Raw genomic sequence first — 144,179 nt, forward strand, 5'->3', positions numbered from 1 at the left:
ATGTATAAAATCGTGTTAATTGTATCACACCTATGATTAAAGCCGGACACAACGCTTGTGATCAAACACCAGTTGATAGACCACCTGTGATCAAAGACCCTCTGCTGAGAAAACACATGTGGTCAAACCCCCTATGGTCAAACCCCCTATGATCAAACCCCCTATGGTCAAAGCACCGCTATGGTCAAAGGCCCGCTGTGGTCAAACCCCCTATGGTCAAAGCCCCTATGGTCAAAGCTCCGCTGTGGTCAAACCCCCTATGGTCAAACTCCCTATGGTCAAAGCACCTGTGGTCAAAGGTCCGCGCACCCCTAAAAAGGTTCAGAACCACTGCCTTTGCGCGATTAGTAAAAATTATGTGTATATTGCGCCAGAAAAATGTAACGTCACATTTTGTATGAGATTTCAACTACATATTAATCCCTCTCATTCATGTAAAAACTCTTTCCTTCAAATGACCACATCTTCCTTTTATCTTTCATATACCAACACTATATCATCATAACCATATTGCATTCTAATTAAAATGTATTGTAATCATATTCTACTCTAACTATCTTGTATTCTAATTACTTTAATCAAACCAAACTCACTTAACAACCATTCGCGTTAAATACATTGCCTGAAGAAATTAATTTCGTGAAATAAATAGACCAATGTTGTTTTTTGTAATTATTCCTTAATTAGCTCCATTGCATGTATCTGCTGTCACAAACTAATGTCAGACAAAACAAAGGTTGTTTTACACAATTCTCTCTGCGTCTGACTTAATTAATGTGAGACAACACTAAGTTTTTTTACACGATTCTCTCAGCGTCTGGGGGGGGGGGGGGGGGGGGGGGACCAGTTTAGCGGGCCCACAGCCGACTATTATTAATGTTTTTAAGAATTTTGAATTTTATTTTCGTGCATTTTTACTTGATATTTGGTTTGTAATAAAAACTGTTACTGCTGTACGGTTATCTTTCTTTTACAGTCACTATACCACTCTCTTCCGCAAAAATTAAAATCCATTACACAAACTGCAATGTAAAATATTGGCAAAACTTCAAATTGTAATGCCTTCAGTGAATGGTTGCTCCCCATTGATAGCCAAATAGAGGCCAGGTAACTGTTTGACCGATCCTCCAAAGTGTACTGTGGCGGATGGAGCAGGGGATGGGGACCAAATACGAGGCTCGAAAATTGTCGTCAAATTTATTTACATTTTTTAATAAACCGGGAGTGATCTCCGCTAAACTTTCTCGAATATTCTTATATAACTCGGAATATAGACATGATTTTTAATTACTTAAACTTTTAAAAATAGAATATAATCTCGTAGAAAAAAGAATTGCGCACCAAGCGAACGCCAAAACAAAATGTGCATAATAGTGCGGAATATTATTAGTGCTTTTTAAATTTACATGCGTTTTTTGAGAAATCGGAAATAGCGTAAATTAGTACTTCCGTTCAACGGAAATTACTCAAAATTTGACAGCAGATAGAGAATTAGATCTGAAATAGTACTCAAGTTATAGGCTTTTTAAAATTTCAAAGTAGCAAAAGTACCACTTCCGGTTATCGGAAATCGCTCAAACGTTTATACGGATCTACGATTTTGATAAAATACTTATATTTGAAATTTCATCAACATAGCTGTAACGGTACTCAAGTTATCGTGTTTACACACAGACACACACACACACACAGACACACAGACATACGGACAAGATTGCAAAATTATGTTTTTCCGTATCAGTGAGGTGTAAAACGTCGAGGTTTGTGAAAATCTCGATTTTTTTTTTGCACAATTACAATACTTTCTCTATACTTCGTATATTCGAGAAAGTAAAAAGTTATTTATAATTGTATTTTTAACCATCGTTAAGGTCGAGTTCTATTTCCCTACAATCAAACACACGCTGTCGACGGCAAAATTCTTTTAAAGAAAACAAGATCGTTAAGCCGCTACATTTGAAGTGGGTTTCATGATGCAGTTCTTCTTTGCGGCATTGGTAAGGGACCCGAAATCCATTGTATCTTTTTCAAGGTTAATATATGTTTGTCATAATGGTAAAATTTCTATCCTGTACTATCCTGTATCCTACAATTAATAAAAAATAGCATACTACTAGAAACTTCGGTTTTATATACGTTTTCTTGTTTTTGCTTTTACAAGACATGTCAAAGTAAACTTTATGTGAATTACCTCCCCTGTGTACATAGGCGCTTGGTTGTCTCTTTCAAGTTTTTTCCCAAGCCGACTCCCATCCCACCCTTCTTTCTTAGCCTCGCAAGTATCGAATAGATCAATGTGTCGTTTATGAACTACTTCCTTATCGTACATTCACCACTTCAGCACATTTTGTCAGACACTAGACAGCACTAGTCAGCAGATATTAGTTTACTTGCATAGTATTAGGTGCATCTAGTTTACAAAACAGGAAAGGTAAGATTATTTGTTATATAATTATTTATAAATTAATTAGAACTTTTAGAATTAATTGAAAATTAATAATAGTCAATTACTATTCATAAATGACGTCATGGGGGGGGGGTAGGGTCTGGCATTTTGTAAGAATCACTGTGTTGCACTCATCACCCGTAAAGTAATGTAACCGGTAGCCCCGTGACTCCCCTGACAACTGGGACGTCGCCGAGGTGCTAACAGCATGCCTTGGCTTGTCTAGTTGGTAGTGTAGACAAACTAGCACCCTAACAACTAAGATCAAAGAAATGAACTGCCGACATGTTCACATTTAATTAAACTTCTGGAAAACAGGGCACACGTCTAAATATACACGATTGGTAACGTTTTGATGAAACGAATAATTAAAAGGTTGTAGCGTTAAATTTACAATATATCAATTGACTAAATATATACATAACTGTGGGTTTCGGGGGTCATTCATAAATGGCATCACGTCTGTTCCTTATCATCACAAAATAACTTGACCCCACATTCATAAAGTAGACACACCTTCGACGTTGTCTTTTAAAAACACCGATTTCGGCTGAGCATGGGCCTGACTACACTATTCCTTGATATGCTGACATCACAGGTGAACTCTACACCAACCCAACTCTACTTCACCTGCCCAGTGTCTCCCCCATCTCATACATGATTTTGTCTTTTAAAACACCGATTTCGGTTGAGCATGGATCTGTCCACACTATCCCTTTAAATGCTGACGTCACAGATGAACTCTACACCTAGTCTCAGAAAACATCTTTTTATCGTTTAAAAAAAAATTCGGGCCTAGGTGAATTCTACCTCACCTGCCCTGTATCATCCCGCCCAGAGTTTCTTCCAGACATCTCTTCGGGGGGGGGGGGGTAATTCCCCCGAAATAATTCAACTCCCCCCCCCCCAAACAAAAAGAAATTTATATAATTTATATAGAAAATATATTCTTTTAACAGTGTCCTCCCCCCCCCCCCCCGAAGAAAGTCTACCGCCCCCCCCCCCCCTCCCCGAAAATTTCAAGTGCCCCCCCCCCCCCCCTCCCGGAGAAAGAAGTCTGGAAGAAACACAGATCCCGCCAAGTTCCTATAGGCAACTTTTTCATTCACATTAAAAAAAAAATTAAAAATTTACACACACATGATGCCACCCGCATGGTAACCTAAGACACTAACATCTTAGCTAACTAGGCTCGTAGGATCAGGTATGATTATACTAATAAATATTTTACTTGTATTCTGCGTATGAAACTCCATTTCCGCGAATAGGCACTAGATCTTGTATTATTTCAAATTACATTGTATCTTAAATTATCCGATTCCATAGCTAAGCAAACATAGGTTCATATAAAATATTAAAGGACTAAAATAATTTAATAAAGCAACTCAATAATTTAACGTCTTTTTAAAATTGTTTTTATTTTTAACTAATTAATTTTGGTTTGACCTAGATTCTAGATAGTAAACATGATCTGTAGATTCTAGATCTAGATTTAGAGAAATTAATTGTAAAGTAACCCTGCTTACGCCACTGAATTTGATTAAGTACTTAGTAGGTAATATTTGCCTGATTAAAATATTTACACATACAAAAATATGTACTCATACAAAAATATGTACAGAAAATGTATTAAAAAGCGCTTTAACTGTTTGTCTTCACCGGTGCAGTAAAATATAGATAACAAACAATTGTTAATTATAATGAGACGTTACATGAACATGATGGAAATAATTTCAACATTGTTTTAATTCCTGGGCATAATTGTAGTCAGATGATATAACCATTTGAACCTGACGGTTCATGTAAGAGGCGAAATAGAGTTCACCTGTTTCTGTGACCTCGGCGTGTGAAAGGATGGTCTCGTCAGCCCTTTGCCTAGCCACTTCGAATGTTCTGGACTAACAACACACTTATAAAATTAAAGACGTGTTATACATATTTTAAGCTTTGAGTCTGATGACTGAACTTAGCCGAGAAGCAGTCGCTGAAAACCTAGTTAAATGTGAAGTGTGAGGAGTGTCTACCATTCAGGAACCAATCGCAGTATATTTTAGTGATGCTTACATAAAGCTACCACCTCTTTAAGACTTTGCCGTGTAGTCAGTTAATATATAAACTGGAATGGGATATTTTAAAATTTCAAGTTCCTGTAATAAACGTATATACAGTTATTTTTCAAGAAAGGAATTTAAGTTAAAACATAGTCGTTTGAGTTACACAACTATTTTTTAAATAAAAAGACAAAAAACTACAAAACGACAAAACTACTTTTATTTAAACATAATGTCGCAATGGTGTTTGAAATAAAACAGCGAATACAAGTCATTTTCACAAACTTGTGATACATATTGGTTAAATGACTCCTCTTCAGAGCGTAGATAGTTAAGGATTGACCAGTTTTTGGTACAGGAATTCACCGTATTTGTGCATCTCCTTCACAATCTTTTTTAGGGCGTTGATCTCTTTCCATGGCGGGCTGAACTCCCCGTGGATTGGCACGATAGGGAACCGTGTACGTATGACGCCAACATCCGGGATGTTGGGCAAGAAGACTCTGGTGCCGGACGCGGTCAAATTCCTTAACATTCCCCGCGAGTCTAGAACGCCGACTCTTTTAGCAAACGCGTAATCGGGATCGTCCCCAGCGAAGAATTCAATAGGCGTGATGTGAAATAACTCATCATGATACCCGTCGTACGCCGTTGTGGGTGTGTTACCGCCGTGCCTGCCGTCCCTGGTGACGTAATCTTTGTCTGGAATGTGTGTGATGTTGTAAGGGTTCCACGACAGCAGCGGGGTCAGGTAAACAATCTCCAGAGGTATGGCCCAAGTATTCCGTTTCACGGTAAGTTGGCCTTTGTTTTCTAAAGACACTGGTACGACATCTTCTTGTGTAGTTTCCGCAAAGTACGCATTGGGGTCACTGTAGCCCAGCATATCAGAACGATAACTTATAAACCCCTTGTATCTGTGGTGGTATTTCCCCACATTGAGGACCTTTGCTGTTCTATATCCGCCATTGAACCACACACCGCCGAAAGATGTTTCGTTAATGTCGACCATTTGGTTGTCCCGGCCTGGTATTTCCTGCATGAGATAATCCCGATAATAAAAATACTTGTCTTTATTGTCCCAACGGTGTTGAATGCTAAACCTCGCAGACGGCGACATCTGTTGGGGGGGAAAAGATTTACTAAACATGTTTATTGAAGAGAAGAGAAAGGGTAATACCAAATAAAACTACGTCACGGCGATCGCGAAGCAAGCACTGCCCAATATTGTATTTCTTCAGGCACCACCGATCAGGAAATCCCGAGTGAACTTTGTTGTAGCTTAGCACCCACACACTCTGTCTACTTGCAAATACTTAACGGGAGGGGGGAGAATGGGATTCAGGCAAACTTTATCTGGGAAGGATTACAATGCTTGTATATAGTCAGCATTTCTTTGATATACTTGTGTATTGTCAGCATTTCTTTGATATATGTGTGTATTGTCAGTATTTCTTTGATATACGTGTTTATTGTGAGTATTTCTTTTGATAACTTGTATAATGTAAGTCTTTCTTTGATACAGCACTTACTTAGTCCTATGATTTAGTAACCCTACGACAGTGTTACACCGCCGTTATGCCATTAACGATGATATATCGATATCAAAGTAGGGCATGTTGCAGACCGGACTACAATTTTGCAGTCCGTATGCCTAGTCTCCCGCCGAATACGTTGCTGACACTGGCTCGGGCACTAGCCAACAAGGCCGTCGTTTTCTAGGGGTATTTAATAATTCTACCCGAGTCTGCTACAGTAAAATATAGAACAGGACAGGAGACTTCTTAGTTTGTGCTGTTTAATAATTCAATAAATTCTCGTTCCGCTGAGCGAGGCTTCCCCTAACCGGAGCGCTTGTGCGAGAGAGAGAGAGAGAGAGAGAGAGAGAGCGAGCGAGAGAGAGAGAGAGAGAAAGAGAGACTATGTAACCTGCCTGTATTTATACCCCTGTCCTAACCCCCTAGGTATTCCCATGGGACAATGCGCTCAAAACTTGTGACCCAACAAATTATCCTCCCTGGCGCTAACCACGTTGGCTACTGGTCAGTATAAAGACTAGTCTTTTCAAAGCGGTCAGTCTCTTTGAACGCGGTCACCTACTGTCCATCCCTACGGTGTAACCTGTAATGACATAGTGAATGGATGCTGTGGAATAATTCTGAATACAGTAAAATATAGTGACTTGTGACCCAACGAACCATTCCCCCTGGCGCTAACAACTCTGGCTACTGGTCAGCATAAAGACTACTACTGTCCTGTCTGAACGGTCAGTCTCTTTGCACGCGTCACCTATTGTCCATCCCTACGGTGCATCCTGTTATTATTAGTGAATGGATGCTTGTGGAATTCTGACCCAACAGGGCATAGTAGGTGGCATTGTGATGGCATTGAAGAGACATCGTGGGCACATTGACATAGAGATGTATTTTTTTCAATTTCAGAGTTCAATGGCCTTAGGCATATTTTTTTACCTGTTTTTACCGGGTATAGATACAATGCAGACATGGGCATATGATTTTACCTGGTATGTGTACGAGACCAGAAATGCGGGCATATTTTTACTTACCTGGTACAGGTACCACGGCAGATTTCTTGAAAGTCGGACACTCAGATCGTCCAGAGGCTGTAGAATCGACAGTTTGAGGTACCCCTCGTAATGTGGGCTGTCATCGATGGGATAACAGAGTATCCTGTAGTCCCACTGGCCGTATGTCGGGGAACCAAAGTCCGAGATCTTGGAAATGATCGTCGGCAACAGCGGGTGATTCTCCCTGAGACTGACCTTGCCGGTGTGGCCGTTAAACCGATTCCTCTCCTACACAGACAAAAAAATATATTTAAAAAAAAAACACGCACATATACATTCATGCACATACACATTAACATACGCACGCACATACACGTACACTTGCACGTACACATACAAATGCACATAAACGTGCACGTACAAAAGCACACACAGATGCACACACACATGTGTGAAAATTAGCTGAACAGACCTGTAGGTCAAAATACGTCTCGATATCAACACCGTGGTCACCTTCCATTAGATGAGGTTTTAAGTTCTCCGTCTTGTTGACCCATGCACCTTCTAGGTAACATAGGACAGGCCTGAAGTACGGGGTGTAGTTCCGTATCCTTGTGTCGCTTTTGGAGAAGGCTAGGAAATATTGACGTAGTTCATTGATCTGTAGAGATAAGCAAGAGGGTTGTAACTGGCTGTACTGCGAGAACAGGGATGGTTTTGATAGCCCTTCTGGTGAGTTTGATAGCACTTTTGGTGAGTTTTGATAGCACTTCTGATGAGTTTTGATAACACATCTGGTGAGTTTTGATAGCACTTCTGGTGACTGTTGATAGCATTTCTGATGAGTTTTGATAGCACTTCTGATGAGTTTTGATAGCTATTCTAAACCCGTTCCCAATATCCATCATGTTCTTGTTAATGTCAACCTTAACCCCTGCCCTTAATGTACGAAACAATGTCAACACAAAACATCTGCCCAATGCCCCTGATCTAGGTAACAATGTCAACAAGTAGCGGATTAAAAAAGGAGGGTGAGGTGACTGCAGTCAGGGGCCCCCGATTTTTTAGGGGCCCGCAAATTTTCTGCTTGATTTTTGGTTTTTACTATAAAAACTAAAATTCTAATATTTGCATCTCAAGCTTCATTTTTTAAACATAATATTCCATTTTACATGTAGTAACTTATATTCTCTAGAACATTCCTTCGCCACGGGGATCTGTAACAGATATTCCTTCCTGAGCTCTCTAGGTAGTGTATAAAAAATCCTTCCCACAAACAGATAATAATTCAATCTAATTAGGGATCGCAATAACCTGCGTTGTTAAGTAACTTCTTTACATGAAAATAAACCATATGTTAATTTTTATCTTACCTGTTGTTCAACGGTCGGCATCGCTAGTATATTTTGGGGTACTGGAGGGAAAGGTATGTCTTCAACTTCCCCGTTCAGTTTTGTTTTACCGGGCATCTGCAGCTTGAAATTTTCATGGCGGGTCCGAAACTCAACACCGTTTAGAACGTACTGCAAGGAAACAAATCAATGCAACACCGTTTAGAAAATAGTATGCGGAAATAAACAATGCAACATAGTTTAGAAAATAGTATACGGAAATTATGGTATATTTTTTTTTTATTTCTAGAAGCGATTGATGGTAATTTTTTTAAAAATACTAGACTACCCGTTATCTAGTTAGCTAACTGTGGGTTTCGGGGGTCATCCATACATGACATCACGTCTGGCACTAATCATCACAAAATAACCAGACCCCACATTCAAAAAGACTTTTTTTGTGTTTAAAAACACACTATCCCTTCATATACTGACGTCACAGGTGACCTTTAAAAAGTTCTATTTAATTTTAATGACACGAATTCAAAATTTAGCCTTCATTATCGAAAACAAATTTTAAAATGCTTTACTGGCATATCTAGCCCTGGCCACCTATAGCATGTTTATATAACGTGAAAACCCGCCATTTTGCTCGTGGTAAACATAGCCTAAAATTAGTCGGAAGTCATGCGTCCCATCCGGACGCCATTGTTGGTAGCAACCGACCACGCCTCCAAAAAAACAAATAATCCTACTATATCTAGCTCTAGAACCTAGATAGATAAATCCGATGTATTCTCGAATTAGATGTTCATTGAAGCTAAACAAAGATTTATATAAAATAAGGCCTGAAATAGATTCTAGATGTAGAATTTGCATTAAGTCTAGATCTAGAATTTACGTAAAGTCTAGTGACCTAGATCTAGATCTAGAATCTAGATTTCATAACATGTTTGTATGTTCTTCCTTCGGCAGCTGATCTGTAGATCTAGAGAAATTTATCGTAAAACTACATGAAAAAGACAGTTAAAAATTGATTTTAAGTGTTGGAACGTAATAAGTATTGTTAAAGTTATAGCCGACAGAAAATTAGCTTTAGAACGCGTAAAACTTTGGAATGGGAACACAATCTTTTTCGATAGAAGCCGCCATTTTATTTTACTAAAAAGTAAACAAAAAATGTGACGTCACTATTCCGTCAAGTCAAGTCGTTTTTCTAATCTTTTAAAATTAATGTGGTTAATCTACCAATGAATAAATCAATAAATGAATTAATGTCTTTAAATAAATTTGTGATTAGCAGTCTGCATGAAAACAAAAAATTTTCAATTTTACAGCTCTCCACATAGAGTAGAACCATTTACAATAGTCAATCAGACAAACAAAAAAACAAAACAAAAATATTCAAACATGTACACAAACTTGAGTTTTAGTAGTATATAGATAGATTATAGTGAAAATTATCGGTAAATTAAACAAAAATAGTTTGCTAGAGACGATTTATACTAATTGAATTTTTTTTTTATCTAGAGAAGATTGATGGTAAATTAAAAAAAAGCAACAACAACATATCAACTGACCTGTCCTGCCCCTACGCCCAACGTCCGAATTGTGCTGCTGTGGTCGTGGATGTGGTTCATAGTGAGACCACTGTGGCTGGTGACGTAGTAGAGTTTGGGCCCGTCCAGGTCCAGCCGGATTTGTTTCAGACCGGACCCGCCATCTTGCCTGAGTTTTTCCTCCACTCCCATCTGTTGCAACATAATCTGCACGAAAAACGTCAGCAACGTTTGAATTCTTAACGATAGTGTTGTCAGACATATGCTGCAACATAATCTGCATAGAAAACGTCAGCAACGTTTGAATTCTTAACGAAAGTGTTGTCTCACATATGCTGCAACATAACCTGCATGAAAACGTCATCAAAATTTGAATTCTTAACGATACTGTTGTCTGACATATGCTGCAATATAATCCTCATGAAAAACATCAGCAACATTTGAATTCTTAACGATAGTGTTGTCCGTCATACTCATGACCAGCTCAACAACAGACTAGCAGATTTGGAGCCAAAAGATTAGGACACAAATGTCATGGGAGTATGTGAGTAATGATTACATACATGTCACTAGTGATGTAATTTTGCCAGTAATGACTTCAAATTTAAAGGATATTCTACGATTAAAAAAAATTAAACTTCCTCTCCATAGCACTATCCGTTCATATGCCGTAGTCATAGGAACATGTGAACTCTACTTCATTTGCCCTATAGACCGCCAGCTTCCAAATGGGAACTTTACTTTCTTACTTTAGCTCATCATTAAAGTTTGATATCAAACACATTGACTAAGTTAGTTAATTGTGTTAGAGGGAATCCATTCCAATACTAAAAATTAAGAACGAAGAAGATGAAGAGAAAACACGGTAATAATGATACAAACTAGTTTCTCTAACTATGAAAACCCATCTTTCTCAATGTATTTTTTTAGCTTGATGCTATCTTATTTTATCAACCAGTAGAGAACCTACTGTTGCATGTGTGAATGAAGTTAAGAGGCGATGGTGAGGGGGGGGGTTAAACCAAACTGAGCAAGAGCATATTTTGTTCCATTCTCGTCTTCTGTTTTATCCATTGAAATTCACAAGCAGTCATCTGACAACATCACCACACTGATATCTAAGACACAGAAGCTCATCAATCTCACAGGTACCATTATGCACCCCGGCATAAATTAACGCTGACTTAATTAACATAATAGGTCACCTACCTGTCTAGCCAGACTCTTCACTACAGTTTGTACCTTTTGTAATCTGTTTCTACTACTTATCACGTGACCTACAACTAAGGTCAATAGCACCTACATATAAGTGAAGAATTAAACAAATTGGTTTACGAAACAGTTTTATATATTTAGAACTGCAAATTTTTTAATTAAAATTAAATCACTATAAATAAGCTTAACTATAAGAATGACTTTTGATTTATTTGTTGTTAGCAAAAGACAAAATGCAACAAGCACAATAAAGAATATAAATTTAATAAATTTATTTACAAAGAAAAACAGCGGTTTCGTTATGCTTTGTTATGTGACCTAGCTAAGGGGGCTCTATTGGTTTTCTGCAGGTGTTCCAAATGTTTTCTAAAGGTGCTCAACACTCTTTCTACTGGTGTTTCATAGGACTTCTAAACCTGTCCATAGGACTTCTACAGTCGTTCCATAGGACTTTTACAAGTATTTCAACACTTTTACAGGTATTCCATGTAACTTCTACAGGTGTTCTATAGGACTTTTACAGGTGTTCCATAGGAATTTTTTTTAGGTATTTCATAGAACATATTTGCAATAATGAAATGATCAGCACTATTATTACAATAGTTAAACTACTGAAATTATGTAAGTCGCGAGTTCCCCGAAATGACATCAACTTTTGACCAAAATAACTGTCTATAACTTACCAATCTCAAAACACTTCCAAGTGTCATTCTCTGCACTGGATTTCTTCCCTTGGTTGAACGGTTTTTAAAGCCCGCGGTTTAGCCCCACCCAGTATGCCAGATCAAATTGAACCTGCATCAAGGACCTGCATCACGCGTCAGACCAAACAGTGACAAAATCATTAATTAAAAACCAGGCTAATTAGTTGACTATTTTTAACAAGAGATCCACATGCTGTGACACTGCAATTAACAGTAACTTTAATCAGACGCTATGTTTAATTAAACAAGTCACCCCACCCTGCTATATTTACTTTTCACTACATGCTTTTTACTTTCTTTTTTATCTTTATAAGCCCGAAATTCAAATCCAATCAAGACGGGTTTCCTGTATATTATATTCATTCCATTTTCTTGTATATACGAAGTATAAAGAAAGTCTGGTAATCGTGTAAAAAAAATCGAGATTTTTGCAAATTTCGACGTTTTACACCTCCCTGAGACGAAAAAAACATTGTTTTAATATCTTGTCCATGTGTCTGTGTGTGTGTCCGTTAACACGATAACTTGGGTACCGTTACAGCTTAGTTGATAAAATTTCATATATAACTATTATATCAAATTTGTAGATATGTATCAACTTTTCCAACAACCGGAAGTGGAACTTATTCTACTTTCAATTTTTCTAAAGCCTATAACTTGAGTACTATTTCAGATAGATAAATGAAATTTCACATGTAAAAAAATATCTACTTTTCTGTCTTTGTTCAAATTTTGCGTACTTTCTGCTTAACAGAAAAAGTAGTTTACGCTATTTCCGATTTCTTAAAAATGCATGTGAATTTGTGAAGTACTAATAATGTTCCGCACTATCATACACATTTTGTTTGTCATCAGTGGCGTAGCGAACCATCCCGGGGACAAACTTTTAATTTGGCGCCCCCACCCCCCAGATATTTTTTAATATTTATAATTCAAAATAGCAGCTGAAATGAGATTATTTTGGCGTTGTATACGGTCGGCGCCCGGGGGACATATGCACCCCTGGGCCCCCATCGCTACGCCTCTTTTTAGTATTCACTTCGTGCGCAATACTTTTTTCTACGAGATTCTATTCTATTTTTAAAAGTTTAAGTAATTAAAAATGGATTAACAATAGTGTCTATATCCTGAGTTGCCATATCGCGTAATGTAAATAAGAATATTCCAGAAAGTTTAGGGGAGATCACTTCCGGTTTATTTAGAACAACTACTAGCAATTTGAGTGTAAATCAAAACTTCAATATCCACTCCGCCTTCTGACTTTTCAGAAACACGACTCTATTATGAAATTGGTGGGGTTCGGTTCCCCCAAAAAGGTTCAGAACTACTGCCTTTGCGCGATTAGTAAAAATTATGTGTATATTGCGCCAGAAAAATGTAGCGTCACATTTTGTATGAGATTTCAACTACATATTAATCCCTCTCATTCATGTAAAAACTCTTTCCTTCAAATGACCACATCTTCCTTTTATCTTTCATATACCAACACTATATCATCATAACCATATTGCATTCTAATTAAAATGTAATATAATCATATTCTACTCTAACTATCTTGTATTCTTATTACTTTAATCAAACCAAACTCACTTAACAACCATTCGCGTTAAATACATTGCCTGAAGAAATTAATTTCGTGAAATAAATAGACCAATGCTATTTTTTGTAATTATTCCTTAATTAGCTCCACTGTATGTATCTGCTGTGACAAACTAATGTTAGACAAAACAAAGGTTGTTTTACATGATTCTCTCTGCGTCTGACTTAATTAATGTGAGACAACACTAAGTTTTTTTTTACACGATTCTCTCAGCGTGTGGGGGGGGGGGGGGCACCCGTTTAGGGGGCCCACAGCCGACTATTATTAATGTTTTTAAGAGTTTTGAATTTTATTTTCGTGCATTTTTACTTGATATTTGGTTTGTAATAAAAACTGTTGCTGCTGTACGATTATCTTTATTTTACAGTCACTATACCACGCTCTTTCGCAAAAATTAAAATCCATTACACAAACTGCAGTGTAAAATATTGGCAAAACTTCAAATTGTAATGCCTTCAGTGAATGGTTGCTCCCCATTGATAGCCAAACAGAGGCCATGTAACTGTTCGACCGATCCACCAAAGTGTACTGTGGCGGATGGAGCAGGGGATGGGGACCAAATACGAGGATTGAAAATTGTCGTCAAATTTATTTACATATTTTAATAAACCGGGAGTGATCTCCCCTAAACTTTCTCGAATATTCTTATATAACTCGCACCAAGCGAACGCCAAAACAAAATGTGCATAATAGTGCGGAATATTATTAGTGCTTTTTAAATTTACATGCGTTTTTTGAGAAATCGGAAATAGCGTAAATTAGTACTTCCGTTCAACGGAAATTACTCAAAATTTGACAGAAGGTAGAGAATTAGATCTGAAATAGTACTCCAGTTATAGGCTTTTTAAAATTTCAAAGTAGAAAAAGTACCACTTCCGGTTAAAGACATGTCAAAGTAAACTTTATTTGAATTACCTCCCCTGTGTATCGTTTATGAACTACTTTCTAATAGTACATTCACCACTTCAGCACATTTTGTCAGACACTAGACAGCACTAGTCAGCAGATATTAGTTTACTTGCATAGTATTAGGTGCATCTAGTTTACAAAACAGGAAAGTTAAGATTATTTTTTATATAATTATGTATAAATTATTTAGAACGTTTAGAATTAATTGGAAATTAATAATAGTCAATTACTATTCATAAATGACGTCATGGGGGTAGGGTCTGGCTTTTGTAAGAATCACTGTGTTGCACTCATCACCCGTACTGTAATGTAACCGGTAGCTCCCAAGAGCCCCGTGACTCCCCTGACAGCTGGGACGTCGTCGAGGTACTAACAGCATGCCTTGGCTTGTCTAGTTGGTAGTGTGGACAAACTAGCACCACAACAACTAAGAACCAAGAAATGAACTGCCGACATTGTTCACATCTAATTAAACTTCTGAAAAACAGGGCACGCGTCCAAATACACACGAATAGTAACGTTTTGATGAAAACCTCATAAAAATAGGCGTCAGTTTGGCGTGTTGAAGTAGTTTGTAGAAAGGGATAATTAAAAGTTTGTAGCATTAAATTTTCAATATATCAATTGACTAAATATATACAGAAATTTGATCAGTGGCGTAGCCAGGATCGTCTCATGGGGGGTTCAAATTTTTTCCAGCATTATATATATATATATATATATATATATATATATATATATATATATATATATATATATATATATATATATATATATATATATATATCTACATATATATAAGTGCCCTGTCAAAGCGACCCGGGACAAATCGGCCCCGTCAAAACGGCCCCGTTAATTTGACCCCGTCAAATCGACCCCCGACAAAACGACCCAGTCAAAATAGCCCCGCCAAAAGGGCCCCTACTTATTGGCTCCCGTCAAATGGACTCCCGTCATATTGACTTGCGACATATAGGCTCCCGACAAATGGGCTCCCGGTATTTAGGCTCCAGACAAATGGACTCCCGACATATTAACCACTGACAAATAGGCTCAGGACATATTGGCTCCCGACAAAGCGGCTCCCGACATATTGGCTCCCGACATAAGGGCTCAAGACAAATGGGCTCCCGGCAAAGGGGCTCACGACATATTGGCTACCGACAAATGGGCTCCCGACATATTGGCTCCCGGCAATTGGGCTCCCGACATATTGGCTCCCGACATAAGGGCTCAAGACAAATGGGCTCCCGGCAAAGGGGCTCACGACATATTGGCTACCGACAAATGGGCTCCCGACATATTGGCTCCCGGCAATTGGGCTCCCGACATATTGGCTTTTGACAAAATGACTCCCGACATTTTGGCTCCAGAAAAATGAATGATATGACCACTATTGGCATAAAAGTAACCATTGTGTCCTACCACCAATACCACTATAACCTCTTTTTAATGCCCGAATGAAATTGCTTTTCATGAACCAACATTAATTCACAAACAAATCGAGCCCTTAACAGCTAAATTCCACCAATTCTAAAGTTTTGACAATGTTTAATTTACAACAGAAAAGATCTGTTGCTTAAAAGCTAGCACAGACGTGTAAATGTATGATATACATGATGTTTACATGATAACAGCATTTTGTTTTGATAATCTACAAGCATACTGCAGTTAGGAGGGTACAGCGTGGACCCTTCTCCCCACACACTGAGTTGGAACAGCCTATAACCGACTCTATTATGGATGTCATAAATAGATGACCCTTAAATTAAAACATATTATATTTTATAATAGATATACTAAGATAAAAATAAGACCTGCTGAACAAGAGATGCATACGTTGTATTACATAAGAGTGTTGGATAAGCTAACTCTAAAGAATATTGATGAAGGGGTCCCACTGGCAGGTGTCATATTCAATGAGACCGCTTTGCCGGGAGACTTAGTCTCTACAGAAACGGTATTGTCAGTGCAGTGGCGTAGCCAGGATTTTTGGGCCCCTATGCAAAATTACCAGTGGGCCCCTTCGTCAGCCGTTAGGCCAGTAGCATCGCTAGGTCGGGTGTCACCCGGTGCGGCACTTCGTATTGTCACCCCCTCCCAGGAAACAAAGCATATATATATATATATATATATATATATATATATATATATATATATATATATATATATATATATATATATATATACGTTTGTGTGTGTGTGTGTGTATGTGTGTGTCGGCCTACATAGGCCTAAAATTTATATATATGCCACATACTGGTACACGTACTTGTTTAAGCTTTAATCACTGCAGACTTAATAGTAACGATGTTTATCTACAGTCTGTGTATAATACAGTTGGATGTAGCATTGTTTTCTTTATAGTTTACGTTTACGTCGTGGTGTCACCCCCCAACCCCTCTTGATATAATTTTCGATTTGTACTTAGAAGACTATTTAACTTTAACTAATGGATCTGGAAAAATGGCATTTCATTCTATAAATTTTAAAATTTTTGCCTTTGGTGTCACCCCCCTAAATGGTGTCACCAGTTGCGGTCCGCACCCCCCGCCCCGCCTTCGCTACGCCTCTGCGTTAGGCTACAGAGGAGTTAAACGAAGAGATCAACTTCTACTTACGATGGATATTTTTTAATCTATAAATATTCTGAAGGCAACATTTTGTATTTTATATGTCCTGATTATGTATTTATACTATATTATTATGTTTGCCTACTACTGCTAAAAAGTTTATTTATAGGCTGATTCTCTCAATGTCTTGCAGGACAAAGTGATATCGCCTGTAGTGTTATTATAACGACTGGGCTCTGTTTGACACACACACACACACAGAATCCCACTGCCGAAACGGTGGAGGGGGGGTGCTTTTTGGAACTTTTAACCTTTTTCTTTTTTAAAACTATTTATATGTAACAAATATTAAAATTCCATTGTAAAAGTTTTAATTCTTTATGAGGGAAAAGGGCCCTATGTGTCTTGGGCCCCCTATGCCTTGCTTACGCTAGCTTTACGGTAGCGACTCCACTGTGTCAGTCGTCCTTTTGTCTGGAGCCAAATTGACAGGAGCCTTTTTGTCGGGAGCCAAAATGACGCTAGCCTATTTGTCGGGAGTCGTAATGACGGGGGCCGTTTCGTGGAGAAACTAAATGACGGGAGACTATATGTCGGGAGCCAAAATGACGGGAGCCTATTTGTCAGGAGCCTTATTGAAGGGAGCCCTTTTGTCGGGAGCCTATATAACGGGAGCATATTTGTCGGTAGCCTAAATGACGGGAGCCTATTTGTCTGTAGCCTAAATGACGGGAGCCTATTTGTCGGGAGCCTATATAACGGGGTCCATATGTCGCTGGCCCTTTTGACGGGGCCGTTTTGACGGGGTCGTTTTGACGGGGTCGTTTTGTCGGGGTCGTTTTGACGGGACCGTTTTGTCATTGGCCGTTTTGACGCCGCACGATATATATATATATATATATATATATATATATATATATATATATATATATATATATATATATATATATAATAGAATACCCGTCATCCGTTGGATAACTGTGGGTTTCGGGGGTCATCCATCAAAAAACATCACGTCTGTCACTCAGAGGCATAGCGACCCTTACCGGCGCCCGGGGACAAACTTTTCGATTTTAACCCCCCCCCACCCCCCTAGATTTCGATTTTCACCCCCCCCCCCCCCCCCCGACTCAAACTTTCGATTTGAACCCCCCTCAACCTTTCAATTTATTTTTCCAAACCATTTTTGCGCCCCAACATATGTCCCCCCCGCCCCCCCCCCTTCCCCCCTCCACCTCCCCCCGCCTACCCTCCCCCCCCCGCCTCCCCTTCCGCCCCCCCCCCCTCCTCTCTACGCTACTGCAGTGTCACTTATCGTCACAAAAACAGACCCCACATTCAAAAATATGTTTCTTATCTTTTAAAAACACCGAAAACACCGATTTCGGACTATCCCTTCATATACTGACGTCACATGTGACCTACTCAACTCTACTTCACCTGCCCAATGTCCCGCCAAGTCTCAGACAACATGTTTTTATCGTTTAAAAAACGATTCCAGCCGAGCATGTCTCTGACCACACTATCCTTTCATATGCTTAGGACAAAGAAACAGATGAACTCTACTTCACCTGCCCTGTATCCTGCCAAGTTCAGATAGGCAACTTTATCATTCACATCTAAAAAAAAAATTGAAAAAAAAATATCATTGACATAATGGTCTAGAACCTGTGCCACCCGCATGAGAGCGGACTACGCTACCAACTTAGCTATTTACTCGTGACGTCACGAATGAATTTTTATACTATACTTTGAGTCTCCTTATGCAACTTGATTTACGCGCATAGATCTAGATCTAAGTCTAGTAGTAGTAACTTTCAAATTAAATTTTATCTTAAATTAGCCAAACAAAGATTTATATAAAATAATTAAGGCCTGAAATAGATTCTAGATGTATTAAGGCCTGAAATAGATTCTAGATGTAGAATTTACATTAAGTCTCGATCTAGAATTTACATTGAGTCTAGTGACCTAGATCTAGGCTAGATCTAGATCTAGGTTAGATTCATAAATTTCCTTCGACAGCTGATCTTTATATCTAGAGAAATTTATTGTAAAACTAAATGAAAAAAGACAGTTGAAAATTGATATAAGTGTTGGAACATAATAAATACAGCAAACGGACGTATTGTTAAAGTTATGACCGACAGAAAATTAGATTTAGAACGCGTTAAACTTTTGAATGGGAACACAATTTTATTCGATAGACGCCGCCATTTTATTGTACTAAAGAGTAAACAAAAATCTGTGACGTCACGGTCCCGCCGAGTGTAGTGGTCGTACTAAACTTTTTAAAAAAATAGGGTTACTATACGTATGAATAAATTAATAAACTAATTAACGTCTTTAAATAAATTTGTGATTAACAGTCTGTCTGCATTAAAAAATTATTCTCTACCTACATACTATTTTACAGCTCTCCAGATAGAGTAGAACATATCACAATACTCGATCGGACAAACAAAAAAACAAACAAAAAAACAAATAAATATTCAAACATGTAAACAAACTTGACTTTTAGTAGTATATAGATAGATATATATATATATATTGGACTACCCGTTATCATTAGATAACTGTGGGTTTCAGGGGTCATCCATAAATGACATCAAGTCCGTCCCTTTTCATCACAAAATAACCAGACCCCACATTCAAAAAGAAGACACACCTTCGACGTTGTCTTTTAAAATCACCGAATTCGACTGAGCATGGGCCTGAATACACTATCCCTTCATATGCTGACATCACAGGTGAACTCTACACCAACCCAACTCTACTTCACCTGCCCAGTGTCTCCTCAGCTCGTACATGTTTTTGTCTTTTAAAACACCGATTTCGGCTGAGCATGGATCTGTCCCCACTATCCCTTCAAATGCTGATCTAGTCTCAGAATACATGTTTTTATCGTTTAAAAAAAGATTTCGGCCGAGGTGAATTCAAACTCACCTGCCCTGTATCCCGCCAAGTTCCTATAGGCAACTTTATCATTCACATGAAAAAAATTACACACACATGATGCCACCCGCATAATTACCTAATACACTAACATCTTAGCTAAATAGGCTCGTAGGATCAGGTATGATTTTACTAAAAAATATTTTACTTTTATTCTGCGTAAGAAACTCCATATTCGAGAATAGGTCCTAGATCTAGTATTATTTCAAATTAAATTGTATCCCAAATTATCCGATCCCATAGCTAAACAAACAAAGGTTCATATAAAATATTTAAGGACTAAAATAATTTAATAAAGCAACTCAATAATTTATATTTATTTTTATTTTTAACTAATTAATTTTGGTTTGACCTAGATTCTAGATCGTAAACATTTCGACAGATGATCTGTAGATTCTAGATCTAGATCTAGATCTAGATATATTAATTGTAAATTAACCTTGCTTACGCCACTGAATTTGATTAAGTACTTAGTAGGCTAATATTTGCCTGATTAAAATATTTACACATACAAAAATATGTACTCATACAAAAATATGTACAGAAAATGTATTAAAAAGCGCTTTAACTGTTTGTCTTCACCGGTGCAGTAAAATATAGGTAACAAACAATTGTTAATTATAATGAGACGTTACATGAACATGATGGAAATAATTTCAACATTTTTTTTAATTCCTGGGAATAATTGTAGTCAGATGATATAACCATTTGAACCTGACGGTTCATGTAAGAGGTGAAAGAGAGTTCACCTAATTCACCATTTGCCTAGTCACTTCGAATGTTCTGGACTAACAACACACTTATAAAATTAATGACGTGTTATACAGATTTTAAGCTTCGAGTCTGATGTCTGAACTTAGCCGAGAAGCAGTCGCTGAAAACCTAGTTAATTGTGAATTGTGAGAAGTGTCTACTATTCAGGAACCAATCGCAGTATATTTCATTGGTAGCCAGATAAAACTGCCCTTACTTTAAGACCTTGCCGTGTAGTCAACAATATTTTAACTGGACGGTGATTTTTTTTAATTTCAAGTTCCTGTCATAAACATATCTAAAGTTATTTTTCACAAAAGGAATTTGTGTTTTAAAAAATAGACTTTTGAGTTACAAAACTATTTTTAAATTTAAATTTTGGTTTTTTAAGAAATCGAGGGTCAAATCTTAGGGTGGGCAGTTGTCCTCTTGTGTTGTGGTCAGACAAAAAGACAAAACTACTTTTATTTACACATAATGACGCCATAGAGTTTGAAATAATGCAGCGAATACAAGTCATTTTCACAAACGTGTGATACATATTGGTTAAATAAATCCTCTTCAGAGCGTAGATAGTTAAAGCTTGACCAGTTTTTGGTACAGGAATTCACCGTATTTGTGCATCTCCTTCACAATCTTTTTCAGAGCGTTGATCTCTTTCCAAGGGGGGCTGTACTCCCCGTGTACTGGCACGATAGGGAACCGTGTACGTATGACGCCAACATCCGGGATATTGGGCAAGAAGACCCTGGTGCCGGACGCGGTCACATTCCTCAACATTCTCCGCGAGTCTAGAACGCCCACTCTTTTAGCAAACGCGTAATCGGGATCGTCCCTAGCGAAAAATTCAAAGGGCGTGAGGTGAAATAACTCATCATGATACCCGTCGTACGCCGTTGTGGGTGTGTTACCGCCGTGCCTGCCGTCCCTGGTGACGTAATCTTTGTCTGGAATGTGGGTGATGTTGTAAGGGTTCCACGACAGCAGCGGGGTCAGGTAAACAATCTCCAGAGGTATGGCCCAAGTATTCCGTTTCACGGTAAGTTGACCTTTGTTTTCTAAAGACACTGGTACGACATCTTCTTGTGTAGTTTCCGCAAAGTAAGCATTGGGGTCACTGTAGCCCAGCATATCAGCTGAGTGACGTATAACCGGCTTGTATCTGTGGTGGTATTTCCCCACATTGAGGACCTCTGCTGTTCTATATCCGCCATTTAACCACACACCGCCGAAAGATGTTTCGTTTATGACGGCCATGTGGTTGTCCCGTCCTGGTATTTCCTGCATAATATAATCCCGCGTATAAAAAGTCTTCACGCTATTGTCCCAACGGTGTTGAAGGGAAAACCTCGCAGCCGGCGACATCTGTTGGGGGGGAAAAAAGATTTACTAATCATGTTTATTGAAGAGAAGAGAGAGGGTAATACCAAATAAAACTACGTCACGGCGATGGGGAAGCAAGCACTGCCCAATCTAGTATTTCTTTAGGCGCCACCGATCAGGAAATCCCGAGTGAACTTTGTTGTAGCTTAGCACCCACACACTCTGTCTACTTGCAAATACTTAACGGGAGGGGGGAGAATGGGATTTAGGCAAACTTTATCTGGGAAGGATTACAATGCTTGTATATAGTCAGCATTTCTTTGATATACTTGTGTATTGTCAGCATTTCTTTGATATACTTGTGTATTGTCGAGAGAGAGAGAGAGAGAGAGAGAGAGAGAGAGAGAGAGAGAGACTATGTAACCTGCCTGTATTTATACCCCTGTCCTAACCCCCTAGGTATTCCCACGGGACAATGCGCTCAAAACTTGTGACCCAACAAATTATCCTCCCTGGCGCTAACCACGTTGGCTACTGGTCAGTATAAAGACTAGTCTTTTCAAAGCGGTCAGTCTCTTTGAACGCGGTCACCTACTGTCCATCCCTACGGTGTAACCTCTAATGACATAGTGAATGGATGCTGTGGAATAATTCTGAATACAGTAAAATATAGTGACTTGTGACCCAACGAACCATTCCCCCTGGCGCTAACAACTCTGGCTACTGGTCAGCATAAAGACTACTACTGTCCTGTCTGAACGGTCAGTCTCTTTGCACGCGTCACCTATTGTCCATCCCTACGGTGCATCCTGTTATTATTAGTGAATGGATGCTTGTGGAATTCTGACCCAACAGGGCATAGTAGGTGGCATTGTGATGGCATTGAAGAGACATCGTGGGCACATTGACATAGAGATGTATTTTTTTCAATTTCAGAGTTCAATGGCCTTAGGCATATTTTTTTACCTGTTTTTACCGGGTATAGATACAATGCAGACATGGGCATATGATTTTACCTGGTATGTGTACGAGACCAGAAATGCGGGCATATTTTTACTTACCTGGTACGGGAACCACGGCAGATTTCTTGAAAGTCGGACACTCAGATCGTCCAGAGGCTGTAGAATCGACAGTTTGAGGTACCCCTCGTAATGTGGGCTGTCATCGATGGGATTACAGAGTATCCTGTAGTCCCACTGGCCGTATGTCGGGGAACCAAAGTCCGAGATCTTGGAAATGATCGTCGGCAACAGCGGGTGATTCTCCCTGAGACTGACCTTGCCGGTGTGGCCGTTAAACCGATTCCTCTCCTACACAGACAAAAAAATATATTAAAAAAAAAACACGCACATATACATGCATGCACATACACATTAACATACGCACGCACATACACGTACACTTGCACGTACACATACAAATGCACATAAACGTGCACGTACACAAGCACACACAGATGCACACACACATGTGTGAAAATAAGCTGAACAGACCTGTAGGTCAAAATACGTCTCGATATCAACACCGTGGTCACCTTCCATTAGATGAGGTTTTAAGTTCTCCGTCTTGTTGACCCATGCACCTTCTAGGTAACATAGGACAGGCCTGAAGTACGGGGTGTAGTTCCGTATCCTTGTGTCGCTTTTGGAGAAGGCTAGGAAATATTGACGTAGTTCATTGATCTGTAGAGATAAGCAAGAGGGTTGTAACTGGCTGTACTGCGAGAACAGGGATGGTTTTGATAGCCCTTCTGGTGAGTTTGGTAGCACTTTTGGTGAGTTTTGATAGCACTTCTGATGAGTTTTGATAACACATCTGGTGAGTTTGATAGCACTTTTGGTGAGTTTTGATAGCACTTCTGATGAGTTATGATAACACATCTGGTGAGTTTTGATAGCACTTCTGGTGACTGTTGATAACATTTCTGATGAGTTTTGATAGCACTTCTGATGAGTTTTGATAGCTATTCTAAACCCGTTCCCAATATCCATCATGTTCTTGTTAATGTCAACCTTAACCCCTGCCCTTAATGTACTAAACAATGTCAACACAAAACATCTGCCCAATGCCCCTGATCTAGGTAACAATGTCAACAAGTAGCGGATTAAAACAGGAGGGTGAGGTGACTGCAGTCAGGGGCCCCCGATTTTTTAGGGGCCCGCAAATTTTCTGCTTGATTTTTGGTTTTTACTATAAAAACTAAAATTCTAATATTTGCATCTCAAGCTTCATTTTTTAAACATAATATTCAACGCCCCCCCCCCCCCACACACACACACGCGCGCAACGACACACATGTATATATATATATATATATATATATATATATATATATATATATATATATATATATATATATATATATATATATATTTGCCACCGAAAAATTTCAACCGAGGGCCCTGCTCAAGCTAAATCCGCCCAGGAGTCGTCAACCCGTAACCTTTTCGCAATGTCACTATCAGACTTAGGCACTTAATTACATATTTTCTCTACCATTTTACATGTAGTAACTTATATTCTCTAGAACATTCCTCCACCACGGGTATCTGTAACAGATATTCCTTCCTGAGCTCTCTAGGTAGTGTATAAATCCTTCCCACAAACAGATAATAATTCAATCTAATTAGGGATCGCAATAACCTGCGTTGTTAAGTAACTTCTTTACATGAAAATAAACCATATGTTAATTTTTATCTTACCTGTTGTTCAACGGTCGGCATCGCTAGTATATTTTGGGGTACTGGAGGGAAAGGTATGTCTTCAACTTCCCCGTTCAGTTTTGTTTTACCGGGCATCTGCAGCTTGAAATTTTCATGGCGGGTCCGAAACTCAACACCGTTTAGAACGTACTGCAAGGAAACAAATCAATGCAACACCGTTTAGAAAATAGTATGCGGAAATAAACAATGCAACATAGTTTAGAAAATAGTATACGGAAATTATGGTATATTTTTTTTTTATTTCTAGAAGCGCTTGATGGTAATTTTTTTAAAAATACTAGACTACCCGTTATCTAGTTAGCTAACTGTGGGTTTCGGGGGTCATCCATACATGACATCACGTCTGGCACTAATCATCACAAAATAACCAGACCCCACATTCAAAAAGACTTTTTTTGTGTTTAAGAACACACTATCCCTTCATATACTGACGTCACAGGTGACCTTTAAAAAGTTCTATTTAATTTTAATGACACGAATTCAAAATTTAGCCTTCATTATCGAAAACAAATTTTAAAATGCTTTACTGGCATATCTAGCCCTGGCCACCTATAGCATGTTTATATAACGTGAAAACCCGCCATTTTGCTCGTGGTAAACATAGCCTAAAATTAGTCGGAAGTCATGCGTCCCATCCGGACGCCATTGTTGGTAGCAACCGACCACGCCTCCAATAAAACGAATAATCCTACTATATCTAGCTCTAGAACCTAGATAGATAAATCCGATGTATTCTCGAATTAGATGTTCATTGAAGCTAAACAAAGATTTATATAAAATAAGGCCTGAAATAGATTCTAGATGTAGAATTTGCATTAAGTCTAGATCTAGAATTTACGTAAAGTCTAGTGACCTAGATCTAGATCTAGAATCTAGATTTCATAACATGTTTGTATGTTCTTCCTTCGGCAGCTGATCTGTAGATCTAGAGAAATTTATCGTAAAACTACATGAAAAAGACAGTTAAAAATTGATTTTAAGTGTTGGAACGTAATAAGTATTGTTAAAGTTATAGCCGACAGAAAATTAGCTTTAGAACGCGTAAAACTTTGGAATGGGAACACAATCTTTTTCGATAGAAGCCGCCATTTTATTTTACTAAAAAGTAAACAAAAAATGTGACGTCACTATTCCGTCAAGTCAAGTCGTTTTTCTAATCTTTTAAAATTAATGTGGTTAATCTACCAATGAATAAATCAATAAATGAATTAATGTCTTTAAATAAATTTGTGATTAGCAGTCTGCATGAAAACAAAAAATTTTCAATTTTACAGCTCTCCACATAGAGTAGAACCATTTACAATAGTCAATCAGACAAACAAAAAAACAAAACAAAAATATTCAAACATGTACACAAACTTGAGTTTTAGTAGTATATAGATAGATTATAGTGAAAATTATCGGTAAATTAAACAAAAATAGTTTGCTAGAGACGATTTATACTAATTGAATTTTTTTTTATCTAGAGAAGATTGATGGTAAATTAAAAAAAAGCAACAACAACATATCAACTGACCTGTCCTGCCCCTACGCCCAACGTCCGAATTGTGTTGCTGTGGTCGTGGATGTGGTTCATAGTGAGACCACTGTGGCTGGTGACGTAGTAGAGTTTGGGCCCGTCCAGGTCCAGCCGGATTTGTTTCAGACCGGACCCGCCATCTTGCCTGAGTTTTTCCTCCACTCCCATCTGTTGCAACATAATCTGCACGAAAAACGTCAGCAACGTTTGAATTCTTAACGATAGTGTTGTCAGACATATGCTGCAACATAATCTGCATAGAAAACGTCAGCAACGTTTGAATTCTTAACGAAAGTGTTGTCTCACATATGCTGCAACATAACCTGCATGAAAACGTCATCAAAATTTGAATTCTTAACGATACTGTTGTCTGACATATGCTGCAATATAATCCTCATGAAAAACGTCAGCAACATTTGAATTCTTAACGATAGTGTTGTCCGTCATACTCATGACCAGCTCAACAACAGACTAGCAGATTTGGAGCCAAAAGATTAGGACACAAATGTCATGGGAGTATGTGAGTAATGATTACATACATGTCACTAGTGATGTAATTTTGCCAGTAATGACTTCAAATTTACAGGATATTCTATGATTAAAAAAAATTAAACTTCCTCTCCATAGCACTATCCGTTCATATGCCGTAGTCATAGAAACATGTGAACTCTACTTCATTTGCCCTATAGACCGCCAGCTTCCAAATGGGAACTTTACTTTCTTATTTAGCACATCATTAAAGTTTGATATCAAACACATTGACTAAGTTAGTTAATTGTGTTAGAGGGAATCCATTCCAATACTAAAAATTAAGAACGAAGAAGATGAAGAGAAAACACGGTAATAATGATACAAACTAGTTTCTCTAACTATGAAAACCCATCTTTCTCAATGTATTTTTTTAGCTTGATGCTATCTTATTTTATCAACCAGTAGAGAACCTACTGTTGCATGTGTGAATGAAGTTAAGAGGCGATGGTGAGGGGGGGGGGGGGGTTAAACCAAACTGAGCAAGAGCATATTTTGTTCCATTCTCGTCTTCTGTTTTATCCATTGAAATTCACAAGCAGTCATCTGACAACATCACCACACTGATATCTAAGACACAGAAGCTCATCAATCTCACAGGTACCATTATGCACCCCGGCATAAATTAACGCTGACTTAATTAACATAATAGGTCACCTACCTGTCTAGCCAGACTCTTCACTACAGTTTGTACCTTTTGTAATCTGTTTCTACTACTTATCACGTGACCTACAACTAAGGTCAATAGCACCTACATATAAGTGAAGAATTAAACAAATTGGTTTACGAAACAGTTTTATATATTTAGAACTGCAAATTTTTTAATTAAAATTAAATCACTATAAATAAGCTTAACTATAAGAATGACTTTTGATTTATTTGTTCTTAGCAAAAGACAAAATGCAACAAGCACAATAAAGAATATAAATTTAATAAATTTATTTTCAAAGAAAAACAGCGGTTTCATTATGCTTTGTTATGTGACCTAGCTAAGGGGGCACTATTGGTTTTCTGCAGGTGTTCCAAATATTTTCTAAAGGTGCTCAACACTCTTTCTACTGGTGTTTCATATGACTTCTAAACCTGTCCATAGGACTTTTATAGGTATTCCATAGGACTTTTACAGGTGTTTCATAGGACTTTTACAGTTGTTTCATGGAACATAATTGCAATAATGAAATGATCAGCACTGTTATTACACTAGTTAAACTACTGAAATTATGTAAGTCGCGAGGTCCCCGAAATGAAATCAACTTTTGACAAAAATAAATGTCTATAACTTACCAATCTCAAAACACTTCCAAGTGTCATTCTCTGCACTGGATTTCTTCCCTTGGTTGAACGGTTTTTAAAGCCCGCGGTTTAGCCCCACCCAGTATGCCAGATCAAATTGAACCTGCATCAAGGACCTGCATCACGCGTCAGACCAAACAGTGACAAAATCATTAATTAAAAACCAGGCTAATTAGTTGACTATTTTTAACAAGAGATCCACATGCTGTGACACTGCAATTAACAGTAACTTTAATCAGACGCCATGTTTAATTAAACAAGTCACCCCACCCTGCTATATTTACTTTTTACTACATGCTTTTTACTTTCTTTTTTATCTTTATAAGCCCGAAATACAAATCCAATCAAGACGGGTTTCCTGTATATTATATTCATTCCATTTTCTTGTATATACGAAGTATAAAGAAAGTCTGGTAATCCCTGGGTCGAAAAAAACATTGTTTTAATATCTTGTCCATGTGTCTGTGTGTGTGTGTGTGTCCCTTAACACGATAACTTGGGTACCGTTACAGCTTAGTTGATAGAATTTCATATGTAACTATTATATCAAATTTATGTATCAACTTTTCCAACAACCGTTAGTGGAACTTATTCTACTTTCAATTTTTCTAAAGCCTATAACTTGAGTACTATTTCAGATAGATAAATGAAATTTCACATGTAAAAAAAAATCTACTTTTCTGTCTTTGTTCAAATTTTGCGTAATTTCTGTTTACCAGAAGTAGTAGTTTACGCTATTTCCGATTTCTTAAAAATGCATGTGAATTTGTGAAGTACTAATAATGTTCCGCACTATTATACACATTTTGTTTGTCATCAGAAGCGTAGCGACCCATCCCGGGGACAAACTTTCAATTTGGCGCCCCCACCCCCCAGATATTTTTTAATATTTATAATTCAAAATAGCAGCTGAAATGAGATTATTTTGGCGCTGTATACGGTCGGCGCCCGGAGGACATATGCACCCCTGGGCCCCCATCGCTACGCCTCTTTTTAGTATTCACTTCGTGTGCAATACTTTTTTCTACGAGATTCTATTCTATTTTTAAAAGTTTAAGTAATTAAAAATGGATTAACAATAGTGTCTATATCCTGAGTTGCCATATCGCGTAATGTAAATAAGAATATTCCAGAAAGTTTAGGGTAGATCACTTCTGGTTTATTTAGAACAACTACTAGCAATTTGAGTGTAAATCAACACTTCAATATCCACTCCGCCTTCTGACTTTTCAGAAACACGACTCTATTTTGAAATTGGTGGGGTTCGGTTCCCCCAAAAAGGTTCAGAACCACTGCCTTTGCGCGATTAGTAAAAATTATGTGTATATTGCGCCAGAAAAAGTAACGTCACATTTTGTATGAGATTTCAACTACATATTAATCCCTCTCATTCATGTAAAAACTCTTTCCTTCAAATGACCACATCTTCCTTTTATCTTTCATATACCAACATTATATCATCATAACCATATTACATTCTAATTAAAATGTATTGTAATCATATTCTACACTAACTATCTTGTATTCTAATTACTTTAATCAAACCAAACTCACTTAACAACCATTCGCGTTAAATACATTGCCTGAAGAAATTAATTTCGTGAAATAAATAGACCAATGTTATTTTTTTGTAATTATTCCTTAATTAGCTCCACTGTATGTATCTGCTGTCACAAACTAATGTTAGACAAAACAAAGGTTGTTTTACACAATTCTCTCTGCGTCTGACTTAATTAATGTGACACAACACTAAGTTTTTTTTTACACGATTCTCTCAGCGTCTGGGGGGGGGGGGGGGCACCCGTTTAGTGGGCCCACAGCCGACTATTATTAATGTTTTTAAGAATTTTGAATTTTATTTTCGTGCATTTTTACTTGATATTTGGTTTGTAATAAAAACTGTTGCTGCTGTACGGTTATCTTTCTTTTACAGTCACTATACCACGCTCTTCCGCAAAAATTAAAATCCATTACACAAATTGCAGTGTAAAATATTGGCAAAACTTCAAATTGTAATGCCTTCAGTGAATGGTTGCTCCCCATTGATAGCCAAATAGAGGCCTTGTAACTGTTCGACCGATCCTCCAAAGTGTACTGTGGCGGATGGAGCAGGGTATGGGGACCAAATACGAGGCTCGGAAATTGTCGTCAAATTTATTTACATATTTTAATAAACCGGGAGTGATCTCCCCTAAACTTTCTCGAATATTCTTATATAACTCGGAATATAGACATGATTTTTAATTACTTAAACTTTTAAAAATAGAATATAATCTCGTAGAAAAAAGAATTGCGCACCAAGCGAACGCCAAAACAAAATGTGCATAATAGTGCGGAATATTATTAGTGCTTTTTAAATTTACATGCGTTTTTTGAGAAATCGGAAATAGCGTAAATTAGTACTTCCGTTCAACGGAAATTACTCAAAATTTGACAGAAGGTAGAGAATTAGATCTGAAATAGTACTCAAGTTATAGGCTTTTTAAATTTCAAAGTAGAAAACGTACAACTTCCGGTTATCGGAAATCGCTCAAACGTTTATACGGATCTACGATTTTGATAAAATACTTATATTTGAAATTTCATCAACCTAGCTGTAACGGTACTCAAGTTATCGTGTTTACACACAGACACACACACACACACACACAGACATACGGACAAGATTGCAAAACTATGTTTTTCCGTATCAGTTAGGTGTTAAACGTCGAGGTTTGTGAAAATCTCGATTTTTTTTTGCACGATTACAATACTTTCTCTATACTTCGTACATTCGAGAAAGTAAAAAGTTATTTATAATTGTATTTTTTTAACCATCGTCAAGGTCGAGTTCTATTTCCCTACAATCAAACACACGCTGTCGACGGCAAAATTCTTTCTAAAAAAAACAAGATCGATAAGCCGCTACATTTGAAGTGGGTTTCATGATGCAGTTCATCTTTGCGGCATTGGTAAGGGACCCGAAATCCATTGTATCTTTTTCAAGGTTAATATATGTTTGTCATAATGGTAGAATTTCTATCCTGTACTATCCTGTATCCTACAATTAATAAAAAATAGCATACTACTAGAAACTTCGGTTTTATATACGTTTTCTTGTTTTTGCTTTTACAAGACATGTCAAAGTAAACTTTATTTAAATTACCTCCCCTGTGTACATAGGCGCTTTGTTGTCTCTTTCAAGTTTTTTCCCAAGCCGACTCCCATCCCACCCCTCTTTCTTAGCCTCGCAAGTATCGAATAGATCGATGTATCTTTTATGAACTACTTCCTTATCGTACATTCACCACTTCAGCACATTTTGTCAGACACTAGACAGCACTAGTCAGCAGATATTAGTTTACTTGCATAGTATTAGGTGCATCTAGTTCACAAAACAGGAAAGGTAAGATTATTTGTTATATAATTATTTATAAATTAATAAGAACGTTTAGAATTAATTGAAAATTAATAATAGTCAATTACTATTCATAAATGACGTCATGGGGGGGGGGGTAGGGTCTGGCATTTTGTAAGAATCACTGTGTTGCACTCATCACCCGTAGGCCCTACAGTAATGTAACCGGTAGCTCCCAGGAGCCCCGTGACTTCCCTGACAGCTGGAACGTCGCCGAGGTGCTAACAGCATGCCTTGGCTTGTCTAGTTGGTAGTGTGGACAAACTAGCACCCCAACAACTAAGATCCAAGAAATGAAATGCCGACATGTTCACATTTAATTAAACTTCTGGAAAACAGGGCACACGTCTAAATATACACGATTGGTAACGTTTTGACGAAACGAATAATTAAAAGGTTGTAGCGTTAAATTTACAATATATCAATTGACTAAATATATACAGAAATTTGTTCAGTGGCTTAGCCAGGATCGTCTCATGGATGGGGGGTCAAATTTTTTCCAGCATTATATATATATATATATATATATATATATATATATATATATATATATATATATATATTATATATATATATATATATTATATATATATATATATATATATATATATATATATATATATATATATATATATATATATATAGACTATCCGTTATCATTCCATAACTGTGGGTTTCGGGGGTCATTCATAAATGGCATCACGTCTGTTCCTTATCATCACAAAATAACTTGACCCCACATTCATAAAGTAGACACACCTTCGACGTTGTCTTTTAAAAACACCGATTTCGGCTGAGCCTGGGCCTGACTACACTATCCCTTCATATGCTGACATCACAGGTGAACTCTACACCAACACAACTCTACTTCACCTGCCCAGTGTCTCCCCCATCTCATACATGATTTTGTCTTTTAAAACACCGATTTCGGTTGAGCATGGATCTGTGCACACTATCCATTTAAATGCTGACGTCACTGATGAACTCTACACCTAGTCTCAAAAAACATGTTTTTATCGTTTAAAAAAAAATTCGGGTCAAGGTGAATTCTACCTCACCTTCCCTGTATCATCCTGCCCAGAGTTTCTTCCAGACATCTCTTCGGGGGGGGGGGGGGGGCGAAGTCCCCCCGAAATAATTCTACCCTCCCCCCCCCCCCCCCCCCGAACGAAAAGAAATTTATATAATTTATATAGAAAATATATTCTTTGAACAGTGTCCGCCCCCCCCCCCGCCACCGAAGAAAGTCTATCGCCCCCCCCCCCCCCCATAAAAATTCAAGTGCCCCCTCTCCCCTCACCCCCCCCCCCCCCGGAGAAAAAGGTCTGGAAGAAACACTGATCCTGCCAAGTTCCTATAGGCAACTTTATCATTCACATTAAAAAACAAAAATTAAAAATTTACACACGCATGATGCCACCCGCATGGTAACCTAAGACACTAACATCTTAGCTAACTAAGCTTGTAGGATCAGGTATGATTATACTAATAAATATTTTACTTGTATTCTGCGTAAGAAACTCCATTTCCGCGAATAGGCTCTAGATCTTGTATTATTTCAAATTAAATTGTATCCCAAATTATCCGATTCCATAGCTAAACAAACAAAGGTTCATATAAAATGTTTAAGGACTAAAATAGTTTAATAAAGCAACTCAATAATTTAACGTCTTTTTATAATTGTTTTTATTTTTAACTAATTAATTTTGGTTTCACCTAGATTCTAGATAGTAAACATGATCTGTAGATTCTAGATCTAGATTTAGAGAAATTAATTGTAAATTAACCCTGCTTACGCCACTGAATTTGATTAAGTACTTAGTAGACTAATATTTGCCTGATTAAAATATTTACACATACAAAGAATATGTGCTCATACAAAAATATGTACAGAAAATGTTTTAAAAAGCACTTTAGCTGTTTGTCTTCACCAGTGCAGTAAAATATAGGTAACAAAGAATCGCTAATTATAATGAGACGTTACATGAACATGAAACTGACGGTTAATGTAAGATGCGAAATAGAGTTCACCTGTTTCTGTGACCTCGGCGTGTGAATGGATGGTCTCGTCAGCCCTTTGCCTAGCCACTTCGAATGTTCTGGACTAACAACACACTTGTAAAAATAATGACGTGTTAGACAGATTTTAAGCTTTGAGTCTGATGTCTCAACTTAGCAAAGAAGCAGTCGCTGAAAACCTAGTTATATGTGGAGTGTGAGGAGTGCCTACCATTCAGGAACCAATCGCAGTATACCTCCTCTTTAAGACTTTGCCGTGTAGTTAACCAATGTATAAACTGGACCGGGATATTTTAAAAGTTCATGTTCCTGTAATAAACGTATATAAAGTTATTTTTCAAGAAAGGAATTTAAGTTAAAACATAGACGTTTGAGTTACACAACTATTTTTAAATAAAAAGACAAAAAACTACAGAAAGACAAAACTACTTTTATTTAAACATAATGACGCCATGAAGTTTCAAAAAATAAAACAGCGAATACAAGTCATTTTCACAAACTTGTGATACATATTGGTTAAATGACTCCTCTTCAGAGCGTAGATAGTTAAGGCTTGATCAGTTTTTGGTACAGGAATTCACCGTATTTGTGCATGTCCTTCACAATCTTTTTCAAAGCGTTGATCTCTTTCCAAGGGGGGCTGAACTCCCCGTGGACTGGCACGATAGGGAACCGTGTACGTATGACGCCAACATCCTGGATGTTGGGCAAGAAGACTCTGGTGCCGGACGCGGTCACATTCCTCAACATTCCCCGCGAGTCTAGAACGCCCACTCTTTTAGCAAACGCGTAATTGGGATCGTCCCCAGCGAAAAATTCAATAGGCGTGAGGTGAAATAACTCATCATGATACCCGTCGTACGCCGTTGTGGATGTGTTACCGCCGTGCCTGCCGTCCCTGGTGACGTAATCCTTGTCTGGAATGTGGGTGATGTTGTAAGGGTTCCACGACAGCAGCGGGGTCAGGTAAACAATCTCCAGAGGTATGGCCCAAGTATTCCGTTTCACGGTTAGTACACCTTGGTTTTCTAAAGACACTGGTACGACATCTTCTTGTGTAGTTTCCGCAAAGTAAGCATTGGGGTCACTGTAGCCCATCATAGGAATACGTTTACTTATAACCGGCATGTATCTGTGGTGGTATTTCCCTACATTGAGGACCTCTGCTGTTTTATATCCACCATTGAACCACACACCGCCGAAAGATGTTTCGTTAATGTTGACCATTTGGTTGTCCCGCCCTGGTATCTCCTGCATGATATAATCCCGCAAATAAAAATACTTTATTTTATTGTCCCAGGGGTGTTGAAGGGAAAACCTCGCAGCCGGCGACATCTGGTGGAGAAAGAAAGATTTACTAAACATGTTTATTGAAGAGAAGAGAGAGGGTAATACCATGACGAAGCAAGCACTGCCCAATCTTGTATTTCTTCCAACACCAAGGGGGAGAATGGGATTCAGCCAAACTTTATCTGGGGAGGATTATAATGCATGTGTATTGTGCGTATTTATTTGATATACATCTGTATTGTCAGTATTTCTTTGATATACGTGTGTATTGTCAGCATTTCTTTGATATACGTGTCTATTGTCAGCATTTCTTTTGATAAACGTGTGTGTTGTTTATGTTTCTTTGATACTACTTGTGCATTGTCTGTCTTTCTTTCGTGTAACTTGTATAATGTAAGTTTTTCTTTGATGCAGCTCTGACTTAGTCCTATGATATCCTAACCCTACGACAGTCTTTCACAGTCATTATGCCATTAACGATGATATATCGATATCAAAGTAGGGCATGTTGCAGACCGGACTACAATTTTGCAGTCCGTATGCCTAGTCGCCGGCCGAATACGTTGCTGACACTGGTTCGGGCACTAGCCAATAAACACGTCGTTGTCTAGGGGTATTTAATAATTCTACACTAGTCAACTACAGTAAAATATACCACGAGACTTGAGCCCATCTTAATTTATTTTGTTTATTAATTCACTAAATGCTTGTTCCGCTGAGCGAGGCTTCCCATAACCGCAAATGTCTGGAACTCTTGTGCGAGAGAGAGAGAGAGCGAGAGACTATGCAACCTGCCTGTATTTATACCCCTGTCTTAACCCCCTAGCTATTCCCACGGGACAATGAGCTCAAACCTTGTGACCCAACAAATTATCCCCCCCCCCCTAGCACTAACAACCCTAGCTACTGGTCAGAATAAAGACGACTACTGTCCTGTCAGAGCGGCCAGTCTCTTTGAACGCGTCACCTACTCTCCATCCCTACGGTGCACCCTGTAATTAGGTAGTAAATGGATGATTGTGGAATTCTGACCCAACAGGGTATAGTAGGTGGCATTGTGATGGCATTGAAGAGATATCGTGGGGACATTGACATAGAGCTTTATTTTTTTTTCAATTTCAGAGTTCAATGGCCTTAGGCATATGTTTTTACCTTTTTTTTTTACCTGGTATAAATACAAGGCAGAAATATGGGCATACGTTTTATCTGGTCTGTGTACCAGACCATAATTGTGGGCATAATTGTTTTTACCTGGTATGACTACCAGACCAGAAATATTTTTACTTACATGGTACCGGAACAACGGTAGATTTCTTGGAAGTCGGATACTCAGGTCATCTAGAGGCTGTAGAAGCGACCTCTTGATATAACCCTCGTATTGCGGGACGTCATCGATGGGATTACAGAGTATCCTGTAGTCCCACTGGCCGTACTTCGGGGAACCAAAGTCCGAGATCTTGGAGATGATCGTCGGCAACAGCGGGTGATTCTCCCTGGGACTGACCTTGCCGGTGTGGCCGTTAAACCGATTCCTCTCCTACACAGATAAAAAAAAAAGATTTAAAAAGAATACGCATATACACACACACATGCACATGCACATACACATGCAAATATACACGCACATACACGTGCACTTATACACACACATAAACACGAACATACTCATGCACATGTGCACACATATACACGTTAACATACACACGCACATTCACCTACACTTGTACGTACACATACAAATGCACGTACACATGCACGTACACAGACACTCACAGACACACACAGATGCACTCACACATGTTTTGAAAATAAGCTGAACTGACCTGTAGGTCATAATACGTCTCGACGTCAACACCGTGGTCACCTTCCATCAGCTGAGGTTTTAAGTTCTCAGTCTTGGTGACCCAAGCACCTTCTAGGTAACATAGGACGGGCTTGAAGTACGGGGTGTAGTCCCGTATCGTTGTGTCGCTTTTGGAGAAGGCTAGGAAATAAAGGCGGAGTTCTTCGATCTGTAGATGTAACAAAGGGGGTTGTAACAAACTGCACTGCCATTACAGGGATGGTACGTTTTGATAGCACTTCTGATGAATTTTGATAGCACTTCTGTTGAGTTTTGATAGCACTTCTGTTGAGTTTTGATAGCACATCTGGTGAGTTTTTATAGCACTTCTGTTGAGTTTTGATAGCACTTCTGGTGATTTTTGATAGCACTTCTAAACCTCTTCCCAATCTCCATCATGTACTTGTTAATGTCAACCTTAACCCCTGCCCTTAATGTACAAAACAATGTCAACACAAAGCCTCTGCCCAATGCCCCTGATCTAGGAAACAATGTAACCTTTTCGCAATGTCACTATCAGACTTAAGCACTTAATTACATATTTTCTCTACCATTTTACATGTAGTAACTTATATTCTCTAGAACATTCCTTCACCACGGGGACGTGTAACAGATATTCCTTCCTGAGCTCTCTAGGTAGTGTATAAAAAAAATCCTTCCCACAAACAGATGATGAGTCAATCTAACTAGGGATCGCAATAACCTGCGTTAAGTAACTTCTTTACATGAAGATCAACCATATGTTAATTTTTATCTTACCTGTTGTTCAACGGTCGGCATCTCTAGTACGTTGTGGGGTACTGGAGGGAAAGGTATGTCTTCAACTTCCCCGTTCAGTTTTGTTTTACCGGGCATCTGAAGTTTAAAATTTTCATGGCGGGTCCGAAACTGAACACCGTTTAGAACGTACTGCAAGGAAACAAATCAATGCAACACCGTTTAGAAAACAGTAAGCGTAAATAAACCAATGTAACACCGTTTAGAAAATAGTATACGGAAATAAACCAATGCAACGCCGTTTAGAAAATAGTATACGGAAATAAATCAATGCAATACCGTTTAGAAAATAGTATGCGGAAATAAACCAATGCAACATAGTTTAGAAAATAGTATACGGAAATTATGGCTTATTTTTATTTTATTGCTAGAAGCTATTGATGGTAAATTTTAAAAAATATAATAGTGTAGTGAAAAATTAATGGTAAATTAAACAAAAATAGTTTGCTAGAGACGGATTATACTAATTGAATATTTTTTTAATCTAGAGTCGATTTATGGTATATTAAAAAAAAAACAGCGTATCAACTGACCTGCCCTGCCCCTACGCCCAACGTCCGAATTGTGTGGCTGTGGTCGTGGATGTGGTTCATAGAGAAACCACTGTGGCTGGTGACGTAGTAGAGTTCCGGTCCGTCCAGGTCCAGCCGGATTTGTTTCAGACCGGACCCGCCATCTTGCCTGAGTTTTTCCTCCACTCCCATCTGTTGCAACATAATCTGCACGAAAAACGTCAGCAACATTTGAGTTCTAAACGATAGTGTTGTCTGACATATGCTGCAACATAATCTTATTTTATCAACCATTTGAGAACCTACTGTTGCATGTATGAATGAAGTTAAGAGGCGATGGTGGGGGGAAGGGGGGGTGGAGTTAAACCGAACAGAGCAAGAGCATATTCTGTTCCATTCTCGTCTTGTGTTTTATCCATTGAACTCATAAGCTGTCATCTGACAACATCACCACACTGATATCTAAGACACAGAAATTTGGCAACATCACCACACTGATATCTAAGACACAGAAGCTCATCAATCTCACAGGTACCATCATGCACCCCGGCATAAATTAACGCTAACTTAATTAACATAATAGGTCACCTACCTGTCTGGCCATACTCTTCACTTCAGTTTGTAATTTTTGTAATATGTTTCTACTACTCATCGCGTGACCTACAACTAAGGTCACTAGCACCTACATATGGGTGAAGAATTAAATAAATTGGTTTACGAAACAGTTTTATATATTTAGAACAGCCAATTTTTAAATTAAATTAAATCACTGTAAATAAGCTTAACTATGTGAATGACTTTTGATTTATTTGTTGTTAGCAAAAGACAAAATGCAGCAAGCACAATAAAGAATATAAATTTAATAAATTTATTTACAAAGAAAAACAGCGGTTTCGTTATGCTTTGTTATGTGACCTAGCTAAGGGGGCTCTATTGGTTTTCTGCAGGTGTTCCAAATGTTTTCTAAAGGTGCTCAACACTCTTTCTACTGGTGTTTCATAGGACTTCTAAACCTGTCCATAGGACTTTTACAGGTGTTCCATAGGACTTTTACAGTTGTCCCATGGGACTTTTTTAGGTGTTTCATAGAACATATTTGCAATAATAAAATGATCAGCACTGTTATTACAATAGTTAAACTACTGAAATTATGTAAGTCGCGAGTTCCCCGAAATGAAATCAACTTTTGACAAAAATAACTGTCTATAACTTACCAATCTCAAAACACTTCCAAGTGTCATTCTCTGCACTGGATTTCTTCCCTTGGTTGAACGGTTTTTAAAGCCCGCGATTTAGCCCCACAGTATGCCAGGTCAAGTTGACCCTGCATCATGAACTTGCATCACGCTTTAGACCAAGCTTTGACAAATGCATTAATTAAAAACCAGGCTAATTAGTTGACTATTTTTAGCAAGAGATCCACGTGTTGTGACACTGCAATTAACAATAACTTTAATCACACGCCATGTTTAATTAAAGAAGTCACCCCACCCTGCTATATTTACTTTTTACTAAATGCTTTTTACTTTCTTTTTTATCTTTAGAAGAACGAGATTCAAATCCAATCCTGTATATTATATTCATTCTTTTTAGTGAATACACAGATCATTAACCTTTTTTATTTTCTCGTATATACGAAGTATAGAGAAAGTCTCGTAATCGTGCAAAAATAAATCGAGATTTTTGCAAATTTCGACGTTTTACACCTCCCTGAGTCGAAAAAACTTAGTATGTCTGTGTGTGTGTGTGTGTTTGTGTGTGTGTTTGTAAACATGATAACTTGGGTACCGTTACAGCTTGGTTAATAAAATATCATATATAAGTAGTATATCAAATTTGTAGATATGTATCAACTTTTCCAACAACCGGAAGTGGAACTTATTCCACTTTCAATTTTTCTAAAGCCTATAATTTGAGTACTATTTCAGATAGATAAATAAAATTTCACATGTAAGTAAAATTTCTGCTTCTCTGCCTTTTTTCAAATTTTGAGTAATTTCTGTTTAACGGAAGTAGTAGTTTGCGCTATTTCCGATTTCTTAAAAATGCATGTGAATTTGTGAAGTACTAATAATATTCCGCACTATTATACACATTTTGTTTGGCATCAGAGGCGTAGCGACCCCTCCCAGCGCCCGGGGACAAGCTTTCAATTTAGCCCCCTCTCCCATATATTTTTTAATATTTATAATTAAAAATAGCAGCTAGAATGAGCTTATTTTGGCGCCCCTACGGTCGGCGCCCGGTGACATATGTACCCCCGCCCCCCTTTGCTACGCCTCTGTTTAGTATTCACTTCGTGCGCAATACTTTTTTCTACGAGATTCTATTCTATTTTAAAAATGTTTATGTAATTAAAAATGGATTAAAAATAGTGTCTATATCCTGAGTTGCCATCCGCGCAATGTTAAATAAGAAAATTCGAGAAAATTTTGGGGAGATCACTTTCGGTTTATTTAGAACAACTACTAGCAATTTGATTGTGTAAATCAACAATTCAATATCCACTCCCCCTTCTGACTTTCCAAAAACAAGATTCTCTCCTAAGACTTGTGGTTCTTAAAATGGTTTGAACGAACCCCGGGGTTTCGGTGAGTGAGTCTCAGGAGGTCAAGACACATTCCCGATTAACATGATTCCCGATCTGGTTTTGTCTACGCAAAACATAAAACTATTAGGAACTTAGAGTTCGGTGAATGCCCTTATGTTATTTTTTTGTAATTATTCCTTAATTGGCTCCACTGAATGTATCTGCTGTCACAAATTAATGTTAGAAAAAAACAAATGTTGTTTTACATGATTCTCTCTGCGTCTGACTTAATTAATGTGAGACCAAACTAAGGTTTTTTTTTACACTTTTCTCTTTGCGTCTGGGGGGGGGGGGCGGTGGGGGCACCTGTTTTGGGGGCCCACAGCCGACTATAATAGATGTTTTTAAGAATTTTGAATTTTATTTTCGTGCATTTTTGCTTTGATATTTGGTTTGTAATAGAAACTGTTGCTGCTGTACGATTATCTTTATTTTACAGTCACTATACCACGCTCTTCAGCAAAAATTAAAATCCATTACACAAACTGCAGTGTAAAATATTGGCAAAACTTTAAATTGTAATGCCTCCAGTGAATGTTTGCTCCCCATTGATAGCCAAATAGAGGACATGTAACTGTTCGACCGATATTCCAAAGTGTACTGTGGCGGATGGAGCAGGGGATGGGGACCAAATACGAGGCTCGAACATTGTCGTCAAATTTATTTACATATTTTAAAAAGTTATTGATAATTGTATTTTTTAACCATCGTCAAGGTCGAGTTTTATTTCCCTACAATCAAACACACGCTGTCGACGGCAAAATTCTTTTTTAAAAAAAACAAAACAAAGTCCAAGCTCGATAAGCCGCTACATTTGAAGTGGGCTTTCATGATGCGGTTCTTTTTTGCCGTATTGGTAAGGGACCCGAAGTCCATTGTATATTTTTCAAGGTTAATATGTGTTTGTGATAATGGTAAAATTTCTTTTCTGTACTATCCTGTATCCTACAAATAATAAAAAATAACATAATAGTAGAAACATCGGTTTTATATACGTTTACTTGTTTTTGCTTTTACAAGAAATGTCAAAGAAAACTTTATTTGAATTACATCTCCTGTGTTTTGTTGTCTCTTTCAAGTTTTTTCCCAAGCCGACTCCCATCCCACCCCTCTTTCTTAGCCTCGCAAGTATCGCAATGTATCGTTTATGAACTACTTCCTAACCGTACATTCACCACTTCAGCACATTTTGTCAGACACTAGACAGCAGTAGTCAGCAGATATTAGTTTACTTGCATAGTATTAGGTGCATCTAGTTCACAAAACAGGAAAGGTAAGATTATTTGTTATATAAGTATTTATAAATTAATTAGAACTTTCAGAATTAATTGAAAGTTAGTAATAGTCAATTACTATTCATAAATGACGTCATGGGGGGGGGGGGGTAGGGTCTGGCATTTTGTAAGAATCACTGTGTTGCACTTATCACCCGTGCAGTAATGTAACCGGTAGCTCCCAAGAGCCCCGTGACTCCCCTGACAGCTGGGACGTCGCCGAGGTACTACCAGCATGCCTTGGCTTGTCTAGTTGGTAGTGTGGACAAACTAGCACCACAACAACTAAGAACCAAGAAATGAACTGCCGACATTGTTCACATCTAATTAAACTTCTGGAAAACAGGGCACGCGTCCAAATACACACGAATAGTAACGTTTTGATGAAAACCTCATAAAAATAGGCGTCAGTTTGGCGTGTTGAAGTAGTTTGTAGAAAGGGATAATTAAAAGTTTGTAGCATTAAATTTTCAATATATCAATTGACTAAATATATACAGAAATTTGATCAGTGGCGTAGCCAGACGTGTAAATGTATGATATACATGATGTTTACATGATAACAGCATTTTGTTTTGATAATCTACAAGCATACTGCAGTTAGGAGGGTACAGCGTGGACCCTTCTCCCCACACACTGAGTTGGAACAGCCTATAACCAACTCTATTATGGATGTCATAAATAGATGATCCTTAAATTAAAACATACTATATTTTATAATAGATATACTAAGATAAAAATAAGACCTGCCGAACAAGAGATGCATACGTTGTATTACATAAGAGTGTTGGATAAGCTAACTCTAAAGAATATTGATGAAGGGGTCCCACTGGCAGGTGTCATATTCAATGAGACCGCTTTGCCGGGAGACTTAGTCTCTACAGAAACGGTATTGTCAGTGCAGTGGCGTAGCTAGGATTTTTGGGCCCCTATGCAAAATTACCAGTGGGCCCCTTCGTCAGCCGTTAGGCCAGTAGCATCGCTAGGTCGGGTGTCACCCGGTGCGGCACTTCGTATTGTCACCCCCTCCCAGGAAACAAAGCATATATATATATATATATATATATATATATATATATATATATATATATATATATATATATATATATATATATATATACTAGCTGCATCCCGTGCTCCGCCACGGTAAATCTTTTTTAAATGTACCAACTTTGGAAAAGAACAAAACAAACAAAAACAACACAAACACAAAAAACACAACCACAAACACAACACAACCACAACACAACCACAACACAACCACAACACAACCACAACACAACCACAACAAAACCACAACACAACCACAACACAACCACAACAAAACTACAACACAACCACAATACAACCACAACACAACCACAACCACAACACAACCACAACAAAACTACAACACAACCACAACACAACCACAACTTCAACACAACCACAACACAGCCACAACACAACCACAACACAACCACAACACAACCACAACCACAACTACAACACAACCACAACAAAAACACAACCACAACACAGCCACAACGCAACCACAAAACAACCACAACACAACCAAAAATCAACCACAACACAACCACAACACAACCACAACACAACCAAAAAACAACCACAACACAACCAAAAAACAACCACAACACAACCACAACACAACCAAAAAAAAACAACAACACAACCACAACATTAGAATCACCACCAAACAACACGCTTTTTTAGGCGTCCGCGCCCAAAGACAGCCTTTCCAACATTAAAAATTTAAGTCACATAAATAGATCCTACTCCATAACTTACAATAAAACAATGCGATGCAAATGAATGTACGGCAAGTGGTGTTTACTTTTATGGTTCTAAGAAAACACATTGGCAATGTAATTAGAATTACCACCGAAAAACACGCTTTTCCCAGGCGTCCGCGCCTAGAGAGAGTCTTTCCAGCATTCTCTATACTATAATTATAAAATTTCACCATCTGTTAACACCAAAAAACAAAAACAAAAAATAGTGATTTTGAGAAATGATAGACTAATTAGAAAATAGTATAAATAATCTTAACATTTTTCTCTTTTAATTATGAACCTTAACATAGACTAATCAATGCGGTAGTAATAAAAAAAAAAGATTAACTTAAATTATTGTTGAGTTAAATATATTTTCAAATTACCTCCCTTGAAAAAATTACCACAAAAAAAAGTTGAATTAATTAGTTTTTTCGACCTACTTTTATGGAAATGTATCCACTTTTTCTGGGAACCTAAACGAAAATGATATTTGACATTAATCTTTTTAATACGTTTTAGCAGTTTGCGTGTATTTAATATTTTCTTGACGTTATGCGAAAGAGTAAAAACCGTGGCAATTATAAAATAGCTCTATGCCGCTATATAAACAAACCCTACTCTATTACTTATAATAAGACACTGCGGTGCACTGAAAAGCACTGCATGGTGCGAATGTTTACTTTTATGGTTCCAAAAGCTATAGCGATGACAGAAGGAAGGAAGGACTGACACACGCTCAGCCCGCTTATATTATAGATATATATATATATATATATATATATATATATATATATATATATATATATATATATATATATATATATATATATATATATATATATATATATATATACGTGTGTGTGTGTGTGTGTATGTGTGTGTCGGCCTACATAGGCCTAAAATTTATATATATGCCACATACTGGTACACGTACTTGTTTAAGCTTTAATCACTGCAGACTTAATAGTTAGGATGTTTATCTACAGTCTGTGTATAATACAGTTGGATGTAGCATTGTTTTCTTTATAGTTTACGTTTACGTCGTGGTGTCACCCCCCAACCCCTCTTGATATAATTTTCGATTTGTACTTAGAAGACTATTTAACTTTAACTAATGGATCTGGAAAAATGGCATTTCATTCTATAAATTTTAAAAATTTTGCCTTTGGTGTCACCCCCCTAAATGGTGTCACCAGTTGCGGTCCGCACCCCCCGCCCCGCCTTCGCTACGCCTCTGCGTTAGGCTACAGAGGAGTTAAACGAAGAGATCAACTTCTACTTACGATGGATATTTTTTAATCTATAAATATTCTGAAGGCAACATTTTGTATTTTATATGCCCTGATTATGTATTTATACTATATTATTATGTTTGCCTACTACTGCTAAAAAGTTTATTTATAGGCTGATTCTCTCAATGTCTTGCAGGACAAAGTGATATCGCCTGTAGTGTTATTATAACGACTGGGCTCTGTTTGACACACACACACACACAGAATCCCACTGCCGAAACGGTGGAGGGGGGTGCTTTTTGGAACTTTTAACCTTTTTCTTTTTTTAAACTATTTATATGTAACAAATATTAAAATTCCATTGTAAAAGTTTTAATTCTTTATGAGGGAAAAGGGCCCTATGTGTCTTGGGCCCCCTATGCCTTGCTTACGCTAGCTTTACGGTAGCTACGTCACTGTGTCAGTCGTCCTTTTGTCTGGAGCCAAATTGACAGGAGCCTTTTTGTCGGGAGCCAAAATGACGCTAGCCTATTTGTCGGGAGTCGTAATGACGGGGGCCGTTTCGTGGAGAAACTAAATGGCGGGAGCCTATTTGTCGGGAGCCGTAATGACGGGGGCCGTTTTGTGGAAAAAACTAAATGACGGGAGACTATATGTCGGGAGCCAAAATGACGGGAGCCTATTTGTCAGGAGCCTTATTGAAGGGAGCCCTTTTGTCGGGAGCCTATATAACGGGAGCATATTTGTCGGTAGCCTAAATGACGGGAGCCTATTTGTCTGTAGCCTAAATGACGGGAGCCTATTTGTCGGGAGCCTATATAACGGGGTCCATATGTCGCTGGCCCTTTTGACGGGGCCGTTTTGACGGGGTCGTTTTGACGGGGTCGTTTTGTCGGGGTCGTTTTGACGGGACCGTTTTGTCATTGGCCGTTTTGACGCCGCACGATATATATATATATATATATATATATATATATATATATATATATATATATATATATATATATATATATATATATATATATATATATATATATATATATATATATATATATACACTAGAATACCCGTCATCCGTTGGATAACTGTGGGTTTCGGGGGTCATCCATCAAAAAACATCACGTCTGTCACTCAGAGGCATAGCGACCCTTCCCGGCGCCCGGGGACAAACTTTTCGAATTTAACCCCCCCCCCCCCCCCCCAAGATTTCGATTTTCAACCCCCCCCCCCCCTCAAACTTTTGATGTGCACCCCCCCCCCCCCCCCCCCCACTCAAACTTTCGATTTGAACCCCCCTCAACCTTTCAATTTATTTTTCCAAACCATTTTGGCGCCCCAACATATGTGTGACGTCACGGTCCCGCCGAGTGTAGTGGTCGTTCTAAACTTTAAAAAAAAATAGAGTTACTATACGTATGAATAAATCAATAAACTAATTAACGTCTTTAAATAAATTTGTGATTAACAGTCTGTCTGCATTAAAAAATTATTCTCTACCTACATACTATTTTACAGCTCTCCAGATAGAGTAGAACATATCACAATACTCGATCGGACAAACAAAAAAACAAACAAAAAAACAAATAAATATTCAAACATGTAAACAAACTTGACTTTTAGTAGTATATAGATAGATATATATATATTGGACTACCCGTTATCATTAGATAACTGTGGGTTTCAGGGGTCATCCATAAATGACATCAAGTCCGTCCCTTTTCATCACAAAATAACCAGACCCCACATTCAAAAAGTAGACACACCTTCGACGTTGTCTTTTAAAATCACCGAATTCGACTGAGCATGGGCCTGAATACACTATCCCTTCATATGCTGACATCACAGGTGAACTCTACACCAACCCAACTCTACTTCACCTGCCCAGTGTCTCCCCCATCTCATACATGTTTTTGTCTTTTATAACACCGATTTCGGTTGAGCATGGATCTGTCCCCACTACCCCTTCAAATGCTGATCTAGTCTCAGAATACATGTTTTTATCGTTTAAAAAAAGATTTCGGCCGAGGTGAATTCTAACTCACCTGCCCTGTATCCCGCCAAGTTCCTATAGGCAACTTTATCATTCACATAAAAAAATTACACACACATGATGCCACCCGCATAATTACCTAATACACTAACATCTTAGCTAAATAGGCTCGTATGATCAGGTATGATTTTACTTAAAAAATATTTTACTTTTATTCTGCGTAAGAAACTCCATTTTCGAGAATAGGTCCTAGATCTAGTATTATTTCAAATTAAATCCCAAATTATCCGATCCCATAGCTAAACAAACAAAGGTTCATATAAAATCATTTAAGGACTAAAATAGTTTAATAAAGCAACTCAATAATTTATTTTTATTTTTATTTTTAACTAATTAATTTTGGTTTGACCTAGATTCTAGATCATAAACATTTCGACAGATGATCTGTAGATTCTAGATCTAGATCTAGATCTAGATCTAGATATATTAATTGTAAATTAACCTTGCTTACGCCACTGAATTTGATTAAGTACTTAGTAGGCTAATATTTGCCTGATTAAAATATTTACACATACAAAAATATGTACTCATACAAAAATATGTACAGAAAATGTATTAAAAAGCGCTTTAACTGTTTGTCTTCACCGGTGCAGTAAAATATAGGTAACAAACAATTGTTAATTATAATGAGACGTTACATGAACATGATGGAAATAATTTCAACATTTTTTTTAATTCCTGGGAATAATTGTAGTCAGATGATAGGGGTCATCCATAAATGACGTCACACTCGTAGGGGGGAGGGGGGGGGTCCGTAATTTTGTGACGATGTGTGATGAGGGGGAGGGGGGGGGGTCAGATGTTGCGACGTCACATTTTTGCATTATAAAAAAGCAATGTCAGAAAACGAATTTTAGACGTTATTTCGCGTTTTAGATAACTGTTTTAATAAATTGTAATAGTTTAGACAAGATTTTGGAAAAATATCGATGTTTTAAAAAAATTCAACTGCAATTTTGAGGGGGGTTGTAGGTTGAGGTGTGACGTCATTTTAGGGGGGGGGGGAGTCTGGCTTTTTGTGACGACGTGTGACGGAGGGGAGGGGGTAGGTAAAAATCGTCAAAAAAAGCGTGACGTCATTTATGGATGACCCCATATAACCATTTGAACCTGACGGTTCATGTAAGAGGTGAAATAGAGTTCACCTAATTCACCATTTGCCTAGTCACTTCGAATGTTCTGGACTAACAACACACTTATAAAATTAATGACGTGTTATACAGATTTTAAGCTTCGAGTCTGATGTCTGAACTTAGCCGAGAAGCAGTCGCTGAAAACCTAGTTAATTGTGAATTGTGAGAAGTGTCTACTATTCAGGAACCAATCGCAGTATATTTCATTGGTAGCCAGATAAAACTGCCCTTACTTTAAGACCTTGCCGTGTAGTCAACAATATTTTAACTGGACGGTGATTTTTTTTAATTTCAAGTTCCTGTCATAAACATATCTAAAGTTATTTTTCACAAAAGGAATTTGTGTTTTAAAAAATAGACTTTTGAGTTACAAAACTATTTTTAAATTTAAATTTTGGTTTTTTAAGAAATCGAGGGTCAAATCTTAGGGTGGGCAGTTGTCCTCTTGTGTTGTGGTCAGACAAAAAGACAAAACTACTTTTATTTACACATAATGACGCCATAGAGTTTGAAATAATACAGCGAATACAAGTCATTTTCACAAACGTGTGATACATATTGGTTAAATAAATCCTCTTCAGAGCGTAGATAGTTAAGGCTTGACCAGTTTTTGGTACAGGAATTCACTGTATTTGTGCATCTCCTTCACAATCGTTTTCAGAGCGTTGATCTCTTTCCAAGGGGGGCTGTACTCCCCGTGAAATGGCACGATAGGGAACCGTGTACGTATGACGCCAACATCCGGGATATTGGGCAAGAAGACCCTGGTGCCGGACGCGGTCACATTCCTCAACATTCCCCGCGAGTCTAGAACGCCCACTCTTTTAGCAAACGCGTAATTGGGATCGTCCTCAACGAAGAATTCAATAGGCGTGAGGTGAAATAACTCATCATGATACCCGTCGTACGCCGTTGTGGATGTGTTACCGCCGTGCCTGCCGTCCCTGGTGACGTAATCTTTGTCTGGAATGTGGGTGATGTTGTAAGGGTTCCACGACAGCAGCGGGGTCAGGTAAACAATCTCCAGAGGTATAGCCCAAGTATTCCGTTTCACGATTAGTATACCTTTGTTTTCTAAAGACACTGGTACGACATCTTTTTGTGTAGTTTCCGCAAAGTACGCATTGGGGTCACTGTAGCCCAGCATATCAGATGAGTGACGCATAACCGGCTTGTATCTGTGGTGGTATTTCCCCACATTGAGGGCCTCTGCTATTCTATATCCGCCATTGATCCACACACCGCCGAAAGATGTTTCGTTTATATCGGCCATTTGGTTATCCCGTCCTGGTATTTCCTGCATGATATAATCCCGCGAATAAAAAGTCTTCGCGTGAACGTCCCAACGGTGTTGAAGGGAAAACCTCGCAGCCGGCGACATCTGTTGGGGGGGGGGGGGGGGGGGGAAAAGATTTACTAATCATGTTTATTGAAGAGAAGAGAGAGGGTAATACCAAATAAAACTACGTCACGGCGATGAAGAAGCAAGCACTGCCCAATCTTGTATTTCTTTAGGCGCCACCGATCAGGATATTTGTGTTAATTTTTGTAGCTAAGCACACATTTCTGAGTTGAATATACCTGGTATAGGTACAAGGTAGAACTTTGGGCATATGTTTTACCTAGTATAAATAGAAGGCAGAGCAATGGGCATATTATTTTACCTGGTATAGGTACAATGCAGAACTGTGGGTATATTTTTTACATACATGGTACCGGAACAACTGTAGATTTCTTGGAAGCCGGATACTCAGATCATCCAGCGGCTTCACATTTGACCTCTTGAGGTAACCGTCGTAATTCCAATTGTCAGCGATGGGATTACAGAGGATCCTGTAGTCCCACTGGCCGTACGTCGGGGAACCAAAGTCCGAGATCTTGGAGATGATCGTCGGCAACAGCGGGTGATTCTCCCTGAGACTGACCTTGCCGGTGTGGCCGTTAAACCGATTCCTCTCCTACACAGACAAAAAAACATATATAAAAAACACGCACATATACACGCACATACACATTAACATACACACGCACATACACGTAAACTTGTACGTACACATGCACTTACACAGACACTCACAGACACACACAGATGCACACACACACATGTTTGAAAATAAGCTGAACAGACCTGTAGGTCATAATACGTCTCGACTTCAACACCGTGGTCACCTTCCATCAGCTGAGGTTTTAATTTCTCCGTCTTGTTGACCCATGCACCTTCCAAGTAACATATGACAGGCCTGAAGTACGGGGTGTAGTCCCGTATCGTTGTGTTGCTTTTAGAGAAGGCTAGGAAATAAAGGCGGAGTTCTTCGATCTGTAGATGTAACAAAGGGTTTGTAACAAACTGTACTGTCATTACAGGGATGGTACGTTTTGATAGCACTTCTGATGAATTTTGATAGCTATTCTGGTGTTTTTTGATAGCACATCTGGTGAGTTTTGATAGCTATTCTGGTGAGTTTTGATAGCACTTCTAAACCTCTACCCAATATCAATGATGTAATTGTTAATGTCAACCATAAACCCCTGCCTAATGCCCAATGCCTTCTATATACGTAACAACGTCAACCAGTAGCAAATTTTTAGGGGCTTCCCAAATTTTCTGCTTAATGGAGGCGAGCGAATTGACGAGAATCCTTCAATCATGTTGTTGACATGGGAAAAAAAACGTGCTTTTTTAGATTTAGCAGACAAAGCGACTGTAAAAATTATAAAAAAATAAATACTTAAGCCTAAAATTAATTAAGAAATTTTATATTTTTAGAATCAATGCTATAAAATTTGCAAATACAGATAACGTGAAAATAATTTGTTGAGTTTAAGGCTACATTTCTATTTATTTTCATCAAGCCTAAGTTATAACCAGATGTTTCACTTTAGTAAGACAAATATTGATTGGCAGGACAAGAACTCCGTGATCGATAACTATTTGTTTACAAAAATTTGCAGATAAATTTTTAAAATAACAATGCAAATTTAAACCCCAAGACCTAGTTTTCCTTTTTTTTCCGCTTACAATGTGTACAATAAACTTTATGGCAGCCTATCGAATAGCAGGATGCCATTGTTTATGTCGCCATTACAAGTGAAAACAAAATTGTTTTTGCTTTTTACTTTCTCGTATATACGAAGTATGGAGAAAGTATTGTAATCGTGCAAAAAAAAAATCGAGATTTTTACAAATCTCGACGTTTTACACCTCACTGATACGGAAAAACATAATTTTGCAATCTTGTCCGTATGTCTGTGTGTGTGTGTGTCTGTGTGTCTGCCCGTGTGTAAACACGATTACTTGAGTACCGTTACAGCTAGGTTGATGAAATTTTATATATAAGTATTATATCAAAATCGTAGATCCGTATCAACTTTTGAGCGATTTCCGACAACCGGAAGTGGTACTTTTTCTACTTTGAATTTTTCAAAAGCCTATAACTTGAGTACTATTTCAGATAGATAAATGATTTTTCACATGTAAGTAAAAGATCTAATTCTCTACCTTCTTTAAAATTTTGAGTAATTTACGTTGACTGGAAGTAGTACTTTTCGCTACTTCCGATTTCTCAAAAAACTAATGAAAATTTTAAAAGTACTAATAATATTGCGCACTTTTATGCGTTTTTTATTTAGCGTTCACTTGGTGTGCAATTAATTTGTCTACGAGATTTTATTCTATTTTTAAAACTTTAAGTATTTAAAATGGATTGAAAATCATTTCTATAGCCCGAGTTCCCATCCCCTGTTATTTTATATAAGAATATTCGAGAAAGTTTAGGGGAGATCACTCCCGGTTTATTTAAAATTAGTTACCGAAAATATAATAACATCAAATACATCCAAAAAAACGCGATTTTAGAATCATATTAATTGTAATTACGCCGTGAATGCTTTTTAAATTATTTAATGGACCTCTCGAACACTTTCTCGCTCGCATCCATTGTTGGTTTTCACTATAAAAAACTAAACTTTTAATGTTTGCTTCTATTTCAATTTTTTTTCTGGTATATACGAAGTATAGAGAAAGTCTTGTAATCGTGCAAATCGATAACTTGAGTACCATTACAACTAGGTTGATGAAATTGTATATATAAGTATTAAATCAGATTTATATTTGTCAATTTTTTAAAAGCCTTTAACTTGAGTACTGTTTCAGAGAGAAAAATAAAATTTCACATGTCAGTAAAAGATCTAATTGTCTGCCTTCTTCCAAATTTCGAGTAATTTTTGTTGACCAGAAGTAGTAATTTACGCTATTTCCGATTTCTCAAAAAACACATGTAAATGTATAAGGTACTGATAATTTCCGCACTATTATTTTAAAAAGTGTATGTATCTAAAATGGATTAAAAAAATATCTATATCCCGATTTGCCATCCGCTGTTATTTTATATAAGAAGATTCGAGAAAGTTTAGGGGAGATCACTCCCGGTTTATTTTAAAATAATATCCAACACACAAACATACACACGCACACACACACACACATATATATATATATATATATATATATATATATATATATATATATATATATATAGAGAGAGAGAGAGAGAGAGAGAGAGAGAGAGAGAGAGAGAGAGAGAGAGAGGGGGGGAGAGAGAGAGGGGGGGGGGGTAGAGAGAGAGAGAGAGGCCCCCGAAAAATTTCAGCCGGTGCCCCAGCTCAAGCTAAATTCGCCCCTGAAAAGCCCAACCTTAACCTCTACCCAATGTCACCAACATACTTAAACACTTAATTACATATTTTCTCTGCCCCTTTACATATTGTAGTTTGTATTCTCTAGAACATTCTTTTACCACTAGGCTCCGTTACAGATGCACATATCCTTAACGCTCTAGGCAGTGTATTTAAAAAAATCCTCCCCCACAAACAGATAATAAGTCAATCTAACCGAGGGATTGCAGTGACCCTCGTTAAGTAACTTCTTTACATGAAGAACAACCATTTGTTAATTTTTATCTTACCTGTTGTTCAACGGTCGGCATCTTTAGTACATTGTGGGGTACTGGAGGGAAAGGTATGTCTTCAACTTCCCCGTTCAGTTTTGTTTTACCGGGCATCTGCAGCTTAAAATTTTCATGGCGGGTCCGAAACTCAACACCGTTTAGAACGTACTGCAAGGAAACAAATCAACGCAACACCGTTAAGAAATTGATATAAAGAAATGCATCAATACAATACCGTTTAGAAAATGGTATAACGAAATAAATCTATCCTATACTGTTTAGAGCATAGCATACGGAAATAGATAAATCCAACACCATTTAGAAAATACTATGCGGAAATTAATCAATGTAACACAGTTTAGAAAATTGAAGACGGAAATAGGACAATGTAACATAGTTTAGATAATAGTAATCTGAAATAATGGTATATTTATTTTTATATCTAGAGGCGATTAATCGTAAATTTAAAAAAAAAAATTAAAATAATATTTTTTTCAAGAGACAATTAATACTATTTTTTTAATTATCTAGAAAGGATTGATGGTAAATTAAAAAAACAAAAACTGATTATAGTGAAAATTAATGGTAAATTAAACAAAAATAGTTTGCTAGAGACGATTTATACTAATTAATTTTTTTTTTATCTAGAGAAGATTGATGGTAAATTAAAAAAAAAAAAAAAACATATCAACTGACATGCCCTGCCCCTACGCCCAACGTCCGAATTGTGTGGCTGTGGTCGTTGATGTGGTTCATAGTGAGACCACTGTGGCTGGTGACGTAGTAGAGTTCCGGTCCGTCCAGGTCCAGCCGGATTTGTTTCAGACCGGACCCGCCATCTTGCCTGAGTTTTTCCTCCACTCCCATCTGTTGCAACATAATCTGCACGAAAAACGTCAGCAACGTTTGAATTATTAACGATAGTGTTGTCTGACATATGCTGCAACATAATCTGCACGAAAAACGTCAGCAACGTTTGAATTCTTAACGATAGTGTTGTCAGACATATGCTGCAACATAATCTGCATGAAAAACGTCAGCAACATTTGAATTCTTAACGATAGTGTTGTCCGTCATAATCATGACGAGCTCAACAACAGACTAGCAGATTTGGAGCCAAAAGATTAGGACACAAATGTCATGGGAGTTCATGAGTATTGATTACATACATGTCACGGGTGATGTCATTTTGCCAGTAATGACTTCAAATTTACAAGATATTCCACTATTAAAAAAAAGAGTATTAGCCTTCCGCTCCATTGCAATAACCCTTCATATGCCGTGGTCACAGAAACAGGCGAACTCTACTTTATTTGCCCTATAGACCGTCAGGTTCCAAAAGGGAACTTTACTTCCTTACTTTAGCAAATCATTAAAGATTGATATCAAACACATTGACTAAGTTAGTTAATTGTTTTAGAGGAAATCCATTCCAACACTAAAAATAAACCGGGAGTGATTTCCCCTAAACTTTCTCGAATATTTTTATATGAAACAACAGGGGATGGCTACTCTCGATATAGACATTATTGTTAATCCATTTTAGATACTTAAACTTTTTAAAAATAGAATAAAATCTCGTAGAAAAAAGGATTGCAAACGAAGTAAACGCCAAATAAAATGTGCATAATAGTGCGAATTTTATTTAGACTTTAAAAATTCACATGCGTTTATCGAAAAATCGGAAATATAAAAAAATACTACTTTCAGTCAACAGAAATTACTCAAAATTTAACAGTAGGCAGATAATTAAATCTCTTATTGACATGTGAAATTTCATTTATCTATCTGAAATAGTAGTCAAGTTATAGGCATTTTGAATAATTAAAAGTAGAAAAAGTTCCACTACCGATTATCGGAAATCACTCAAAAGTTGATACGGATCTACGATATTAACATAATACTTATGTTTGAAATTTCATCAACCTAGCTGTAACGGTACTCAAGTTATCGTGTTTATAGACACAGACACACATCAACACACACATCCACACACACAGACATAAGAACAAGATTGCAAAACTATGTTTTTGCGACTCATGGAGCTGTAAAACGTCGAGATTTGCAAAAATCTCAATTTTGTTTTACACGATTACAAGACTTTCTCTATACTTCGTATATACAAGAAAGTAATTGAGAACGAAGAAGATGAAGAGAAAACTCGGCGATAATTATACAAACTAGGTTCTCTTACTGTGAATACCCAACTTTCTCAAGGTATCTTCTTGGTTTGTTGTTATTTTATTTTACCAACCAGTAGAGAACTTGCTGTTGTATGTGTGGATGAACTAAGAGGAGCGATAGGGGGGGGGGGGAGTTAAACCAAACAGAGCAAGAGCATATGCTGCTCCTTTCTCGTCTTCTGTTTTATCCATTGAACTCACAAGTTGTCATTTGGCAACATCACCACACTGGTATCTAAGACACATAACCACAGCAGTCTCACAGGTACCATCATGCACCCCGGCATAGATTAACGCTAACTTAATTAACATAATAGGTCACCTACCTGTCTAGCCAGACTCTTCACTACAGTTTGTACCTTTTGTAATCTGTTTCTACTACTTATCACGTGACCTACAACTAAGGTCACTAGCACCTACATATAGGTGAAGAATTAAAGAAATTGGTTTATGAAACAGTTTGTATTTTTATAACTGCCAATTTTTAAATTAAAATTAAATCACTGTAAATAAGCTTAATTATAAGAATGACTTTTGATTTATTTGTTGTTAGCAAAAGACAAAACGCAACAAGCACACTAAAGAATATAAATTTAATAAAATTATTTACAAAGAAAAACAGAGGTTTCATTATGCTTTGTTATGTGACCTAGCTAAGGAGGCTCTATTGGTTTTCTGCAGGTGTTCCAAATGTTTTCTAAAGGTGCTCAACAATCTTTCTACAGGTGTTGGATAGCACTTCTACAGTCGTTCCATAAGACTTTTACAAGTGTTTCATAGGACTTTTATTGGTGTTCCACATGTTTTCTAAAGGTGCTCAACACTCTTTCTACGGGTGTTATATAGTACTTCTACAAGTGTTCCATAGGATTTTTCACGTGTCCCATAGGACTTCTACAGGTGTTCCTTAAGACTTCTACAGGTGTTATTTAGCTCTGTAGAAAGGTGTTCCACAAGACTTCTACAGGTGACTTTTAAAAGTGTTTTATATGACTTCTACTCGCGTTCGAAAGGAATTCTACAGGAATTCCAAAAGACCTCTGCAGGTGTTCATAGGACTTCTCTAGGTTTCATAATGTGGTCATTACGTTTGTAATAAGATGGTCTGCGCTGTCATTACAATAATTAAACGACTGAAATTGTAATAGTCGCGAGTCACGATGAAATTCTACAGACAGCTGTTGATAAAAAATAAAGGGCTATAACTTACCAATCTCAAAACACGTCCGAGCGTCATTCTCTGCACTGGATTTATTCCCTTGTTCAAACGTTTTTAAAGCCCGCGGTTTAGCCCCACTCAGTATGCCAGATCAAATTGAACCTGCATCATGAACTTGCATCACGCGTCAGACGAAGCAGTCACAAAATCATTAATTAAAAACCAGGTTAATTAGTTGACTATTTTTAACAAGAGATCCACATATTGTGACACTGCAATTAAGAATAACTATAATCAGACGCCATGTTTAATTAAACAAGTCACCCCACCCTACTATATTTACTTTTTACTACAAGCTTTTTACTTTCTTTATCTTATAAGCCTGAAGTTCAAATACAATCAATACGGATTTCCTATATATTTTTACAAGCTTTTATTTAACTCGCTTCCTCTGTCGTCAGTCGACAGTCTGTCTGTCGTCAGTCTAGATCGAAACGCAGGAGTGAATATTCGGACACTACTACTTGACCTATACGATTCACATTTGACACGTGGGTCAAGACATGAAGACAATGCAATCTGAAATTACATTTGACTTAATTGGATGCCTAATTGATTTTTTTATGAATTAATATAAATTCGGACCGAATTAGTATGCATGTCTATCCAACCACACCACACGCGTCATCACGTTCAATAGCTGCGCCATCAGGTTTAATAGCTGCGCCATCACGTTCAATAGACGCGCAATGGTTTTTAGTCATGTAACACTATTGTAAATAAAACATGTAATGTACTGAAATTTTTTTCATAAAAAAAGTTTTAATAACAAGCTTTTATGTAATGATGCACTAAAAAGTAGAAAATAAATTATACACTACTATTTAAATTACTATAAAGAAAAGCGTGGGTCTCTTCTCAAATATTAGTAAAGGTATCCAATAGGTACTAAAGTTCTAAAATGACCCACGCTTTTCTTTATAGTAATTTAAATAGTAGTGTATAATTTATTTTCTACTTTTTAGTGCATCATTACATAAAAGCTTGTTATTAAAGCGTTTTTTTTTATGAAAAAATTTTTACAAGCTTTTATTTAACTCAATTCCTCTGTCTGTAGTCAGTCTGTCGTCAGTCTAGATCGAAACGCAGGAGTGAAAATTCGGACACTTTTACTTCACCGATTAGATTCACAGTTGGCACGTCGGTCTAGACGTGAAGACAATGCATAGTGACATTAAATTCGACTTAATTGGATGCCTAATTAATTTTTTATGAATTAATTAAAATTTGGACCGGATTAGTAGGCATGTCTATCAAACCACACCACATGCGTCATCACGTTCAGTAGATGCGGCATCACGTTTCAATTGGCGCGCAACGGTTTTTAGTCATGTAACTCTAGTGTAAATAAAAACATGTAAAGTACTAAAAAAAATTCATAAAAAACGTTTTAATAACAAGCTTTTATGTACTAGTGCACTAAAAGTAGAAAATAAATTATAGACTACTATTTAAATAACTAGAAAGAAAAGCGTGTGTCTCTTCCTAAACATCAGTGAAGGTATCCAATAGATACTAAAGCGACCCACGCTTTTCTTTTAGTTATTTAAATAGCAGTCTATAATTTATTTTCTACTTTTTAGTGCATTAGTACATAAAAGCTTGTTATTAAAACGTTTTTTATGAAATTTTTATTGATTCTATTTAGTGAATACATAGATCATTAACCTTTTTTACTTTCTCGTACTTACGAAATATAGAGAAAGTATGGTAATCGTGGAAAAAATAGTGATTTTTGCATATCTTGACGTTTTACACCTCCCTGAGTCGGAAAAAATAGTTTAGCAATCTTGTTCATATGTCTGTGTGCGTATGTGTGTGTGTGTCTGTAAACACGATAACTTGGGTAACGTTACAGCTTGGTTGATAAAATTTCGTATATAAGTATTATTTCAAATTTGTAGATATGTACCAACTTTTCACTGATTTCCGATATCCGGTAGTGGAACTTAATCTACTTTCATTTTTTTAAAGCTTATGACTTGAGTACTATTTGAGATAGATAAGTGAAATTTCACATGAAAGTAAAATATCTTATTTTCTGCCGTCATTCAAATTTTGAGTAATTTCTGTTTACCGAAAGTAGTAATTTACCCTATTTCCGATTTCTCAAAAATGCATGGGAATTTATGAAGTACTAATAATATTCCGCACTATTATACACATTTTGTTTGGCATCAGAGGCGTAGCGACCCCTCAGGGCGCCCGGCTACAACTTTCAATTCGGCGCCCCCACCCTCCCCACGCCATATATTTTTAAATATTTATAATTCAAAATAGCAGCTAAATGAGCGCCCGGGGACATATGTACCCCCCGACCCACTTCACTACGCCTGTTTGGGATTCATTTGGTGCGCAATTCTTTTTATCTACGAGATTCTATTCTATTTTTAAAAGTTTAAGTAATTAAAAATGGATTAACAATAGTGTCTATATCCCGAGTTACCAACCCCGTAATGTTAAATAAGAATATTCGAGAAAGTTTAGAGGAGATTACTTCAGGTTTATTTAGAACAACTGCTAGCAATTTGAAAGTAAATCAACTCTTTAATATCCCCTCCCCCTTCTGACTTTCCAGAACACGACTTTTTACAAGAAATATTTCTAATTGTTGTGACACTGCAATTAACAATAACTTTAATCAGACGCAGAGTTTAATTAAACAAGTCACACCACCATGATACATCTATTTTTACTATACAAGTTTGATTTTATTTCTTATCTTTATAAGCCTGAGGATTCGTGTATATCATATTGATTCTATTTAGCGAATACACAGATCATTATCTTTTTTTAGAACAGCTACTCGCAACTCGAATGTTAATAAACACCGCAACCTCACCCCCCCCCCCCCAACCACTCTACTCACTTTCTAGAAACTAGACTCTCGCGGTGGTTCTTAATATGGGTTCCATCAAACCTCAGGGGTGCGGTGAGTCAGTCTCAGGGGTACGGCAAGGGTCAAGACACACACATGTGTGATTCACGTTCGGGCCCTGTCTGATTAAACTATTAGAATTCAGTGAATGCGAATATAAATCTGGTGGGGTTCGGTACCTTCAAAAAGATTAAGAACCACAGTCTAAGGCCAATTAGTAATAATTATAATGTTTATTGCGTCATAAAAATATGACGCCACATACACTATGCACAAGATTTCACCATGTCCAACCCTCTCATCTATGTTATACCCTCTTCTCCAAATGACCCCCTCTACCTTTTATGTTTCATATGCCACCACTATAACATCATAGCCGTAGTGTACTCTAAACTGTATTCTAACCACATCCTACTCTATCTTGTATTCTAATTACTTTAATCAAAACAAACTTGGTTTAATTACGCTGTCTAAATAAATTAATTTCCTGAATAAACAGACACATGTTATTTTGTAATTATTTTAATAATTACTCGTTAATTGGCTCGACTGTATTTAGCTGCAGTCACACATTGATGTCAGACAAAAAAAAAGAGTGTGCTACACGATTCTCTCTTTGTCTGACGAAATTTATGTCAGGCAAAACATAGAGTATGCTGCATGATTTTCTCTGCGTCTGACTGAGTGCATCTAGCGTGGATTGTTTTTCCCCACCTACTTAGAAACATAAACACATTTGTATTTTTATCTGTTCCAAGTTTATATTCTTCTGATAACAGGAGCGAACATTCCACATTCATTTAGAGAGGGGATCTTTTTATCAAATGACTTAGGTAGGATAAAATCCTTTGAGGCGTTTGGTTTAAAGACTCCAAATGTCTTGAAATTTTAAAACTTCGCCAACAACCTTTGACAACTTGTGAATGTCTCTACCAGCAACATTTGACACTGTGGTGTTGGAAGGCTATGTTAATATGCATTCGTTTCTTAATGAACATTTAATACATTCTGGCTCGGGGATTGATCCTTCTGTAGCCTGACACAAAGTGAGAAATCAAACAAGTCCTATTCGAAATGTAGAATAGTTTATTTATATATACACCCATCAATAACCTACTCTATACTACTGTACTACAAACTTTACTGTCTCAGCTATCTCCCAAAAATACATCATCTCTTCCAAAACTATAAGTCCTTTCTATCCACGACTGTTTCACTCTGCTATACCTATCTCCCTGTTGGCTAGCCCTTGACTTTTCCCTACGCTTCAATGACCAACCACTAACACTCTCTATCTCCCTAGTTGACGCGTCAGTAGTCAGCAGAATATCTCACGTGATTGGTCAGTTCGTTCAACTACAGTTCGTTCCACTACAGTACGTTCCACTGCAGTTCTTTTGGTTCTGATTGACTAATATCTAACTGACCTACATTATGCTACCTCTTGATTATCCATGACCTATATTTAAATCTTGCATAACATTGCGGCACCACAGACACAAAGTCCCTGATGAATGCCATGCCTGTGAATTATATGATAATCAGATCTACCTTGGGCACTGTGTCAATGATGGGGTGGGTGACTCGTAGCGGGGGATGAAGGGGGGGGGGGGCATTAAATTTGTGACGGGGGCGGTTAGGATACTGTGACGTCACACTTTTGCGTTTTAAAGTAATGCTAAAAACTGAATTTTAATCATTAGTTTGCATTTTGTAAAATTGTTTTAACAAATTGTAAAAGAAATTGATTAAAATTCTCAATGCTGATTGAGCTCAGTATAAATTTAAAATCGTCCAAAAAAAGAGTGGATTCCCCCCCCCCCTCTGCCAGCCAAGACGGGTAGGCGAATATACGTCTACAATTTTTTTATTATATGCATATATACACATACTTGAACCCAAGTGCATACGAATGAAAAATAGACTTTGATGAGTCACATTTTTTTGTGCTTATGTTTGTGTTATTACCACGCCACGCCACTGATTTATTTGTATCATTTGTTTGATTATTGAAGGTGGAAAGACTGGGATTAGGCAGGATGTATTTTTTATAATAAAATGGTGGGGAGACAAATGAACCCCTTCATATAGGCTCCTGATAAAAGGGGCTCTAGTCAATTAGGCTAACGGCAATAGGTTTCCCGAAAAAAATGTCCCATGTTCCATTAAAACGGCACCAGACATAATAACTCCTTCCGCAACAAAATAAAGAAATAAATTATAGTCCGTATCACTTGGTCGGCGTGGCTTCATTGAAACATTTTTGTATCGTTGAAATGTTAATGTTTAATTTAGTAGTTATCTATGTGTTACGCCTATACGGAATCAGAGGAGTGGGTTGTTACAACACAGTGACTATCAGACGCGAGAAGGCTTAGGGACCGTGGGTACATTTTAAGTTCATAACGGGGCTGTTTTATCGGGGCCTTTTTGTCGCCACTTGCTCTATGTTCTTGTCTTTTTTAAATTATGAACCGTCATCATTCAGGTGGGCCCATTGTGTAGAGAAGTGACACGAATGAAACGTCATAAAATAGCTGCATACCGGTGCTCCTCCACGGTAAATCTTTTTTAAATATACCAACAACACAACCACAAAAGAAACACACAAACACAATGCAAACACAAATGAAAACACAAATGCAACACTCAAACACAAAAGAAAAAACAAACACAAATAAAACGCAAATGAAAACACCAACACAATGCAAACACATACTCAAAAAACACAAACGAAAGAACATACACATCACTCATAACATAAACACTACTTAAATGCAAACATAAACGTACAGTGCTCACAGTTTAGCCCGGGGCGCCAAATCGCAACTTGTCCAAACGGCAACGGACGCGCCAGATTTAGTAAATGACTATAAAACCCCCAGCTTGTCCGCAAACGGAAAGTTAGATTAATAATTAGTAAACAGTACGTTCAGTGTATTAAATAAATAAAAGGCGGTATTTAAAATTTCCGTGTTTTACCTACCATATTGCACTTATCAATTCATGCATTTTTTCAGTACTTTAAATTTTTAAAAATTAAAATAGAGTTTCATGACTAAAACCATTGCGCATCTAATGAACGTAATGACGCGTTTATAACAGTGCGGAATAAGTGATTACAAATTATAATTAGTAAACAGGATGTTTAGTGAAGAAAATAAATAAAAGATAGGCTTTTATCAATCCATGCTAATTATAATATTCCAACAATAATAAACTCTTACAATATTGTCCTCTGCAGATTTGCATTCATATTTTGCTAATTATATTATTCCAACAAGAGTTCCCTCTTGGAGATTTTTGCATTCACATTTTTGAACTAACGTGAGTTGAATTTATTTAAAAATTACCTCCCTTGGCAAAATTACAAAATGGTTTAATTAATTAATTGTTTCGAAATTACTATTATTAAAATGTATCTATTTTTTCTAGGAATCAAAACGATAATGATGTTTGACATTGATCCGTTTAATTAATATATTTTAGAAATTTGCGTTTATTTAATATTATCTTTACGTTATGCGCAAAAGAAAAACTGTAGCAACTATAAAATAAATTTAAGTCGATATATGAACAAACCTTCATTTTTTCTTATGATAAAACACTGCGATGCAAGTAAAAAGCACGACATGTGATGTGTTTACTTTTATGGTTCCAAAACCCATAGCGATGACGGAAGAAAGGACTGACACATTACCAGCCCGCTTTTATTATAGATTTATAAATGAATAGAATGGTATTTTAAAGACTTGTAAAACACAAAATATTGAAAGAATTTATGGAAAAAGATGTATTTTCATTAAATATATATTAATGCTTTTTATTGTAGAAAAGAATAATTAAAAGGTTATATCATTAAATTGACAGAATACTAATTGAATAGATATATGAAGAAATTTGATAAATTACTAAGTAGGTTAATATTTGCCTGATTGAAATATTTACATATACAAAAATATGTACAGAAAATGTTTTAAAAAACGCTTTAACCATTGATTTTCACCGGGTCAATAAAATATAGGAAACATATTGCTAATTATAATAAGATATTACATGAACATGATTGCAATAATTTCAATATTTTTTTCAATTACTGGGGATAATTGTAGCCAGATAATATAACCAGTTGAACTTGACTGTCCATTTAACAGGTGAAGTAGAGTTCACCTGTTTCTGTGACCGAGGGAGGTTAATGGATGGTCTGGTCAGCTGTTTGCCCATCGGCTTAGAATGTTCTGGACTAACAACACACATAAAATTAATGACGTGTTAAACAGATTTTAAGCTTTGAGTCTGATGTCTGAACTTAGCCGAGAAGCAGTCACTGAAAACCTAGTTGTATGTGGAGTGTGAGGAGTGTCTACCATTCAGGAACCAATCGCAGTATATTTTAGTGATGCTTACATAAAGCTACCTCCTCTCTAGGACCTTGCCGTGTAGTCAATTAATGTATAAACTGGACGGGGATTTTTTTAATTCCAAGTTCTTGTAATAAACATATTTAAAATTATTTTTCAAAAAAGAAATTTAAGTTAAAACATAGACTTTTGAGTTACACAACTATTTTTAGATTTAAATTTGGTCTTTGACGGAATCGAGGTTCGAATCTTCAGGTGGGCAGGCGTCCTCTTGTTCTGTGGTCAGACAGGACGTGTGTCCATCCCAACAGGGGACGGAACCCTTTCCATCACAGGAAAGGACGTGAAACCTGTTGTTGAAATATTTCACCCGCACCTGATGCGAGTGGGAGTTGTCTTCGCTGGTTGTTAGATCCAGGATCTGACCACGGAATAAGGCGAGCTGGTCATCTTCGGTCAACTCGATGGTGTGGACATGTTCCCCTGGGGGGTCCCTGGTCGCGACGCTGGTCAGAAGACGTAGGTGTGGTACAGCCTGAGGGGACCGTGGGGATATCATTTTGTTCATAGCCTTATCAGTAGATGGTTGTTTTTTGGAAGGTGCCGTTGTGGTTGAGAGCGGTTGTTTGGCCAATTTTTCCGTGAGGTACTTCTCATTGGTGTACATCTGCATGACGACTTTCTTCAGAGCGTTCAACTCTTTCCACACGGAACTACTTTCTCCGTGAACGGGGGCGACGGGGTAGCGCGTCCTCAATGATCCAATCCCTTGAATTTTGGGTAGAAATATCCTGACCCCTGATGCTGATACTTTCCTCACGACCCCTTCTTGATCAAGAACCCCGACTGATCCCTTTGTCGTGTCTGCTGGACTGACCCCCACCTCTGCCCCTGTGAAGAACTCGGTTGGGGTACGGTAATACAGCGAATAGTGGGTTCCGTTATACGCTGTGTTTGGTTTAAAGCCTCCTTTTCTCCCGTCGCTTGTAACAATGGCCGCCTCACTACCGTAGTGGTAGGTGATGTTGTAAGGATTCCAGTTGGTCAGCGGGGTCAGGTAAATGATCTCTAGCGGGATGGCGTAAGACATTCGTTTAACAACGGTGGTACATTTTCTTTTCTTGACACACTCTACCAGCGACACCGGTGCTATACTTTCCTGTGTGGTCTCAGCCATGAAGACGTTAGGATCGCTGTAGCCCCTCCTGCCCCCCGACAAGCCCATAGCATCAGCTTTTGCCACTCTATAACGACGGTGGTAGTAGCCGACGTTCAGCAGTGTGCCGTTGGTTCCTGTGGGATGCAGGTAGGTGGCGGCCATACTGGTATCGTGTAGAACGACGCCGTAGTTGTCTTTACCTGGCACCTCTGACATGAGCTCGTCCAGGTAGTTGTAATAGGTCAGTCTTCTGTCACTCGGTCCCAGGATGTTGAACCTTGCTGATCTGGTGTTCTAGGAGACAAACGTTCGAGCCTTAGTTTAGATATTTGGCCTATAATGTAATGATATTAAAGTCAGGGGAAAGAGGGAGTTCTTACACTAAAAAAGTTAACGCTTGTTGTTAATTAACAATTAGTGGGTTTTTTAAATCAAGAGAGAACTATTATTGTTGACCATACCTTTGCTAATTTAACTTTAAAATCTGATGCTCAACCTCCAACCCGCAATCCCTCGCCTATGAACCTGCTCCAACCCCAAACTTCACCATTTCATAGCCCAATGGACAAGATCGCCAAACAGTTGCCCAATGGACAAGATCGCCAAACAGTTGCCCAATGGACAAGATCGCCAAACAGTTGCCCAATGGACAAGATCGCCAAACAGTTGCCCAATGGACAAGATCGCCAAACAGTTGCCCAATGGACAAGATCGCCAAACAGTTGCCCAATGGACAAGATCGCCAAACAGTTGCCCAATGGACAAGATCGCCAAACAGTTGCCCAATGGACAAGATCGCCAAACAGTTGCCCAATGGACAAGATCGTCAAACAGTTGCCCAATGGACAAGATCGCCAAATTGTCGCCAAATGGACATGACTGTAAAACAATCGCTCTATCCCAATCATCCTGAACATTTCTTGGCTCCTAGAACTCAAAATTTTAACTTTTTTACATTCTACAGTTTCCTTACCACCGTAAACACTGTTTGGTGCAAATCAATATATTTCCTTTGTATTCCTAGATTTTACTCTTACCTTATACTCCTCTAGAGCAGGGGTCTCCAAACTTTTCAGTCCGAGGGCCGCATTAACTATCAAATTTCAGTTCGGGGGCCAGTTTCTTCCAGGCATGTCTTTGATTTTCTACGCAAAGTTCCTCAGCCATCACCAACAAACGTTTTTTCCGTGGACAAAAAGATCTCCGCGGGCCGGATGAGAGAACCTCGCGGGCCGCATTTGGCCCGCGGGCCGTAGTTTGGAGACCCCTGCTCTAGAGTGTAGCCATTGGGTAGCCTAACCGTTAACCTTACCTTATACTCCTCTAGAGTGTAGCCATTGGGCAGTATGACCTTTAACCTTACCTTATACTCCTCTAGAGTGTAGCCATTTGGCAACCTGACACTCAGGTCGTCTACAAGATTCAGGTATGACGTAGGCAGATCTTTAGACAGAGGGTGACAGGCGATCCTGTAGTTCCACTGAGCGTACACAGGTACCCCGTTCTCTGTGATGTTGATGATGGTGGTAGGGAGGTAGGCGAAGTTCTCTTTCATGCTCTTCTTACCAGTGTAGGCGGAGAAGCGAACCTTTTCCTAAGAAACAAAAGAGGACATATTTTAAGATTGTGAGCATAGAACCGGACCTGAGTAGTTGAAGTAGAGTACATGTGTTGTTCATGTTCCTGACATGTTTAGGCATCTGAAGATCAAATATTTTCACTCACCTGAAGGACAAATATTTTCACTCACCTGAAGGTCAAATATTTTCACTCACCTGAAGATCAAATATTTTCACTCACCTGAAGATCAAATATGTTCACTCACCTGAAGGTCAAATATTTTCACTCACCTGAAGATCAAATATTTTCACTCACCTGAAGGTCAAATATTTTCACTCAACTGAAGATCAAATATTTTCACTCACCTGAAGGTCAAATATTTTCACTCACCTGAAGATCAAATATTTTCACTCACCTGAAGATCAAATATTTTCACTCACCTGAAGATCAAATATTTTCACTCACCTGAAGATCAAATATTTTCACTCACCTGAAGATCAAATATTTTCACTCACCTGAAGGTCAAATATTTTCACTCACCTGAAGATCAAATATTTTCACTCACCTGAAGATCAAATATTTTCACTTACCTGAAGGTCAAACCAAGACGAGGCATCAATGGCGTGCCGGTCACTGAAGAACGGTTCTTCTATTTTGTTGGTGTTGGTGGTCCACGAACCTTCCATGTAGCAGAGCACAGGCTTGAAGTAAGGTCTGTAGTCCCTGGTCTGGTAGTTTTGTTCTTTCCATGCCTGGAACCATTCGCGGAGTTCCGCGATCTGGAGAAGGTGGGGTTTGTTGAATAAACGACATGAGGGCTACAAATCTCTCAAGTAATTTTTAGATCAAAATCGTAGTTTTTGTACTAGAGGCTTTAGAGTTGAAGATCCTTTTCAGCAAAGTCATGGGAATATGAGATCAACACTTGAAATTAAAAAAGAGATTCTTTCCAATAGAAATCAGATTATATTTTTTAAAGAAGTTCCCCGCTTGAATGAAAGTATGCTAAATATCCACCTATTTTAAGAAATAATGTAACGACGGGATCAAGAAACCCTCAAGCTCCTGTCTAGGGTTGTTGTGTAAGTATACCAAGCAGAGGTCTAGGGAACAAATACATCTTGGTAAGGTGAGGGGGGGAGGAGGCAAGCCCTTACAGAAGGGAAGTTTTTACAGCGCCAAAGGCTGGTTCTTTTATGACCTTTCAATTATTCTAAGCACATTTGTGATCTGTTCTTCAGATGTGTATCTAATATACGTCAATAGCATCTATTGAAGAAAATTATGTAAGGCTCTATTGTTGAACTTTACTTTAAATATGGGTACAATTTTTAAATATGATCGAAAGAAAAACATTTTAGACCGTATTCGTTCCTTGTTAAGATTGAAATATTTTAGTTCTCTATTAATTGTATTAGGGTCGGCGTTGTCGAATGATAGCGCTAGGCTGCTAGCCCCAACGTCTCGAGTTCGGAGTTCCGATTCGAAATTACAAGACGTCCCTGAGTCCACTCAGCTTTGATGGGTACCTGACTCACGTTGGGGAAAGTAAAGGCGGCTGGGCATAGTGCTGACCGCATCATCGCTTCAAATGTCGAGGTCAAGAAACATTTGAACTATTCTTCGCCTGCCCACAGGATCGTGAGGGGAATTTTACTTTACTTTATTACATGTATTAGATCGTAAGGCAGGGTAACAGCATTTAAGCCTTAAGCTAATGTTGTTTTAATAGATCGAGTGATCACCAATCTTAGGGCTTCGTGCTAGAGTAAGTGCGAGTAGGGGAAACCACTGTTTCAAGCAAATCTATCTTTGTTGTACATGTAGGGGAAACCACTCGAGTAAATCTATCTTTAATGTAGATGTAGGCAGTGTTTCTTCCAGACTTTTTTCTCCGGGGGGGGGGGGGGGATTTGAAATTTTCGGGGGGGGGGCGGTAGACTTTCTTCGGGGGGGGGGGCGGATACTGTTAAAAGTATATATTTTCTATATAGATTATATAAATTTCATTTCGTTCGGGGGGGGGGGGGGGGGCGGTAAAATTTTTTCGAAGAGATGCCTGGAAGAAACTCTGGATGTAGGGAAACCACTGTTTCAAGTAAATCTATCTTTGTTGTACATGTAGGGGAAACCACTCGAGTAAATCTATCTTTAATGCAGATGTAGGGGAAACCACTCTGTCGAGTAAATCTTTAATGCAGATGACATTGGCAGTTACACACAGGTGTGTACATACCTGCTCCTGGACTGTCGGTTTTTCAAGGACCTCGGGCGGAACAGGTGGGAAGGGAATCTCAGTCATCTGATTGTAGTTTCCGGTCTGCGTGCTGGGCATGCGCAGGAGGTAGTCGTTGTGGCGGGTACGGAACTCCACACCGTTGAGCACATACTACAAAACAAAACATCCGTCAGTTTAAAAACGTGTATGGGTTCATGTATTAAAGGGGACTAACTAGAAATATTTTCTTAGAATAGAATAAAACCCTTCATGTACGTCACATTAAACAACATAAGGTTTAAGTGCCTGGCCAACTTTTAAAGTGTTTACGGTGATTTATGTCACCGCGCTCTGCGTCACGTAGTTAGCCAAATTTAGGGTGTTGTTCGTTGACTGACCTAACATGTCATTACAGGTTGACTGACCTAATATGTCATGTTCAGGGTTGAATGACCTAACATGTCATATACTGTATTGACTGACCTAACATGTCATATACAGGGTACATTGACCTACAATCCCACCATCCCATGGGCCCACCTAGAAACAAAACACCTACAATCCCTGTTTTTGCAGACAATTTGCATATTTTAGAATTCATCTAACTTGGATGTGTCAAGATATGATACTCTACCTATAAGGTATAAACCTGGCCCCCTCGTTCACCTTGACGTCAGTAAATCGTCAGTCAACTAACGCTTCAAAGAAAATAATTCTATTGATAGCAATCTTCCAGCTTCTCCTATAGCCTGGGGTGATCAATGATTAATTTTTTTTTTAATAAAAAATACTACTCATGACGAAGTCAAAGATTTTAAGCGATTAATTTAAATCTTTTTAAAACTGCGCATTGATGATAAGAGATATTATACGATTTCTTAAGTGATTTTTTTATAACACAATCGGAGATTGAAATCATATCTTTTTAGGATTAAAGCCTTCTGGGAGTTTTCTTTGTTAAATTACGTAATGATCTTAACTGGACAAGCCATCATCCAATTGTACTACGTAGAAGGCGAATCGCCCCGGGCTGAGGGTCGCTGCTGATGACGCAATTATCACGCCTACTGACCTGTCCTTCACCTTGACCCACTGTGAGCATGGTGTTGGAGTGGTCGTGTATGGAGCTGATAGATCTCCCGCTGTGGGTGTTGACGTAGAAGTTCTCTGGTCCGTCCGCGTCAACTCTGATTTGTTTGATGCCGGAGCCGCCGTCTGCTCGTATCTTTTCTTCTGCTGCAAACTGTTGCAACATCACCTGCAAGAACATACAACAGTAGACATCACCTGCAAGAACATACAACAGTAAACATCACCTGCAAGAACATACAACAGTAGACATCACGTGCAAGAACATACAACAGTAGACATCACGTGCAAGAACATGCAAAACGTCACATGCAAGAACATACAACAGTAGACATCACGTGCAAGAACATGCAAAACATCACTTACAAGAACAAACAACAGTAGACATCACCTGCAAAACATCACATGCAAGAAAATACAAAACATCACATGCAAGAACATACAACAGTAGACATCACCTGCAAAAAACATGCTATTGTATGGTTATTGTCTGGCTGATTACGATGTATAGCTGATTACGATGTATAGCTGATTACGATGTATAGCTGATTACGATTTATAGCTGATGTATGTCTGATTACGATGTAGGGTTGATGTATGTCTGATTACGATGTATGGTTGATGTATGTCTGATTACGATGTAGGGCTGATGTATGTCTGATTACGATGTATAGCTGATGTATGTCTGATTACGATGTATAGCTGATGTATGTCTGATTACGATGTATGGTTGATGTATGTCTGATTACGATGTATGGTTGATGTATGTCTGATTACGATGTATAGCTGATGTATGTCTGATTACGATGTTTACTTGTGTGTATCTCTTGTTAAGTAACACCCCCCCTGCCCCCCCCCCTCCCCCAACACAAACAAAAATAACCCAAGGCGTGAGAAATGACTGACACGACTCCACTGACCGTTGGGGCGTCATGACGTCACCCAACATCCATCAATGTCGAAACACTCAGGTAAGGAAATAGACTGTCGTGAGGAACCTCCGCTAAATCTCACCTCGCTAATTAGTCTAATTAACTTCCTGGCGTGCAATTAATATTACACAACATTTTAAAATTATATATTTTAGTCGTCTGTAGAAAAAAAGGATTCTGATGAAGTTTTGGGACTATCTCAGACCCACCTGTGTAAATATACACAACTGTCTCAAATAGACCCACCTGTCTTAAACCTGATCTAGCGGTCTAAAGTAGATCTACCTTATCTAGATTTGACCCACCTGTTTACATAGAACCACCCCTTTAAAATAGACTCACTTGTCTAAAATAGACTCACTTGTCTAAAATAGACTACCTGTCTAAAATAGATTCACTTGTCTAAAATAGACTACCTGTCTAAAATAGACTCACTTGTCTAAAATAGACCACCTGTCTAATATATACCAACCTGTCTAGATTTGACCCGCCTGTTTACATAGACCCACCTGTCTAAAATAAATCTACCTGTCTAAAATAGATATACCTGTCTAAAAAAATTATACCTGTTTAAAATAGACCCATCTGTCTAAAATAGACCCACCTGTCTAAAATAGACCCATCTGTATAAATTAGATCTACCTGTCTAAAACAGATCCACCTGTCTAAAATAGATCTACCTGTCTAAAACAGATCCACCTGTCTAAAATAGATCCACCTGTATAAAACAGATCCACCTGTCTAAAATAGATCCACCTGTCTAAAACAGATCCACCTGTCTAAAATACATCCACCTGTATAAAACAGATCCACCTGTCTAAAATAGATCCACCTGTATAAAACAGATCCACCTGTCTAAAATAGATCTGCCTGTCTAACATAGATCCACCTGTTTAAAATCGACTCACCTGTCTGGATAGTGCCGCTACCACATTTTTCAACTGATCGATTGTTGTTTGTTCTAGACTGGTCACGTGACCAAAGGCGAAGGTCACCACGATCTAAAAAAAAAAAGTTCCACTTTGATCAAGACACTGTGTAATTTATTTCTCCAGACTTTACACAACAATTACCATATCATGTATTTACCTGAAACCGCGTTACCTTAGAAGCGGTAAGGACGTGGCGGACTCCTTGCAAATTTCTACAAATAAACACTGGTGTACTTTTAACTGTTCATCACACAACAATTACTGTCAGCAATATAAATCTTCACCGCCGGTTTCTTTATTTTTCTTCGGTTTTTCAAATAGAAAATAAAGCGTAGGCTATTTACATCTATTTATGCTGTTCCGTTCTTTGATATACTTCCCGTGTCTTTCATCTCGTTTTCATAAGTTTCATGTCATTTTCAATTTCTCGACGTCATGTACATTTGGGTCTCTTTTTTTCTTAATTATGCTGATTCAGTGTAAATAGTGTCTTGGTAATACTTGATGATACTTCTTCAACGAATGGCATATCCATCTCAGTTTTTTTTTTTTTTTCTAAATTTCTAGTTGAACATGATTTGTTAACAAACTGTTGTTTTAGGTGCTTTGTAAAAACAAAGGTTTGTTTCGTGTTTCGACAATTTTCCTTTTGGATCTTCTTCGTTCTTAATTTTAGCGATGGAAGAATACGTGTCAACTGGTTATACGCCATTGAGGCCTCTAACTCCGATTTCAGCCTGCTTTTCTTTTTGGTTTCGCTTCCATAGCCTTTGTCCAACCAAGAACAAACTACAAGGCTTTTAAATGATGTCAGCTTTTAAAGGTAAAGTAGAAACGAAAACATTTTTTTAATAACTCCCAATGCTTATTCAGACATTTGGCTTCTACTTATTTTTGAAACGTAATTAATTAACGCAATTTTGTTTGGTTAATACCAATCCGATCAAACTTAAGGACATATTAAATCAAGCCTCACAACGTAAAGGCCAAGATAGGCCAAGGCCACAATAGGTAAAAGCCAAGTTGAATCAAGGCCACACAAAAATTAGGCCGTGTAAAGCCATTAAGCCAGGTCTAAAAGTTTGCCAGGGCATAAAATTTGCCAGGGCTTAAAATACGCTTCGATAAACTCTAAAACAAATGTTAAAGATACATGTTGGTTCACAAGTGTATACAACAAAACTATTTTCAGAATGGCTGTCTTAGTAAATTCATTAGTTAGCTTCATTTTTCATCGTAAGACATAGATATACACTCAACTGAAATTCTAACAATTCAAACGTAACTACACATCAGTAAATTATTAAAGGGCCGCAACTTACCAGGGCTGTTAAACCAACGAGAGACATTGTCAGGTTTGGATTACCTTCCTTCGTCAGGCGATTTTATAGCCTCAAGTATATTCCCCCTACCCCCTCGCTTAGACACTTGCGTCAATCTTTTAAAGACGTGTTTTTTTTTGTTTTTTTTTAATGTATCCTGTTGAACTGAATTTTTGTATTCGGTACTAGTTCACTCATATGGACGTATATAAATTGTATATACATATGCGTATTCACCGAACCCTTCTTAATGGTTCTGATCATCCACGCTGATAAAATCCGATCGTGAATCTTATGAGTCTGGGGTGTGTCTTATCTCCGCGAACCCCTGAGTCTAACTCACCAAACCACTTGGGTTCAATCGATATATCAGCCGTCCCGGCCAGGTTCTGCACTGGCCTCTGAGAAAAAGCTACCTGTAAAGGACCATTACTTGTGTGTTTATTCAGCAACATGTACCCGGCATGGACGTTAGACAAAAGAACACATGACCTTAAACCCAACACTAACTTTAAACTTAACATTAACCACAACCAACCAAAACCTAACCACAAACACAAAACCAAACGCAAACATAACACAAACACAAACGCTAACTAAAACACAAGCCCAAACGCAGACAGAAACCTAAACACAACGAAAGCACAAAAACAAAGGCAAACACAAATGTAAACATAAACAAAAGCGCAAACAGTAACGCATTTAAAAAAGCAAACACAAACAAAAATGCAAACACAATCTCGAACATAAACAGAAACACAACCCAAACACAAATGCAAACACAAACACAAATACAAACGCAAACGCAAACCTAAACGCAAACAATTACGCGGAACATAAACATGAATTAAAATGCAAACATAAACGCATACTGCTAACAGTATAGCCATTGGCGCCAAATCGCCTGATACTTCTTAGTAAACGACTATAATACTAAATCTTACCCATAGTCTATTCAACTCACTAAACCGAACGTAGGCGCTATAGCGCACACAGGAAGACCCTGGGCGCCAAATAGCAACCTGTCGGGGCGCCGGAAGATGCTCGGATTCGATTTAGTTAAGGACTATATTAACCCTTCTTATCCATAGTCTATGGAACTCACTAAACCTAACGTAGGCGCCATAACACACATGGGAGGGTCCGGGGCGCAAAATAGCAGCACCCTGTTAGGGCGCCGAAGGACGCACTTATTCCATTTAGGTAAGGACTATGATTATCTTTCTATCAATAGTCTTTCGCACTGTTTAAAACTAACGTTTACCATAACGCCCAAGAATAGCCCAGGACGCCAGAGCGAACCCTGCCGCGGACAAACATGCCTGATTCAATTTAGTGAACAACTATAAAACCCCAGCTTGTCCGCAAACCGACAAATAGAAGCAAACACAGACGACATTTAGGAGCGGCTTCTAAAGTGTTATTGATTAAAAATAATAATTAGTAAACGGTACGTTCAGTGTATAAAATAAATAAAAGGCATTATTTAAAATAGCCGTGGTGTTTTACCTACCACATAGCACTTTATTAATCCAAGCTAATTATATAATATTTTTTTCCAACACCAAAACAAACTAATGAAAGGTATCCCCTCCTCCCCCCTGATGTAATGCTTTTTTTTCTTAAAAGGAAGTAAAAGCATTTGTTGTGATCTATCAAGAGAAGTAATTGGTAATAAAGGAACAAAGTGAAGTAATTTTTACACTTTTTAAATTTTTCTAAAGGGAGATAACATTTTCTTTGACTTTTTTTTTACTTCACATGATGTTAATTAAACTTATACTTTTCGGAAATGGTATTTGTTTTACAAAACCTAATATCATAATTTTTTAAATTATTAATTTAGATAATAAACACTTTAGATGTATTTCAGTGTGGCGTTCAAGTCGAGTTTTTTACTGTATTCATCTTTAAGGGCAGGTTAAACCCCCCCCCCCCCCCCCAAAATACATATTTAAGTCAGAAATGTTGATTTTTGAACATCTATTGTTTCTGAAACTACATTCAATTCTGAACATTTTTGTATAATCATTTTGCAAAATTTCGTATTGCTAGTATTTTTTATAATTTTTTAATCAATGAGACTAATGACGTAATTCACCTATATTAAGCAACATTTAGCAACATAAAAATTAAAAACTAACTAAAATAGATGTTCTTATTGCTGAGTAAGAGGCTCCACATGCAATTTATGTAACTGGGAGGTTTTAAAAATGACTTATTAGGTATAGTTTTCGCTTTTTCTCGTTTTTTTTTTCAAATTTAGTATATTTTTCACTATTTAGCGTTTTTCTCAAAATGTTACTTTTCAACAAAATTGTACCAGTTAAATCACTATAACTCAAAAACTACTTGAGATATTTAGCTTGTAAAGTTGAACTAAAAGAATTTCTATATCTTTGAAACTTCTCATTTTATAAAAAAAAAGCTAAGTCTACTCCCTACTTTTTGGAAAAATTTTAGGTCTCACATTTAAAAAATTTGGCTAAAATCCATTTTTTATTATTTTCTAATTGTTTTAGTTCATCTTTTTTGTAATTGCGTATATTACACTATATTAAAGATTTTTGTTATTCTGACAAACAGAAGCTGTGTTATTTTGATTTCAATGAGAGCTAATTTTGAGCTATTTTACCCTAAAAGTGACACTTTTTAGAAAATATTTTCACAAAACCATAACTTTTTAGTGATTTTTTTGCATTTTTTTCATATACTATGCTAGTTACACCGTCCTTATCACTCAAAAAAGGCCTTACACCTAAATTTCAATTTGGGGGTTTAACCTGCCCTTAACCATGGGTCTGGTCTGTGTCCCCTATCACATACATACATACAGAGTCACATATATATAGATACACCCGTAGGAATCAAGCTTCAATATTTTGATTTCAAGTCACAAGATTAGCTCCGTATTCGCAACGACCGCTGACTAAGTCACTGATTTTCGAAGATCGAACCCAATCAATGAACGCACCTTAATCACACTACCCTAAAGTGTCAGCCGGTAAAACGTCATGACACAAAGAATTTTTAAAAAAATAAGTGTTTATTTTTAGCCAGACTGTAGGTTAACATGAGTGGCAGTATTGTCTAGAATATTTGTGTAATGCGCAATAAGAATACAAATAGTAGTTTAGGATTATGTTTAGTATTGTGTTGAAATGTCCCTGTTTTTCCCATAAAATACAAAGATTATATAGGGAAATACGACTGGTCAGTTTTTACCCATTTCCCGATTTTTCCCAGTTTTTTGTGACATCCCAAGGCGTTCTCCTACCACCTCACAAAATTTCAAGGGGGGTTGTCGGAGGAAATTTATTTTCGTAATAGAGCTCATATAAAGAGAATTTCACTCGCGGTCATGTTTTAGCCCTCGTCGAGTGAAACCGACAGGTCTGCCATACGGCCAAGCCATTTACCTATAAGCATGCCAAACATTAGCCAGATGTAAAGAGGGTAAGTGCCCTAAAATCCCTTTTTAAATTACCCTCTGTTTTTCCCATAAAATACAAAGATTATATAAAGTGGCGGAACTAGAAAAAAAGGGCCACCCCGCAAAAACTGTTAGCCCCCCCCCCCCCATATATATAATATAGGCCTATATATGATATGATATATATATATATATATATATATATATATATATATATATATATATATATATATACAATCACAAAATACAAAAATTAGGATACTCATTGCTGGCCTGTTCGGGATTTGAAACACATAAATTTAAAATAATTTCAACATCAGGTCATGTGTGTAAGTGCTTTTTTTTTTTTCAAAGTAAATTTATGTACAATGTATAGCTTATAACGACAATAATAAAAATGGACAATTATTCACTAATTCCTTTCTCACAAAATATGTACATCCCAATGTTAACATACGTACATACATACATTCTACAGTGGAACTATGTATGTAATACAACCCATATTGGAAACTTGGAACTATTTACATCCGGCACAGATCATGAAATGCTTCTCTACTGCGATAGTCCCGCCATGTTGGTAGCATATTGTTCTGTAAATATTTGCCACACTTCACACTTGGAGCTGAAAACAAATTGCCAAACCCTTCCAGCAACAGCACAAATGATTTTACAGCTATTTCTGGTATGGCTGGTGCATAGTAATGCAAAGATGCAGCAACTGCATGATGTGTAATCTTTTGGAAAACTTGATAACGAGAATTGGACCAAATATCAAACTGGCCATCTTCAGTTTGAAAGGTTTCGTCAAACCCTTTCACTTTAACCCATTCAATTGTCAGACCACGCAATACAACATTTGCTCTTAGTGTTCGCCTCAATTCAATCTGCTTGACACCACAGCTTCCAAGAGATCGTGTCAGAGTAAAATTTGAGTTTGGGTATTTTTTATTTAATGCCATCACAAGATGCTCTACAGTTTGTGGTGATGCAAGACACGCAGCAAGCATGTTTTTTTTTGCTTCGGTATATTTGGGAGACTGTGTACGCCATTATTGTAACTGCTTGCTGTGCAAGCTCATGCATCTTGTTGGTCCATGTGTAAAACTGCAACAGCTGAGAATGTGTGACTGCATTTTTATCAACGGGATCAAGACTGAGGTTGTCTATATTGGAAAACACTTGAACAGGACCAATATTTGCCCCCCTTTTCAAATTACTGAAATCACGGCTAATTGTCTAAGGATTGTTTTAGCGTTTTTAATATGGCTCTGTGTTTTTCATGTTGTTCTTCAGTTTTCTAAATATTTGTTATAGCAGCTTCTTTTTTATTTGATGAAGTGCTTTTTTCTTTCGAAACGTCTTTATTACCCGTTCCTTCTTCATCTTTGTCAGTGTTGTCTTCCACACATGTGTGTAAGTGCTTTTTTTTTTTTTTTTGTAAGTGCATAAAATCAGTTTTAATTAATTTTTGATAGAAGCCCTCTTAACAACTAATCGGTCAAATTAATATAAAACATAAAAGCTTTGTATAAGTACTGGTGTCTCGTGTTATGTTTATTTTATGTTTTTTTTTGTATTTATATTATTAATTTTTTAATTATTATTGATTTAGTACATTTCCTTTTTATGGTATGTCATTCTTTAGTAATTACTTATCATTAAATAATAATTAAGAGAAGTAATTGGTTTTTAATTTGTTTTGTACAAATATATTAAAAGGAGCTTATTATTACCCCTATTAGACTATTTTGAAAAAAAGGGAAATAAGTCTTGGAAGTGGTTTGAACATTTGCTTATCTTTGATAAGTTTAATTGTAGGAGAAAGACTCGGCTTTCACAGTGGTTTAAAAACAAAGGGAAAAAGAATATACAAGAGCGTAGGGCGGTGTCTATAGAATAAAGATAATCCAACCGCAGCTACGGTATTTTTTTTACAAAACAACTATCAAGTTAAAATTAAAAGAAAATGTACATTTTTTAAAACTATATTTTTTTTTATTATGGTCGGCTCTGGGCCCCTAAATGGCGTGCCCCCCGCATTGCGGGGTCTGGCGGCACTATAGTTCCGCCCCTGATTATATAGGGAAATACAACTGGTCAGTTTTGACACCTTGCGAAGTTTTCCCAGATATGCCGAGTTTTTTGTGACACCCCAAGTCGTTCTCCTACCACCTCACAAAATTTCAAGGGGGGGTCGTCGGAGGAAATTTTTTTTCGTAATATAGCCCATATAAGGCGCCGGTCAGTCGAGGTCAGTTTTGACCCCCTGTTCGTAGACCTTTCGGCCAAACCGTCACCGGCCTTCGTGTTTTATCGCCCCAAGGCACCATCGTGCCAAATTAGATATATATATATATTTGATATATATATATTTGATATATATATATATATATATATATATATATATATATATATATATATATATATATATATATATATGAATAAGTGTAGGTAATTATGTGTATCTGTGTTATTGCTTGAGTGTGTGTGTATTTCTGTGTGTGTGTCTGTGTTTTACTGTGTATATGTAGAATTTCGAATAATGAAGAGAAAATAATATTTGGCGCATAATAATAATGTCTTAAGTCGGTCGATTACTTTGGTTAGAAAAGTCTTTTCAATTGTTTGATTTAAGACACGAACGCGCTTAGCCAATGTTTTAAGCTGAACTTGTTGCTATTATTCTGACAAATTTTTAAAAGGGTTAAGGTTTTAAAAGTTAATTGATTTCAGATTAGTAATTTAAAGATCGCCTTTACGGGTTTTGAAATAAAAGGTTGGTAGTGTACAGAGGGAATGGTTGAGGAGTTTCTTGGAATAGAGAGCTAACACTTGTAATGGAACTTATGTCATGTTTCCTCATCTTATCAGTTAGTTTTATTTTTAACTTTAAAAAAAAGCCTCAACATCTCAAGGTATTCCATCTACAATTACTTTTTTTTTTAATTGAACATAGACTTTAATTGTTTTTTAGCATTTTTAATAGTGTTCTTTTTTTTTTTTTTTTTTTTTGTACACAAACTGAAATAAGAAATCCATATTTTAATTTTAATGTTTTTAGCATAAGTGACAAGATAAACTATCAATCTTGTTATCCCATCAGTCCCTTTGGCTAAACTCTGGGTGACAGTACTAGTGTATGTTTGTCACAAGAATCTGTCACATTATGTGACACGTTCTGTCGTGCCTGGAATTTTTTTATTTAAATCTGCCTGTAATGAATCGATAAATTCAATAAAAACGTGCTAATTTAAATTTATCGTTTACTTTTTAAAAAATGGTAAGTTGAAAATCTTAAATTTAAAAAAAAAACAAAATAAAGTATAGACGTTGAATTAATCAATAAGCCAGGTAAAATTACAGCACAGAAACAGCAGGTAAAAATGTGTTGAATGGGAGAGTGGTATGTTTGAGATGTGCCCTTGTTTTAAATTAAGGGAGTTGTCGAACTTTGTGTGCCTTCGGGTGTAAGCTGGTAAACCTGGTTAAGGAGCACTTGGTAGGTTTTCATAGGCAGGTGGGCTGAAGGGTTGTCATTAGAGGCCATAGAGGGTTGTCAGTAGAGGACATAGAGGGTTGTTAGTAGAGGACATATAGGGTTGTCAGGAGAGGACATAGAGGGTTGTCAGTAGAGGACATAGAGGGTTGTCAGTAGAGGGCATAGAGGGTTGTCAGTAGAGGACATAGAGGGTTGTCAGTAGAGGACAGAGGGTTGTCAGTAGAGGACATTGGGTTGTCAGTAGAGGACATAGAGGGTTGTCAGTAGAGGACATAGAGGGTTGTCAGTAGAGAACATAGAGGGTTGTCAGTAGAGGACATAGAGGGTTGTCAGTAGAGAACATAGAGGGTTGTCAGTAGAGAACATAGAGGGTTGTCAGTAGAGGACATAGAGGGTTGTCAGTAGAGAACATAGAGGGTTGTCAGTAGAGAACATAGAGGGTTGTCAGTAGAGGACATAGAGGGTTGTCAGTAGAGGACATTGGGTTGTCAGTAGAGGACATAGAGGGTTGTCAGTAGAGGACATAAAGGGTTGTCAGTAGAGGACATAGAGGGTTGTCAGTAGAGGACATAGAGGGTTGTCAGTAGAGGGCATATAGGGTTGTCAGTGTGGACATTAGGTGGATGGTTTCTAGTAGCAGGTTCTAGGTAGAGGGTTGTCAGTAAGGGCGCAGAGTTTTTAATGGGGACATCATGTGGATGGTTGTCAGAAGAGGGTTGTCAGTGAGCACTCAGAGTACTGTCAGTGTAGATAAAGCGATTATAGAGCCTGTCAGTCAGGATACGATTAAATCTAAAAAAAAAAACATCAAACTCAGTTTTTACATGACGGTTGGCGGTAAACTAAGACATGTGTAGTACTAAAAATAAACACGTTTATTACCTGTCAATCTATGGTCAAAAAATGTGTTAAACAATACGAGATTTAAAAATTGATGAGTGATGACGTAGTTTTACATTTTTTAAAGTAACTAGCCGTCCCGGCCAGGCCCTGCTCTGGCTTCTGTGAAAAACCTTTCTGTTAAAGACCATTACCTGTGTGTTTAGTAATCATCATAAACCCGGCATTGCCCACCCAAACCACAACCAACCAAAACCGAAACAACAAAACGCAAACATAACGCTAACACAATTACAAATACAAACGAAAACAAAAACTTAACAACAAACACAACCACACCCACAAACACCAATACAAACACAAAGAAAAAAAACAAACAAAAAAGCAAACGAAAACAAAAACCTAACAACAAACCCAACCACAAACACCAATACCAACAAAAAAAATCAACGAAAAAAGCAAACGAAAACAAACCAAATCCAAACGCAAAACCAACCAAAAACACAAATACAAACCCAAACAAACAAAAAACACAAACAAAAACGAAAAAAGAAAGAACAAAAACGAACCAAATTAAAACGCAACCACTAACGCAAACCCACCTAAAAACAAAGAAAACACTAACGCGAACATAAACGCCCGGGGCGGAATCACCTGTTTTAGCTTAATGAACGACTATAGTACCCCAACTTATTCACAGTCTTTTGCACTCACTTAAACGAACGCGCCTGTTTCAATTTAATAAACAATTTTAATACTCCAAGCTTATCCGTAAAATACCTACAACATTTGCACTTGATCAATCCCCGCTAATTATGTAATTATTTTTTTTCCCAACACCAAAACAAAGTAATTAAAAAGTAAATTATTTTCACGGAATGCAATGGTTTTTTTATAAAGGGAAGTAATTGTGTTTTTCCTAATTTATCAAAGGGAAGTAAGTGCTATAGGACTAAATAAAGACATAATTAGAATTTTTGTAAAAGATGATATTTTTTTTAAAACTTGTGTTTAATGAACATGCCGATAATTATTACTATAATTTGAAAAATGAAAATTATTTCCCAACACTTTCAATGGTAATTTTTTAGCTCATAAATTTAGACAAATGCGCACGATAATTTTTCTAACACTTAAAATCGTACAATTCCAACGACATACAAATGCATTACATACAGAACTGAGCTTTATATATTAGATTAAATAAAATTGAATTTAAAAAGGTATTTAGCATTTTTAGGGACCTGTTCTTTTGTGAATTGTAATAAATGTTGACCAATTTGTAGTGGTTTGTACACAGAAATATTTCATTTGTTCGTCATTGGGATGGTGGTGGGGTGATGGTTGGTTTGTCGAATCTTAAAAATGGTGAAAAAAGACATCACTATGGTTGTTGACTGACCATTAGGCTAATTTTATGATTAGGTTTAGGATTTTTTTTTTAAAGCACTACACTCGTAATCAAATTTTAATTATTTTTTTTCTCGTTTGATTATCCTCTGATTGACCTCACATGAACTCATCGTCTGGCTTTCTTTTTCTGTCTGTTTCTTCTTAAAGCGGCGTCTACGCTGTCACCTCACCCACCCAGCCTCCCATTGCCACACATCGCACAAAAAGTCACAAGCCCCCCCCCCCCCATCCCCCCGGTCAAAAGTGCAGATGTTTAAAAACAGCTTTCGTTTATAAACTGTTAACTGAGCTTGATGAACATAAAGTATTTAGAAATTTTCAGTATACAATTTACAAAATAGAAAAAAAAATCTGTTAACAAAGCAAAAAAAATAAAAGGTCATATTTTTTATTTTTTTTTTAAATTTCCAGAGTGTGTCTTCAAATTTTCTGACCCTCCTTACCCCTTTCCCACACACACACATCTAACATCTAATACCGCATCATCATTAAAGTCCGACCACGCCCCACCCCCACCCCACCACTAACTCCGGAATGTGACGTCGTTTATGGACCCCCCCCCCCCCCCCGTAACAAGGCACTTCAGGATCGTCAACGGCACGTGACTGTGTACACAGTCTAGAGCAGACAAATACTTTCAGCATTCTGATCAAAGTTGATTGCTGTAGCGCTTCATCTTCATGTTAAATTAGTGTCATTTTAACCCTCGCCATACTGTTAGTCTTACCTTAACCCTCGCCATACTGTTAGATTTGTCTTACTTTTACCCTTGCCATACTGTTAGTTTTGTCTTACTTTAACCCTCGCCATACTGTTAGTTTTGACTTACTTTAACCCTAGCCATACTGTTAGATAAGTCTTACTTTAACTCTCGCCATACTGTTAGATAAGTCTTACTTTAACCCTAGCCATACTGTTAGTCTTGTCTTACTTTAACCCTTGCCATACGGTTAGATAAGTCGTACTTTAACTCTCCCCATACTGTTAGTCTTGTCTTACTTTAACCCTTGCCATACTGTTAGATAAGTCTTACTTTAACCCTTGCCATACTGTTAGATAAGTCTTACTTTAACCCTTGCCATACGGTTAGATAAGTCTTACTTTAACTCTCGCCATACTGTTAGTTTTGTCTTACTTTAACCCTCGCCATACTGTTAGATAAGTCTTACTTTAACCATCGCCATACTGTTAGTTTTGTCTTACTTTAACCCTAGCCATACTGTTAGATAAGTCTTACTTTAACCCTTGCCATACTGTTAGTTTTGTCTAACTTTAACGCTCGCCATACTGTTAGATTTGTCTTACTTTAACCCTTGCCATACTGTTAGATAAGTCTTACTTTAACCCTTGCCATACTGTTAGATAAGTCTTACTTTAACCCTAGCCATACTGTTAGATAAGTCTTACTTTAACCATCGCCATACTGTTAGATTTGTCTTACTTTAACCCTCGCCATACTGTTAGTCTTACCTTAACCCTCGCCATACTGTTAGTCTTGTCTTACTTTAACCCTTGCCATACTGTTAGATAAGTCTTACTTTAACCCTTGCCATACTGTTAGATAAGTCTTACTTTAACCCTCCCCATACTGTTAGTTTTGTCTTACTTTAACCCTTGCCATACTGTTAGATAAGTCTTACTTTAACCCTCCCCATACTGTTAGATTTGTCATACTTTAACCCTTGCCATACTGTTAGATTTGTCTTACTTTAACCCTCCCCATACTGTTAAGTAACATTCACTTTTCCCCTTATCTTCCCCACAGTATCACAATTTTTAATTCACTTTCCTGTGTGAAACATCTCACTTGACCCATTCACCTTTCAGTTAACTGACGTCTGATTCATATTTTACCCTAAACCCACGTACCTCGTGAACTCTCCTACCTTCTGCCACTATGTGCAGACATTTTAAAGCTGTCAATAAGTGTATAAAGTTTCTATTGTTTGTTTTTTTTTTCGACAAATTTCGTTTTGTCTTTTTAAAAAACTCAATACAATCCAGGCATACGTCAAAGCATTGAATGGAATGGGTTTTTATTTGCCATGATCGGCTGAAGAATGCGATACTAGACAGTTATATTCGTGTTACTTTAAGGGATTGTGCATACATTCCATGACACTTAGAGGTGTGGTGGTGATGTTTTTTTTATTGTGATATATGGGTTGAGTTGGTAGTCCACAGCCGCGTTAGATAGCAATTTTTAAAATTAAAAGGGGCTTTTTTAAAACTGTTTTATTTCAAGAAGAGTTACTCTCTCTGAATAGTAATGTGCAGCAATAGCTGAAGCTAAGCTAATGGAAATTAAAGAGGTAAGGAGGGACCATGATGAGATGCTAATTTTCTATAATTAAACGTGTTTAAAGAAAATAACACATGCATATCATTGATATATGTTTAATACAATTTAATATTTGTTTACAATTTTTAAAATCGTTAGCCAATTAAATGTTCCATTTTTACATGCTATTTTTTTTTAAATTATGTCATAAACTACTAGTAATATCAACTCCAAATTTTGGATTTACATATTCAAAAAGCAAGCAGTAAATTTACAGAAAAATTCTAAAATGTGCAACAACTAGACACTTCTCTAATCAATTGCTTTATATTGAGTAGTTTCCCTTGAACTACGCAAGAAGAGACAGTTAAAATAGACTACTAGAGAATTGTTTATTTGTGTCGTCACAAGGCGGGGGCGGGTGACACCATTTAGAGGGGGTGACACCAAAACAAAAAAATTAAAATGTACTGTAAAAACTTATATCCAGTTAAAATAATAAAATATTAAGGGGAAGGGTAAGACTAAAGTGAGTTACCAAAATTGTTTGAGGGTCGAGGTTACACCCATTGTTATCACACCAGGTGGCAACCGACCTAGTGACGACACTTTTAAAAGGTACGATCTGAAGCAAGTCATTCGAACAAAATACTGGTCAGGTAACAAAATAGTTCTTACTAAAATATATGATATATATATATATATATATATATATATATATATATATATATATATATATATATATATATATATATATATATATATATAATTTTAATATCAATATATTTATTATTAAATACATGGATTATAAAAAAATACAAATTATTAATATGGTAAGATTTGTGGATTGGTTATAGACTGGTGATTTTGGTTGGTAGTTGAACCCCACAATCAGAAAATGTAATTTTTTTTATATCTAGACTTGACTATGTGTTCAAATAAGGTTACCTCGATTATTAACCAAAAGACATTTAGTGACGTCTTCATCTAGACAGACGTCTTTTTGGGTCCGTTTTTAAAAAAGTCAATCCGTGTCAGTCTATACAGACGTCAACTTGTGTCGTCTAGTCAGACGTCAATCCCTCTCCGGCTTGCCTGACGTCAACTCTACCTAGACTGACGTCAACTCCGGCTAGACTGACGTCACTTGGTGCTGGTGTTCCTGACGATGTGGGTGTGTGGCATCCAGATCTTGGTGTGTTTGTTGGGGTCTTTCGCTGGCTGCACGTGCTTGGTCACGTGGGCCACGCGCTGTGTGGGTGTCTCGACTGACGTCATAGGGGCGGGGCCACCGTTTGCTCCAGTCACCTGTTAGGGTCAGAGGTGCTGTGACTAAGTGGTGACTAAGTGGTGACTAAGTGGTGACTAAGTGGTGACTAAGTGGTGACTAAGTAGTGACTAAAATCTGACTCAGATGTGACTAAATAAGGCCTAAATTTTGACTAAGATGTGACTAAAATGTCGTTAAGATGTTGATATAAAATGTAATTAAGATTTGCAGTTTAGTGGGTACTGTAATAGGTAGTGTTAGGGAAGTGTAATATGAACTGTACTGGGCAATGTAGTGGGGATAGTACTGACAACATAATGTGTTTAGTACGTCGTGGCCACAGAGACCGTTCAATTTTTTTGCACCTTCCCTCTTCTTACTTCTCTAGCATTGCAATGTTTTTGTCAAAAACTGACACGTGAATTGACGCACGTGTATGTACTCACCCACAAGACGCTGCCCCTCCCCCGGGGTTGCTGCGGGTAATTAGACGAGTCGTGATGCGTGACCACGTGACTCCCGTCCACACTGCCACAGCAACAGCGACGCCACCAAGATGCCGGGACCCGAGTGATGGTGTAGGGGTATACGGTAGTCACGTGGGTTGGCCGGCTGTGGGTAAAGGGAAAAAGTTGAACCAGATGTGGCTCCGCTGCTGGGTCAAGGTTTAGGTTTAAACTTAAAGCCTAAACACACGTTTTGATCTTGTAGGATTAAGCGATAGTCAATAGAAACACATTTATACCACAGAAGATATGATTGGTAAAAATCGTTGATTTGATGTTAACTGCTTAGGTCTTTAACTACCCCAGCCCACTAGATCTGACTGCCTCTGGTCCAAATATTTAGAATGTCTGTACATCGTACATGAAGCTAATGAAATGTGTTACCTAACCTGATTTGTTAATATTTACAGCAGCTAATCAGTAAATGTTGAAAGCTTTTAATTAAACCATAGAAAAAGCGATGTTAATTAGGCTATAAGCAACAAATTATTAGTTTGAGCTGTTAATTAGACTACGTAAAACAATTAATGTGCAAAGAAGTAGGTCAAGATGTGTTAAAATATATGTACAAAACCTCACTGAATAAAGTCTAAAGAAGTCAATATTTAAGGTCAAAAATATATGAAGCAGTTAATTTATAAAACAGTTAATAAGAAAGACAATCAATGTTTAAAGCAATCCATATGTAAAGCAGTCCATATGTAAAGCAGTCCATCTGTAAAGCCGTCAATATATAAAGCAGTCCATATGTAAAGCAGTCCATATGTAAAGCAGTCCATATGTAAAGCAGTCCATCTGTAAAGCCGTCAATATATAAAGCAGTCCATATGTAAAGCAGTCAATATATAAAGCAGTCCATATGTAAAGCAATCCATATGTAAAGCAGTCAATATATAAAGCAGTCAATATGTAAAGCAGTCCATAAGTAAAGCAGTCATTATGCAAAGAAGTCAATATATAAAGCAGTCAATATGTAAATCGCCCTATGCGTAAAGCAGTCATGTGTGAAGATGTAGAAATAGCATTCTGTAAAGCGTCGTGTGTAAATGACCTTACCAGCAACAGTAGGCCAAGGTAGCAGCCAGCAGGGCCACGGCAATGAGAGCCAGGAGCCCAATCAAGCAGTAGTAGAGCCACTCTTCGTTCTTGTTATCTGTGGGAGATCATGCACTCAATCGGGTGTTACTACATTAAGGAATACACGTGGAATATGAAGGAAATACACGCCTGCATATTTTACTTAGATGATGGAAACAGTTTCTTCCAAGCATATCTTCGCCCCCCCCCCCCCCCCAGTCCCCCCTCCCCCCGAATAGGCTACCCCCCCCCCCCTTCAACGAAATGAAATGTATATAGAAAACATACTTTTACCAGTGTCCGCCCCCTCGGAAAATGTTGCTCCCCCCCCCCCCCCCGGAGAAAAAAGTCTGGGAAGAAACACTGGATGGACATGCTAAAAAAATGCTCTAATAATATGTCTATTCAATAGTGTGTTGATTTAAATATATACACAATTCTAAACAATATAATAAAATCTAAACAATATAGAAATACATTAAATTATGCTTAAAATAAATCGTAGAATTGTCTAAACTGTATAGAACTGTGGTAAAGTGGAGAAGTGTTTAAAAAGCATATAATGTATGTAGTAAAAGATGTGGTATGTAAATGTAATGTAGAATCGCGTCTAGTGGAAGACTTTTGAAAAGACAGGACAGCAGGAATGAAGTAAGAAAAAATCTGTATATTACAGTAGAAAATAAAGTTATATTAATAAAGTAAAAACAATTGTGGTAATACATTTAAAAATTAGGTTGATAGTAATGAAGTAACCATATGGTGTATATAAAGAAAGTATAGAAACGTAGGACTATAAGTTATGATAATACATTAAAAAAGTAGGCATATATTAATAAAGTAAACTTATAGTGTATATAAAGAAAGAACAGAAACGTAGAACTAAACGTTATAAAACTTAAAGTCCACGATAGTTAAGGATCACGTCTTACTGATTGTTGTCGTCACGTTCGTGTCCTGGTTGATGACGTTGCATTCAGGCCGTGGTGACCAGACGCCAACAGACGGCAGGCAGACGACCACTGGGTCACCGGACATGTAAAAACCGGTCAAGCACTCAAAGGTCACCGTGACCGTGTCATTGCCATTGACAACTGACGGCCTGGCGTTGTTGACAGTGGGGAGGGTGGCACAGGGTGGCATGTCTGGCACTTGGACACGTGACCGGCAGGGGGGGGGCGTCAACTGTAATAAAAAAAAAACCAACATTGAAGTTCTTTCTTTAAATAAAACTTTGGTCGTTAAAATATGTAAGGGATCTCATAAGCGACAACAGTTTTTATTTAAGGAAATAAATTACATTTATTTTCTTATTTCCGGTGCATTTAAAAGATTATTATTATAAAGTTTTATATATTTGTTTTATTTTCTACTTTTTAGAATTATTATTTGCTTTAAAACACGATCAGCAGCCAGCGAACTCATGTAGACAATTATCTGCCCTTTTTCAACAGCCGTGACCGTTCTGAGGCCTAAAACCAACCATCCAGTAGCGTACGCAGGGGGGGAGCAGGGGGGAGCGGCCGCTCCCCCTCTGGCCATTTTCAGCAAAGTGGCGCCTTTTTGGAAACTTTTTAAACTCAAAGTTTTAAACAATGATATTTGTTAAAAAAAAATTTTTGGTCGGCACATCTATGTAAATCACAAGATTTCTTTTCATGCAGCAATTAAGCATTATTGTACTAGTCTAGTAGTGTCTACGTTTACAACACGTATTAACAGCTGCATCAGTTTGCCATTCTAAAAATAACCATTACGATGCATTGCAATGTTTAAAAAACATCTACTGGTAGTACCACTTGGCAAGAGGGGTGTTAAGTTTAAGGCAACTGTATAATGTATTTGCTTACGAATAATTGAATTAGAAAATGGTATACATAAAACTTCACACATAATTACTTTATATATACAGTTTGAATCGTGTGATTAATTTAAAACAATTACAATACAGAAACAAATACAACTGATGTGGCACCTCTATTTAAATTTACGTATGAGCAAACTGCGTAGTGGTGGGGAAATTTTGATGAGATCAACAACGTCATCACGATGAAGTAGTAGTATTCTTACAGTCTGGACGATAGTGATTACGATTACAAATTATATGAAACAGTTACAACCCCCTCCCCCATGGACCTCTCTGTAAAAAAAAATATTGTCATAATACCACTGCTACTTATTTAAATCTATTTCTGTAATATATTGTGTGTAATATATATTTGTGTAATATACATGTATGTTTTGAACAGTCGTCTAAAAACTGACGCTATGTTCACTCTGAGTTAGTTATCCCCCCCTCCCCCACACACTTCACCGCCACAATTGTGTAGAGCGACATTAATGTCACACCTAGGTATACACTGGGCTAGATAATTGACCTAAAGTGACCGGACAGTGGTGAATGAAGTTGAACCCCCCCCCCCCCCCCAACCCACCCCGAACTGATAAGTACATGTAGAAAGACGCGTAATGATGTACCAAAGTACCATGCCGTCAGAAAAATAGCTTTTTAAACGTAAAACTCTGTGAATATTGTTTTTGCAATTACCAGTAAAAAAGTGTGTGAGCAATACAGTGATCTAACCCATAGCTATCACTATGTTAAAAAATGATCTTTAAAGAACACAGAGAAGCAGTAGTTAATTAAATATATATGATCTGAACTAAAAGACCGATATTTAGTTAAATGGAGACTGTTATCCTGAAAGTTACTCCATTATATTGAAAAGCGTGAACCTACTCTGTGGCTCGCTGTTTGTCGATTTCAGAAAAGCCTTTGATTCTATTGATCACACCATACTTCTTAAAAAACTAATTCCATACAAATTCCACGACTTTACAGTTAGGTTACTTCACTCCTTTTTATCTAACCGATCTCAACGCGTGTTTCACCTTAATACCATCTCTTCACAGAAATATGTTAATATAGGGGTTCCACAGGGCTCAATCTTAGGTCCTTTACTTTTTTCTTTATACATTAATGATCTTCCATTACATATTGACGCTGGTCAGTGCGAGATGTTCGCTGATGATACTTCTTTGCATGTCTTTGCAGACAGTGCTGAGTCACTCAGTTACAAACTTCAAACATGTGCCAATCAGCTTGCAACTTGGACAAAATTTAACAAAATGAAACTTCACCCCGATAAAACCAAGTCAATGTTTATTACAACTCATCAGAAACGCCTTCGTCTTCCATCCACCGCATTAAACATTACTATAGACAATTCAAACATTGAACAGGTAGACAGTTACAAATGCCTAGGATTGTTTATAGATCACAACCTCACTTGGTCTGACCATATTCATTTTCTAAGAATGTCCTTATTAAAGACAACCTTTCAGTTAGCAAGGATAAAGAACTTTCTCAACTATAGGAGCAGGCTGGTTTTTTATGAGGCTTTTATTCAATCCAGGTTGGATTATGCTTCTGTAGTGTGGAGCGGCAGCTTTATATCTAAGCAGCGTCCTCTTCTTTCTTTACAAAAAAGGGCTATAAAACTGGTTACTGGCTTGTCTAGTAGTATGGATTCTTTTCTTACAACTAAAATACTTCCATTAAATAAAAAGATAATATATACTAAATCAATTTTCTTATATAAAATATTCCACGAAACAGCCCCCTCTTACTTATCAGATCTATTTTCTTTTAACATAAAATTAAATCGTCGTCTCAATTTACCATTCCCTTATTCAACCTTTTTCCAAAAACATAGCTTCGCCTACTCTGGTTCTAATTTGTGGAACAATCTTCCTAATAAAATAAAGCTATCTAGATCTGAAAATATATTCCAATCTAAATTAAAACTAAAATTATTTAATGACCTAACTGACTCATTGTAACATTTCTCATTCATCTATTATATTCTCTTTTTTATCTCATTATGTATGATAGCTATGTACCATTGTTTCTTTATTCCACATTTTCAGTGCTATGTGTTACTGCTATGTGTTATTGAATTGCTTTATTTGTTTAAACGGCCAATGTGAAAAAAGGCCTTTGTGCCTACAATTGTAACCGTTGTTTGAATAAATTTGAATAAGTTTGAATAAATTTGAAACTTTCATTATGCTGTAATACTTTAACATTTATGATGACGATATATTAAATTCTGATTATAGACAAAAACATGTTGTAAACACGAATAGTGTTAAACAATTCCATTATATTTTAAAGTAATTATTTACTTGTTTTGACATTTATAATTAAATGTGTAGATATATACATATTTATATTAAGAGAGTGATTATTTCCCCTATTCCACTTGTCTTAAATAATTTCCCAGGAATTATTGTGTAAGAAATTTTTTTACAAGAATTACAAAACAGATTGTGTTACGTTCATTGTTTTTGGTTGTAGTGTGTGTATATTTTTGTTTTTGTTTAGATTGATACAATTTTTGTTTTGTCGGCCTACATTGTGTTTTTTTTCTTATTTCTCCAGAGTGCGAAGTAATGACATACAGCTAGTAATTATATATATATATATATATATATATATATATATATATATATATATATATATATATATATATATATATATATATATATATATATATATATATATATATAATACACGTATATAGAACGTGTTAAAAATTTGGCGCCTTTTTTTGCTCTTTTCGCTCCCCCTACAACGAAAACCTGGATACGCCTCTGCAACCATCCGTGACCAACAGTTCACTTCCGACAACATGCTGGTCATGTGATCACCAGTACTTGTTTTCTCATATCTGGTTCGAAATCATTTAATTACATTTTAATAACTCGTCGTCTATCTAATTAGATTAAAAATTAGATATTTTTGCCTTGTCTTCAAAGAAGAAAGTATCTGGAAAGTTTGAACGAGCCCACTGCATTAGATGTGTGTTAAACTTGAATTTCAAGAATTGTTACAAACCCATTAACGGACTTTGTGAACAAAATTAAAGTTTGTAAAAATGACTTTAAAAACTTGCATTTTTTTAGTATCCAAGTTAGATAACCGATGAACAAATCCACACACAGCAGTCCCTTGAAACCTTCCTAAAAAATTCCGTTAACTCAGGCAGGTGTGGTTAGATGTGGTTGTCTCATCTAGCTTTAACCACATACTACCTGCGGCAGACTTACAGGTAAGAATCAGCCTTAATGAGATTCTCATTAGGGCAATCAGGTAAACAACGTGAGGCTAATTACATGTGAATGTTAATCAATTCGCTTATTAGATGATTAATTGTCTTATGATAATGTGGACACGGTGTTAGATAATTTTACTCTACAGATAACAAAAGGATAATACTGCATGTAAGGGGGGGGGGGGACGGGACCAGGGGGGGGTAAATATTGGAGTTGTTGTAGTATTGTTTCAAGTACATTCCTATTCAATGTACAATACTTGGGTCTCAGCAGATAGTATGCCTACACTTTAACTGAAAATGTTTGAAATCAAAGAAATTTTGTGAAGAAAGATACATTTGAAAGGACAAGAAACAACTTTAGAGTCTTTGTTCAATCAATTAGATTCGTTCTTTAACAGCTAAAACATCATCATCTTTACCTATTTGTGCCCATGACACATGAGCCCGCCACAGAAAGCTCCCTCCACTTGTGTCGGTCAACGGCAATTTCGCTGACAGTCCCTCATGACAGTCCTGCCTCTGCCAGCTGCTACATGACAGTCCCCCATGACAGTCCTGCCTCTGCCAGCTGCTACATGACAGTCCCCCATGACAGTCCTGCCTCTGCCAGCTGCTACATGACAGTCCCCCATGACAGTCCTGCCTCTGTCAGCTGTTTCTCCGCCGCGGGTCACCACATCTCTCTTGACCTTTCCTGTTTTCTTTGTCCATGGGGCGTCCAAACAGCTAACTAGAGAATCACACATTTCTTTTATTTCTTGTGGTAACAAAAATTTAAAAAAAAAAACCTCGTGAAACAAACAAAAATTCGATTTTACTTTTTAAAAACATTTCTTATTCTATCAGGATATTCCAATTTAGCAGAGTCTCTCACTACCCACTTAAACATTGGTAATGTTGAATTTGTTAGCCGGCATTATTTTAGTATGTGTTGGCAATGATTAGCCAGTTAACATTAGGTTAGCATTACTCTTAATTGTCTTAATGATATGTTAGACCAGGGGTTCCCAACCTTTTTTTACTCTAGAGCACATTCTAAAATATCGGTAGGGTGGCGGGTACCACCTATTTTAAATCGACAAACTCCTTCCAGAGGCGTAGCGACCCTTCCCGTCACCCGGGGACAAAACTTTCGATTTTGACCGACCCCCCCCCCCCCCCCCCCCCCCCGCTCAAACTTTCGATTTGCACCCATACCCCTCAAATTTGCACCCCCTCTCAAATTTATTATTTGCACCCCCCCCCCCCCCCTCAATCTTTCGATTTCCATCCCCTTCAACCTTTCAATAATGTATATGAAAAAAATTCTGTCTCTGTCGAATAGTGAGAGGCGGGCACATACGAATCGTTTGGCGGGCGCCATGGCGCCCGCGGGCACGGGGTTGGGAACCCCTGTGTTAGACTGTCTGAAATAAAAACACGAACAAGTAATGTGTGTCCCAATTTTTAAATGTAGTATTCAAGGAAAAGGGAAGTTACTCGGTAAGTTAAAAATAATATCAGGTTCAGGGGCTAGAACTAAATGTCAACGATTATTTTTTTTGCAACACCTCCTATCATGACAAATCGTCACAAGAAGTCAGGACCCCAGCCAAATAAACAATCCCAACCCTGGTTTAACCCTCTAATAAAAGAAGTTGCGCACGTTTAGTAACAAAACTACGTTCACTCCGACAAAATTAGCCCACTTTAGGACACTAAAGAAGTTATAAGAAGACAGAGTAGCACCTATTTTACATCCCAGCTGACAATAAAACACTTATGTAATTAGGCCAACCCATTGACACAGATCCATAACCCTGGGTCTGCTAAAGTAAGTTTAACAAGAAGATAATGACTCCTTTCTTGTTGGTTTCTTACCACACCCACTTGAACAATGTAGGGGAGTGTTGATTGGACAGCTGGGGAGTTTAGTTGCTTACTCAGTTCTTTTTATTCTATTTTAAAGCTGCGTTTATCAAACATTTCGTCATTTCTCCTCCATTTATATAACAAAGAAATAATCTAATCCACACCCCCCCCTTACCAAATAAATCTCCACACATGTTTACAGTTATTAGTATAACCTTAACTCTCTTTAAATTGGCGAAATTTCGTGTTAAATACTTATAAAACAAAGAAAAAAAACTGTCTTTTTTGGGAATATAATAACACTACAAACGTCATTAGTACTTCCCTCAGAGGACAACTTTGAATTGTATTTTTTTTTAAATTTCTATGTATATTAATATAGAATCTAGATCTAGGCAAAAAATTATTGTATTTTTCTGGCAACTTCTCGCCTTCTATTCGCTGTACTAAGTCTATACCTGCCATACAGCTGATTTAAGTGGTAGACGATTTGGATCCCTTTTTGTACTTGCTTGTTCCCTCTCTAGTTGTGGCCTACTTGTTTTTAGGTTAGATGTAAAGTAAAGATTCCACTTTAGACCTAGCAGACGAAGTAGAATTCATAGGTTTCTTGACGTCGGCTTTTTCTTTCCCCATCGTAAGTTAGGTACCCATCAGAGCTTGGTGGACTCAGGGACGTCCTACAGTCGCACGTCTCAACCAACATTTGAACTCTAGACATTTGGGCTAGTAGGCAAACGCTCAACCATTCGACCATACCGTTCCAAGCTCAGGGGTGGGGATGGGGGGCGCGAAACCGAAACCGCAAACATTATTAAAGAGGGGTGGAGGTCTAAGTTACAGCATCGGGAGACACCCGACCTAGCGACGCCACAGCGGAGAGGGCTGAGGATGGAGAGAAGAGGTAAAAAAAAAAGTAAAGTTCCCTTTTCAAACGTGACGGTCTATAGGGCAAGTAAAGTAGAGTTCACTTGTTTCTGTGACCTCGGCATATGAAGAGATAGTGTGGTCAGCACTATGCACAACCGCCTTTACTTACCCTAACGTGAGTTAGGTACCCATCAGAGTTGGGTGGACTCAGAGGCGGTCTACTGACTTGAACCCGGATTCAAACTCGAGACTTACGGGTTAGCAGTCCAACTCCCTACCGCTAGACCACTAGAGGTAGAAGCAACTTTTTAAGATTATGATCTCACATATTGACCTTACATAATGAAGTCACTTAATGAAGTCACTTAATGAAGTCACTTAATCACCTCATTGATGACCTCGCTTAATGACCTCTATTGCTTACCTCATTATTGGCCTCATATAATGAAGTAACTTAATGAAGTCACTTAGTGACCTCACTAAAGAACGGATTTCGTAACTGCGATATATAACAAGTGAACCGCTGCAATACAACAGTTGCTCTCATACAGGATACAACATTTGTGTTAAACGTTTCGGGGAATATTTTGACTCATGAGCAAGAGAGTGTATTTAAGTGAGGGTGAAGGCTAAATAGGGGAGGGGCGGGGGGCGGTAAGGAGAGTGGAAGCTAAAGATGGTGGAGGCTAAAGATGGTGGGGGCTCAAGTAGAGGCTATATAACCGGTGGACAGGGAAAGTGTACTCTGTTGCTCACAATGATTCTTGTCAGTTTGTTGACCCTGGTGAGTTGTTGCTCTTTAATCGTCTCTCGGTTAACTTTTAGTTAGGTTAATGTTTTGACTCAATGACACTAACCCACTGCTTGTAAGAACTAGTTTTTTTTTAAAGTACTTTCACTACAGTAAATGTGTTAATGCAAGTGTATGACAGTATCTAACACTAGTACCGACATGTAGGAACCTTGTTTACTACTTTTTTTATTTTTTGCACATCAAAGGTTAGCCTTGACTCAGTGGCGTAGCCAGGATCGTCTCAAGGGGGGGGGGGGGTCCAATTTTTACCCCCCCCCCTCAAACTTTCGATTTGCACCCCCCCCCCCCTCAAACTTTCGATTTGCACACCCCCCCCTCAAACTTTCGATTTGCACCCCCCCCCCTCAAACTTTCGATTTGCATCCCCCGTCATACTTTTTATATATACCGAGGGGTCTATGGGGGGGTTATGACCCCCCCTAACCCCCCCCCCCCCCTGCCTACGCCACTGCTTGACTAAGCATGGAATTACATGCCCTTGAATAGACTCCGGTATGATGTGAAAAACAAAAACTTATCGGACTTTTATGTTTAAAAATGTGTAACTGAGCCCGTTAATGCCATGAGCAAGATTCTGTCCGCTGTGTTAAAGAGTTCAAAACATTCACATTTTATTTTTATTTTAACAAACCTGGCGGTTACAAAAACAAATGGTGTGGAATATAGAACATAGAACACGGAAAATGAAACATGGAACATGTAACCAAAAACATGGAACAGGAAACGTGGAACATACAGCATGTAGCATGTAGCATAGCACATGGAACATGAAACATGGAACATGGAACAAAAAACATGGAACAGGAAACATGGAACATACAGCATGTAGCATGTAGCATAACACGAAACATGGCACATGGGAAAACATGTGTAAAACCAAAATATCGTTTATGGCATAGCCTTTATTGCGCATCACCTTTGTTGTCAGTCAGCTTACAGTACAACCGTATCATTTACTTACACGACATTCGATTTCGACTTTAAAATGTACATTGCACATAAATCATGTCGAAGTTTTTAAAAACACCGTGTGCTTAGATTGTGAACCTGTTTTGTCTTAGGTCGGGGTGACCTTGGCCTCAGGTAATCTGACAGGCAAGGAAGAAAATCAAATGGAGGAATTGAGAAATGTTGTGGCGGCACTGTCCAGACAGGTGAGTCTATTGTAGACTGATGGGTCTGATTTAGACAGGTGGGTCTATTTTAGACAGATGAGTCTACTTTAGAAAGTGAGTCTATTTTAAACTGGTTGGTCTATTTTAGAAAGGTGGGTCTATTTAAAACAGGTGAGTCTATTTTAGACAGGTAATTCTATTTTAGTCAGGTGGGTCTACTTTAAACAGGTCAGTCTATTTTAGACAGGTGGGTCTAATTTAGACGGATGAGTCTATTTTAGACATAAATCTCTGTTTTAGACAAGTGGGTCAGTTCTAACGGGTGAGTCTATTTGAGACTGTCTGGTTATTTTAGATGACTCGGTCTATAATAGACAGGTAAATTTATTTTTAAAATGTGTCTATTTTAAACAGTATGGTTTTATTTGACCAGTAGGTTATTTGGACACACGGGTTATATATGTAGGCAAGTTGTCTATACAGATGAATCTTTGGTCATTCTTGCAGGTGATGTCTACTGTTGTATGTTCTTGAAGGTGTTGTTTACTGTTGTATGTTCTCGCAGGTGATGCTGCAACAGTTTGCAGCAGAAGAAAAGATTCGAGCAGACGGCGGCTCCGGCATCAAACAAATCAGAGTTGACGCGGACGGACCAGAGAACTTCTACGTCAACACCCACAGTGGGAGGTCCATGTGCGCCATACACGACCACTCCAACACCATGCGCACCTTGGGTCAAGGTGAAGGACAGGTCGGTAATCGTAAGACATGTGGGTCAGTCCAGTCACATTGTGATCATTTGAATGGCAGCTTATACTTATATAATTAGTTGATCAGTGTTGATGAAGATGGGTGATTTTTTTTGGCTCTTTTCTGATTTTAAGAAAACTTACCATTCGAAGATGAAAATGAAAATATGTGTGAACTTTCCATAAAAGGTTTTTTTGGTTTTTTTTTTTAAAATGTATACAGTTGCTGATTGATGTGTTTGTATTATTATAGTCGGGTTTAAGACATTACCCCCAACCCCTACAGTACATCTTCTTCTTCTTCGTTCTTAATTATTAGTGTTGAAGGGGATTGAGAATTATCGGCACGTAGCGTTACGTGTCAACTGGTTATGCGCCATTTAGGCCATTGACTCCGATTTCAGCCTGCTTTTCTTTTTGGATTTGCTTCCATAGCCTTTGTCCAACCAAGAACAAACTACAAGGCAGCAGTTGTTTAATTTTGGAGTTGTCTCTCCTAGAAGAGTGGCTGTCCCCAGCTAACGAGCCTCATCTGCCCGGGGGTTCGAACTCGAGACTTTTCGGTTTAGCAACCATGAGCTTTACCGACTCGACCACGCCGACCCCTCCTACAGTACATATCAATTACTCCGTGGAGACCCTTCCCCCCCCCCCCCCCACACACACGGACATTATTTCCCACGAAGCCGTTACCCCATGTCAATAGGGCTGGTAAGTAGGTCAACAACCAGTTCTACGGCTCAATATAATCTGCTTGAGCCATAGAACAGGTTGGTGACCTACTTACCAGCCCTATTACCCCTTTCTGGGTAATATCCTTAACGTGCGGGGTAACACCCAACTGGGCGGGTCTTAATAACATAGGGGCTAATGTTGGAAGCGAAAATGTCCGGATGGGGGATGGCAATTCAAGGCTGCTTTGACTAATTCCTAGCTCAAACCTCACGGATGTTTTGTTCTGTAGTATGTGCTGAACGGCGTGGAGTTCCGTACCCGCCACAACGATTTCCAGCTGCGCATGCCCAGTGACGAACCTGGAAACTCCGATCAGTTGACTGAGATTCCCTTCCCACCCGTTCCACCGGAAGTCCTAGAAAAACCGACAGTCCATGAGCAGGTACGTTCACACACTTTAAACCTACGTCATCATTCTTACACAATGATTTTCAAATGGCTTGTAGTTTCTCCTTCCTAATGTAGTCCATAAACCTTCCTGATGTAGTCCATAAACCTTCCTAATGTAGTCCATAAACCTTCCTGATGTAGTCCATAAACCTTCCTAATGTAGTCCATAAACCTTCCTAATGTAGTCCATAAACCTTCCTAATGTAGTCCATAAACCTTCCTGATGTAGTCCATAAACCTTCCTAATGTAGTCCATAAACCTTCTCTCTGTAGTCCATAAACCTTCCTGATGTAGTCCATAAACCTCACTTTCCTGATGTAGTCCAAAAACCTTCCTGCTGTAGTCCATAAACCTTCCTAATGTAGTCCATAAACCTTCTTTCTGTAGTCCATAAACCTTCCTAATGTAGTCCATAAACCTTCCTAATGTAGCCCACAAACCCCACCTTCTCCAGATCGTGGAACTCCGCGAATGGTTCCAGGCATGGAAAGAACAAAACTACCAGACCAGGGACTACAGACCTTACTTCAAGCCTGTGCTCTGCTACATGGAAGGGGCGTGGACCACCAACACCAACAAAATAGAAGAACCGTTCTTCAGTGACAGGCACGCCATCGATGCTTCGACATGGGCTGAACTACAGGTGAGTCTACAATCATTAAACTACAGACTAGCCTACAATCATTAAACCACCGGTGAGTCTAAAATCATTAAACTACAGGTGGCTATCCAGTGAGTGCTATGGCGCCTACGTTCGTTTTAAACAGTCCGAAAGACTATGGATAAAATGGAACGTTATATGCGTTCGTTAAATTGAATCAAGCGCGTCAGCTGGCGCCCCGACTGGGTGCTATTTGGCGCCCTGTGTAATACTGTGAGCAACATGGCGCCTACTTTAGTCTTAAGGAGCAAGGGGCCGTACGCGGCGCCCCCCGCGGTAGTGTAATCCCGAGAGCTCCCCTCTTCGCCCCTGACAACTGGGCGGTCACCGAAGTGTGTTCTTCCCCCCCCCCCCCCCCGGCCTATTACGGTGAGTGCTTAACGTACATTCAAGGCTTTCATGCGGAAATGTAGGTAAACCCGTGTCCCGATATTTATGATCCAAGCGCAGGCATTGTTTACATTTAAACAACTCAGTTTTAGAAAACAAAAGTCACACGTCTAAGAATATAGGATTGGTAACGCATTGATGAAACTCTTCTTATATATTTCGTAAGACCTTCTTCTATTTCTGCGGCAACGCGCGGGGACGGGCACGCAAGTATTTAATAATGTATCAGAAGGTTTAAGGGAGCTCACTCCATTTTTATTTCTACTCAGGAAAAGGTTCGCTTCTCCGCCTACACTGGCAAGAAGCACATGAAAGAGAACTTCGCCTACCTCCCTACCACCATCATCAACATCACAGAGAAAGGGGTACCTGTGTACGCTCAGTGGACCTACAGGATCGCCTGTCACCCTCTGTCTAAAGATCTGCCTACGTCATACCTGAGTCTTGTGGACGACCTGAGTGTCAGACTGCCCAATGGCTACACTCTAGAGGAGTATAAAGTAAGGTTAAAGGTCATACTTCCCAATGGCTACACTCTAAAGGAGTATAAGGTAAGGTTAAAGGTCATACTTCCCAATGGCTACACTCTAGAGGGGTATAAGGTAAGGTTAAAGGTCAGACTGCCCAATGGCTACACTCTAGAGGTGTATAAGGTAAGGTTAAAGGTCAGACTGCCCCATGGCTACACTCTAGAGGAGTATAAGGTAAGATTAAAGCTTAGTCCACTTCTATCTCCACATATCATCGAGGAAAAATGTAAAGAAAGATGCTGCTTTTTTTCTTTTTAAACTGCTAAACTACTTATATAGGCTAAAAGTTTTAAACATTTATAAACATTCATCATCATCATCATCATCATCATCTCTGCGGTTTTTTTTTTAACTTCTCCTTTGAGATTATTTCTTAACATTGAAGAATGTAAGTTATGTGCTATTTTTTTTCCTTTTAAGAATTTTGCTTCTTTAAATCTCTTTTTAACGGAAACATTCAGTAAATACTAATCAGGGAATACTAAAAAAAAAAAAAAAAAAAATATATTCACAATTTTTATAAAGTTTAACTTTAAATTCCTCATCCTATTCCCATGCTAGATATCAAACTACCAATGGTCTTCTCGCTTTTCCTCACCAGAACTCGAGAGCAGCGAGATTTAACGTGATCAGGCCACGTGACAACAAGTTCACCTACTGGAATTACCTGGACGACCTGATGGCCGAGGTGCCAGGGAGAAACGGCTACGGTGCCAACCTGTACGACAACAGTTTTAACGCCACCTACCTACACCCCACCCGGAGGAACGGCGTTAGGCTGAACGTGGGTTACTACCACCGTCGTTATAGGGTAGCCAGACCTGACGCCATGGGCTTGTCGGGGGGCAGAAGGGGATACAGCGATCCTAACGTCTTCATGGCTGAGACCACACACGAAAGTATAGCACCCGTGTCGCTGGTAGACTGCGTCAATAAAAGAAAATGTACCAAAAATGTGAAACGAATGACTTACGCCATCCCGCTAGAGATCATTTATCTGACCCCACTGACCAACTGGAATCCTTACAATATTAGACACCATGACGATAATCAGAGAGAGATTGTTACAAGAGGAGAAAGAAAAGGAGGGTTTGAGGCAGACTCGGCGTATAATGGGACACATTATTCGCTGTTTTACCGTACACCGAGAGCGTTTTTCTCCGGCACGGAGGTAGGGACTAGTCCGGCCGACACGACGGTGGCATCCGTAGGGGTCCTGGATCAGAGAGGGGTCGTGAGGAACGTATCGGCGTCAGGGGTCAGGATATTTTTGCCCAAAATTCGAGGTCTGAGAGAAATGAGGACGAGGTATCCTATCGCGCCCGTGCACGGGGAAAGTAGTCCAGTGTGGAAAGAGTTGAACGCTCTCAAGGACATCGTCATGCAGATGTACACCAATGAGAAATATCTCACGGAGAAACTGGATGAAACAAGCCAAAAAGCCGCACCCCAGCCTTCCACCCGAGGTCCCGTAACATCCCCATCCCCTCTGGTTATACCACGCCTACGTCTGCTGACCAGCGTCGCGACCAGAGACCCCCCAGGGGAACATGTCCACACCATCGAGTTGACCAAAGATGACCAGCTCGCCTTGTTTCGTGGTCAGATCCTGGATCTAACAACCAGCCAAGACAACTCCCACTCGCATCAGGTGCGGGTGAGATATCTCAACAACAGATTCCACATCTTCTCCTGCGATGACAAGGGTTCTGTCCCCTGTTGGGATGGACACACGTCTTGTCTGACTACCGAAGATGAAGATTCCTGCCCTGCTGACGATTCGCAACAATCCCACACGGAGTACTGAAACACGTACACATCAGAAGTCTTGCGCTTAAAACGACAATGTAACTTGTAACTATAGAGTGTAATGAGTGTGCTTTACTGTTATAATAAAATAGTTAAAACACAATGTTCTTTTATCGTACTGTTCCGTCCCTCATTAGCAACTTGGTTGAGTGTTTCATTAACGTCATTACACAACAGCTCTTTTTTCCCACGTTTTCTTTAACTTGCTTTCTCTGTTTGTTTATTTGTTTGTCTTTCCAATCAAATCTTGCGATCGAAATTTCTGGCACTTCCCAGTTAGCTAGCGCGCTGAAATTTTCAGGGAAGCTTTCTTTTGGATGACCATAGAATATGCAATCGTTATTATTACTAAATTGATCAATGGAAACATTTTATTGAGCATTTTAGACCGCTATATAATCTATATATATAATTCTCCTCTGCGAGCCATTGTAAAAAAAACCAGCGACGCGTACCTCGCGCGCAGTGAAGCGAACGATCCCACGTCGCCACAGGCTTAGGGGCAGATAATTTAGTTTGAACCGAGTTTAAACTTACAGGAGGTAGGCCAGTTTGGGGGAGACGATATGGTCGAGTGGTTGGGCACACGATTGCTATCCCACTCGACACGGGTTCAAATCTATGTGTTCTAGTCAGTAACCAGCCCTCGTCCTAACCGCTATCAACTAACCTCTGACAATCATTCACTTGCGATTGAGACCGAAGAAGAAAGGTTCTCTCGTTTTTTACCAGTTGTCTTTTTACGAGTTGTCTTCGTTTACCAAAAAAAAAGTGAAAAGATAAAATCGATAGCAAGATTTCAATGCAAACAAACAGACAAAGACTAAAAAGTAGAAAATAATAATCATTAAAAAAGTTTTAAAAAACCCACGTTTTCTGATTGAACTAAAAAGTAGAAAATAAATGTTATACATCACAATAATGCAAGCGATCACTCTACTATAAGCGATCAAAAACGTGGGGCGCCGTGATTTTCTTACAGTTTCTAATACTGTTGACTCTCTACAAGCTCCCTAATAAAAGTCAATAGTATGATCTAATCAATAGTAATATAACTTTTACTTCGGCGCCCCACGTTTTTCATCGCTTATAGTAGAGTGATCGCTTGCATTATTGTGATGTATAACATTTATTTTCTACTTTTTAGTTCAATCATAAAACGTGGGTTTTTTTTAAACTTTTTTAATGATTATTATTGTGTTGTATTTTTTTAAATCGAGAAGAAAGAAAAACGTGACTACGTCTGGTTGTCACTGGATTGAAGTCCACAATTTAGGTCAACTACAATAAACGGGTTGTCGATCTGAGAATTGGCGGTTTGATGATATAAGACTTAAAGGGTTGGTGATACGATCCTAGACAGCTTGGTGGTAAGAACGTAGCCTGGTATACGAACTACCTAAACTGGTTGGTGATATTAGCCTAGTCTTATTGGTGATACGGGCCTACGGCTAAGGTGTGGGTTTGACAGAGATAATAATTTTTGGATAAAGTTGATATAGGTACAGGTACATGTACCGATGCAGGTAGAGACAGAGGTATAAATGTGGGCGTAAGTGTATGTGTAGGGACATGTGTATGAACATGCATACATATGTATTACATACATATAAATTACAACAATTCATGTTATTTTGAGTTTATTTATGTACTCAACAAAAAAATGTATCCATTTTGAATAACAATACCATCCATTACGAGAGAAACCACGTGATGAGGACGTTGCTAAGCACGCTCTTCAGCCCGGAAGTTTGAATGTTGAACCTCATCACCTCCACGTAGCCCTCTGACGTCACTAGCACGTACTCAAGGTCACAAAGTGGGCTGAGTAAGGTGGAGGTCACGTTAGAGGCGTCAGTACCCCACGTTACGACTGATTCAGTGCTCACCTGGGTTGGTGGACATAGTGGTGTTAGGGTTGGTGTTAGGGTTGGGGTTAGGGTTGGGGTTAGGGTTGGTGTTAGGGTTGGTGTTAGGGTTGGTGTTAGGGTTGGTGTTAGGGTTTGTTGTAAGTATTCGTTCTATGATTGGTGTTTTGGTTAATGTTTAGGTTGTTGTTAAAGTAGATGTTTAAGATTATGTTAAGATTATTATTAATGTTTGTGTTAAGGGTGGTGTCGAGGTTGTCGGTTTTGGTCTTAAAAATGATGTAAACCATTAAGTTATGTAATCAACTATAACCTCTCGAGCAACAATTAGGTTTGCCGTGCTATGTTCAACTAACCTACGTTATCTAACATTAGCCTTGTCGTTTGAATCGACCTGAACAACTCACCTTGCCGTCGTCGGTCAATGAACTCATCTGTGAGTCCAGAAAGCGTGACCTGGTCTCCAGCACCCACTTGAGCCACACCCTGACGTCCCTCCCCTCCTGGATACCCGTCACCAGCTCCTGGACGGAACCGGAAGCGATGCTGACAAAAACAGAAAACACATATTTAAATTTGGGTTAAAGCCAGAGGCAAATTTTAGGCGGATAAGGGTGGGGGGGGGGAGGGGACACCACCGAAGGACGTCTATCACCCCACACCCTTAATTAAACATAATTAATATACAAAATATATACTTTAACCAGTGTCCCCGCCCCCTGGAAAATTAAGTCCCTGAACGTTTCCCACAAAGCTTAAAGTACAACATACCTAAAGCTATAGGCAGAAGTTAAAGTAGTCATTTAACAAGTAGTATTCAACATAGAAATAAATGAGCAAAAAAAGAAGATTCTGCAGCTCCACATTAATAATGCGAGACATTACGAAGGCTACTATCCAATGGATCACGTGACTTACTTGGAGTTTGAATACATCGAGTAGAAAGGTGACCACGTGACTACAATCACGTGACTTACCTGGAGTTTGAATACACCGAGTAGAAAGGTGACCACGTGACTACAATCACGTGACTTACCTGGAGTTTGAATACACCGAGTAGACAGGTAACCACGTGACTTACCTGGAGTTTGAATACACCGAGTAGACAGGTGACCACGTGACTTACCTGGAGTTTGAATACACCGAGTAGACAGGTAACCACGTGACTTACCTGGAGTTTGAATACACCGAGTAGACAGGTAACCACGTGACTTACCTGGAGTTTGAATACACCGAGTAGAAAGGTGACCACGTGACTTACCTGGAGTTTGAATACACCTAGTAGACAGGTGACCACGTGACTTACCTGGAGTTTGAATACACCGAGTCGACAGGTGACCACGTGACTTACCTGGAGTTTGAATACACCGAGTAGACAGGTGACCACGCCCTAGTGTCGATGTACCACCGGACATTACTCACACCCCGTCCGTCTTTAGCTTTATCGTCTCCGCTTCCATCACGTGGGTACACGTCTGGAATCGTCCACCGGAAGTGACCAGCGACTTGACGCCCAGCACGGTACTGTCCAGCCGGTCAGTTCCGTTCTTGGACATGACAGGTGCCAGGATGAAGGTAAACTCCTGCATGACTTGAACCACCTCCAGCACCTTGTAGTAGGTGTTGTCTAAGTAGACTCGCACATCATGTCCCAGCCTCAGGTAGGCGCCGAGGTTCTGGCTCGACCTTTGACCCGAACAATTGACCTTCATCCAGCACGTGCCGATCCGCAACGTACTATCCAGCGTGTAGGAAACCAACGCCGCGATTTTACCTTGACCTAGATTGACCTCGACCCTGTCGCTGACACCTTCGAGAAAATTCTTAAAGTTGTAAAAACGCGGCGGGTTCGTGAAATGCCCGCCCACGACGCTGGTCAAGATGACATTGGTCATGTGGGTTGTTACTTTAGGACTCTCGAACACGCTGACCGTGTTTTGGTCCAGGACCTCGAACCCTTCCTCCAGAACTTCCTGGATCTGCTGGAAGTTGAGGGCGGTGCCGGAAACGTTGAGGTTGTACACTGAGTCCCGCGTGACGATCGAGAAATCCGCGGTGCTGTCAGTGTACTGCGGTGTGGTTCCGCTGATCGTTAAAAACTCGTAACGTCCGTCTTTCAAGAAGTTCACAAACTGCCGTACGGCTGTGGTGGTGAAGTTCTTCCAGGTCGATTTCTTCAAGAACTGTTGAGACTGCGCGTAGAAGTCTCCGTTTGAAGGGCTCCGGACTCTGGATGAGGTCATCACCCGCACGACACCAAGACTCGGATCTCTGAAGACGATTTTGGCCCGGGAGAGAAGGGCGTTGTCCAAAACAGGGGGCGTGGCTTTACCAAATAAGGAGCTGTATGAGTAGACCGTGCTCCATTGCCCGTTGCAATATGGTGGGTTGACATACTCACAAAACTCACCTGCATGGAAGATATTAAAAAACTATAAATAAATTGTGTATATATGTGTGTTTGGGTTTTCTGTGTGTGTATATGTGTGTCGGCTGTCGGTGGGTGGGTGTGAGTGTATTATAGTAGAAAATCAGCTAAGTGGCACTTGTTTGTTAGTCAAGAAGTCAAGATATGCTTCTTGATATATATATATATATATATATATATATATTTATTTATATTTATATTTATATTTATATTTATATTTATATTTATATTTATATTTATATTTATATTTATATTTATATTTATATTTATATTTATATTTATATTTATATTTATATTTATATTTATATTTATATTTATATTTATATTTATATTTATATTTATATTTATATTTATATTTATATTTATATTTATATTTATATTTATATTTATATTTATATTTATATTTATATTTATATTTATATTTATATTTATATTTATATTTATATTTATATTTATATTTATATTTATATTTATATTTATATTTATATTTATATTTATATTTATATTTATATTTATATTTATATTTATATTTATATTTATATTTATATTTATATTTATATTTATATTTATATTTATATTTATATTTATATTTATATTTATATTTATATTTATATTTATATTTATATTTATATTTATATTTATATTTATATTTATATTTATATTTATATTTATATTTATATTTATATTTATATTTATATTTATATTTATATTTATATTTATATTTATATTTATATTTATATTTATATTTATATTTATATTTATATTTATATTTATATTTATATTTATATTTATATTTATATTTATATTTATATTTATATTTATATTTATATTTATATTTATATTTATATTTATATTTATATTTATATTTATATTTATATTTATATTTATATTTATATTTATATTTATATTTATATTTATATTTATATTTATATTTATATTTATATTTATATTTATATTTATATTTATATTTATATTTATATTTATATTTATATTTATATTTATATTTATATTTATATTTATATTTATATTTATATTTATATTTATATTTATATTTATATTTATATTTATATTTATATTTATATTTATATTTATATTTATATTTATATTTATATTTATATTTATATTTATATTTATATTTATATTTATATTTATATTTATATTTATATTTATATTTATATTTATATTTATATTTATATTTATATTTATATTTATATTTATATATATTGTTATAAAAAGTGAGTGATATTATTACCTGTGAAAGAGTTATCACAGATGCAGACGCCCTCATGGAGTTGTCCCCCATTGAAACACGGGTTGACCTGGATGAAGCGACAACTTCTTGAGCCGCTCACGTCCAGCGCTTGACCTTGACCTCCCGCCACCATGACCTCGGACAGCAGCGTGCAAACAGCGGAGCCGTCAAAGAGCTGCTGGTACACAGCGGCGTCACAGTCCGCTGACTCCACGCAGTCGCTGACGCAGGAGATGCGGCCGAGTCCGGTGACTCTCTGGGTGAGCATGACGCGGTTGGTCAACAGCTCGGCCGTGCAGTCCTGGGCATGTCCTGTTTTAGATCTGGGCATGACGCGGGTTCTGTACTCAGCCTTGCCCGGTGACCACATCAGCGTCAGGGCCAGTAGAATGTTCTGGAAACCTCTCATTTTTTTCTTAAACTTTTTTTAAACTCTGGAAATGTTTTTCTGGAATTTTTTTTATTCTTTAAAGAAAAGACACAATTCGTATCACCTTATATCGATTTTTTGGTTGCTGTTTTTTTTTATTACTTATACAAATTTACAAAGATATCAATAGAACCGTAGTTTTAAAAGGTTTAAATAGTCGTAATTTTTTTCCTATGAGAAAATGTTGTTGTTTTTTTTTTTTAAATTGGCAACTAAAATAATTATATCAACGTTTTATTTATTTAGCTTAAATCACTTCAGTGAAAAAAATTACCACTACTAGATCTAGTATTTTTTTTTTTGTCGAGACGAAACTAAAAAACTCACATACATACCTTCGCTTTTCGTTGGGTATTTATTGTTTTTAGTTGCGTCAAGATCTCAAGTGTTCGATAACATAGTGCTTTACGATCTATACATCAATACAAATACTGAACTTAGATCACTTCGTTTCGCGTCGTTAGCGCATTGATTGGATGACGCAAATTCCGGTATCGAAATGTCATTCAAAACCCCAAAGACTGGAGGTCTGAACGTAATGTGGACCTAATCCATCTACCAATAGTTTGCTTACTAGGTAAACCTTCGACGATTCAGTTCTTTCTACCGTACGCAAATCTATAGGTACTGAACAGGAGGGGGGGGGGGTAGGGTGGGGGGTCTACTTGCGTCATGCCAAACAGTGAAAAGTTTGTAAAATAATATTAGTGTTTGTCCAATCAGATTTAAGAGTACAATCACGTGTTTGTGCACGCATCCATGACGAGGGTAACTAAATAACCTCCTCTAAGGACGATCACAAAGGAATGAATCCATACCATGACAATGATGATCTAATGGTACAGATGATCAAACGGCGGACATCGTCAAACGGCACAAATCTTCAAATGGATCAGATCATGAAAAAGCATAGATAATCTATGATACAAATCATCAAACTGAGCAGATCATCAAAAGCACATATTGTCAGATGCCCCAAATCATCATATAGCACACATTAACCATTTTTTTGTAAGATAGTAATTTGCCATTAAAAATGCAGTACTATTAACTAATTGTAAATAATTAAGGGAAAAGTTAACCAGTATGCGAAAATTATCGTAATTTATTACTATAGTTTGACATGTATGTTTCGTGTACATAAATGTATAGTCAATTAATTATAAGCAGAATTTTTATTTTCGTATTTATTCCTAAAAGATGTGAACATCATCAGCAGTTGCCATGCCCTAAAATAGCCTGAACAAAGGTGTCTTTATTCATTTCTGACCACCTTTCCAAGTTTATTCCAGCACACAACTACTTTTTCAGGTAACGCTGTTTTCGCAAAGACTCCACCAAGTTGCATTTCGCGTTGATCACCACTGGTTAATAAATGTATTAGCATTCAAGTTCTACTTCCAGTCCTTGGTGGGATTATACTGGCCGAACCGAATTCTTTTTACTGATTACATGAGATTAAAATGCGTGTATATGAGAAAGTTTAAGAGTAGTTCACTCCCGTTGTTTCGGTAATATTTCCCATGTTTATATTTACAAATAAGCTATTTGATAAATTTTCACCACCATTCAAGGTTTTATTAAACTGGCCTCTATTCTTTGGGTACTTTGGATTTATGGTGGATTACTCCACAGTCTTATGGGGTTTTATCGACGGCTCTTGCTTATTAATATATAGATTATATATATATATATCGAGGTGTCAGCCCGCCCCTCCCCCCCCCCCCGGACGAAGTGATAGAGACTGACTAACATCTTTCCCAGGGGTAAAATTCTCAGATTTTGTCTTGAAAAGTTTGTATACTACAAGACAGTCTATAGCTTGCATAGAATGCAGGCTGTGGTCAAATAATTGTTGATTTTTTTTTCATCTAAAGCAAAAAAAAATATTATTTTTTAATCAAACATTAAAGTCGATCATTTTTTGAAGCAGTGTGTTCATTTCATTTAAGAGTCATCCTGTCACATACAAAACACTATCGCCTATTTGTGCTTTAAAATAAACAAAAAAGGAAAAATCGTATCAATTTGAAATTTGAATAACTTTATTTAGCTACACCTAGACAAAACAGCCGAGTTTGATAATGCCAAAACACCTCATCCCCAGATATCAACACGTCGACAGCCGCCTCTCAGACGGCCAGGTCAATCCGCTGGAACCGGTCAGCTTTCATCAGTTCAAGAACCACGTGACCTTGACATTGTCCTGAACCGTTTTCTTGACGGGGGTCACGATGTTGAAAGTCGCGACCTCCACGTAGCCCTCAGATGTGACCAGGACGTACTCGTAGCCACAGGCAGGGCTGAGTCGTGTGCTGGAGGCGGTGGTGAAGGTGGTGGCCCACGTGACCACGGACTCGCTGCTCACCTGCAGACAATAAACACACACGGTTCAAGCTGCTGGTTACAGACATCTCGGGTCTAGCTCAGTGGACCCCCCCCCAGTGTTTCTTCCAGACTATTTTCTCCCGGGGGGGGGGGAGCACTTCAAATTTTCGGGTGAGGGGGCGGACTAAAATTTCCGGGGGAGAGGGGGAGGATACTGTTAAAAGTATACATTTTCTATATAAATTCCATTTCGTTCTGGTAGGCGGTAGACTTTCTTGGGGGGGGGGGGGGGGACAGAGGACAGAGCCCGCCCCCCCCCCGAAGAGATGCCTGGAAGAAACTCTGCACCCCCCCCCCCCCCCCCCAACGCAATGGAAATTGATATAGAAAATGTATACTTTTACCAGTGTCCGCTCCCCCTCGAAGAAAAAAGTCTGGAAGAAACATGAGTCTAGCTTGCTTATTTAACACTCCTGTCAATATCTGCCACCTTTATTCCTTCTGTCACCAACCCTAGTTAAGTACCCACTAGTTTATGAATTACTTCCGTGTAAGATAATAAAATTATATTGTACTAGTATAAAGACAGCTCATGGCTGCTAAACCGAAAGTCACGTTCGAATCCCGAGTTGAGTCTGTAGGACTTTCCTGAGTCCACTCAGCTTTAATGGGTACTTGACTCAGGTTGGAGAAACAAAAGCGGTTGACCTAAATATCTCCCTATATATCGAAGTCGTGAAACAGATGCACTCTACTTCATCTGCCCCATATGTCTTGGGCACAAACGGGAAAAGATGATGACGACAAAGATAGAGGAAATCAAGATAATTTGTTAGGTCAGAGATCTTTTCATTTTACTTGATGTGCTCGGAGGCATACGGATCTATATAGCTATGGAAGAGCTATTGTCTTGAGCCGTAAGTCCCAAGGGTAGGGTCAAACTTCAACAACAAAACATACAAGTTCCCTATTCAACACGATGACCAACCTTGCCATCATCCGTTATGGAGCTGGACTGTGTATCCATGAAACGGGACATCCCGTCCAGTATCCACTGTATCCGCACTCTCACATCCTGTCCTGACCTAATCCCCTGGATCAAAACTTGGACAGACCCGAACGCAACGCTGGAAATACAAACAAGTCACAGTTAATTCTGTTAACATTTGTTGAAGATGTTATTTTTGCTGATTTTGTAATTTCTTGATAATTTGTTTTCTGTTACTGTATATGTTTTTAAAATGTAAATATAGCAAGCTAACTGAATTAACTGGAGTTTGAATAATTCAAGTAAATGGGTGACCACGTGACTAGAATCCTGTGACTTATACTTTGAATACACCGAGTAGACAGGTGACCATGTGACTACAATCACGTGACTTACCTGGAGTTTGAATACACCGAGTAGACAGGTGATCATGTGACTTACCTGGAGTTTGAATACACCGAATAGACAGGTGACCACGTGACTACAATCACGTGACTTACCTGGAGTTTGAATACACCGGGTAGACAGGTGACCACGTGACTACAATCACGTGACTTACCTGGAGTTTGAATACAGCGAGTGGACAGGTGACCACGTGACTTACCTGGAGTTTGAATACAACGAGTAGACAGGTGACCACGTGACTTACCTGGAGTTTGAATACAGCGAGTAGACAGGTGACCACGTGACTTACCTGGAGTTTGAATATAGCGAGTAGACAGGTGACCACGTGACTTACCTGGAGTTTGAATACAGTGAGTAGACAGGTGACCACGTGACTTACCTGGAGTTTGAATACACCGAGTAGACTGGTGACCACGTGACTTACCTGGAGTTTGAATACAGCGAGTAGACAGGTGACCACGTGACTTACCTGGAGTTTGAATACACCGAGTAGACAGGTGACCACGTGACTTACCTGGAGTTTGAATATAGCGAGTAGACAGGTGACCACGTGACTTACCTGGAGTTTGAATACAGCGAGTAGACAGGTGACCACGTGACTTACCTGGAGTTTGAATACACCGAGTAGACTGGTGACCACGTGACTTACCTGGAGTTTGAATACAGCGAGTAGACAGGTGACCACGTGACTTACCTGGAGTTTGAATATAGCGAGTAGACAGGTGACCACGTGACTTACCTGGAGTTTGAATACAGCGAGTAGACAGGTGACCACGTGACTTACCTGGAGTTTGAATACAGCGAGTAGAAAGGTGACCACGTGTCTTACCTGGAGTTTGAATAAAACCGAATAGACAGGTGACCACGTGACTACAATCACGTGACTTACCTGGCGTTTGAATACACCGAGTAGACAGGTGACCACACCCTCGTGTCGATGTACCACCGGACATTACTCGACACCCCGTCCGTCGTGTTCTTGATCGTCTCCCCCTCCATCACGTGGGTACACGTTTGGCTGTACCCGCCGGAAGTGACCAGCGACTTCACACCATACGTAGACAAATCCAGCCGCTCAGTTCCATTCTTGGACATCTTGGGTGCTAAGATGAAGGTAAACTCCTGCAGGGTTTCTGTAACTTCCAGAACCTTGTAGAAGGTCTCGTTAAGGTAGACTCGGACTTCATGCCCACGTCTCAGGTAAGCGCCGAGTTTCTGAATTGACCTCTGACCTGTACTGTTAACCGGTATCCAGCAGATGTTGACGTCGTATTCGGGAACCGCCGGGTACGTGTTGACAGTGTTAATGTACCCTTTCCCCATCACCGCCGCCGCGCGATCGTAGGTGTCGCCCAGGAAAAATTTAAAATTCCCCATCGCAGGTGGTGTGAGGAGTTTTCCGAGGTTGTCGGAAAGTAGATACCTATGCGTCAATTCTAAAGTAATCAACGGCTTATTGTAAACAGAGACTGTCGTCTGCTCAAAGATATCGCAACCGTCTTCTAAATCCTGCTTCATCTGGTCATAACTAGCAACAGACCCTGCCAGTTTTTTCTGATACGAGGGCTCTTTAGCCATGACTTCTAAACTTCCGGTGAACGGCGCGATCTGATACTGCAACCCGTTCAAATTTAAATTCAAAACCTCGAAAGTCCCGTCCCCGTTGAGGTACACGAACTGCCGTCTGGCTGTGCTGGAGATGGTTCTCCACGAGTCTTTCTCCAGGGTCTCCCGCGAGGCCCCCGCCACAATCCCGCTCGCGTTCATACGTAACATGGCTGACGTGATGACTCGGTCCACCCCCAGTTTGGTGTCCCGAAATTTCATCTTAGCGCGGAACATATCTTGCCCGGGTAGGACTTTCGTGATGGTTTCTGTCGGTGCAGTGCCGCTGATGCCCATGATGATGGAGTACACGCTTGTCCAGGCCGCGTTGCAGTAGCTCGGATTGATCAGCTCGCACAGTTCTCCTGAAATATTTTTTTTCAAATAGAAATATAGTTTTTTTTTAAATTAATTATCAATTAAATATAGTTTAAAATGTGTGAAATAGATTACAAGAACACCAGATGATATAGTATAGTGGGGTTCATATAAGAATGGAATGATAGATATGGGGTCTAAGACCGATGACCAGTACGTGATGCCTCATGCCAACTTTGGCCTATTGAGGCCAACTTTGGCCAATTGTAGCCAAATTTGGTCAGTGAAGCTAACTTTGGCCTATCGAGGCCAACTTTGACCACTTGTAGCTAAATTTGGCCAAGTGAGACGAACTGTTTTCGTGGTCTTGTTGTAGGAAACAATGTGATAAAACCAATTTTTGTTGTATTTAAAATTCCAGTATTATTGTTCAAAAGTCACATTATTGTTGCTTTTTATTTACATCAAACACATAAACATGCACACTTTTCGGAATAATGATTTGGCAACGGATAATTAAAACCCTGTTAGCTAAAAGTTTCGAGAAAAAATGTTATTACAGTAATGAAGCAGAAGTTTTTCGTGTTGTCAGAATTTTTACAGCTTTAAAATTTGTATCTTTTTTTTTTAATTCGACAGCATTAAAAAAATTTAGGCAACAATCTAATCAGAATTGTGCACGAAATGTTATCGGAAAAAATAAATGATACCCATTTCGTGCTTAAGTTAATTAGTTTAAACAATTATTTTTGCCTGTTGTGATAAGCCAGGCGCGTGTGTGCCCCCCCCCCCCCTCGGAAAGGCGAAGGAGAGGGTACCCAAGACAGACCTAGAGGCGGAGTCTTCTTGAGGAACTGAAGACAGTAGGCATGTCTTGGGATGCAGCAAAATCAACAGCGGGAGACCGGACAAAAAGGAAGGGTATGGTTAAGGCCTTAATTTCCACAATGAGTAAAGAGGATTAAGTCAAGTAAGAGATATAGTTACCTGTATAAGCGGCATCACACACGCAGATACCGTCCAGTCGTTTCCCGTTGTTCAGGCAAGGGTTGACCAGGATCAACTCGCATTGTCTGGCCTTGCTGACGTCTACCGCCGTCTGCTGAAATCCATCCAGAGATCCACCAGACGACACCTCCGACAGTTTGGTGCAAGACGTCGAGCCGTCAGAAAGTTCCAGAAACACGGCAGCGTCGCAGTCGGGTGACGCCAGGCAGTGCCTGTAACAGGAGAGTCGACCGACGCCGATGACAGGGGGGTCCAGGACATTCCGGTTGGCCAGCAGACGGCTGGAACATTCCAGAACATCAGCCCGGCGTCTGCCGTCATCACTTTGTAGAAAGTAGGAGCCGTCGACCCTCCACCACTGTAGCAGAAAGAAGCTTGACAGTACTAGAGACAACATTGAAATCATTTACAATCTAAGAATATCTAATTCAAGATTCGGCGACGTTTTAATATTGTAGTAATTGTAATATTCGAATTGTTAGAGTTGTAATTCTAGTTGTATTCCAACTATAGAAAACGGGAGTCAAAATCTACTAATTCTCAAGTGTTCAATTTATGGCAAAGAGCTTGAAATCAAACAGCTACATCAAATATTTTATTTCGAAGCATCCGCCGTAACCGGAAATGCCGGTTGTGGCAAATGAAAACCGGAACCGCCGGTTTTTAACGAAGTCTCAGATCAAACCTGGTAACCAGAGCTAAAGTATTGACCAGACCAAACTGGACTCGGTTGTCCTGTCTTTTGTCCATCATCGGAACACGCGGGGCGAGAATGGACGAGGTTAAACATAGTCTTGTATAAAGTGGCCTTCGCCTTGTGAGATACACGGCCCTTTCAACACCCCCCCCCCCTACCCGGGCGCCATACATATGGGCTGAAGGTAGAGATCACAGGAAGCAAATATTTGGTGGCCTATGTACACGGATGATTGATTGATTTACCCAATTCAATGATCCTACGGTATTATATATATATATATATATATATATATATATATATATATATATATATATATATATATATATATATATATATATATATATATATATATAATACAAACATAAAATATAGACAAAAAGAATTGTAAATATTAGACAGCAGCGTAATAAATTGATAAATTATGCACCGGAATGTTGATTTATTTATGCGGCCGTGCATTTATTACGAATAATACCCAATGAGTAGTTTAGTGGCGTAGCCAGGATTTTTGCTGACTCATGTTTTTGATAGTAAAATAGATGTAGCCAGTTACTAAAACTTGCACATTATCGTCAGGCTCTTTACTTCTCGGAGCGACTTATCGAAAAACTCAACACGTGATGCCCATGTATTACCTATTGTCTGGTGTGCTCACACTACCAGACCCACCTTAACTACCCCTTGAAGTAATACATATCCTATCAACTGCAATAGCAATCAATTGTATGAAAATATACCTCTCCTATATTTAAGATACACTGGAACTGGTTATAAAATCAATCTTTGCGTCATTGACATCGATCTCTGATGAGTATGTACAATAATAAACCAAAAATAAACCCGAATTGAGTTTTTATCAATTTTCTCCACGTCTTTAACCGGGATATCAGTAATTGAGGCACTTTTTTTTTACATTAGTCGATCGTTAAAATTATCTAAACACACATTATAAAATTCGTGATATTAAAAACAAAATAAACGAACAACATAATGCATGTTATCCAGTTATGTTTTATTTTTACTTGAGCCTTTGTAATTTTTTTCAGGAAGACAGATCATAAATACTTCAGCCCTTTTCTCAGTGCTGCATCTTATGCTATTTAAAATATCAATTAAAGCAACTTTAAAAAAGTAAGACTGCGATAAAAATTCTTTACTAAATTATTCCACATTAACATAATCCATAACCAATCACGTGCAGAGGCGTAGCGACCCCTCCCGGCTCCCGGGGACAAACTTTCGATTTGCGCCCCCCCCCCCCCCCCCTCGAACTTTTCATTTGCATCCCCCCCTCAAACTTTCGATTTGCACCCCCCTCCAACTTTTCATTTGCGGTCCCGCCCCCCTCAAACTTTCAATTTGGCGCCCCCCCCCCCCTAAGGTCGGCGCCCGGGGCCATATGCCCCCCCCCTCGCTACGCCTCTGATCACGTGTGCATTGGGTATACAAGCACTACCGATAAGAAATGAAATTTCATTGTCATTAATAAACATACATTCCTCTTAAACCTACGAAAAACGCTGTCTGCTATCAATTCCACATTTTTCCCCACCCAATAAATCGATTAACCTATTTTTTTTACAGCTGGGTTTTTTTTTTTTAATAAAATAAAAAAGGATCTCTATGATACTGATAAAAAAAATAAACCAAAATATTTTTTTTTATAACTATTGCCTTCTTTTGTTACCCTTTAAAACAAACTGAATCGTGGATTTCAAAAATCATTCACCGGAATCTTGAAACAATAAATCTATATATTCTTCAATAGAACATACATCGATGGCCTTGAACTCTCATGACATCAATACGCACGGCCGAGATACCTATTTACCAATCAGCCCCGGAAACTGTTTGCTTATGACACGTGATCAATGCAAATATTTAATGTTTGGTTTGCTTTTACATTTTCACGATTTGACGCACTACTAGACAATGGAGTTGTTCTTTATGCTGGATTGTTTTTCCAAGCAGTCGATGAGGAATCATTAAATCATTACCGACTCCGTGGTGCTCTAGTCATCCGCTTCCGAAACCAATCATATTATATATATATGTTACGGTCAAAGCCCGAAGTGCGGCCAAAGCGCGGATTGGCCGGCCAATCCGCGCATTGGCCGGCTCTCTTGGCCAAAGCCCGAAGAACTTAGCACTAAGATCGTATTTCGTACATTGGCCGGCCAATGCGCGCGCTGGCCATGACGTACTGGCCAAAGTCCGAAGCGCTAAAACTTGACAGCGTATTTTGTACATTGGCCGGCCAATGCGCGCACGGGCCGGGATGTCCTGGCCAATGTTCTATCTAGACTAAGTTGTGATCGCATTTTCATTATTCTGGGTGCATTTTCATTGTGAGTAACATATTGTTTAGCTCTTGTTTGTATACTATTGTATAGCATTCTATATGCAAGGTGACATGGATCAAAAGGGCCGTCAGACCATGAGACAGACATAGCAGATGGCTGTCAAAGTAAAAAAAAAAATGTAAATCCATGTTAGTTTCCATATATGGGCTCTCGATAAAATAGTTACTGTGGAAGATCTTGAGAACATTGAACAAGAAATGGAGGTTGCCATAAATGCAACGACATCCTCAGCTAACACATCTGCTGCCGTGGCGGAAAGCCCAGACCAATTTCAGTGACAATAATGTGGCCAACAGATTCTGTATAGTTTGTGAAAAACATTGTAGTGCAGCCCATTCTTGTGGATCCTGTGGCAACGATGTCCATGCTATTCGTGGAATACCCAATGAAGCAGACGAAGGGTACATCATGGAACACAGATCAGCAGCTCATACTGGCTTGCAAACTCAAGGTGCTAAGATGCTTAAAACATCAAATACAAAATTTAAAAATGGTGAAGTGGGTGACAATGTACGCATCCGTTTTCCAGATGTTGACAGAGGTCACGGTGATCCACGAAGCGTGATTGCAGTTGTCGAGGGCGGTTTCTACAAATTAGGAACGGAACATGGTGTTCTAAAACAACTGTATGCTAGAAGTGAGTTTTCAATTCTTCACGAAAAACTGCTCTTATTGTCGTCAGTTGGCACTGAGGAAAATTCACTACGAACCATCGCATCTTCACAATCATTGACTGGGGGCCAAGGCTACACTAGCTGCAATTGCACAACTAAGTGCACAACAAATCGCTGCAAGTGTAAAAATAACAAGCAGCTATATAGTACTATAAAAAATTTGAATGTTTCTGTCATTTACTTTAATTAATAATCAATAAAGACTTAATTTCATGATCATTACGGTATTAAACAAACCAAAATCTGCTCATGATCTTCTAATTCGGACTTTGGCCGGTCGTCCCTAGCCAGATGATCTTCTAATTAAGACTTTGGCCGGTCCACCATGGCCAGTCCGCAGACTGGCCGGCCAAAGGCCGAAATCAAGAGCAATTTCAGACTTTGGCCGGTCCACCATGGCCAGTCTGCGGATTGGCCGGCCAAAGGCCGAAATCAAGCAAAGTTTCGGACTTTGAGCGACCTATGGGAGGCGAAATTGGCCAATGCGCGGATTGGCCGGCCAATCCTAGCATTGGCCGACTTCGGGCTTTGACCGTAACATATATATATATATATATATATATATATATATATATATATATATATATATATATATATATATATATATATATATATATATATAAATTCTTTACGTATAATAGTAAATTCGTTGATCGCTCAAGAAATCACTTAATATTTCATAGAAGAACCTTTTTTTTTTAAGAAAGCTTTTTTTTATCTTTATTGTATTTAAATAAATGTTAATAAAAAATATTTTGTATTGTATTTTATATCAGCAATACTTGTACTTATCTCGTGTGCACGGAGCTGGCAAAACAGCCAAGGTTTCTTTCGGACATTTTTCTCTATGGGTTTGTGAGCGGGGGGGGGGGGCTCTGGTTAATGTACATGTACATATTTTGTACATCAATTAAGTATTTTTTTTATTTCGTCCGGGGAAGGGGGTCAGTAGACGCGCTAAGAGGAGCAGCCCCCCCCCCCCCCCTCCCGAGAGATGCCTCAAGAAACAGCGGAAACAACGTGATTCAAATAATTTATTCAGAAGGGCACTAATAAAAAGTTTTCCACGTGCTGCTAAATAAAATAACAACGATAACCGACTCTTTTTTATGGATTGTTTCCCCTACATAGTTTAAATAATCCTACATTTATGGTTAAGCTTGTGCGATGAAACAACACAACCCGGTCATTGGTTTTTCACCGGATTTTAAACAGAAATATATTACGTTAAGATGTGGTTAAGATGTGGTTATCGTTGTACATGATTATAATAACACCTTTTCATTTCAAGCATTATAATTAGAACGTTTAAACAACTATCGAAGAAACAGATCTTTTTTTGGGTAGGTTTCTTCGGCATCATGGAAGCTGGTCTGTGTGCCTCAAGGTAGGAGTCTTTGTTTCTATTATTATGTCCTAATTGTTGGGGGGGGGGGGGGGGGCTAACCTTTTCGAGTTAGAGGGATGCATGCCATGTTCATTTATTCTTTACTTTAGTATTTTATCGATATTAATTTTTTATATCGAAAATCAATATGACCAGCAAAGCTATAGTACATAAGATAGGCTTTGGTTTTAGGCTAGATAGAAAAATAAATTACCGATTTGGGTTGCCTCCTTTTCGTCCCATCATATCTGGGGCACTGAAAGTATTCAAGTTTGTCAAATAAAAATAATTATAATATTTAAAGCAAAGTAATGTACCTATTTTTTTTTATAAATACATAAAGAAAAATTTAAGCGAGAGGATTTGAAACTGAGAAGAATAAAGTTAAGTCTGGACTAAAAATTTCGAAAAATCTGCACATAGGGAAAACCCACAATGGGGAAAATCCCAAAATTACGTGCCACGGATTTATCTTAAAATAACAATAACTTAGTTCTCGCGTTGAGGAGAAAAAGTATTTTAACTATTTATTGAAAGGAATATATTCGCATAAAATTTTAATGTTTGACAGCTAACTAGATTCTTAAATTTTTGTACTGCTTCAAATTATCGGCTTTTAAACAAATTTTATTGTAAATTTTTCAGGATGCAGAATTAGAGCTACTGTTAGTTTTTGAGAATCGTTGCTGACGTTACACAGACACGTAATGCGGGAAATTCCGAAATACTAAAATAGATAAATCGTACTGATTGAACTGATGACCACTCATTTATCTGTTAAAATAGTTTAATAATTGCTTGTTCCTAAAATTTGGGGATGATCTTGTAGCTTAGTTCTAGATCTACATCAATTTTGATAACATTAAATGATTATTCAGAGTCATTATAAACTTTTTAAAAGTAAGCCTGCCCAATTTCCACTGACTTAGACTAGACTTTAAGTACCGCACAAAATCACTATAGCCGCCCTAGCCATGTTACTAATTGTTACCATGGTCATAGGCCTTGGGCCATCAACACTTGTCCACATACACTGTGGTAATTATAAACAAAAGCGGTGTAAAAAAAAAAAAGGTTACTCCATGACAACATAAATAAGGGATATACTGGGGTATACTGTATAGTACGTATAGGTCCTACAAACTATTATTCAGCTAGTAGAAAGTCAAAAGAATGTTTAAATAGAAAATAGTAATAAAAATAGGCCCATCTAATTTTTCTACAGTGATTAGATTGTAAATTATTGATCTAGTTGTCAAACTACAAGGCTTTAATTCATTAGATTTTTTTTTTAAATTTAAAGAGCAGGAAGAAGAGATGTAGGCCTTCGGTGTGGTAGCATACACAATTATTGAAGACCAGGGTGTTCAATTTGAGACTGAAGGAAGGGTAGTGCCTCAGCTTCTATACATCACTTGAGTGAAAGAACAGTGATAAGATTTCAGTACAAATAGTGGTGTAACTGTTGAGCAGACATATTCTTATATATGATAATGCTTCTAAGCTGATATAATATCTGCACTTTGTTAGATGTAGAACTAGACTGTACATATAGATTCAAAAGTAATGTATCTACACACTTACACAGAAATCAGTTTCTGGAAAAAATTGTTAGGAGATATTTTTAAAACTGTTTTATTTATTTCAAAACTATTTAGATTTACATTTTTAGGCTGGTGAAAAAAATAGGTCAGTTGGGAATAAACTAAAAAAATTGGAGAGAGGGGTGTCTCGACAAAGACATCATGTGATCATGTCCTGCAAGAAACATAAAGGAACAATTTGGATCATGCTGTGGACCTACACCATTGACACAGTCCGGATCAGTTTCTAGACAATATGACATTAAAATATGTTATTTCTAAACTATATCATATTATAACTATTTAGATTTAACAAACAAAGCTAACAAAATTTGAAAACCAAGGAAAAAAAAACTCTTCTGTGGAAATTTTCTCAAATAGATGAACAGTTTATTAAATCTTTGTGAACTCTTTTTAATTTTCTATAGAGCATGCTGATTTGAAAAGTGGGGAGTGAGATTTCACAGTAAAATCTGAAGCACCACTTCAGTATGCTTCTGGCATATGAAGGGATTTGAAAACTTGGCTGTCCCCAAATTTTGTCAGGTACTCTGGGTTCATTCATCTCCAGGAAGTCATACTGACATGCCACATTGGCTAACAAATGTGGTTCTATCTTAACACACCATTGTTAGGGTCCTGGTTGAGTATATGTCCTGCCCGTCTAGCAGGGGGGTGTGAGAGGTCAACCCATGAACGCCCGGACAACTCCTTTAACATTGTTCCGGCAAACTGGACAGTCCTTCATGGCCACGGCACAGTCGCTGCAGGAGACCAGGTGACCACAGGGTAGAAACACAACAGCCACCTCCTTGTCCATGCAGATCTTGCACACCGTTTGTTGGCGCAGCTGGTTGTTTTGTTCCTTCAGTTGTCTCAGGCTCTCTGCAACAACAGGAAATTGTAGTCATGACAACAATAGAAAAATACTCTCAATAAAAATAGAAAAATCCTGCCATGAACAACAGAAAAAATACTGTCAACAACTGAAAAATACTCTCAACAAAAATAGAAAAATACTGTCATGAACAACAGAAAAAGACTGTCAACAATAGAAAACACATTCAAAAACAGAAAAATACGTTCAAAATCACAAACTAGCATTGTCAAAACAAAAACTGTAAATGTTTTAAGTAATAGAAAAGAACACCAAAAAATGCCTTTAAAAAACTATAAAAAATTATTCTGCTTATAAAAAAAAGTTAAAAGAAAGGTTAAATAGGCCTACAGGGTGTCATAGTAAATTATGTTTAATTAAATAAGAAAAAAGTATCCCTTTCATCACATAGTTGTTCAGTTTATCAAAATATATTGCTAAAACAATTATCACTGATAAAATTTCCACTGAATCAATGTTTAAATATCAATGTCTCGGTGCCCATTTCAGTACAAAATTTTTTTTAACTAGAATAGCGTAATATATTCCTTACCCAAATCAGATGAGACATCTGTACTTGGGACAACAGCTTGCTGAACTTGACCTTTTGTTGTTCTTAGCTTACCTTCGCTAACTAGGCGCTCGTAGAGTTTGTCAGCTGACAAGATACTTGCTTCTAGGAATTATTTTTAAAAAATAAATGAAAAATTTTACACTTAAAATAATCTAATTAATTTCAACTGTTTTTTTTACAACAAATTTAAGCTGAAACATGAAAAAAAATATATTAAAAAAATCTAGAGTAACTATCATTTAGATGTAGACAGACAAATAATTAGTGAATATTTTTAAAATAATTGGTTTATTTGTAAAAGAATATTTCTGTACATTTTGATGGTCTTGATGTTGTTTATCAATAACAGTATCTAATAAAAATAATGAGCTGACATTAATTAATTAAATGTCAGTTTTAAAAATATTTACCTTCCTCTTTAAGCAACTCTGCTACTGACAAAACATCTTTCATGGAGAATCCCATGTCAACAAGTGTCCTGACAGCTGGATCTCTAGCTAGTGGCGTGTCTTTAGATTCTGAATAGTGGGATTAAATGTGTCTTTAGGTTATGGATAGTGGGATGAAATGTGTCTTCAGATTCTGGATAGTGGGATGAAATGTGTCTTTAGATTTTGGATAGTGGGATGAAATGTGTCCTTAGATTCTACATAGTGGGATAAAAGTGGCTTGTCTTTAGATTCTACTTATTGGGATTAAAGTAGAGTGTCTTTAGATTCTGAATAGTGGGATTAAATGTCTTTATATTCTTTAGTGTTGGATTACAATGTCTTTAGATTGTGAATAAGGTGATTAAATATGTCTTGATATTATACATAGTGGGATTTAAGAGGTGTGTTTTTGGATTCTGAATAGTGGGATGAAATGTGTCTTTAGATTCTGAATAGTGGGATTTAATTCGTCTATTTACATTTTACATAGTGGGATTAAATGTGTCTTTATATTTTATACCATGGGATTTATTATAAATGAATATCAAAAACAACACTAGAGCTAACACAACACCACTAATTTTTATTAAGTCCTGTGTTAAAAAATAAATTTCTTAAACAAGAGGTCTAGATCTATATTTACCTAGCTGAAAAACTCTCTGAGGCATTTTCTCCATTACAAGTTTAAAGGGAATCTAAAAGTAAAATTAATCAGGAAGTCAAAAACACATGTATTATAATCAACAATTTTTTACTGCTAGGTTAGCATTAGTAAAGAAATAACATACAATAATAACAAAAAAATCATTTAATTTTAGCAGGTGTGGCAACAACCTATGACTTAAAGACAATATATGTATATATATGTGTGTGTGTGTGTGTGTATATATATACAGGGGTGCCACTCATTTTCTAAGTGAATCCTGAAAATGAATCCCAAAATTTTACCAATCCTGAAACTAAAATTTGAAATTTTTGAAACCCTGAAACTTAATTTCGCAAGGAATTTCAAAATAAAATGGACTATTATTTCATTATTTTTTTAGACATTTGATTCATATTATGTTCAATTTACATTCCTTTAAAATGGATTTATTTTCTTTGTAACAAGCTTCAAATAAAAATTAATCTTTAAAGGATTGTGCTTACAACAAAATTAGTTTACAATGTTAGTCCCATATCTAGGCCTACCCCATAATGTGCTATTGTAGAACTCCCCCCCCCCCTCCCAGCCAGCTTTTATAACATTACTGTATTTAATTTTTGAGAACTTCCTAGCTTGATTTAAAGTGTGTAGTCAGCCAATTGCTAACCTCTATGTCTTGTTATTGAATAATAAGCGCACTATATGCAGACCCCTAATAAGATTGTCACTGTATTAAAATACAGGGTTGACTTACTGTAGCTATTCAAGGCTTTAATTATTAACAGCCACAACAAAGACCTAAAACCCTGTTTTCCCAATCAACCACCAATGGGGTCATCCATAAATGATGTCACGCTTTTTTGACGATTTTTACCTCCCACCTCCCCTCGGTCACATATCTGTCACAAAAAGCCAGACCCCGCCCTCTAAAATGACGTCACACCTCAGCCTACACCCCCCCCCCCCCACCCCTAAAAATTGCAGTCGAATTTTTCTTAAAATACGATATTTTCCAAGAATCGTGTCTGACCTCTGTCAACATAGAGTATTTTAATCAATTCCTATTACACTTTATTGAAACAATATTCTAAAACGCGAAATAACGGCTAAAATTCGTTTTCTAACATAGCTTTTGGATAATGCAAAAGTGTGATGTCACACTATCTGAACCCCTCCCCCTCATGACAAAATTACGAACCCCCCTCCCCTTACGAGTGTGACGTCATTTATGAACGACCCCAACGCCCCCACCATTGATATACAATTATACATGATGACGTGAAGAAATATCGTGGAAGTTTTAAGTCCATATCGCGGAATAACAGAATTAAGTTAATTTTAAAAATAATTTTTGAAGTAACTACGCTAGTAATACTCATGTCAGAGATGTAGCCGCCCGACTAAGTGAAAAGCTGATTTTTTTTTACAAGCGGTTGGGGGGGGGGGGGGGGGGGGGGCAGTAATAGCGGCTATTTTCTCAGACACGGTACTTCAAGGTTTTTTAAACATTTCAATGACGTTTTACCAAAGTAAAAAAAAACAATTAGATGTAGACCCTGCTAGATTGTGTAACTAAATTATAGCAGGCCTACATATTTTGTTTAATGATATAAAACGATGCAGTTCTAGTTTTTTTTTTCTTGAATCTAGAAGTAGGCCCTTATTTAAAATAACCACGTTAAAATTAAACAGCGCTTGTACTTGTAGAACTGCCTTGACCGAGAGACACGACTCAGACTGTGTTTGCGTGGTCTCGTGACGTAGGTCTTACGGTCAGCGCGACCTTGAAGAAGCGGGTAAGAGGTGGTAAAAATACATAAAATAGTCCTTCAAATAGTTTTTTTCTTTTCTTTTGGTAATACCAAATACAAAAAAAAATTATTTTTTTTTGATCGGAGCAAAATCTTTCGTTTTTTTTTTTAAAAGACCATCGGCGATGCTAGTGAGCTTGATCTAGTACTTGTAGGCTTTAGTTGTTTTATTACACAGCCTAGCAGTATCCCATTGATGACATCACGTAAATAATGCGAGTTTTACCCCCAACCCATATCGTCATAAATAGCCAGACAACCACACCACGAATGACATCAAAAAGTTTCGTCTACAGCCTCACCCATCTGATACAGCCGATTTGTATTTGGTCCTTGGCGCACGCGTGAGATTGTTGCTGACGTCATTTACTATTCATTTTTTTTCGGAAAAGGCCATTAGCGGGAGTGTTGACGATAAAAACGATTTTTACAATGCCAAAATTTTCAAGCTTAAAACGATCTAAATTTTTTTTAAAATGCAAACCCGGAAATTTTCAAACTCAAATCTTGCGAATCCGGAAAGGGAAAAAAATATGATTCTCGAATCCGGAAATCCGGGATATCCCGGAAAAGTGGCACCCCTGTATATATATATATATATATATATATATATATATATATATATACACATAATATATACACATATACATGTATATATATTAGGCTTATAGTATAATAATTTGTATCTAAAAACAACTTTGTAAGTTATATGAATTAACATTAATAATCAGTCACAATTCTTTATCAGATTTGACATAAGCTGCTGATTAGATGTGTGATAAAAAATTCAATTTAAACAAAAGAGTACATTCAAGTATAGATTTTGATAGATTGGATGAGGTGCTAAAATATGACATAGTTTTAGGTTTATCAAAATTGAGTTATACCCAAATAATTCAAGGTTTAGTAGGGCAAGAAAGTGGTAAATTAAAGGTTTAATGAAAGAAAATAAATCATTGGTTAGGCCTACATTAAACCAATTCATGGTTTAACAGAGGGAGACAAAATTAAGTTATAACCAGAAAATATTGGGTTTAACAGTGCATAAAATAGAGCATGTAGGGTTTCACAAAAGAAAAAAAATTGATTACAGGAAGTGAATTCAAAAGGAGATGTAAAAATTATATTTAGGGAGTTTAAAAGAGAGAAAACAAAGAATATTACACCGTAAAATGAAGGTTGAACAAAGTAACATGAGCATGCAGTGAATTCAAAGTTAAACAAAAGAAAAACAAAGTGTGAGTTACATGCAGCAAATTAATGATTTCACGAAAAGAAAACAAAGTAACAGTTGCATGTTGTGAATTGAAGGTCTAACAAAAACAAACCTGGTCGAAGTTCTTGTTTAAATCTTGGACTGTATCAATGAAGACTTGTCCCATTTGCTGGCGTATGTAGGCACATTTAGGGAACCACCTGGCGTGCTCCACCCACACATCATCGTTATCCTCCCAGTTCCGCAAACCACCCCCACAGTAAAAACATCTAGCACAGTCACCATACCCTTTTGATAACAACACAGATTGATTGGGACTAGTTTTATTCAAAATTTTATGTTTGCTGTATTTGGAAAATGGTTTTATATGTCTTGTTTAAAACATTTTATTCAAGCACATTATTAAATAGTGATTTGTCATTAAGTTAAAGAGTATTTGTTGAATAGCCATTCCCAGCAAGTGCTTTTATGACTAGCATAAAGTATCCCTTTCCGACTTGTACATTGTCCAGATACCTTTAATACCTGGTACCCATTAGAGTTGGGTGGATTCAGGAAAATCTTACTACATCTTAGTATCCAAACTTTTACGTTAGCGATCCCTTGCTCTACCACTGGGCCACACCATCCCATTATAGCAAGTGAAACTGTTTTAACATAAGATTCAATCACATGATGTTGCATTTGGCTGTTATTGTAAAACAACTTTGTGGGCATGGCTACTCAACAAAGACACTTTTAAATAATCTCACCAGCATAATAAAACCCAGCATCAGCCAGATCTTGTGTCTTTAAATGATGACCTCTAGGCCATGCATCAAATGTCTCTAGCCTTTTCACCTTCAGGGCATATTCATATCTCTTAGGCCTCTCTGTGATGATGCCTAGCTCTGAATAAGTCGGCCCACGGCCATCTTTTCTGGCCCCTTGGCCAGTTTTTGTCTGCATGACATTGGTGTTTTCACTGTTGGTGTTGGTCTGAGTTATGTCTGTAGGAGTTGAAGCAGCTGCTGCGTTGGAGGTGGTTGCAGTTGCTGGGGGTGGGGGTGCTACGGTAGGGGGTGGGGAAGCCGGGGTGGGGGGTGGGGAAGCTGGGGTCTGGGCTATGGGTACTGTACTGCTATTATTTCGGACAGTATTAGTATCACTATTTCTTACAGCTTCACTGTTATTTCTGACTGGTGTACTGTCACTGTAAAGCTCAAAACTGTTGGAAGTTACCATGTTAGAAGAGGCATCGTTGTCAGATGGTTGGGTAGATGGTGTACTGCTGGCACCTGACTTTCTCTGCTGACTGGCGCCATTTGAACTAGTCTCAGCAGTTAAAAAACTGCTAGCTCTAGGGTACTGTCCTTCTTTAGGGGAATCTGTTTCAATATCACGAGCTTGTGCCTGCTGTGAGTCCCTCTGAACTGCAAGAGACTGCCTACCTGAGGCTTGAGACCCATCTGTTGTTAAATCTTTGCCTGTGGAACCCTTTATCCTCTCTGTCCCTGAGGCTACAGCTAAACTCCCCTGACCCATGTTGTAGAAAAGTGTATTTCCCTTTGTGGGCGCAATCATGGGTACATTGTTGCAGTTGACCCCAGTGACCATGGGGCACTCAGGACAAAGGGTTCTATGAATCTCCGGAATAACATCAAACATAGCCCAGTGTCTCTTTACAGAACAACAGAAGTAGCAGATCACACTGTCATCTGAGCCTTTCCCTACTCCTATATAAGCAAAGCCTTCTGCGGCAAGCAAGATGGCTGATTTGGCTGTATTCTGTGGATACTTGGCAAAAGTGTGAAGCCTCCATTTTTCTTCATTTAACCATGACCAAGGAATATCATCTATAGCTTTCGGGTGCCATGCATTTGCGGTGTTAAAATATACAGAATATACATAAGGATGCCTAATGTGAATATTTCTGTGATGTAAAAGATCATCAAGAACAGTTTTTTTCTTTTCCTCTGAACTACTTTTACCCTTATTAACTAAGTTTACTTTTGAAACATCTAAGTTAATAGTTTGCAAAGAAGTGGCATTACACAGTTTGGAGTTGTCTAGCATCAAACATTTAGAGAACATTTTATCATATTTTACACCATCACACCTAGTATCTATTCTAGGAGAACACTTGTTATAGCTTAGAAACTGCTTAGTACTAATGATGACTACAATTGTCCAACTACTTTCTTTTCCTCTATTAGATTTATGGATAGGGTAAAATAAAAAATTTAAATTATCATTAGAACATTTATCTCTTATCAATAACCAACAAACGACTAATGATATACAATCAGAGCTTGCAGAGAAAAATTCTTGTAGAAGATCTTCAAATTTTGTCCTTATTTCCAACAGACCCTTTTGTAAACTACTATATTTAGAAATCATTTTAAAAATATTTCTAATTTCAGATGAGGATAAATAGTCATTGTTTGGGGGAAGTGAATTTTTGAGTTGGACTTGCTCAGAGTATTGTGAAATTGTTACTTCTATGTATTTCTCAAAGCTTTTGACAGTAAACCTATGTTTCTTTCCCATTTTGATTCCGAATTTTTTACCTGGAAAAATTAAACAAACAAATAAATTATAAATGGTTGTGGTTTTTTTAGACCATATCATTAGACAGAAAGTAGTTTTCTTTTTGTACTGTGTAACAGCAGGCTTTATATATGGTGGGCTACTAGTGGCATGAAAGACTGACAAGGTTAAATTGTATCATATCTGTATTGTTTCTGCTGTTGCAGCTAATGTTAATGCCTGTTCTGTTAAGAGGTCAAGATTAAAATTGGAGTGAGTCAGGGTTGAGTCTAGAGCAGTGACACACAAAAAAAAGACAACAATCACCAGTTATTACCAAATGGTTAGCAAATATGTTAATTAATTTTAATTAAATTCTTTCACTTTTCAGCTAATCTATTCTTATATTTTACCCCTCCCCTCAAATATTGAGCAGCTAGTCAACATTAGGTAAAATAGAAGTCAAGTTTCCCTTTCAGATTTAACAATATTACATAGGCTCATAGGTAGAGAATGAAGTGGAGTTTCTTGACCTCTGCATATGAAGGGATTGTGTGTTAAGCACAAGACCCAAGTACCATTTACTTTTTCTAATGTGAGTCGGGGAGCCTACCCATCAGCAGTGTTTCTTCCAGACTTTTTTCTCAGGGGGGGGGGGGGGCACTTGAATTTTTTTTTGGGGGGGGGGGGGGTAGACTTTCTTTGGGAGGGGGGCACGACACTGTTAAATGTATATAAAATATATATTTTCTATATAAATTCCATCCCCCTCCCCCCCCCCCCCAAGAGATGCCTGGAAGAAACTCTGCCATCAGAGTTGGATTGACTCAGGGACATGTTTCAGTCTCGAGTTCAGATCTAGATCTAGATCTAGATCTAGATTCAAAACCTGGACCATTCGGGCTAGAAGTAGTGTCTAGTAGTTACTAGAATACTAGTAGTTACTACTCGCTACTAGTTCTCTACCATCAGAACAAGAATATTTTTTTTTACATTAAAATACTTTTAACTTTTACAATCTACAAAATTGTCAAACAACTAGTGAAAAATATTAGTTTGAAATAACATGACTAGACTAACTGGCTACACATAGAGACATAGAGTCTAGATCTATATACTATATTAGTTATTAGTTATATAGACTCCATAGAGTCTTAGTCTCGAGAAGAGCCTACTCTACCTCTAACGTCCTACAAAACTGATCTTTCTTTATTCAGTATTCAGTACAACAGTAGATCTAGATCTAGTATGTAATGTATTAGATCTAGTTATGATTCGATCTAGATCTAGATAGAATCTAGAATCTAGTCCATACAATACTTACTTTTTTGGAGAAATTGACCGAGGTAGCAGAAACACCCTTCGCCCTACCTTACGCCATAATATTAAGATTAGGTGCCTACCGGATTTTCCCCGAAAACATTGCCTGTTTGGTGTTGCGAATACTATGGGGACAAAAATTTTGAAAAATTAGATTTTCTAAATCTAGAATCTGAATACTATTTTGTTATGTAGATCTATATTCTATAGATCTGAATGCTCTTTTAAGACTAGGACCAACCGCTTTTTGCATTCCCTAGGATTGGGTGTTCTTTCAAGGAGGAAGGAATTGGGTGTGCATTTAAATTTGTTGCTTTCGCGTTGAATTGTTAGGGGTCGGGAAACCGCTTTGGGCTAAGTGGACTAACTTATAAGGAGGCTCGAATTCAGGGATCCGTACCCAAGACTTTTCGAGTAAGCAGCCGTGCGCCACACCACGACTAAATTTTCCGGGGGAGGGGGCGGACACTAATAAAAGTATATAGGGGTCGTCCTTAAATGACGTCACACTCGTAGGGGGAGAAGGGGTCCGTAATTTTGTGACGGTGTGTGATGAGGGGGAGGGGGGGGGGGTTCAGATGGTGCGACGTCAAACTTTTGCATTATAAAAAAGCAATGTTAGAAAACGAATTTGAGACTTTATTTTGCGTTTTAGAAAACTGTTTTAATAAATTGTAATAACAATTGATTAAAATACTCTATTTTGACAGAGTTCAGACAAGATTTTGGAAAAATATATATTCAACTGCAATTTTGAGGGGGGTTGTAGGCTGAGGTGTGACGTCATTTTAGGGGGGGGGGTCTGGCTTTTGTAACGACGTGTGACGGAGGGGAAGAGGTAAAAATCGTCAAAAAAGCGTGACGTCATTTATGGATGACCCCATATTGTCTAAACAAATTGATTTGATTTTGTTGGGGAGGGGTGGGGGAGGGAGTGCGATAGCCTGAAATAAACTCTGGAGATAGTATATTAATAAAACATTTAGCGGTGGTAACAATACGCGAATAATGGTGCCGAAAGAATCTCTGTACTGAACTCAACGAAAACTGTTTATTATTAAGTTAAAGTGGGCTAATATGCCCTAAATGACACCATAAAAAAAAATTTATCGAAGGGACATGCTTAATGTGGCGTCATTTGTGAGGCGTCTGACATTTGATTGGAGGAAAAAAAAATTCAATAGAATTCTTGAAGCTAACATCATTCACGGAAGACCAGTTATTTCGGAGAGCGGAAAAAAGACAGGAAATAAAGCCACAGAAAAATAGTCACACTTATTGCTTTGAAAAAAAGTCATGGATAAAAGTCACAAAGGAAAACTTTAATCGGAAAAATAAGTCACAGAAGTAAAGTCACAGAAATAAAGTAACAGAAAATAGACAAAAACGTGTTTAAGAAATATTTAGACTTACTTGTTGAGAATTGTAAAATTTCGGGCTACTTTTTTCCTACAATCGTTATTTCAGGGTCTATAATCTAATACCATCGCTTCACCCTTTGTGGTTCAGTTTATAGTTGTTTCCCGTATAATATTAGGCCTATTTGAAGATTTAAAAGTAGGGCCTTAATTTTAAAATTGATTAAATACTTTAATTATGACGGAACTTAAATGAATTTAATAAATCGGTTAGGTAGAAGTAGAAGGGCACAAATTGTTTACAGAAATACTGAAATAGCCTATCTGCACAATTACATATTATTATAATACTAGCCGACCCGGCCAGGCCCTGCACTGGCATCTCTGAAAAACGTATCTGTAAAGGACCATAACATGTGTGTTTAGTAATCAGCAGTTATTCGGCATTGCCCACCCTAACCACAACCAACCAAAACACACAAAAAACGCAAACATAACACTAACACATGGGACGGAGTGGTCTAGCGGTAGAGAGCTGGACTGCTAACCCGTAAGTCTCGAGTTCGAATCCGGGTTCAAGTCAGTAGACCGTCCCTGAGTCCACCCACCTCTGATGGGTACCTAACTCATGTTAGGGTAAGTAAAGGCGGCTGGGCATAGTGCTGACCACACTATCTCTTCATATGCCGAGGTCACAGCAACAAGTGAACTCTACTTCATTTGCCCCATAGACCGTCAGGTTTGAAAGGGAACCTTTACTTTTTTAACACTAACACAAAACAAACACAAACGAAAACACAAAAACAAACGCAAAGACAAACCCAACCACAAACACAAAGAAAACACAAACACTAACGCAAACAAAAAAGCAAACGAAAACAAATCCAAACGCAAAAACAAACCCAACCACAACCAAACAAAACCAAAACACACCAAAAAAAAAAACAACGCAAACATAACACAAACGCAAACACAAACGGAAACAGAAAAACAAACGCAAACACAATCACAAACACAAAGAAAACACAAACGCAAAGAAAAAAAGCAAACGAAAACACAAACGAAAAGAAAAAAAGCAAGCGAAAACAAACCCAAATCCAAACGCAAACACAACCACAAACGCAAACCCAAACTCAAACACAAAGAAAACACAAACGCAAAGATAAACTCAAAGTGTCCACAGTCTAGCCAGTCGCACCATGACGACGTGAGGCGTAACCGCCCGATTCAACTTAGTAAATGACTATAGTGCCCAACTTATTCATAGTCTTTTGAACTCACTTACGCGAACGTAGGTACCATAGCGTACACGGGAAGGCCCGTGTCGGGGTGCCGGAGGACGCCTGGATTTGATTCACTTAAAGACTATAGTAACCTTTCTTATCCATAGTCTATCGCACTGTTTAAAACGAAATTATGCAGCATAGCGCTCACATGATAGCCCAGGGCGTAAAATCGAACCGTGCATGGGCGCCAGCGGACGCACCTGTTTCAATTAAGTGAACAAAATTATAATACTCCAAGCTTATCCGTAAATGGAAAGAAATAAACATATAGGATGTGTAGGACCTGGCTCATTAAATGTTATTGATTTAAAAAAATAATTAGTAAACAGTATGTTCAGTGTATAGAATAAATAAAAGGCAGTATTAAAAATACCAACGACATTGCACTTAATCAATCCCCGCTAATTATGGAAAAAAAAATTTTTCCTAACACCAAAACAAAGTAATAAAAAGTAAATTCTTTCTTCCCCCGATTTAATGGGGTTTTTAAAGGGAAGTAACTGTGTTTTCCAAATCAAGGGACGTTATGAGAACTAAAGGACAAAATGCAAATACATTTCAGACACAATTTTAGAAATTTTATAAACGTTGATACACTTTTTTTTTAATTTTATGTAATGTTCATAATTGAAAATTATTATTCTAAGTATATAAAATGAAAATTGTTTTTAAAGACTTTCAATAGTAATTTTTTTACACATAAATTTATACCATGAGCACTATAATAATATAACACTTAAATCCATCTAAGTATCCACAACAAACATTTTACAAACCTTTCACAAATAGAATTGATCTTTATTTATTAGATTATAGATTCTAGATCTAGATCTATTCTCAAAAGGTGAAGAATTTATTTTTAAAAAGCTAGCAAAATTTGTAAAATGGCACTGTTTCATAAAGGTTAAGTAGGAGGTAGATCTAGAAGAAATACAATTTTTTTATTGGTAATAAAAACTGACCTTGTAGTATGTACTTCATCAGAAATCAAGCATCTTAATGCAACTTTTTGGCTCTTATAAAATTATTAAAACGACGAAACTGTTGAATAAAAAATATTATTCAGGGGAGGTCATTCAATTTACATAGACCGCAACGTCAACAGTGCATTGACTGCTGTGTTTCTAGAGAATTTTACACGCTCAGTGGAAAGTGGATACGTTTCACTGTGTTTATTACTTTTTATAAATCGTTTTTTATTATGAAAATATCTTTTTAATCACGTATTTTGAAACTTAATTCTGATAAAGGTATCAATTTTTACTCATTCCACTGTATTAAACTTCCTTCAATTAATGAAACATAATACATATGGAAAATGTTTAACTTTTTACTTTAGGCCTTAGGCCTAATCAGTTTATTTATTATTAAGTAATATTAAGACTTAAGAAGTTAGTTTAGGCCTAATGTTTATTAAATTATTATTAGTAATATTAGCCTACTATACTTACTAAAGTCCTAAAAATAAAAAAAAGTAAGTTAAGTAAGTAAACAAACTAACTAGACTCTAGCTTCTAGGTCCTAAGACCTAAACTAAAAATAAGATTTTATTTATTTTTTATTTAATAGGCCATTGATTGCCACAGTGTGGATAGGGCATAGAATGATGTAATTAATTAGTAGGCCTAGCCTATAAAACTATTTTGAGTATTTAGGCCTACTATTACCAGAGGCGTAGCGATGGGGGGGGCAGGGGGTACATTTGTCCCCGGGTGCCGACCTTAGGGGGTGCCAAAATGAGCTGTAAAAACAAATTAAAATGTCATTTTAGCTGCATTTTTGCAGTTTGAGTGGGGTGGGGTTGCAAATCGAAAGTTTGAAGGGGGGGGGTGCAAATTGAAAATATGCTCCCAAGGGGGGAGCCAAATTGAAAGTTTGACCCGGGCGCCGGGAAGGGTCGCTACGCCTCTGACTATTACTATTATTATTCTAGATCTAGCAGTAATCACTTAGTAATGTAATTGTAATATCTTTAATTAAATCTTATCTAATGTATGAATATATCTAATCTATCATAGATAGTACAATCATATTCATACTTAAATAACTATCATAATCAGACACAATCACATAATGTTGATGACTTAATAATAATATTCATAAGTAATGTGTTTATTTAGAATTTAGGCCTTATCATTCTGTTGTAACTTTTTTTACTTTCTCATATACAGAGCATGGAAAAAGTACTGTAATTGTGCACAAAAATCACATGAAATTTTGACAGTTTCCACCATTTTTCTTCTCAGTACTTCATCATAAACAGAGTATAGGGGACTTCTTTTAATCTGGCAAAAATTCCAAATCAAGATTTATTAAAATTTCTGCGTTTGCCGCGTAATCGAGTCGGAAAAACTGGACTTTGCAATTCTGTCCGTGTGTGTATGGATGTGTGTCTGTAAACACGATAACTTGAGTACCATTACAGCTAGATTGATGAATTTCATATATAAGTATTATATCAATTTTGTAGTTCTCTATCAATTTTTCAGCGATTTCCGATAACCGGAAGTGTGGAACTTATTCTACTTTCAATTTTTCAAAAGCCTATAACTTGAGTACTTTTTTCAAATAGATAAACCAAATTTCACATATAAGTAAAAGATCTAATTCTCTGCCTTCTGTCAAAATATTGAGTAATTTCCGTTGACCGGAAGTAGTAATTTTATGCTATTTCCGATTTCTCAAAAACGTATGTGAATTTATAAAGTACTAATAATATCCCGCACTATTATGCACATTTTGTTTGGTGTTCACTTGGTGTGCAATTCTATGAGATTCTATTCTATTTTAAAAAGTTTAAGCATTTAAAATGGATTAAAAATCATGTCTATATCCCGAGTTGCCATCCCCTGTTGTTTTATATAAGAATATTCAAGCATAGTTCTGACCACACTCTCACTTAATATTCTGGTCACCTTTTTCTCCCCCATTAACTGCCAGGTTCTAAAGGGTCACTTGTTATGCAAGATGTAAAATGCCAAGCTGAAGTCTTAGTTATTGGAAAATTTAAATGAATTGAAATTAGTTAGTCAGTTACATGACTGTTCTTTTTTTATAAGTATTATAACATATGAATGTATTGTGTTTATTCCTAAGCCTAATGCTCTATTCAAATTTAAAAAGTAGACACACCAGGTGTAATAATTTTATTTACCATTTAAATTTTTTAGTTTTTGGTTAAATTAGCCATAGACTTTGTTGACAAGATGGTATCGATGCTATTGATAATGTTACTGGGTTGGCGTGGTTGAGTCGGTAAAGCTCATGGTTGCTAAACCGAAAAATCTTGAGTTTGAACCCTTGGGCAGATGAGGCTCGTGAGCTGGGGACAGCCACTCTTCTAGAAGAGACAACTCCAAAATCAAACAACTGCTGCCTTGTAGTTTGTTCTTGGTTGGACAAAGGCTATGTAAGCAAATGCAAAAAGAGAAGCAGGCTGAAATCTGAGTCAATGGCCTCCATGGTGCATAACCAGTTGACACGAATACTTAATTGTGTTGGAGGGAATCTCTTCCAACATTAAAATGAAGAAGAAGAAGAAGAAGCTAATGTTACTTTACTGTCTTTATACTTTGGGTTAACTTATTAAGGCTAGGTTGCATTGATCATTAATACCAATACAAACCAGGATATAAAGAACGAACTAGTAATTAATCATCTACAACTACAATGAGCATATTCTCCTATCAACTTACTTTGAATAAACTTTAAGTAAGTCAGTTTTAAAGAAAAATGTTTGCTTTATTTTACTAAACACATTTTAGTCACAAGGATCACCTGTCTTAAAATAAATTGAAAATAATTGATAATTATCTCAGAAGCAGGTGTCATATGAGTGTTCAATACATCTCAATCAGGCAAATAATAGCGGCTAACCTAACCACCTGTTATGGTATGCTTAATTTAAAGTATTAAGTCTTCTCTTATTTCTGTTTGTTGGACCTAAACTTATGGTGGATTCATTACTTTTGAAATAAAAAGTGTCCTTACATTTACTCCAAAGTTTTGCAATCTCTTTTATTTAAAAAAATCCCTAAAATGCTGTAGGTCTCCTACTTTCCAAAACTAGCAAATTCAAATTTATACTTTGAATCCTCCTGGCTCATCCATAATTTAACCCTAGCCCAAACCCTCTCTGGTTACCATCTAACACTACAGTTCTGTTTTTTTCTGCCTGAACTGGTTGTTATCTTTTCAGTTTTTACCACTCCAAAGGGCAATAGCTTCTCTGTAACAGCTGGCCAAAATCACTGCTCACTTTGTCAACTGCATTTTCTTTCATCTGAACATGGGCAAGTGTCTCACACAGTGTCTCTTAGAGTTCTGGCATTGTTAGGGTGAATTCAAGTGTTGATACAAATCTCAAGGCAACAGTTGTAACTGCTCACTTTGTCAACTGCATTTTCTTTCATCTGAACATGGGCAAGTGTCTCACACAGTGTCTCTTAAGGTTCTGGCATTGTTATGGTGAATTCAAGTGGTGATACAAATCTGAAGGCAACAGTTGTCAATGGTGCTGTTGGGATTGTCATGCCACATAAATAAGATTTGGTTCACATTTTGAGATAGAGCTGGCAATGACTGAGATGACAATATGTATTGTAATAAAACAACTGTGATACAATTACTATCTTAAAATTTTTCTGCCAATGTTTTTGTAGTACAATTTACTATGTTGTGGTATTTAGTAAATCTTGTAAAATAAAACAATTCAATTTTGTTAAAAAATACATCATCTTAAAATTGTTATTTACTGATGTATACTTTTTTAAAGTTAGTTAAGTTTTGACTATAAACTTCACAATAGATTCCATAATTCAACCTAGATAACTAAGGGTATGTCACCACTTCAAACTATTGGACCTTGATGGTGAGGGGAGCTGTATGGTATTGGTAGCTCACTCAGCACACTTGTTACTTAGGTTCAAAGGTTATGTAAATCACTTAACAGGTGACAGGAAATCAATAAGGTTGAAGTTTAATTAGTGGCCCAAACATGCTGTGTTAGTTTTATATTAAATAAAAATATGTTTTGTGTGATAAGCTCACTGTAGTTGGTGAAACCTTGCAGTCAAATGTGGTCATTCTGATGGACTACTGTGTTAACATGTTTAGGTTAGATTAGCTTAGGTTATATTAGGTTATGTCTGGTTTGGTTAGGCTAGGTAGGCAAGTCTAGGCTAGGTCACCCCTTCATTTAGTTATTGAGCTAATCTGTCCTGTTGCTTACATTGGTAACCCATCTTACTTAAGGTAACATCTCTAGTGTTTTCTTTGCCTGCATCTTTTAAAGGCTGGCAAACTCCATTTGACTGCCTGTCTTTGTGTCAACTTTTTAAAATTTATTTATGTCTTTTTCTCCCCTCCAGACTGCACATAAGGCGGAGTTGTGATGTTGACGTGTCTAAAATGTTTTTCTCCCTTTCAGACTGCACATGAGGTGGAGTTGTGATGTTGACGTGTCTAAAATGTTTTTCTCCCTTTCAGACTGCACATGAGGTGGAGTTGTGATGTTGACGTGTCTAAAATGTTTTTCTCCCTTTCAGACGGCACATGAGGCGTGGTTGTGATGTTGATGTGTCTAAAATGCTACCATGTCACAGCCCATGATGCAAGAGGATGACGACGATGAACTTTTCCTACCCAGCTTTCCTAACCCGCAGCTAACACACCTACAGAGGTCGGCTTACACCTTCCCTAACAATGGGGAGACATCACCAGAGAGCGACGACACCTGTTTTTCTAACTCGCTTATGCAGAAAGAGGACCAGTCACTGCAGGGTGACAATTTTCTCCACAACCTGGAGCAGTCCAAGACAGATGATGTACTGAGAGGCCGCGTCCAGAGGCAGGGGTCAATTGTCGATGGCCTCTTGCATGAGATCTATGACCGCTGGCACTGTGGGCGGAGCGACAGCATTGATAGTGACACGTTGACAGAATGCTCCAGTACGTCAGAGTTTTTCTTCCACAGCAGGCACGAGCCTGGAGGCTACCACTCTGCTATAGAGAAACGCCATGCTGGTCAGCTGAACAAGTCTTTCCTGCAAAGCCAGAGTGAGTAGCTTCGGTTTTTATACATCTACAGTACTGTAGCCGAGTTTATTCTTGTGGTACAGCTGTTACTGTCAGGGTTAGGATTCATCTGAGGTAAAGGATTAAGGTCTGGATAAAGACTAGGATTATGGCTATGGTTAGGACCAAGGTAGTTAAGTAATAAGAGCAAAGAAAATATCCTTTAACAAATGCACCCTGCAGATGTATTACTAGGCATAATATATTAAAAAAATAAAGGAAAACTGATAGAACAATCTTATTTAATTTTTCTGTTCAACAAACCTAGTTATTAGATTATATTGTAATATTTGTATTCATACACTATTATTTTATTTGTTATCGTATTTGCTTTTACAGAATATAAATTGCTTAAAAAAATAACATTTCACTAGCAACATTAACATATCTTATTTAGCATCACTGGTCAGCCACTAAATTATTCAGCTTGTAACCCCTGCATTCAAACATTTTATTACCCATGGTGTGCTAAACACATTTGCTACTATGCATGGAAAATATTCGTTCTATTACTGCATGTGTATAGTATTTGTGGTTGATGTTTTATTCAAAGAGTAGCTGAAACAGTGCTGGTCTATTAGCTGTTCATTCACCCATGCATAAAGTGTAGGACTACATGCAGGGTAGTGCTATGTATAGGAATAAGCTATAAATAGATTAGGGCTATATAGAAACCTGTCAATGAAAGAATTACAGGTGTTGGGTTTACAGCATTTTAGTGTATATATAAATGTATGTGTATATATATTTGTGTGTGTGCATGTATATATACACACACACACGCACACACACACACACACGCACGCACGCATACACACACACACACACACACATGCATACATAGATATATATATATGCATACATAGATATATATGTGTTTGTATGTAGGTATATATACACACCTACAGTATAAACTTCATTTATTGTATTCTTGTATTGTTAGACCTAGCTTGAGTGTGTTATTAATTTTCCCCAATCAATAATTCATTCACTGTTCACATGGCATCAGCTGTTTTCTTTTTTCAAGCTCCGTACACAGCCCCACCCCTCATGTAAACAGCCCCACCCCTCATGGTTGGGTAGGGTCCATGCATTACATCTGTCAATTTAAAAACTCTACAAATCATGTATTATTTCTACCTAGTTAAAACTCTATAGACTGTTCATTATTTCTGTCTAATTAAAATACCATTGACCATGCATTATGTCTGTCTAATTAAAACACAATATACCGTACATTATGTCTGTTTTTTAAAACACCATAGACCATTCCTTGTGTCTGTCAGATTTAAACACCATAGACCAGAGGCGTAGCGAGAGGGGAGGGGGGGCAGGGGGTGCGGACCGCACTAGGTGACACCAGTTAGGGGGGTGACACCAAGGCAAAAAATAGCAAAATATATAGAGAAAAACTTGAGGGGGGTGCAAATCGAAAGTTTGAGGGGGGTTTGCAAATTGAAAATTTGAAAGTTTGTCACCGGGAAGGGTCGCTGCGTCTCTGTGGGGGGTGACACCATTAAGTGCCGCACCGGGTGACACCCAACCTCGCTACACCACTGCCATAGACCATGCCTTATGTCTGTCAGATTTAAACACCATAGACCATGCCTTATGTCTGTCAGATTTAAACACCATAGACCATGCCTTATGTCTGTCAGATTTAAACACCATAGACCATGCCGTATGTCTGTCAGATTTAAACACCATAGACCATGCCGTATGTCTGTCAGATTTAAACACCATAGACCATGCCTTATGTCTGTCAGATTTAAACACCATAGACCATGCCGTATGTCTGTCAGATTTAAACACCATAGACCACGCCTTATGTCTGTCAGATTAAAATACCATAAACCACGCCTTATGTCTGTCAGATTTAAACACCATAGACCATGCCTTATGTCTGTCAGATTTAAACACCATAGACCATGCCTTATGTCTGTCAGATTAAACACCATAGTTCCATAGCTGATGCTTGTATTAAGTAAGCCATACAACTGATATCTGTAACCATAGGTAAACTACAGGTGGTTTAGAAGTTTCACGCCCTTAAAAGTGTAGTATCAAATGGTTATTGCTGATCACATATTGTGTCTGATTTATGGTTTATAAAAATATTTGTATTCATTTAATACAAGTCTGTTAACAATGGGAAATTGGAATAGAGGATGTTAGAGACAAGTGGGGGGTTAAAAAAATATATTATTGTGTTTAAAGATAAAGAAACTACTTGATGGAAGTTTGGAGAGAATGGTTGTGTAGAAATAGCTACCATTTGTTTTGTGTAGAAATACAAGCCATTAATGTTGACGTACAAGTGTGTTGTAAATGGATATATAGGCTACACATCTACAGCGGATGTTGACACATCCACAATCACAATGAGCTGAATAGTTGATGTATTTCTTACATATTCTTTTAAATTAACATATCTATCCAATATCTGACACATCCACCCAATATCTGATACTTCCACCCAATATCTGAAACATCTACCCAATATCTGACACATCCACCCAATATCTGACACATCCACCCAATATCTGACACATCTACCCAATATCTGACACATCCACCCAATATCTGACACACCCACCCAATATCTGACACATCCACCTAATATCTGACACATCCACCCAATATATGACACACCCACCCAATATTTGACACATCCACCCAATATCTGACACATCCACCTAATATCTGACACATCCACCCAATATCTGACACACCCACCTAATATCTGACACATCCACCCAATATCTTACTTTTCTTCTCGATTTTTTAATTTTGCACTCTATTTCTCACCCTTTTTATACGTCTTGCATACAACCTGTACATTACACAAAGTAAATATATTTCATATACATAGCTTCACACACATCCACTTTATCCTATGCACATTTCACCTACATATATCCTAATCCTTACACACCAACTCATGCGGCAGACTATGAGCTTGCTCAGTGTAATGCACCGGGTGGATGTCTGAACACTTAAGATACTTCATCCAATACCTCGCCTATATTACAGCGGCTCTAGATACCCAATACCACGCCTATATTACAGCGGCCCTAGATACTCAATATTACGCTTATATTACAGCGGCTCTAAATACCCAATACCACGCCTATATTACAGCGGCCCTAGATACCCAATACCATGCCTATATAGCGACTCTAGATACCCAATACCACGCCTATATTACAGCGGCCCTAGATACTCAATATTACGCTTATATTACAGCGGCTCTAGATACCCAATACCACGCCTATATTACAGCGGCCCTAGATACTCAATATTACGCTTATATTACAGCGGCTCTAGATACCCAATACCACGCCTATATTACCGTTACCAAAAGCCGCACCAGATACAGCTAGCTTTACTAAACCACAAAAATCTCACTAAAGCTTCATTAAAAGTCTTCTAGGGATAGATTGCTACTAAATGTAATATATCAGCGGTTCCCTGTGTCGCTAATCAAAGATCTACTGTACACCTCTGTAGAAGAGCCGTTAAATATAGATAGAAATGCTAGGTTGAAAAATGGAAGCAATTGCATGTACCAAAAATGATGAGCATTTATGGTATACCGGTAAAAATGTATACCCATCTCGCTAAAATAAGTAAATGGCACCATGTTCTGGTATAAGACTGGATAATTGCGCCTGGACAATCAAGGCATGGCAGTGTGAGTTAAAAAGAGCCAGATGTTGCCCATGTATTAGGTAGCCTCTCTCCACACAGCTGATGTACTAAGTTGATGTATACAAGATGTACTAGGTTGATGTACAAAAGATGTACTAGGTTTATGTATCTACTAAAAGTTGATGTACACAAGATGTACTAAGATGATGTACACAAGATGTACTAAGTTGATGTACACAAGATGTACTAAAAGTTGATGTACACAACTTGGCATCAGTTGTGTCGCGGTTGATACTGTCGACTAAGTGCTCCACTACTCTTTGATTTTGGAGTTTTCTCTCGCAAAAACTATATGAGGATTTCTACCTGCCAGGTAGTCCAGTCCACAGGGAAAATCAACGCATCATTTCAAAGTAAAGACAGCGGCAAGGCATTGATGTATCCTTTCATCAATGATATTCTTGATGGTAATTTACTTGAACATGCAGAAGACTACAAACGACACAGGAATCCTGTAAAACCACCAAAATGCTGCAGGATTTTACTTAAGCTGATATTCTACCTCCTATTTCATAAATAACGACAGGCTCAAACCAAGCCGACCCGTCCATCTGAAGACGCCTTAAAGGAGAGGTATAGCTGCAGCACTCACATGATAGCTTCACATGACAGAGCCAAGTCAAGTCATGATATTGACCACGTCTTTACCCAGTATAAACCTGAAAAAAATCAGGTTTCTACAGTCAATCCTATTCTTTTAAAATGTGTTGGTTTAGTTTTTTTTTTTACTCATTATTGAACAGCGCAATTTAAATTTAAATAAAAAATTGCTGGCAAATGTGGCATTTGATTATAAAAATACAAATTATTCCTGTAGTATTATAAGCCTGGCCTCACTCCAATCGATATTGTATACACAAAGGTGCGAGTAGGCGACTAATAAAGCGGGGTATATACTTTTATTAAAACACTGGTGTCATATCTTGTGTGTGTGTGTGTGTGTGTGTGTCTGTTTGCTGGGGGGGGGGG

The 144,179-nt window shown here is 37.8% G+C and overlaps 10 protein-coding genes, 1 long non-coding RNA gene and 1 pseudogene across 15 annotated transcripts in view; 2 read left to right on the plus strand and 10 right to left on the minus strand.

The window, feature by feature from the left end:
- The window catches only part of LOC131941944 (uncharacterized), a 22,252-nt gene extending 10,260 nt beyond the window's left edge, over positions 1–11,992 (minus strand). The window contains exons 1-7 of one of the 2 annotated variants that reach the window (XM_059301576.1): positions 11,813–11,992; positions 11,124–11,213; positions 9,936–10,121; positions 8,398–8,547; positions 7,497–7,685; positions 7,064–7,312; positions 4,700–5,617 (exon numbers count right to left, since the gene is read on the minus strand). In XM_059301576.1, the coding sequence (XP_059157559.1) occupies positions 4,829–5,617; positions 7,064–7,312; positions 7,497–7,685; positions 8,398–8,547; positions 9,936–10,121; positions 11,124–11,213; positions 11,813–11,839 (1,680 nt within the window). In that variant the 5' untranslated portion in view covers positions 11,840–11,992 and the 3' untranslated portion in view covers positions 4,700–4,828. Of the gene's footprint in view, positions 1–4,699; positions 5,618–7,063; positions 7,313–7,496; positions 7,686–8,397; positions 8,548–9,935; positions 10,122–11,123; positions 11,214–11,812 lie in introns of those variants that run through there. The other variant, XM_059301577.1, reaches the window with a different exon arrangement.
- Positions 11,993–20,235: 8,243 nt separating this feature from the next.
- On the minus strand, positions 20,236–28,179 carry LOC131941967 (uncharacterized). Its single transcript, XM_059301603.1, has 7 exons — positions 28,001–28,179; positions 27,378–27,467; positions 26,186–26,371; positions 24,649–24,798; positions 23,440–23,628; positions 23,008–23,256; positions 20,236–21,988 (listed from the first exon to the last, which is right to left on the minus strand). Exons 1-7 carry the CDS (start codon positions 28,025–28,027, stop codon positions 21,200–21,202), a joined length of 1,680 nt encoding a protein of 559 aa, XP_059157586.1. The 5' UTR covers positions 28,028–28,179; the 3' UTR covers positions 20,236–21,199.
- Positions 28,180–33,839: 5,660 nt separating this feature from the next.
- Positions 33,840–39,190, minus strand: LOC131941966 (uncharacterized). Its single transcript, XM_059301602.1, has 7 exons — positions 39,062–39,190; positions 38,440–38,529; positions 37,869–38,054; positions 37,318–37,467; positions 36,539–36,727; positions 36,004–36,252; positions 33,840–34,760 (listed from the first exon to the last, which is right to left on the minus strand). The coding sequence occupies exons 1-7, from the start codon at positions 39,086–39,088 to the stop codon at positions 33,972–33,974; spliced, it is 1,680 nt and encodes a 559-aa protein (XP_059157585.1). The 5' UTR covers positions 39,089–39,190; the 3' UTR covers positions 33,840–33,971.
- A 9,180-nt stretch (positions 39,191–48,370) lies between these two features.
- Positions 48,371–56,321, minus strand: LOC131941947 (uncharacterized). Its single transcript, XM_059301581.1, has 7 exons — positions 56,244–56,321; positions 55,360–55,449; positions 53,547–53,732; positions 52,869–53,018; positions 50,033–50,221; positions 49,614–49,862; positions 48,371–49,285 (listed from the first exon to the last, which is right to left on the minus strand). The coding sequence occupies exons 1-7, from the start codon at positions 56,268–56,270 to the stop codon at positions 48,497–48,499; spliced, it is 1,680 nt and encodes a 559-aa protein (XP_059157564.1). The 5' UTR covers positions 56,271–56,321; the 3' UTR covers positions 48,371–48,496.
- A 6,712-nt stretch (positions 56,322–63,033) lies between these two features.
- Positions 63,034–72,765, minus strand: LOC131941931 (uncharacterized). The gene is made up of 7 exons (XM_059301554.1): positions 72,704–72,765; positions 71,358–71,450; positions 69,501–69,686; positions 68,447–68,599; positions 66,801–66,989; positions 66,014–66,244; positions 63,034–64,944 (listed from the first exon to the last, which is right to left on the minus strand). The coding sequence occupies exons 1-7, from the start codon at positions 72,728–72,730 to the stop codon at positions 63,706–63,708; spliced, it is 2,118 nt and encodes a 705-aa protein (XP_059157537.1). The 5' UTR covers positions 72,731–72,765; the 3' UTR covers positions 63,034–63,705.
- Positions 72,766–76,489: 3,724 nt separating this feature from the next.
- Positions 76,490–82,633, minus strand: LOC131941958 (mediator of RNA polymerase II transcription subunit 27-like; annotated as a pseudogene).
- Positions 82,634–84,986: 2,353 nt separating this feature from the next.
- Positions 84,987–88,198, minus strand: LOC131941970 (uncharacterized). Its single transcript, XM_059301606.1, has 4 exons — positions 87,958–88,198; positions 87,005–87,101; positions 85,889–86,054; positions 84,987–85,480 (listed from the first exon to the last, which is right to left on the minus strand). The coding sequence occupies exons 1-4, from the start codon at positions 88,166–88,168 to the stop codon at positions 85,316–85,318; spliced, it is 639 nt and encodes a 212-aa protein (XP_059157589.1). The 5' UTR covers positions 88,169–88,198; the 3' UTR covers positions 84,987–85,315.
- Positions 88,199–95,569: 7,371 nt separating this feature from the next.
- On the plus strand, positions 95,570–102,149 carry LOC131941959 (uncharacterized). Its single transcript, XM_059301594.1, has 7 exons — positions 95,570–95,650; positions 96,742–96,834; positions 97,361–97,546; positions 98,509–98,661; positions 99,125–99,313; positions 99,991–100,425; positions 100,853–102,149. The coding sequence occupies exons 1-7, from the start codon at positions 95,624–95,626 to the stop codon at positions 102,056–102,058; spliced, it is 2,289 nt and encodes a 762-aa protein (XP_059157577.1). The 5' UTR covers positions 95,570–95,623; the 3' UTR covers positions 102,059–102,149.
- Positions 102,150–103,754: 1,605 nt separating this feature from the next.
- Positions 103,755–105,348, minus strand: LOC131941936 (uncharacterized). Its single transcript, XR_009386696.1, has 3 exons — positions 105,280–105,348; positions 104,336–104,474; positions 103,755–103,949 (listed from the first exon to the last, which is right to left on the minus strand). It is a non-coding gene; the product is annotated as an uncharacterized LOC131941936 (long non-coding RNA).
- A 4,738-nt stretch (positions 105,349–110,086) lies between these two features.
- Positions 110,087–120,209, minus strand: LOC131941937 (uncharacterized). Of its 2 annotated transcripts, none has more exons than XM_059301564.1 (5): positions 120,029–120,209; positions 114,670–115,048; positions 112,649–113,729; positions 111,355–111,493; positions 110,087–110,406 (listed from the first exon to the last, which is right to left on the minus strand). In XM_059301564.1, exons 3-5 carry the CDS (start codon positions 113,659–113,661, stop codon positions 110,212–110,214), a joined length of 1,347 nt encoding a protein of 448 aa, XP_059157547.1. In that variant the 5' UTR covers positions 113,662–113,729; positions 114,670–115,048; positions 120,029–120,209; the 3' UTR covers positions 110,087–110,211. The 2 variants fall into 2 exon arrangements, with proteins under 2 accessions (XP_059157547.1, XP_059157548.1); XM_059301565.1 differs by having other exon boundaries at positions 114,670–115,074.
- A 1,224-nt stretch (positions 120,210–121,433) lies between these two features.
- Positions 121,434–130,866, minus strand: LOC131941938 (uncharacterized). 2 transcript variants are annotated; one of them, XM_059301567.1, is made up of 7 exons: positions 130,785–130,866; positions 127,705–129,501; positions 127,065–127,240; positions 123,923–123,974; positions 123,259–123,366; positions 122,828–122,947; positions 121,434–122,282 (listed from the first exon to the last, which is right to left on the minus strand). In XM_059301567.1, exons 2-7 carry the CDS (start codon positions 129,479–129,481, stop codon positions 122,083–122,085), a joined length of 2,433 nt encoding a protein of 810 aa, XP_059157550.1. In that variant the 5' UTR covers positions 129,482–129,501; positions 130,785–130,866; the 3' UTR covers positions 121,434–122,082. The 2 variants fall into 2 exon arrangements, with proteins under 2 accessions (XP_059157550.1, XP_059157549.1); XM_059301566.1 differs by having other exon boundaries at positions 122,828–122,950.
- A 3,659-nt stretch (positions 130,867–134,525) lies between these two features.
- LOC131941942 (mucin-12) overlaps positions 134,526–144,179 on the plus strand; it is a 33,958-nt gene continuing 24,304 nt past the window's right edge. Inside the window, exons 1-2 of one of the 2 annotated variants that reach the window (XM_059301573.1) lie at positions 134,526–134,674; positions 138,971–139,481. In XM_059301573.1, the coding sequence (XP_059157556.1) occupies positions 139,019–139,481 (463 nt within the window). In that variant the 5' untranslated portion in view covers positions 134,526–134,674; positions 138,971–139,018. Of the gene's footprint in view, positions 134,675–138,445; positions 138,540–138,970; positions 139,482–144,179 lie in introns of those variants that run through there. The other variant, XM_059301572.1, reaches the window with a different exon arrangement.

This window comes from Physella acuta, unplaced genomic scaffold (genome assembly GCF_028476545.2).
Source record: "Physella acuta isolate Inbredline_101_S28 unplaced genomic scaffold, ASM2847654v3 ptg000378l, whole genome shotgun sequence".
Classification (NCBI taxonomy): domain Eukaryota; kingdom Metazoa; phylum Mollusca; class Gastropoda; family Physidae; genus Physella; species Physella acuta.

Bases quoted from the DNA above. Each gene is read 5' to 3' on its own strand.
- LOC131941967 (XM_059301603.1), bottom strand. From the start codon at position 28,027: ATGACACTTGGAAGTGTTTTGAGATTG. The intron at 26,372-27,377 runs GTAGGTGACCTA...TTTTTCGTGCAG, and splicing joins TGAAGAGTCTGGCTAGACAG to ATTATGTTGCAACAGATGGG. The intron at 23,629-24,648 runs GTAAGATAAAAA...TTATCTCTACAG, and splicing joins TGCCGACCGTTGAACAACAG to ATCAATGAACTACGTCAATA.
- LOC131941966 (XM_059301602.1), bottom strand. From the start codon at position 39,088: ATGACACTTGGAAGTGTTTTGAGATTG. The intron at 37,468-37,868 runs GTCAGTTGATAC...GTTTCCTTGCAG, and splicing joins TGGGCGTAGGGGCAGGGCAG to TACGTTCTAAACGGTGTTCA. The intron at 36,253-36,538 runs GTCAGTTCAGCT...TTATCTGTGTAG, and splicing joins AGACGTATTATGACCTACAG to GAGAGGAATCGGTTTAACGG.
- LOC131941947 (XM_059301581.1), bottom strand. From the start codon at position 56,270: ATGACGCTCGGACGTGTTTTGAGATTG. The intron at 53,733-55,359 runs GTAGGTGACCTA...TTTTTCGTGCAG, and splicing joins TGAAGAGTCTGGCTAGACAG to ATTATGTTGCAACAGATGGG. The intron at 49,286-49,613 runs GTATGTAAAAAA...CCCCCCCAACAG, and splicing joins TACAGTTGTTCCGGTACCAT to ATGTCGCCGGCTGCGAGGTT.
- LOC131941931 (XM_059301554.1), bottom strand. From the start codon at position 72,730: ATGTCTCTCGTTGGTTTAACAGCCCTG. The intron at 66,990-68,446 runs GTATGTACACAC...CACCTTCTCCAG, and splicing joins AACCGACAGTCCAGGAGCAG to ATCGCGGAACTCCGCGAATG. The intron at 64,945-66,013 runs GTAAGGTTAAAG...TTTGTCTCCTAG, and splicing joins ACACTCTAGAGGAGTATAAG to AACACCAGATCAGCAAGGTT.
- LOC131941970 (XM_059301606.1), bottom strand. From the start codon at position 88,168: ATGCCACCCTGTGCCACCCTCCCCACTGTCAACAACGCCAGGCCGTCA. The intron at 87,102-87,957 runs GTAAGACGTGAT...GATCTCCCACAG, and splicing joins GAACGTGACGACAACAATCA to ATAACAAGAACGAAGAGTGG. The intron at 85,481-85,888 runs GTGAGTACATAC...TGACCCTAACAG, and splicing joins GGAGGGGCAGCGTCTTGTGG to GTGACTGGAGCAAACGGTGG.
- LOC131941959 (XM_059301594.1), top strand. From the start codon at position 95,624: ATGATTCTTGTCAGTTTGTTGACCCTG. The intron at 95,651-96,741 runs GTGAGTTGTTGC...GTTTTGTCTTAG, and splicing joins TTGTCAGTTTGTTGACCCTG to GTCGGGGTGACCTTGGCCTC. The intron at 96,835-97,360 runs GTGAGTCTATTG...ATGTTCTCGCAG, and splicing joins TGGCGGCACTGTCCAGACAG to GTGATGCTGCAACAGTTTGC.
- LOC131941937 (XM_059301564.1), bottom strand. From the start codon at position 113,661: ATGGGCATCAGCGGCACTGCACCGACAGAAACCATCACGAAAGTCCTA. The intron at 111,494-112,648 runs GTAAGTCACGTG...TTGTATTTCCAG, and splicing joins TCGGTGTATTCAAACGCCAG to CGTTGCGTTCGGGTCTGTCC. The intron at 110,407-111,354 runs GTTGGTCATCGT...TATTGTCTGCAG, and splicing joins CCATAACGGATGATGGCAAG to GTGAGCAGCGAGTCCGTGGT.
- LOC131941938 (XM_059301566.1), bottom strand. From the start codon at position 129,481: ATGGGAAAGAAACATAGGTTTACTGTCAAAAGCTTTGAGAAATACATA. The intron at 123,975-127,064 runs GTTTGTTTTTGT...TTTTACTTTTAG, and splicing joins TAAACAAGAACTTCGACCAG to ATTCCCTTTAAACTTGTAAT. The intron at 122,951-123,258 runs GTAAATATTTTT...AATAATTCCTAG, and splicing joins AGAGTTGCTTAAAGAGGAAG to AAGCAAGTATCTTGTCAGCT.